The 144,179-nt window shown below is 46.0% G+C and overlaps 1 protein-coding gene across 2 annotated transcripts; it reads right to left on the bottom strand.

Annotated features, from left to right (window-relative positions):
• Positions 1 to 46,689: 46,689 nt before the first annotated feature.
• On the bottom strand, positions 46,690 to 112,167 carry LOC146865474 (uncharacterized). 2 transcript variants are annotated; one of them, XR_014970317.1, is made up of 3 exons: positions 112,031 to 112,073; positions 111,576 to 111,733; positions 46,690 to 47,022 (listed from the first exon to the last, which is right to left on the bottom strand). XR_014970317.1 is itself a non-coding variant. In XM_085632278.1 (3 exons), exons 2-3 carry the CDS (start codon positions 111,714 to 111,716, stop codon positions 92,421 to 92,423), a joined length of 603 nt encoding a protein of 200 aa, XP_085488404.1. In that variant the 5' UTR covers positions 111,717 to 111,733; positions 112,031 to 112,167; the 3' UTR covers positions 89,749 to 92,420. The 2 variants fall into 2 exon arrangements, 1 of the variants encoding a protein (XP_085488404.1); XM_085632278.1 differs by lacking the exon at positions 46,690 to 47,022 and adding an exon at positions 89,749 to 92,882 and having other exon boundaries at positions 112,031 to 112,167.
• Between the last annotated feature and the right edge of the window lie 32,012 nt (positions 112,168 to 144,179).

A 144,179-nucleotide genomic window follows, 5' to 3' on the forward strand; every position in this document is an offset into this window, starting at 1 on the left:
TGATGGCGCATGATCAGGAATAAACACACAACAACTACTTCCGATAATTTTACATGCTCCACCTCTGTCAGCTAACATAACATCTAATACCATGCGATTCTGTAATGCAACAATTCTAGTAATTTGCAATTCTTCCGTAAGATTCCCAAGAGCAGCGGCGGTCTGATTCGTCACAGCCTCTACAACTCTCCTTAATCTTCGAACTTTCCTACTATTTAGGGCAGCTCCAACAAAGAAAAACAATCCTAAATTAAAATCAATATACTGTTGCAAACTCGTATCAGTTTGGTCAACATCATCAATAGATAGAGTACATTTATACCTATTTACAGTCACATTATTCAACAACTTCAAATCTTTATGATAAGATGCAGGTGCCAAGAAAACAGGAGGTAATAAGAATGCTACATAACATACTCCGGACCAACCGGCCGGTAAGCGATAATAACCCTTATTCCCACATACGAAGTATGTATTATGGGATGCTAAGAAGGTACTATTATTCAACCCGTCAATGTTCAGGATAGTGATACAGTCACTAACACCAACAGGAATATAACCCACACTCTGGACACACAGGTCCGCTTGAGCTTGTGCCACTTGAATCACGAATCGGTCCTTCCCCACAGTGTCTCTAGTGTTCGTGAAAATGTAGGGGATCGATTCATTGTCTGGTCGATACTCTTCCCATTCCCATAGTGTCCCATTCGCTTGTGGATAACCATCTTTATCTTGATGACATTCCCTATTAAGTCTGAAAAGTAACCGTCCCACTGTTGGTTTCCGTGTGGCAAAAAGCAAAGTGTACCATGCTCTACAAGAGCCATTATGAGAAAAAGGAAGAGGTATGAATGGCGTTCCTCCTTTCTTCTGATGAGCGGGCATCATACCACATATCCAACAGTTCGTAGCATTGGTAGCAACATGGGTATGATGCAACATCTGAATGAAGGTGTTATTCAAATAAGACTGACGATGCTTCAGTTCTTGATACGGAAGGGTATAAAAGTAGTGCTCCTCAGGCACTGGAGAAGTCAAAATGAGCAGCTCCCGGGCAGGAGTCACATCCTCAACAAACCATGTGGTTATCCCAACAATAGCTACTGTAATAATAAAACCTGTTGCGCAAAAAATCTTCTTCTTCTCCATCTTAGAGTGAAAAGTCAGTATCTTCCTGAAACTAAGAGGTTGTCAGAACTCTTCCCCTTAGGCAGCGGTTGATTTCTTCACCAGCGGGCCAAGACGGGTGTCGCTACACTAATGCAGGGCTGATCCCCGCCCCTTGCCACATTGGCTCTCCGTTTCACTAACCTAAGGGCCGTTCTGACAACTTTGAATACAGCAGTCACTTCCTCGGTCTGAGGTGATATCTTCTTCCTCCAGGAATCGCTTGGTCCGGAAAGAGCTCCTCAGTGTCGTTCGGCTCCACAGCACGGCCTTTCTCTGCAGTCAGAATTTCTCGATGGTCGGTCAATACAGCAGGCTCCACCAATCCGGGCGGCACTTTGCGACAGTGCAGGGAATGGATCCAATTCTTTCGATTGGAAACTCGCACAGCCGTCCTCGTTGCAAGTAAGACTTGCTCAGGACCAACCCATCTCGGCTCCAAGCTGTTCGTCCTTTCAAAAATCTTCAGCATAACATAGTCTCCAGGTCGGAGATTATGACCTTCACCTGTGGACCGATCAGGGAGCGCCTCTCGGACCTGTTGATGAATAGAAACCAAATTATCCGTTAACTGTGCCAGATAGTCATTCATCATTACACAAGGTACATCATACACAGACTTAGGTTTTGGTGGACCCCAAATATTCATTGGGCGTCCAAAGACGATCTCATAAGGTGTGAGACCGGTTCGAGAATGCGGTATCGATCTAATTGATAATAATGCCAGCGGCAAAGCGTCTGGCCAAGTCAAAGAAGTTGAAGCTTGGATCTTAGCGATCTTGAGCTTCAAAGTACCGTTATACTTCTCAACCAATCCCGCAGACTGAGGGTGAAACACTGCATGGAACTTCTGGGTAATGCCTAGACCCTTCAGGACATACTTTATAACGTCCGCTATAAAGTGAGGTCCGTTATCACTCCACAACAATCTGCAAACACCGTATCGAGGGAAGAACTCCTTCAATAGCATCTTGGCTGTAGTCATTGCAGTATTGTCTTTCGTAGGGTATGCCTCAACCCATTTACTGAAGGCACAAACCACTACTAGAACATACTTCAGGTTGTTACAGCGTTCAAGCTGGATGTAATCCATCTGCAAAACCTAAAAGGGTGCAGTAGGTGTCGCAAATCCTCCTGCTGGAGTTCGGGTACCCTTTCCTGGGTTATACCTCAGACAAATCATGCAGGTCTGCACTACCCTCTTTGCCGTACTAGCGATCTCCGGATGCTCCCAAACTCGTGTGAGTAATTTGACAATTGCGGGAGCTCCGACATGCGCTAGTCCATGTGCCATCTGAACCATAGGTTGTACAAAGGCTGTGGGTAACTTCCATTTATCCATCTGCTTATTTCTCCAACATCCTTTCGTCATCTAATTCTCCATCATTGGACCATTGTTCCCGTTCCTTATCGGAAGCGGTCCTCTGTATCTCCAACACTTCTCTCCTAGCATCGTGCCATCTTTCTGCCTGTGACTTCACAACATACATTGCAGTAGTACCAGGCTGCATCGCAGTCTCTCGTGCCACCCGGTCTGCCAAAGCATTCCCTTCTCCAACTTTATCAACCACTTTCTTATGGGCACTACATTTAATTATAGCGATCCTCTTTGGATATGTTAATGCAGTCAAGAGGTTGTGGACTAACTCCCCGTACATTATCTGCGCTCCATGGGACGTTAGAAACCCTCTCTCCTTCCAGAGTAGGCCGAAATCGTGCGCTACTCCGAAGGCATAGCGGCTATCTGTATAAACATTCACACACAATCCTGCACTGAGCTCACATGCCCGTGTTAATGCTATCAGTTCCGCTGCTTGAGCTGATTTCTGTGGTATGCGTGCTGTCTCCACTATTGTTTGCAGTGTGGTGATTGCATACGCTGCTGAAGTCGTACCATCTGGTAGCTTCAGGCATGATCCGTCCACCCACAGTTCTCCATCTACATCTGTAAAGGGCGAATCCTGGAGATCAACACGACCCTTTGTCTGTTCCTCAGTCACAAGAATACAGTCATGTGCCTTCCGTGCTTCAGACTGAGTTTCCGGGAACGGCAACAATGTGGCCGGGTTTAACGTTACACACCTCTTTAACGTAATATGAGGAGCCAAAAGTGTCAACTCATATCCCGTTAAACGGGCACTGGTCAAATGCTGCGTCTTCGTCTGATTAAGCAGGGCATCAACAGCATGGGGGACTAATACCAACAGTTTGTGAGATAACACAATTCCCTCACTTTGACGTATTGACACAGCTGTCGCCGCAACCGAGCGAAAACACCCTGGTAATGCTCGGGCAACAGGATCAAGTACAGCCGAAAAATATGCACAAGGGCGCTGCTTGTCGCCGTGCATCTGCACTAAAACTGATAATGCACATCCATCTTTCTCATGCACATACAGTGAAAAGGGCTTCGTATAATCAGGGGTCCCTAACACTGGTGCTGAACAAAGGGCCTGTCGCAGTTGCTGAAATGCAATTTCACACTCATTTGACCAAGGAAGAGGAATTGGTGTGTCCTTTGTCAAAAGGGCTAACAATGGTTTAGCTGTGTGTGAAAATCCCAATATCCATTGCCTACAAAAAGAAACAAGACCCAAAAATGCATGCACGTCCTTCTGTGTGGAAGGCACTGGCGTGTCCAGAATTGCTTGAATACGATCTGGTGTGAGTGCACGCCCCTCCTTAGACAAAAGGTGACCCAAATAAGTCACCTTTGGTCTACAGAATTGCAATTTCTTCTTCGACACTTTGTGATTATGAGATGCCAAAAAGGAAAGCAAGGATAACGTACTCTGCTCACACAACTCGGGAGTGTCAGCCGCCAACAAGATGTCATCGACATATTGTATAAGGGCGACACCTTCGGGCAGAACAAAGGAATCCAATTGCCTTTTCAATGCTTGACTGTAAATGCTAGGGCTTTCTGTATAGCCCTGAGGGACTCTACAAAATCGATAAGACCTATTATTCAAAGTAAAACCAAAAAGGTATCGGCTATCAGGATGAATAGGGATCGAAAAGAAGGCATTTTTCAAATCAATAACTGAAAACATGGTCGCCGTTGGCGGGACCAAAGTGAGCAACGTTGTGATATCAGAAACCACCGGATACTGAGGTATCACGATCTTGTTCACTTCCCTTAAATCAATGATAAACCGATAAACTTTAGCATCCGTGTCTTTCTTTAAGATGGGTAAAATAGGACTGTTGCAAACATTGTAGGGAACTTCTTCCACTACCCCCACCTTAATCAAATCCTGCACAATCTGAATGAGCGCCTCCTCCCCCTCCTGGGAAATGCGATACTGAGGGAGGCGCGGTAACACCGCACCCTCCTGGACACTAATATGGACTGGTGGAATCACCATCTGTCCCACATCGGTATCTGAAGTAGCCCACAAAGAATGAGGGAGGGAAGCTAACACAGAATCCTCCACGACCACACACATCCGGTCTGTCATCGGGTGATTATCATTTAATATCACACGTACTCCAGCGGGGGAACAGCGGATCGTAGCCCTGAAGTGTTTGAGCATGTCAAGACCCATAATGTTGTCAGGCGTGTTCGGGGCAAGCAGAAACGGACAGGGTGCAGAAAAGTGATCAACATAGAAGGGAAGGGGTCGAGAAAGAGGGCTTCGAGAGAGTGTACCATCAAACCCTACCGATGTAACCATTAAGCCAGATGGGGGAGCCCTCGGAACCAATTGTTTGGACAATGCACTGCGAGTCGCTCCTGTATCAACTAGGAACCGATCAGTAGAACCCAAAACCTTTGCTGAAACATAAGGACCCTTCTGATCAACCGGCACTTCAACTGATTCCAACCCCCATCCAACGCATTCCTATGCATGCCGCAAATCATGGTACCCAGCGCTGTCAGTCCCTGCCATTTGATACTGATGCTGTCGATCAAACACATTGGATCTATCTCGCTGCTGCGCGTTAGGTTCAAAGCGAGCACGATCATTAGAATTCCCTCTGAAATTCGAGAAACCCCCTCTACCTCTCGATGGACCTTGACCACGCCCCTGACGAGATGCATACAACGCCGGACAATCTCTGGCCCAATGACCCGACTGTTTACAATATGCACATTGATTCCTATTTACATCTGACCGACCCGAAGGGGGACCATAAAATCCTCCCCTACCTCTGTCGACACCCCGACGAGGCGGACCATATACCTGTGCTAGCATCACCTTTGTCTTCAAATCTTTCGATTTCTTCTCCTCCTGACCCTTCGCTTCTTGTTCCTGACGCTCATAATACTGAGCCATAGTCAGGAGGGATGCCGGAGACGAAGTGGACCAGGAACTTTCACTCGCTTTTAAACGAGCTGCTATTCCCGGTAATAAATTCGCCACATATTTATCCACAAAAAGATGTCTACCCGTGTCGTCCGTAAGTGACTGACCAATAAAATCGTGAAATGTCTCCTCAAAGCGCGTAAAGAAATCAGAGACTGATTCATCAACCTTCTGTTTACATGATGCTAACATATTCCAGTCAATCTTTTTAGGGGGGATAATCGTCTTCAACTTAGTCAAGATAGCAGCGGGAAGATCTAAAATCATCTGCGGTGGTTTTTGCGCAGGTTTTCTCTCCCTGTCCTCGTCCTCAATGTCAGACCACTTAGCCTTAAAAACGGCTTGATCATCCACCTTCCGCACAGATCGCCACATATCCGGTGGTAAGATAAGCCCAAAGAACAAATCTATATCTGCTAAAGTCATAGTACAAGAATTCAAGGCCCCTTCGACTTCTTCGTAAAAGGCCGCTGGATTCTTGCGGGGGTCAGGCAATGCATTCTTTAATGCCATAACATCTGCCCTATGCCAGGGAGTATAAACCCAATTATACACAAAATATCCCTTAGCATCGGCGGAAGTAATATCCGAACTAGTTCCCGCTCCTTTAGGAGGAACGTACAAAGGTGCCGCCTCTCGCATTGGTTTAACATGCACTAGTTCGCTCTTATCTGAGTGGGAGGTAGATGATTGGTCATCGCCGACACGTGAATCCGACTGCTTTTCCTCCTCTGCTTTTAGGCGCGCTCTCTCTTTAAGGTCACTCGCCGCGTCCCGTAATGCAAACAGCCGTCGAGCCGCATCAGGCGCCTTAGAGGGAGAAAAAACACCGTTACGTAATGCTTTAGCATCTATTACCACATCATCAGGCTCAAAAACGTTGGAATATTTCCGAAAGGCAGAAATCACTTCATCAGAAAAGTGTCCCAAAAAATACAACTTCTCTCTATCCTGCCACTTTTCCCAAGAGTCCAACAATTCAGTGAGGGATAACTTGCCCTTAAGTGCACGAAAAGAAAGTTTCCGAAGCTCACCCATTCGGTCAGCCGGTAACATGGACCGAGTGTCTACCTTAACCGAAGCCGATCCAGAATCCTGTGACCTCGGGGCAGACGCACCAACATAAGGGGGCGGAGAGCGATCTAATAAATAAAAATCATCGTCAAGATTAGTAAGGACAGGATAAAGTGGCTGACGGACAGCATATTGACCCGAGACTTGCAACCTACGCTCTTTCTCTTGTCTCTCCGTCAGTTCTCTTTCCTCCCGACGCTTCGCTTCCTGTGCTCGCACATGATCATTCTTCCGTTGCTCTTTATCAAACAGTGCTTTCTCACGTTTCTCTCGCTCACGCACTTCCTTCACCCATAATCGCACACACTCAAACATATCTTGACGAGCACGCCGTTTACACATACACTGTTCCACATACTCAATCTTACGCATATCAAATGAGCCATACAAAGGCCAGCGCAACTCAGGATCCTTTTTAGTGTATTTCCTCCATACTGTGCTGTACATTATAGAAGAAAGACCATGCTTCACATACATATCCCTATTAGGAGTCCCCTCTGGGGGAGCTGGAGCAGATTCCTCGAGGTTTAACCGGTTTCCAAAGCAGCAGCACCACTTACGGAGTGCGCTAAAAGCAGGCATGCTCAAAAATAATGCAAAATATGCAGTATTATAAAAAAAATGGCACTTAAACGTTGCGCCGTTCAAATTTACACAGCTCCGGAGAAATATCTCCACATTACCTGCCTATATGTGTTGCAACGCATATATTCTCACAGTAATCAATACAAAGCATGACCGGTCATCACAAATCAAATTCAAATAGCCAACCCAGGCTTCAAAACTCGGAGCAAGTACCGTACAACGGTTCTTACCAATCAAGAGTCCAGGTTCCAACTGCCAAGCTCCAAAATTCGCCCAAACGGCTGTCACGGCAAAACCGACAGAAGAGGTCTCAGTCGAGGACCGGCGCCACCCAGAAGGTCAGTTCGGAAGGGGAGGAAGAAAACCTTGGGATGCCAGGGCTAAAAGACGCCGCTGGCAGTGATCACATCCCCGGCCAAATTCCTCACCTTCACCACGACCAATCCTTCGAGCATCCGAGTCGCCGATGAGCCCCACGTGACGGGCGCCAATTGATGAATACAGGCCTCAGCTAGGCCCGCAGCATACAAGGGTTCGCTCTCCTGTAATGGAAGCTACAAGGAAGTTGGCACGGAAACTGCAAAGTACAAAGACAAAGTTTATTAACCCTTAAGGGTGGTCCTACAACCTATACAACACTCTTCAGTATTGCACAGAGTAGTACAAAGAACTTGCGTACACGGTCCCCTTTTATACACAACAGAGGGGCTCATAAGTGGGTGGATACATCATGAGGCAAGCGTTTTTACCTTTTATGGGCATTTTCGATACAGAACCAATATGTGGGCGGAGTAACCAATTTCCTGAGCCCGCGAAAACATGGTCAAGCAAGGATTAATTGATAACAGATGTGGTCAAGTCTGGGCATGCGCCAGACGGACAGAGGAGCTATTTATAGACTGTTACTAGGTAGATTACAAGAGCAACTAGCGAGAAGGAAGGACTCTTCTCGTGCACAACACGTGGAGACATGTCAATACAAAATGGAGTCCAGACATTAGTCAACATAAGACAATAGACATGTTCTAAGGCAGGAAAGTTAATGTCTTTAGTGAATGCTTAACCATCGCTGTTTTAGTTTTCAACACCAACAGTTGAACGGTGTCTTGATCCCACAATAGACGATGTTAGAACTGTATCTGAGAGTGGAGATGAAGGTAGTCCCTTCGACCAGGTGCAACCAACTCTAGGTCCCAACAGTGGAACGGTGTCTTGATCCCAATATGGACGATGTCCGATATTACTTGCTGCTTGGTTTTGACAGAACTCTCTCCGTTGAGATTCATCAGACTCTGTACTTCCGTAGCTAACGGCTGCACATGATTATTGGGCTTGGTTGACTGTAGTCGGTGGTGTACACCGTGGTACAGCAGGTCAGAACACTGAAACGGGGTCTTGATTCTGTGATTCAGGATGTCAGAAGTTAAAGTTTGTGATGATTTCTGTGTACCCACTCCGATCAGGTGCAACCAACTGCGTGCTTCTGAATGCAATGGCACGTTAATGACAACTGCCTCTGGCCTACAGTGCGGTCAGCAGGGCTCACAATTCAGATCAAGTGGTGATTGTTTAATTACAGAATCCAGTAGGCAACTAACTACAACGTCTATTGAAATATACACAATAGCCTTTTAGTATACTTGCTTGAAGAAGTTTTTTAAGATGACTTATAGGTCTAGTAAAATGATCAAATTCTTCTTGGTAGTGGTAAAGAACACTGAATAACAGTGTACACAGTGGACAACAGAGATCACAATTCGAATTGTTTTGATTTACTTATTGTAGAGTTTTGTGTAATTTATGTTGTTGTATTTTGTGAAGAGGACGTGAGAAAAAGTATTCATGGAAGATTGCTCACTACTGCCTTCAATTTACACTGCAGACAGCAGTGTTCACAATTCAGATCGAGTCGCTATTGTAGATGACGCAGTCCTGTAGGCAAAAGACATTGCTCCAGTGCGCTCTGTCCGCACCACGCATACGCATCATCACAGAGTCCGCACACGGTTTTTGTTGCTTTGCGTACGGCAAACTGGGCAGCTCAAGTCAACGCCACGTGGCTGTGGGCCCTTGCTGGCCGCTCTCTGGCCCACACTGCAGACAGCAGTGTTTAAAATTCAGATCGAGTCGCTATTGCAGTTGATGTAGTATTGTAGGCAACAGACATTGCTCCTAGTACAGCCCACCCGAAGCACGCATCATCGCTGGCTGTGCACATGCTGAATGCTTTTGATGTGGCTATCTAAGTGCACTAGACCTTATCGACCCTTTATGATACAATCTTTTTGTGTATTATTTTAGATCTACTGCCTGTATCTTAGTATACCCCAAGTTATGGTTGTTTTGCTATAGAATCTTTACTGTATTATTTCACATCTAGTGTCCCCACCTTACTGCAGCACAAACTATTGACCCTTTTATTATTGAATCTCTGTGTGTGATCCAATTATTACTGTTGTAGTTGATGGTAGCAGCAACCATTCCCTGAGGGCTGCTTTACACTCACCCCACACGCATCCAGCACAGACGTCACTGGATATGTGACCCTGGTAATAAAAAGGAGTCGAGCGCACGTGCCAGTACCCACTTCCACTATCTATCTGTGACCGTGTGTTCATTATGTATGCATGATACTGCCCCTGGGCCATACCACATTACATTGTGCTGTGGACAGCGTATGCAAGCATGTTACCTCTGGCAGTGGGGACCAGTTCGGTTATGTAGCTTTTAGATGCATGGCTATCACAGGTGGAAGGTTGCTTTACAGAGCATGAATATTGATGAAGATGATGGTTGCATGTTGTGTGTACTGTCAGATATGTGCACATAGCAAAATAATTTCAAAAAAGCTTTGTAAGCAGAAGAGGAGTCTCTCATCAAACGCTGTAGAGAGAATGGCGAAAATGGGTGGGGTTCTCCAACTGTTACAATGGGAAATGTTATGAACCAATCAAATGTTTTTCTTTAAGGTCACATGGCAATCGCGCAGCATGCGCACAGGGAGGCCGCACCCGACGCGATTCTGAGAAAATATTACCATAATATAAGTTTATTACAGTTAGAAATATATAAATGTTTAAAATATTTTAGATTATCGCTTGTTCTCATATACACTTTAAACTTATTTAGAAATAGTTTTGAGATGAAAACAATGAGGGAATTGCGTTCCCAGCGCGACACCATACGTCTATGATGTAACACAGGGCCTGGCAGCGTGTACTCGTTGCATACGCAACGCGCAGTGGGTGTGACCCCATACATACATGACGTAAGGCACGGCTTGGTACTACGTACCCATCGCATACCAAAGTAGCAGCTGGCGCGACCACATACGTATATGATGTTACATGGGACATGGTGCCACGAACCCGTCGGATAAGAAATGCGCATCCTTTACGAGTTTAGCAATATGGCGGATAGGATTGGTGTGCTGATGGAGCTTGGTACAAGACCGGTACGGGACTTCAGTTTTCTCCCCAAAAAAACCAAAACGATATACATACTTTTTTTTGAAGATATAAAACATTACATATTTTTTAAATTAAAAACAAAAAAGGATAATAGAGTTCCAAAATATTACAAAAAAAATAGAAAAATTATAGGTTTTATAAATATTAAAATATGAAATTATATGAAAAAACCTTCGAAATTCACTGAAAAAACCATAGGTTTTACAGACGTTATATTTAGGAATTAGCATTTAAAAAATCTTTGAAATTCACTGAAAAAACCATAGGTTTTACAGACGTTATAGTTAGCAATTAGCATTCAAAAAACCTTCGAAATTCACTGAAAAAACCATAGATCAAACCATATATATACATATATATATATATATATAATGGCTCCAACTGCACCTGGGACCAGCGCACTCACGGACGGGTGCTTTGTAGCGCCGAGGTGCAACCGCGCTAAAAATATTCGCTCACTCCTTTTTCACCATCCGGTTTAAGGAAAGCACTCGCAGGGGTTATCTTTCGTATTCTTTATTCAGACCGCTTTAAAACATGACGCGTTTCGGCTTGCGCCTTACTCTGATGTTTTTAGATTTCGCGCCGAGAAACGAACGACATTTTAACAAAGCGTCAATGGTCACGTGATACATCAACTTATGGAGAGCAAAGAAGGACCACCATAAGTCCATAAACAAGCGCCATATTGGAGTGAATAAACCCCCATTGGAACATCATGGAGCAACAATCCCGCTGAATAATTAACAGCCTACAGTATATATGTTTACCACAAATGTGTGAACCATATCATGCATAAAAAAACATCAACTGTAGTTTGTTGCTAATTAACACAATCATGCCGTGTATCGGCTGTAAATCGTAGGTGGTATTCTTATTACGCCGTGTATCGGCTTTTATCAAAGTCTCTCCATATATAAATCTAGACCAAACAACGTATATAAAAAAGGTTACCTTAAGGAGTACATAAAACTTAATTCAACATAATTTTACAGAAACACATGAGTACACAAAAGACTTTAAGAATGAGATAGACTAATCTCCTAGATGCACTGCTAATTCTTCCCCTACATTCATCCCTTGGGGTATCTTCGTGCCTAGGTCTATAATATATCTCGATTCCAGTCTACGTAACTGTTTAATCCTGTCCCCTCCCCTGATGTTCAAGGGGATCTGATCTAGCCCATAGAAACGCAGCAGCTCCCTGTTGCTATCATGTTTGTCAGCAAAGTGTCTTGCCACAGAATAGGTGATGCCAACTAGAAGCCAATATAACTGACTCCCCTCTGAGTAATAACGGGCAAGTGCCCTTGTATTCACAAATATTGATAGGGCTGTTCCACTTACTAACTAAAGGTGCTTGTGCTTTTGTGCCTAAGGGTGATTGTGTGATTAAAAATTGGCTTGGAGTGGCACCAATTCATGATTCAATTTAAACCCAAAGACTACTGAATGTTACAGGATAAAACATTTTTAAGATAAATAACTAGAGCTCAGAAGCAATCTTAAAACCAATCTTTGTAAAATCATGTCATAATTTTAACACCTTCACTGCGAGGCCTCCCCCCTTCTCCCCTTCCCCCGTGCTAAGCCTTTTTTTGGCTATTTGGGGTAGTTCGCGCTTAGGCCCCTGTAACCTTTTGACCACATAAGGTATCCACGCCAAATTTGCGTCCTTTTCTTCCAACATCATGGGGAATCTAAAGGTACCCAGGGTTTGTGGATTCCCTGAGAGGGGTCTTAGAAATTAGCCAAAATACAGCTAAATTTTGTTTTTCTGGGGGGAAAATGGGAAAAAGTGCTGCAAATGAAAGCGTCTGAGTTTTCCCCTGCAAATGGTGTCAAAAAAGGGTTTGTGGGAATGAAATCACCATTTTCCCAGCTTTTAGGGAATGACAGACTTTTGTCAGAACGTGAGTAGTAGAGAGTAGTAGAGAGTGAGTAGTAGAGAGTGGGTAGCAGAGAGAGAGTAGTAGAGAGTAGTAGAGAGTGAGTAGTAGAGTGAGTAGTAGAGAAAGAGTAGTAGAGAGTGAGTAGTAGAGAGTAATAGAGAGTAAGTAGTAGCGAGTGAGTAGTACAGGGAGTAGTAGAGTGAGTAATAGAGAGTGAGTAGTAGAGAGTAGTAGAGAGTAGCAGAGATAGAGTAGTAGAGAGTGAGTAGTAGAGAGTGAGTAGTAGAGAGTGAGTAGAAGAGAGAGTAGTAGAGAGTGAGTAGTAGAGAGTAGTAGAGAGTGAGTAGTAGAGAGTGAGTAGTAGAGAGAGAGTAGTAGAGAGTGAGTAGTAGAGAGTGAGTAGTAGAGAGTGAGTAATAGAGAGTAGTTTTGTAGTAGAGAGTGAGTAGTAGAGTGTAGTAGAGAGTGAGTAGTAGAGAGTAGTAGAGAGCGAGTAGTAGAGAGCAAGTAGAAGAGAGTGTGTAGTAGAGAGTGAGTAGTAGAGAGTAGTAGAGAGTGAGTAGTAGAGAGAGTAGTAGAGAGTAGTAGAGAGTGTGTAGTAGAGAGTGAGTAGTGGAGAGTGAGTAGTAGAGAGTAGTAGAGAGCAAGTAGTAGAGAGTGAGTAGTAGAGCGTGAGTAGTAGAGAGTGAGTAGTAGAGAGCGAGTAGTAGAGAGTGAGTAGTGGAGAGTGAGTAGTAGAGAATAGTAGAGAGCGAGTAGTAGAGAGTGAGTAGTAGAGAGTGAATAGTAGAGAGTGAGTAGTAGAGAGTAGTAGAGAATGAGCAGTAGAGAGTAGTACAGTGAGTAGTAGAGAGTGAGTAGTAGAGAGAGAGTAGTAGAGTGAGTAGTAGAGTAGTGGAGAGTGAGTGGTAGAGAGTAGTAGAGAGTAGTAGAGTGAGTAGTAGAGAGTGAGTAGTAGAGAGTGAGTAGTAGAGAGTAGTAGTAGAGAGTAGTAGATAGTAGTAGAGAGTAGTAGAGAGTGAGTAGTAGAGAGAGAGTAGTAGAGAGTGAGTAGTAGAGAGTGAATAGTAGAGAGTAGTAGAGTAGTAGAGTAGTAGAGAGTGAGTAGTAGTGAGTAGTAGAGAGTAGCAGAGATAGAGTAGTAGAGAGTGAGTAGTAGAGAGTGAGTAGTAGAGAGTGAGTAGAAGAGAGAGTAGTAGAGAGTGAGTAGTAGAGAGTAGTAGAGAGTGAGTAGTAGAGAGTGAGTAGTAGAGAGAGAGTAGTAGAGAGTGAGTAGTAGAGAGTGAGTAGTAGAGAGTGAGTAATAGAGAGTAGTTTTGTAGTAGAGAGTGAGTAGTAGAGTGTAGTAGAGAGTGAGTAGTAGAGAGTAGTAGAGAGCGAGTAGTAGAGAGCAAGTAGAAGAGAGTGTGTAGTAGAGAGTGAGTAGTAGAGAGTAGTAGAGAGTGAGTAGTAGAGAGAGTAGTAGAGAGTAGTAGAGAGTGTGTAGTAGAGAGTGAGTAGTGGAGAGTGAGTAGTAGAGAGTAGTAGAGAGCAAGTAGTAGAGAGTGAGTAGTAGAGCGTGAGTAGTAGAGAGTGAGTAGTAGAGAGCGAGTAGTAGAGAGTGAGTAGTGGAGAGTGAGTAGTAGAGAATAGTAGAGAGCGAGTAGTAGAGAGTGAGTAGTAGAGAGTGAATAGTAGAGAGTGAGTAGTAGAGAGTAGTAGAGAATGAGCAGTAGAGAGTAGTACAGTGAGTAGTAGAGAGTGAGTAGTAGAGAGAGAGTAGTAGAGAGTGAGTAGTAGAGTAGTGGAGAGTGAGTGGTAGAGAGTAGTAGAGAGTAGTAGAGTGAGTAGTAGAGAGTGAGTAGTAGAGAGTGAGTAGTAGAGAGTAGTAGTAGAGAGTAGTAGATAGTAGTAGAGAGTAGTAGAGAGTGAGAAGTAGAGAGAGAGTAGTAGAGAGTGAGTAGTAGAGAGTGAATAGTAGAGAGTAGTAGAGTAGTAGAGTAGTAGAGAGTGAGTAGTAGTGAGTAGTAGAGAGTGAGTAGTATAGAGTGAGTAGTAGAGAGAGAGTAGTAGAGAGTAGTAGAGTGAGTAGTAGAGAGTAGTCAGTCAGTGTCAGTCAGTGTCAGTCAGTGTCCGTCAGTTAGTGTCAGTCAGTCAGTGTCAGTCAGTGTCAGTCAGTCATTGTCAGTCAGTCAGTGTCAGTCAGTCTGTCAGAGCCAGTCAATCAGTGTCAGTCAGTGTCAGTCAGTCAGTGTCAGTCAATCAGTGTCAGTCAGTCAGTCAGTGTCAGTCAGTCAGTGTCAGTCAATCAGTGTCAGTCAGTCAGTCAGTGTCAGTCAATCAGTGTCAGTGTCAGTCAGTGTCAGTGAATCAGTGTCAGCCAGTGTCAATCAGTCAGTGTCAGTCAGTCAGTGTCAGTCAGTCAGTGTCAACTAGAGCAGCCCTGCTGACTTGGTTCTCTGGCTCTAAAGCAGCTCTGATGACCTGGTTCTCTGGCTCTAAAGCAGCTCTGCTGGCCTGGTTCTCAGGCTCTAAAGCAGTTCTGCTGACCTGGTTTGCTCCCTCTAAAGCAGCTCTGCTGACCTGGTTTCTCTGGCTCTAGAGCAGCTCTGCTGACCTAGTTCTTAGGCTCTAGGGCAGCTCTGCTGACCTGGTTCTCTGGCTCTACAACAGCTCTGCTGACCTGGTTCTCGGTCTCTAGAGCAGCTCTGCTTATCTTGGTCTCTGGCTCTAGAGCAGCTCTGCTGACCTGGTTTCTTTGGCTCTAGAGCAGCTCTGCTGACCTGGTTCTCTCCCTCTAAAGCAGCTCTGCTGACCTGGTTCTCTTGCTCTAAAGCAGCTCTACTGACCTGGTTTCTCTGGCTCTACAGCAGCTCTGCTGACCTGCTTCTTAGGCTGTAGAGCAGCTCTGTTGACCTGGTTTCTCTGGCTCTACAGCAGCTCTGCTGACCTGGTTCTCTGGCTCTAGAGCAGCTCTGCTGACCTAGTTCTTAGGCTCTAGAGCAGCTCTGCTGACCTGGTTCTCTGGCTCTACAACAGCTCTGCGGACCTGGTTCTCTGGCTCTAAAGCAGCTCTGCTGACCCGGTTCTATGGCTCTAAAGCAGTTCTGCTGACCTGGTTGTCTAGCTCTAAAGCAGCTCTGCTGACCTGGTTCTCTTCCTCTAAAGCAGCTCTGCTGACCTGGTTCTCTTGCTCTAAAACAGCTCTACTGACCTGGTTTCTCTGGCTCTACAGCAGCTCTGCTGACCTGGTTCTCTGGCTCTAGAGCAGCTCTGCTGACCCTGTTTTTTTAGGCTCTAGAGCAGCTCTGCTGACCTGGCTATCTGGCTCTAAAGCAGCTCTGCTGACCTGGTTCTATGGCTCTAAAGCAGCTCTGCTGACCTGGTTCTCTGTCTCTAGAGCAGCTCTGCTGACCTGGTTATCTGGCTCTAAAGCAGCTCTGCTGACCTGTTTTTTCCCTCTAAATCGGCTCTACTGACCTTGTTCTCTGCCTCTAGAGCAGCTCTGCTGACCTGGTTCTATGGCTCTAAAGCAGCTCTGCTGACCTAGTTCTCTGGCTCTAGAGCAGCTCTGCTGACCTGATTCTCTCTCTCTAAAGCAGCTCTGCTGACCTGGTTTCTCTGGCTCTAGAGCAGCTCTGCTGACTTGGTTCTCTGGCTCTAAAGCAGCTCTGCTGACCTGGTTCTCTCCCTCTAAAGCAGCTCTTCTGGCCTGGTTCTCTGCCTCTAGAGCAGCTCTGCTGACCTGGTTCTCTGGCTCTAAAGCAGCTTTGCTGACCTGGGTCTATGGCTCTAAAGCAGCTCTGCTGACCTGGTTCTCTGGCTATAGAGCATCTCTGCTGACCTGGTTCTCTGGCTCTAAAGCAGCTCTGCTGACCTGGTTCTCTCCCTCTAAAGAGCTCTGCTGACATGGTTCTCTGGCTCTAAAGCAGTTCTGCTGACCTGGTTCTCTATCTCTAGAGCAGCTCTGCTGACCTGGTTCTATGGCTCTAAAGCAGCTCTGCAGACCTGGTTCTCTGGCTCTAGAGCAGCTCTGCTGACCTGGTTCTCTAGCTCTAAAGCAGTTCTGCTGACGTGGTTCTCTCCCTCTAAAGCAGCTCTGCTGACCTGGTTTCTCTAGCTCTACAGCATCTCTGCTGACCTGGTTCTTGGCCTCCAGAGCAGCTCAGCTGACCTGGGTCTCTGGCTCTAGAGCAGCTCTGCTGACCTGGGTCTCTGGTTCTAGAGCAGCTCTGCTGACCTGCTTCTTAGGCTCTATAGCAGCTCTGCTGACCTGGTTTCTCTTGCTCTACAGCAGCTCTGCTGACCTGGTTCTCTGCACTCACGATACACGCTCCCGACTTTGCAAAAATATATTAAAAAATAATATAAGTTTATTATAAGTACAAATATGTTATTTTTATGAATATCTTAAATAATCTCTTGACCTAATATGTACATTAAAGACACATACATATCACTTTGGAACATAACATTTTTTTGCAGGAGTCGCGCACCCAGTGCACCCCAGCACGTATACGATATCACGCGGGACCCGCAACCACACAAGCATCTCGTACCGTAATGCGCATGTGTCGCGAATGCTCTGGAGCAGGTGTCGCAGACTGGTCGCATACCAATCGCGCACTTCACGTAATATTAAATGTATATGATTTAACTGAAAAACACGCAGCCGTCGCACACCGTACGCGGATCCTTCACGACTTTTCTAAAATGGCGGCTAGAATGCGAGCACCCACTGTGATGTGTACGCTTTGAGTGCGTGACTCCGAAAAAAAATTGAACATTTAAAAAAAAAAAAGAAAATAATATAAGTATATTAAAATAAAAAATTAAAACAAAAAAATTAATTAATATTTCAGTTTGAATTTCCAAAAAAAATGTGTGCACTTTTCAGAAAAATATATGTTATTTAATGAATAAAATATTTATAAATAAACAGTTAAAAAACTGTAGAAAATCAGTACAAAATAATAGGTATAACAACTATCACACATAAAAATTAGCATTTAAAAAACCTTTGAAATTCATTGAAAAAAAATCATAGGTTTCAGAGACGTTATAGTTAGAAATTAGCATTTAAAAAAGCTTTGAAATTCACTGAAAAAAACATAGGTTTCAGAGACGTTATAGTTAGAAATTAGCATTTAAAAAAACCTTAGAAATTCACAGAAAAAAACATAGGTTTCAGGGGTATTATAGTTAGCTGGCCATTTCACTCGTACAAAACAATAGAAATTCCTCCGTTATCGTAAGTTCTGCTAACTATAACTCGCGCGCCGCAATGCACTGCTGATGATGTCACATATTGCATCATTCATGACATGGTCAGTGACATCACTGATGGCATCACTGATGACATCTCAAATGACATCACTGATAACATCATCCACGTGACAATCTGATACACCTCATCATACACTAGTATAACCTTTCATCACTCACTGTAAAATACAGAGTACCATATTTGAAACCATTGACACACCAATACCAGTTACTACATACCCACTCACTGATTCCTAAGTCTACACACACAACTACCAATTCAACAACAGAATCATTTATACATGCAGTCACTAATTAATAGAACACTATCAAATGCACTTCTACACATATATAGACATTGACACATCAGCAGTCATCTTAGTCGGTTATGCAGTCATCCTACTCACTCATGAAAAAAATTAATCAGACTTACATTTACTCACTTACACAATTACCCTACAACACCTCATTTATTCAGACACATAGTAACTCATAGTTAATATGTTAAAAAAATCACCATTACAATTATACACTCATTCATATAGTTCCTCTCACAATCACTGACTCTTACACATACTTATTTATATACAGCAACTCTCATATACAATGCCTTATATTTTTTTACTTTGTTGAACATGTACAACTAAAACATATATTCCCTCACCAACACACAAATAAATACACTGAGTCACCCAAACAACTGTTTCCACATGCACTCTTAAACCTATACACCTAGTCAATCAACCATTCACCCATCTATGCATAGAGTTCCACACACCCTATCCAACAGCGACAAGCAATTCTTCCACCGCACACGCGGCATTTTAAATTGCTAACTCCGCCCCGATGGGCGTGTCATCCGACGGCATTCTGGTCTTTGAAGTTTTAAGTCCATGTGGCGTGCCGCTGTGACTCTGTCTCAACTTAATTCCTATAGTAGGTAACTGTGCACGATAATGTTGAGTCCCTGCTAGTCTTGATCTTGCCACATTGGTCACGACATTCCTATTGCGCTCTGGATCATCAGCGTTTAGGAGCTGCATGTCCACAGGGGGGCGCCTCGCGGTCTGGCATTGACCGCTACATAATCCACATGAAAGCACACCACACTTGAGGCGCCACAATAAAATCACCTTCTTTATTGGCAAGACAGCAGGGAGATGAACAGCACCCTGCCAGTTAATATCTTCCCCAAACGCGTTTCCGGCTCTCATAGCCCTTGCTCACTGGTATCATCGTTCAGGCAAAAGCGACAAGCAGTTCTTCCGGAGCACACGTGGCGTTTTAAATTGCTAAATCCGCCCAACGGGCATGACATCTGACGGCATTCTGGTCTTTGAAGTTTTAAGTCCATGTGGCATGCCGCTTTGACCCTGTCTCAACTTAATTCCTATAGTAGGGAATTGTGCAAGATAATGTTGAGTCCCTGCTAGTCTTGATCTTGCCACACTGGTCACGATGTTCCTATTGCGCTCTGGGTCATCAGCGTTTAGGAGCTGCATATTCACAGCGGAGCGCCTCGCGATCTGGCATCGACCGCTATATAATCCACATGAAAGCACACCACACTTACGGCGCCACACACAGTCGTTAAAATCACCATCTTTATTGGCAAGGCAGCAGGGAGACGAACAGCACCCTGCCAGTTAATATCTTCCCCAAACACATTTCACGCTCTCATAGCCCTTGCTCACTGGGATCTTCTTTCAGGCAACAGCGACAAGCAGTTCTTCCACCGCACTAGCAGCGTTTTAAATTGCTAACTCCGCCCCGATGGGCGTGTCATCCGACAACATTCTGGTCTTTGAAGTTTTAAGTCCATGTGGCATGCCGCTGTGACCCTGTCTCAACTTAATACCTATTGTAGGTAACTATGCAGGATAATGTTGAGTCCCCACTAATCCTGATCTTGCCACACTGGTCACGACGTTCCTATTACGCTCTGGGTCATCAGCATTTAGGAGCAGCACGTCCGCAGCGGGGCACCTTGCAGTCTGGCATCGACTGCTATATAATCCACATGAAAGCACACCACATTTGAGGCGCCACACACAGTTGTTAAAATCAACTTCTTTATTGGCAAGATAGCAGGGAGACGAACAGCACCCTGCCAGTTAATATCTTCCCCAAACGCGTTTCCGGCTCTCATAGCCCTTGCTCACTGGGATCTTCGTTCAGCCAACAGCCACAAGCAGTTCTTCCGCCGCACTCGCTGCATTTTAAATTGCTAACTCCGCCCCGATGGGCGTGTCTTCCGACGTCATTCTGGTCTTTGAAGTTTTAAGTCCATGTGGCATGCCTCTTGCTCATACAGATGCAATACTGACATCAGGAACACGATTAACCATATAGCACACCTTCTTTGCAGATTTAAATACCTTATCTGAACTTTCAAAAAAATGACATCAGATACAGAATCTTTTGAGCCCTGAAGAAGTCCCATGAGGGACGAAACACGTTGGCAAGCAATTCTGTCATGTATTTTAATGAATGAAGGTTTTGGAATAAAAAGGACGTTTTCTACAATCAAGAATACGATCCTCTGGTCTTTTCATTTGGGAAGCTATTTACTTATATTCTGTTCTGTTTTCGAAATATGATGCACTATTACCTTTACAAATAGATTGTATGTGTCTCTCGCATGCAGGGTCAATTGAGTGCTTTTGTTAGTGGTGGTATGTATACTACCTTTTTGGGATGTATGTGGGTATCATCCCAGACCTGATGCACCGAGTTGATCTTTATTCTCTGACCCTCTTTACTGTTTGTATATCTTCACTGCTTGCATCATCTTTTTTGTTTGAATATCTTTTATTAGTACATTTTCCTGCATAATGTCCTGTTACAGCATGGTTATTATCTAGCATCATCAAGCAACACTTTCCATAGAACATTACTTGGTCTCTGACTCTGTGAAAATAAGGCGTCAGCATACATGTCTTTCACATAAACTTAGTGTCACCTTTAACCGTTATCCGTGGACTGCTTGCATCATCTTGATGAGATTTTCGATTAGAGGCATCCTCCTGAAGCCTTTTTTCAGTCACCTGCAATGGCACATAAGAGTCTTTATCACCCTGCAAACCTGGAAAGAGGTGGGAGGGGGGACCCCAATTCTTTTTCATTACAGCAGGCAAGAAGGAAATGCAATCAGTTGCTAGGAAGTTGAGATGGAAAAAAAACCAAAATTGGCACGCAGGGGACAGGGAATATGTTGTTTTGCTGAAGACAGTGTTGAAGGAAATGCAGTTAGTTACTTTATACATTTGGCCACACCCCAGCACAGCTATTTATCATTGAAGAGTCGGACCCTGGGCCAATGATAGCAGGGCAAAGACATCTTCACTACTTGCGTCATCTTCCCATGAATTCATATTAGAGGCATCCTCCTAAAGCCTTTTTTCAGTCACCTACTATGACAGATAAGAGGCTTTGTCACCTTGCAAACCTGGAAGGAGGTGGGAGGAGGGACTCCAACTCTTCTTCATTACAGCAGGTAGAAAGAAAATGCAATTAGTTACTAGGAAGCAAAGGTGGAAAAACCCAAAATTAGCACGTAGGAGGCAGGGAATACGTTGTTTTGGCTGAAGACAGTGCTGAGCTACAGTTGAGGGTAAGAAAGAAAGCAAGTGACGATGTGGTACAGCGCATGCCTATGATGAGACCTGCTTCATATTACAGAAGTCCACTGAGGTTGCAATGGGTGTAAGCGCCTGCTTTGCGTACCCTTGGGGCACTCTGATAAAACAGAAGAGGCCGCAGAAGCTTGTGCGGCCCCTTCTGTAATAATGAAAGCACTGGTGCACATACAGTGACGGCGGTTTCCTCAAGAGGATGTTCACTTGTTTGAATGGGGGTGAGGTTTATGGTCATAAGTACCCCCCTAGATGTCCCCTTGCAGGCGGGTACAGTCATTCACTAAACCTACCTCCTAGAGGATTTCTCACCCTTCTTTAAAGTGCAGGTGAGTTGCCACTCACACAGTGAAGCATGGAGCGGCTGCTTCAAATGCGTTCCTTATTTCACTTGAATGCACTGCCCCTAGGGCAGCACGACTTCGCAGCTGCACTGGGAGCAGCATAATCAATATAATGCAGTGCCTTTTTCTTGTTAATGCTGGGCGCACCTTTTGAAAGGTGCACCCTGTGCTAATAATTAAAATGCGCCACATTCCATAATACAGTCCCTGGGGCCCTACTACACATAGTGAGCACTTTCCCTGTTTGTGCCAAGTGCACCTTTAAACAGGTGCACTAGGCACAAACAGGGAAAGTGCGCTCAAATACATTGAATACGCTACCTCTAAGAGAGCCGGGAGCTTTGCTGCCCTGGGGGTAGCACATTTAAGTAAAAAAAACAGAGCAACTTTAAAGCAGCCGCTCCTTGTTTCACTGTGCAGGCAGCAACCCACCTACACTTTGAAAAGGGATTGCCTCATTTGCATGGAGCCATGCCCCCATGCAAATGAGGGAACACCCTCTGGTGATAGTGCTGGCACTATATATGGACCAAGGCTATCTGTATTGCAGAACAGTCCGCACAAGCATCTATGGCAGTTTCTTTAATACCAAAGTGCCCCGAAGGCATACAAACAACATTCAGAAAGGCTTTGAATCAATCAAACAAGCATATAGCAAGAGGTAGTGATCCATGTTTACAGATTATTTCACGAATATTAAAATTTTGTGATCGTAGTGTGTGTTTGCTAAGTCTGGAGGGAGCTCTATTCACATATACCGGGATCTTCTAAGGGCCATTCAAAGAAGATTACTGATTACTTCTGCCTGATTGCTGTCCTTCTGCTGATTGTGCTGTGGTTGGGGTACTATTTTTTTTCCTCTTTGTTGCTACTTGCCCCCCCACTTTCATGTTAGAATTGCATCTTTCCCCTCCCACCCCACCCCCTCTTGTGCCTGTTGCTTCTTCCCCTCCCATCCCCACTCACTTTGTCTGTGTTGCTACTTCCCCCGTCCAAGCCCCCATTGTTCATGTTGCTTCTTTCCCTTCACACCCCCTTCCCTGTGTTGCTCCGTCCCCTTCCAGCCTCCTGTTGTTCATGTTACCCACCCTCCATAAGAAAAAAATGTATATGATGAGGCTAGCTCTGCCTTTTTGTTCCTTTTGGCCTTTCTCTCACACTTTTCCTCTCATTGTCAGTCTAGCCGATTCCTTACCACCCTCCCTCCTGTTGTTCGTGTGGCACACGTTTGCCCGCAATAAGGAAAAAAGAGAGTTATGACGTGGCCAGTAATGACCACATCATGGCCCATTAAAAAAAATTACTTTTAGCCGTGCTGAACATCAGACGTCCTGCTCTACAACATGGCTGAAAGACAATGGCAAAGCCAAAGCTGTTGTATAGGTGAGACCTACTGGCTTTGCCAATGCTTGTTTATGCTTTAGTCATAAAATATATGGGGGCATATTTACAAGCAGGCGATAAAAAATTATCGCCGCTTTTGCGTCCGTTTTCGGCCGAAAAGCGGCGATAATTTTATCGCCAAATTAGCAAGGCCATGCTAACCCGTGAAACCTTGCTTTAGCGTGGGTATTCTTTACACCCAGCTCTGCATCTCTAATGAGATGCAAAGTGGGCATTCCTGACCTAACATGACAGGAGAAATGTCGCTAAGCAACATTTCTCCTATCATCAAGCCCCATGCTATGAAACATAGCGTTAGGAAAAGTAGCGATAACCCCTGTTATCGCTACTTTCCTTACGCCTGCTTCAGGACTGACTTAGCCATGATATCCTATGGAGGGTGGATATCATGGCTAAGTTTGTGAGTCCCTATCAGCAAGCTAAAGCCACATTGCGTGAGATTATCGCTGGGTTTCCAGGGATAATCTCACGTTAGGCAGTTAGCGTGAGGATTTTTATCTCTGAGAAGATAAGCGTTGCTAATAGCACGCTATCTCAGCGATGAAAATCCACGTTACCCGGCGATAATTATCCTCACGCTAAGAGCGCTGAGCAATAATTATCGCTGGGTGTTGCTGATATGCCCCATAGTTTTGTCATTTGCTATAATGTTATTAAGGATAAAGGTCACATTATGGCACTTCCTGTGATGTCACTGGGATCAAAGGTCACACCTATGGAGTTCCAGAGTTTTGCCCACTCAGCTTGGAGCGCAGAGGTCTGGCAAACCTCACCAACTACCGCCTGGCAGTTTTTTCACGGGCACGGCTTGTCAAGGTTAAGTTGGCAATGAAAATTGCATCCCTTTGCACAATTTTCAGGCACTAGTACGCCTCCCGGCAAGATTTCTCAGTGCGGGCGGCTGCGGCAGATCGCGACCATTCGCATTGAGAAAGCTGCAGCTTGAGTAGATAATCTACTTGAGCGGCAGAAAAAGCAGAGCCCTCTGACACACTGTGTGGTGCTGTTCACTCCTATTTTACAGCTTAGAAAAAGCTCCCAGCACTAAAAAACTGTGCGCCGTGCCTGAATTCCAACCACTTGTGGAACTCTGTGGAATCTTGTAGAGTTTATATGTTACACAGTAGAATTACGCACAGTATAACTCCATGAGTTCCTCCCATGCCTAATCCTCAAACATAAAGAGTGAGAGGAGCATATGTTGAATGCATTACGGAGACAAGGGAATTAATGTGTTGGTTGGTTATCCTCTGGTGTTGACTGTCATTTAATATTCAGAAGTTAGAAAGCCAGCCTTTTTTTCATAAGGTATATTATTTTGTTATTGCCATTTGATTTGATTAGATTTTTGGGTTTTATAGAGCGCTGTTCTGCCCTAAGGCATCTTGGCGTTAGCCTGTGATCCATGTGGAGCACACCTATTTGCAGTAGTGCTATGTTTTGAGATTTTTTCTGAAGCTCAAGAGAGTAGGGGCAGCTTTTAAATCTAGAGGCAAATCATTCCATCGTAGTGCAGTGCTTTTAAAAAAGCTTATGTCTCCCCAACAGACCAGGTTGTGAGGTGGATCCAGACATTTTTTTACAGAACTGCATCAAAAGAATCTGATAGGAGTGTACCATCTGAAGTTCTTTTTCAAGTAGTCAGGGCCTGTTCCAGCTAAGGCTTTAAAAGCTAAGCAAAGTGCTTTGAAAATGGCTATCTTCTTTATAGGAAGCCAATGAAGCTTATTCAGGGCTTGGGTTGTAGAATGAAATTTGGGTAAGTTTAAGAGCATTCTAGCTGCCGGGTTTGGCACAGTTTGTAGTTTACATATTACAAGTTAATAGAAACAGTTTGTAGTTTGGACATCAACTTGATTTGCAGATTTAGATAAAGTCCATTCGCATAGTCAATTCTAGAGAGAACCAGTGCAATGACTACTGTTTTTAATAAATCAAATAGTATCAGATGATGGATTTTCTTTATAGTTTTTAAATCGCAGAAAGAGGGAAGAAATTACTGCATTGACCTGGTTTTTGTAGGTTAGTCTATCATCCAGAATGATGCCTAGGTTTTTTACTTTAATTTTTGGGACTGGGTGAGTTCCCAGACCGTGTGGTGACCAGGAAGAAGTCCAGAAGGATGCATTATGCCCAAACAGCATCACCTCTGTTTTGGCTCAATTTAATTAGAGGGGACGCGCTTGGAAGAGAACTATCCTGCCGTGAGGGGAACGGCTGAGCCCTTGATGCTAGTGCCCTGACATTCTGCCTGAAAACCGCGAGTGGAGCGGCGGTGAATTGGCCAGAAACTACGACTCCCAGAGTCCACAGCAACAACCACGCCTACACAGCTAATTGAGGCGGGACACTCGTTAAAAGGCCGGTGCGCCTCCCGCAGCGTGGGACGCGCTTGGAAGAGAACTATCCTGCCGTGAGGGGAACGGCTGAGCCCTTGATGCTAGTGCCCTGACATTCTGCCTGAAAACCGCGAGTGGAGCGGCGGTGAGTTGGCCAGAAACTACGACTCCCAGAGTCCACAGCAACAACCACGCCCACACAGCTAATTGAGGTGGGACACTCGTTAAAAGGCCGGTGCGCCTCCCGCAGCGCGGGACGCACGCGGGCAGCGCCCGGGCGAAGCCCGGGCCAAGGGCGGGCCCGTCCTTGCCCGTCAAAGGCCGGAGAAGGCTGGGCTGGGCATATCCTCTAACGTGTATTGCTGGACAGTGATTTGTAAGTACGTATGTGCTAAAATATCGGGGCAAACGTGTGTTTGAGCCTGAATGCCCGGGGTCCCAAATCTGAAGCAGTCATTTAGAGTTTATCAAGTAGGGTCAAAAGTACGGGGGAGCCACCCCTTAAGGGGGGACACCACCGTAAAGTTTTAGTATTTTAAGTATTATCGGACCCTTGCTTTAGATTGGAGGCCCTTGGTTTATATATTATACACGATGAACACTAGGCTTAGCTCGAATAGGAAATCATCGGTGGGAGGATCTGTTAGGGGTACCCTAGACCAATTTATTACTAGGGCAGCCTCACTGTTAGAGCGCGAAATAGTGCACACTGAAAGACGCATCTCAACTGAATTACAGAGGAAACGCTCCTCGTTGGGGGCCATTCAATTTGTAACTACACCATCACACAACACTTGTTCCATTACACACCCTGAACAAACAGGGGATACAAATGTTATCTCACAGCCTCATATACAGATAGATACTCAAATAAGCTTGAATGATACCGTCACTATAGATAATGGCACAGGGACAGAATTTGAACACCACACTGAGGGCCAGACTCAGGCAAATAAGACTTCCACAAAGACAAATAGGACAAGTAAAAAAAAAGACTTACTGCCCAGTAGCGTAAAGCAAAAAAGGACTCGCGGCACTAATAACAAAAAAGGTGGGGTTAAAACATCAAATAATTCCACTAGCGTCATAAGCCCAATTGACCATGGTCAGCCTAAAATTAACACAGATAGTCTGGCAGCACACCCCTATCAAGAACTATTTAGTGACATAGAAAAATTAATTACATCTTTGTTGTTACCCCTTGCAGAAAGGGTAAAGAGGATGACAGAACAGCTAGTGTTAATAGAAGAAAATAGTTCGGCTAATGCCAAAGCACTGGGAGAAATAGCTGTGAGAATGTGCACGCTGAATCCTCTAGGTCCAGTATCTGAGCCAGCGGCCAATTCAGTTAATCACACAAGCAGTGTAAAGTCAACCCCTATACCTAGGGAGACTAGCCTGGCCACACAGAAGATGAACCCGGACTTAAGAAAGGATATAGACAGTGGGCTCGTAAACAAGAAGAATACTGAGTGTGATAAGATGAGTGGGCGAGAACGCATAGATAGAAATCATGAGGGATCACCCCAGCATATAGATCTTCCACCAGAAGCTGAACCCTACGTCATTGTACTCACAAAGGTACCCGAGCTAGCACATGGAAATTATGAAGGCCACCAGACCCTTAAAAATAAGGTAATGCACTGGCTTAGAGTGAACAGGCCACTACCCACAAATTTAGACGGGGAAATTCTTCACGTCAGAAGGTTAGGATGGGTGGGACGACGCCCCAAAAATGAAAAGGGAGATGCAGTTATTGTTAACTTTAGGGATTATAGAGTGGTAAACCATATTAGAGACTGGTACCCCGGGGGCCGGGGGGAAGGTATAGCCACACATGATCTGAGTTATTTTTATCCTAAGACCCTGGTAGACAGAGATGAGTGTTTAACACGCCCAAACTCTCAGCCAACGACAAGTTTAACGTTTAATGTCCCAATCTCAAATCAGTTCGCGACACTCTCTGGTCTGGAGGAGGTTGATTGACTAACCATTCCCATGATCACCAATATAACTACTAATGAGAAATTGCTAACTGATGATTTGGGATTAGTCTCCTGGAACATAGCGGGCCTTGCCTCAAAATTTGATAACCCTCAGTGGAGGGAATATATAGCAAGGTTTCAAGTGATATGTCTCCAGGAAACTTGGGCGGTGGATTACAATTCTTTCCAGTTAGAAGGGTATGGGTGCTTTTTTGTGCCGGCACAAAAATTAGTTATGGGTAGAGCTAGTGGTGGATTGGTCACCTATGTGGACTTGAGATTGGAAGGTGTGTGGACCAATCTGAATTGGAATTCCCATCATATCCAGGGCCTAAGCCTTAAAATAAATAAAATGTGCATTATTTTAGTTAACTTTTATAATGCCATTACCCATAGTAAAGAAGGCTCAATATTATGTGACCTAAATAGCCATTTAATCAGTGCAATGGAGCAGGGTAATTCCACAGCGGCCCCTTGCATTATTCTAGTGGGCGACTTAAATTGTCACCTGTGCCCAAATGTAAAATTCCGTAGGGGCACGTGGTCTGGGTGTACCATAGCAAATGGTCTGCACCTTGAACATACCAAGGAAGGGAGGGAGTTAGAAAAAATCGTGAAAACCCACTCACTAAAATACACGCTTGACTTGGTATCAGTGGAAGAAGGAAATGGTGCCCCAATAACTTTTAAAGGAAGAGGATGTAGCTCAACGATAGACTTTATATTAGTTTCAAAAATATTCTGGCAGTGGATAAAAGAGAGGACCACTGACTGGAGTATATTTAGTGACCACAACCCATTAACGCTTGTGATTAAAAATCAGTCAGCCCCTAAAGATAGAAGAGGCCCACAGAAAGGCACTCTTGAGAAAGTAACAGATCAGGGGAGACGATTAAGATGGTCCTGTATTGATGGAGCTGCCTTTTATGAAACCCTTATCTCGAATGGGAGAAAAGAGTTCGAAACATGTAATGACCCCCTATCTGGAGGTTTGGATGTGATAAATGCATTTGAGTCACTGGCCAATCACATAAACAGACTATTAAAATCCACTCGTTCAGTGAAACACAATAATGTGCCTAGATGGTTCAATAAAGACTGTTCACGAGCACAGAAGGATTTAAAAAAAAGTCTGAAACAGAGACCAAGAGATAAAATGCAAATTGCCAAATGTAGGGCTGCTTATAAAAAGGCTGTAAAATGTAGAAGACTTGCCTTACAGTCACACACATGGGAAACTTTAAGGGAAGCCGCGGAAAAACGAGATCAAGGTACTTTCTGGAAAATTATAAATGATCCCTGTTTCCAGGACGTCGCAGCGCCAGTAATTGGCACAACCATCCTCCCCGAGCAGTGGTCAACTCATTTTAAAAGTCTGTATAATTTCTCATCCGCAAACTCTCTTGTGGAAGAGGACTTGTGCCCATGGAGGGCAGAGATCGAATTTACTATTGGTGAAGTTAAAATTGGAATCCTGGGGCTTACACAAAATAAGGCACCTGGCCCAGACGGTATACCACCTGATTTGTTTTTATATAAGGTAGAATTTTGGGCACCAATTCTGACTAGTGTAATTAATGAGGCCATCAAAGTGGGTATGCCACGCTCTTGGTCCACAGCAATAATAGTACCCATTTTTAAAAAAGGTAAAAAAGACGACCCACAGTGCTATCGCCCTATATCGTTGATTGACGTGACAGCAAAAGTTTTAGGTAGAATGATTCTAAACCGCCTATTGGACTGGGCCGAGGAACACCATATAATCTCTGACTTCCAATATGGTTTCAGGACAGGCAGATCAACTACGGATCAATGCCTGAACCTCTACTTACTGGTGGCAAAATATACCATAGCCAGTGAACAATCGATATACCTGGGGTTCATGGATCTTTCGGCGGCATTCGATCACGTAAATAGAGAAAAGTTATGGGCACTTATGACAAGATTGGGAATTGACCCAGAACTCATAAATATCCTGAGAGCATTACACTGGAAAACCTCTGCAAAGGTACGGTATAACATGGCCGGGGATACAACAGGACCTTTTTGTTGTACAAGTGGAGTAAGACAGGGCTGTATATTGGCCCCATTCTTATTTTCCTTGTATATTAACGAACTAGAAAAATCATTGTGCTCTTTGAATGCAGACACTCCAATGGTAGGTCACCGCCCGGTTCCAGTGTTATTGTACGCAGATGATGCGGTTCTTTTGGCACGTACGCCGAAAAGTCTGCAGAGTCTAATGGACGGTTTTGTTGATTTTATGAATACCCTAGATTTGTCAGCTAATCTATCAAAGTCCTATGTATTGTTAGCGGGAGCTAAACCATGCAGAAAATTCACTTACCACATAGGGTCACATAACTTAGAAGAAGTGAAAACTTTCTCTTATCTGGGTCTTTTATTTGACGGGCTTTTAAATTTTAGATTTTTAACTGAAGAACGGAGCATAAAATTGATTTCTTCAACAGGAGCAATTATGAGCCATGGAAGGCGGCTGGGTCGCTGGTCACCTGAGCAGGTCATGCACCTCTATGGCTCCGTCTGTTGTGCTAAAATAATGTATGGAGCAGAAGTATGGGGATTTGCTGGGACTAAACAAATACAGGTTGAGGAAAATAAATTCTTTCGCAAGATCCTTAAAATTCCTCAGAGCTCGTCGGCTTTTATCACCCATGCCGAATTAGGGAGACCATATATTGAGGATTTAATCCAGACTAGACCTGCCATGGCTTGGATTAGGACATGGTCCAATACGGATGCAGAATTAGGACGGCAAATTATAGCAGACTGTCTGACCAGGGATAAAGGGATGTGCATACCATGGTTGAGATATGTAAAAACATCATTCGAAGGTATAGGTTGCACAGACCTTTTTACTAATCCATCCACTATAATACCCCAAGACAAGAATATGATTAAAGATTTGCTCCTGGAAAAAGCTGGAGAGCAAAGAATTAACACTGAGGGCAGAAAGCCTCTAGCTAGTACCTACTGTAGGACTAAGACAGTAGTTGCCATGGAACCATATCTTGGTGTAATATATAATGGACAGAACAGGTTCTTGTTCACTCGTTTTAGGCTCAACCTTATTCATCATATTTTAGCGGACCCATCGGGATATACCACTACAGTTGAGCAGAAAGGTGCCTGCGGCTGCGATAATAAATCTCCGCAGGACACCCTTCATTTTGTATTGTTATGCCCTTTTTATTCTTTTCCCAGACGTCGTTATTTAATAAGACTTTTAAAAAATGGCAAATTTAGACAAGCCAAGGTTGCCCTGCTGTATTTACAAAGGGCAGAAGACCCATTGACCTTGGCTAGTATTACAAGTTTCTTACAAGCTGCACTCAAATTAAGAATGACCAGGGGACATCCAGGGTCAAATTAGGGCCAAGTTAAGAAATGCTGTTTTACAATAGAAACCATTTTAACTGTATTTAGAAATTATTGCCTTTCATGTCGTCAATGGTTTTTACTAATTCATATTCTAGCCCTAGCACTTGCACTTTAGGAATTGTAGTCTATTCTTCTTCTATGTATTAACAATGGAAAATGTGTGATGGAAAGTAGCAGTCCATGTGTATATGAATAGTGCCTTGTGGCCTCTTTATTACGAACCGAGTTTTTTATCTTGGTGAAGATATTTTAAATGTACCTTTTAAAATGTTAAGTTGAATAAGTGATGAATGTACTGTATCATATTTTTTACCAATCAATGTTGCTTTTATGGTGACTTGTATTGCACCGAATAAAGCTGATTTTGAATTTGAATTTGAATTAGAGGCAATTTTTGCCCAGTCAATCTCTGACTGTAGACATGTAGTTTTGAATAATTTGTCCATGATCAACGTTGGAAAGGGAAACCACAATTTGGGTATCATTAGCATAGGACACTAATGAAAACCCAAATGATCTGATTAATGCTGCCAGAGGGGTGGGGTATACATTAAATAGGGATGGGCTTAGTGATGAACCCTTGGGAACACAACATGGTAAAGTGTAAGGTTCTGAAGTAAAGCTGCCCAAGGTTAGCAGCTGAACCCTATTTGTTAGAAAGGACTGAAGCAATGCTAGTGCTGAAGTTTTATCCCCAGCTTACTCAACCGTTCGACCAAACATATATGAACGACTGAGTCTTCAGCCACAGATAGGTTCAACAGCTCTTCCACCCCTGTCCAAAGATAATTGGATTTTTCAGTGGCCACAATAAGGGCTGGCTCTGTGCTGTGACCACTCCGGAACCCAAACTGGGTCACATCCAAATGGTTGTTCTGCTCTATGTAAGATGCCAGCTGTGAGTCCACAGCCTTTTCCACCAGCTTGGCAGGAAAAGGAAGCCTTGCTATAGGACGATAATTATTAGTGTCCAGGGGGTCAAGATTAGTTTTCATTATGAGTGGCAGAACTGTGGCCTTTCTGTAATCCTCAGGAAATTTGCCTGTACCAATTACTGCATTGAAGATGTTTGCTAAATGTCTAGCAATAATATCTGGTGTCATCTGGATGGTAGTGGGAGGGCAAGGATCAAGTGGACATCCTGACTTGATAACCATAATCCGCTGTCTGACTTGTTCCTTTGAGAGACTGGTAAATTCTCTGAAGGAGCTGGGATTGTCGTTTGCTAAGGGATCAGTAATTAGGGGCTTCTTGCTTGTAGCGCTATTAGCAGCAAAGATATCAAAGATGTCCTGAACCTTCTTTTGGAAAAAAATTGCTAAGGCATTGAAGAAGTCTTCATTAGCTGTGGAAGAATTAGCAGCAGGGGTGGTAGTCAATTTACTGACCGTTCGAAAAAGCTCCTTAGTGAAGTTTTTAGCTAACTCAATCTTTTTCCTATAATATTCTGATTTAACAGTTAAAATAAGTGTTTTATATTCCCTATTTTGTGTTAGTTCTCCATAGGAACTCAAGAAAAAGGAAGTAGGAAATCATGACAATTACAGGTTCACCTCAGGGTCACCTCAGGTGTCATGACCAACATCCCCGGCTTTATGAGATACTATTTTGATATGAATATGAGAATATTCTTCACACAAAATTAAACACTCACAATACCTTGGTCATTAAGGGGCATATCAACAAGGACTTTATCTCTGCTTTTTTGGCTATAAAAGCCAAAAAAGGAGAGATAAAACTAGCAACAAAAGGTGCTAACATGCAAATTTGCATGTTAGCACCCTTTTACTCTACGCTTCCCCTTGCATCTATAATGAGATGCAAAGGGGGCGTTCCAGAGTAAAATAATTATCAAGAATATCGCTAACCCTGTTAGAGACAAAAAAAGCAGCGCTAACCGCGGTTAACGCTGCTTTTTTACATCTGGTATTTTTCTGACTTAGCCATGATATCCTATGGAAGGAGGATATCATGGCTAAGTTTGCCTGTCCCTATCCACAAGGTAACGTGAGATTATCGCTGGGTTTCCAGCGATAATCTCACGTTAGCCTGTTAGCGTGAGGATTTTTATCACTATTGAGATAAGCGTTGCTAATAGCACGCTATCTCAGCGATAAAAATTCACGCTAGCCGGCGATAATTATCCTAGCGCTAAGTGCGCTTAGAGATAATTATCGCCGGTTGTTGTTGATATGCCCCTAAGTGAGGTAAAAGTGTCAAGTTAGAAGATCTTGCCGACACAATCTTTTCTGCCTCGGACTTTCGGGCAATGACAATATCTCGGTTTTGCTGCCCCCCACCTCAAAGCAAGGTCAATGTGCCGCCTACTGATGTTGCACCCTGACTGTCTCCAGCGAGGAACACCCCTGGCCAAAGACGAAGAATGCAGCTGACACTCTCAATGCTGTTTAGAGCTTTAGGGCACGAAACACAGACATCCATACCCCAACTATTGAGAGAGCCCTTCATGAATATTCACTCTTCCGTCTGTCAGGCTGTTCACAGTCAGGCTCTCCTAATGACATCGCCTTCTGATCACTTGCGAAGGAGGAGAGACAGTGACTCCTCGGTCTGCTATTTACGGCCATCAAAACCTAGGGTTTACTACTCCATTTACGCAGGAAAATAGTGCAACTTTGTCCTGGATGCTTTCCAAATCCTTGCTGCTTCATTTCAATTAATTCCTTTTAAATACTTACATAGACATATCACTAAAGCAATTTCAATAACAAAATGCATGTCAAGGAATTGATGAAAAATATAAACGCTACAGGTGGGCAGCTGTCCCAGAAAGCCAAGAAGCATCTTCGAGAACTCTGATTCGTATTTCAAGGGCACTGCACCGTATGAACGGGCCTCTTAGCCGGCCTGTGCACACTTGCTGCTCATTCGTAGGGGAGGAGGCCATAGAGAAGCGACCAGTTTAAAGGGGTTTCACTCTGATGTGGGGAGGGAGCTAGAATAGAAAGGGCCAGGACAGAAGCGGGCTTTATACGCCCAAACAGCTTGCCTGCTGTGTCTCCTTCCACCATCTTGAAACACCGCAAAAGAGAAGCAGGGCATTGAGAGATGTTTGTGGTAAATGTAAGGGGCACCACCCTTGACTGCTGGCATACTACTGTAAAGAAGGCTATCCGTCGCCCTGAAATCAGAATGCTTGCTGGAAAAGAGAATAAAAGATGACTGTGTTGTGAGCTGATTTTTAAAGTAGCAAAGAACGAGATGGGAAACCCCTGTGGAGGAAGTCACCTGGGGCCATATGTAGAAAGCAAAATTGCGATCGCAAACGCCGAAATTCGCCGAATTTCGGCGTTTGCGATCGCAATTTTGCTAAGTGGGATGTAGGAAGGCAAATCTGCATGCAAAATAAGGAATCGCAAAATTTGCGATTCCTTATTTTGCAAATGCATTTAAGGAATCCCAAATAGCGATTCCTTAAATGCAATGTAGAAAGCACCCAAGTTGTGCTATTTTGGCTTAAGGAATCGCAAATTACCACCAACTTCAGGTTGATGGTAATTTGCGATTTCTTTCAATAATGCAGTTTTTTGCATTATTCAAAGTGCCATGTGGCACACATACATGCCCTTAGGGCATGTATGTGCGCCACATGTGCACCCATGCTCATTACAGGGGTGCAAAAGTGTGTCATGTTGACACCCTTGCACCCTTGAAATTGCATTCTCAATTTGCGATTCTCTAATTGAGAATCGCAAATTGAGAATGTCTTCCTATTCATTCCTATGGGCCTTTTAGCCCATAGGAATGAATGGCAAGGTATTCCTTATTTGCGATTCTCAATTAGAGAATCGCAAATAAGGAATAGGTGGGATTCGCAAACAAAATTGCTAATCCTACCTACATAGCGTTTTGCTATTCTCTAATTGCGATTCCCTAAAAATTACAATTAGAGAATCGCAAAACACAGCCTACCTACATATGGCCCCTGGTCATTCACCAGGCCGTGGAAACACCCTGATTAAAGGAAACCTTAAAGTGTTCATTTAATCAATAAACTGACAGCAGAGTGGTATTTAAAGCCTGGGATGCTTCACTCATTTCTCCTGTCCTATCCTTTAGGCTTTAGGTAAGCTGTGGGCATTAATTAGGGCCCTTAGGGGTAGTAGCCCCTACTACCTTTTCCTTTGGTCCTACAGGCACTGGCTTGCTTTGCCTATTCTCAGGCTTAGCAGATGCAACATTTCAGGAATAGAATGTCATCCAGTCCCTGTGTAAGGCATCTTTCTTTCTTCACTTACCAGGCGTGTCCTGATACTGGATGTTCAGTGGCTCAGGGTGGAAAGGTGTAGGCGCTCCACCTCCTTCTGAATCAGCAAATGCAATGGCAGCTTGCTATTTTGTGCTGACTACGAGAGGGGCAACGGGTGGCAAGGTTTCCTGCAAAACGTCAACGAACAAAAGACACATTCTGTAAGCAGCAGTGGCTATCACCATTGGGATTATATTATCAGCACTCTTTGTGGGTGCCACACCTGCACAGCCTCTACACATGTAGGGAAGGGCCAATCATTAGTCAGATATGACAGATCGCACCAACAGCTGCTTCTGCCATCCTACCTGTTGACTGTTCAAAGGACATAGGAGGAACGTGGATGCTGGTGGGAATTGCCATGGTGAGAATGGCTTGCCTATGCAGAACAGATCTTGTTATCTATGTCAGGCCTACTGGCACACTCATGTAATCTTCCTTTTCTATACACTAACTCAGTTCCTTGTGCAATGATCCCAAGTGTATGCTGTGTATTTTAATCTGTGCTTGTGTATGTGGCCTAAGTGATGCATAGGGTTTGTCTATAAGTGACCCAGAGTAGTGGAAGCCTATGGGTTTCGTTTTGCCCTGTTCCTGTGCGTAAGATGTGAGTGAGATTGTTTTCCCAGACAGTGGCAGAGAGAGAAGCCCTGGACACTGATGTGAGGGAAGAGGAGACGGAGCTCCTTTAGAAATTCGTCCTTTTGCTGAGGGGAGCTGCTGCATAGTCTTCTGTTACTAGAAATAGTGGTTCCTGTGGAAAAATAGAACTGTATATTGATAATAAGATGCGCAATCTCAATGAAAGGGTTGGGATGATGTCAGAGGACAAAAAAACCACATATACCTTTCGTTCAGTATGGTACAATAGTAATTTATATTTCACAAACAAGATTCTAGATGAAGAGAAAAAAAGGATAATTGTGCGTGGTGTCCCCAGTGAAAAACAGGAACCTAAAATATTAGTGACATATTTGTGACAGTGTTTTACAAGGTTTCCAAAGTATTTACAAAAGTCGACCATTAGCAAATCTATACATAATTTACAGCAGCTATGTACAGTGATACGCGCTGTTAATGGTTCACTTTCTTTTGTCGACGACATTTCGACCCCTTGTGCAGTCTAGGGTCTCATCAGGACTACGGTATGTAGGGACATCTGGTTTGTAGACTGCACAGCCGCGTGAGGTGTAGGTGCCGACAGTGGGTGATAGTCAAAAGAAAAGAGATACTCACAGAGGACCCAGCCGGGTATCTAAGTGAGTATGAAGGATGGCAGTCTGAGAGTATCACAGCTCTGTTAATGACATGATGACACATAGAAACGTGTATAGTAGAGATAAAGAGGAACTATAATGTGGTGTTGATTACACATGTGTTGTTGTGTGCCTGCAGCAAACAGCGTTAGTCTGTCTGCATGTTTCTTTTCCTGAAATTAATCCTTTTTTAAAAAAAATTGGGGAGTTCGAACAGCGCTTGCCGATCCACAGCACAGTCAGCACAACAGCGTGTGTCTGTCAGTTTCAAGGCCGAATGATCTTCTTGTAGCACTGCCATTTGGTGAAAAGTGGGACAACAGTCTCTCTTGTGCAGAGTGAGAAGCATAGTTAAGGTGAGGCCGGTCTTTTGTCTCTTCCCTGCTCACTGTTCAATGTGGCTGTTGATACCCAGGTGCAGAAAGCTCACACCTCTCCTTGGTTGTCTTCTGGGACTACCCTACAGTGACCAATCTATACAAAGGTTCTGTCTGGAGAACAGACCGGAGAGGATAGTTGAAAGGAGAACACCCCAAATAGGTTCCTAAAGTGCAGGCAGAGAACTCACATCCCATATCTGATTATTTCAAAGTGGGACCCAATTGTTGTCCCAGTTTCAAGTTTGTTTCAACCAAGGAAGGATGTTCTCCCCAGAATTCTCAACAAACTGGGGTGCAACCAGAGTTGGTGTCTGCCTGGAAGCCAGCTTCCCAGAAGTGAGGGGACATCACCTCGAGTTTTGCCTTACTGGAAAAAGCTGATCCTCTGACCTGAAGAGCCAAGAAGCCAATGTGCTGCTGAAAGAGAGAAAGATCCTGCCCCCTATACAGAGAAGATTGTCTGAAAGCTTCCAGAGCAGCTTGACCCCCTACAGAGGTCTGTGTGCCCCCCAGCTGAAGGAAGTCTGAGGAGAACAATCTGTGTTCACTGAGAAACGCGGGCAGCAGTCTCTCCATGAAAGTGGTTCATGCTGGAACTGCAGACATCTGTCATAGCCACTGCCTTCAAGAAGTTGTGTTTGAGGCAGCTATCATCACCACAGCCTTCAAGAAGTTGTGTCTGATGCGGAGTGAGTCACCACTCAGAGGTTGTGCCTGAAGTGGAGTGTGCCACCTGCATGAACCTGTGCTGGGGCAGACCATGCCACTGCTATCAAAGACTGCGCCATAGGTAAACCCTATCACTGCATTTAATATCCCTGCTGACTCTGCCACCAAGCCTCTGTTTCCTCTGACACTTGGCAGCCCACCTACTGCACCTCACCGATTACCCAGAAGAGGGTCTAACACTGGCCTACTGACATGCCCATCTGTGAGGATGTCAGACGGCATCTTCTTTTGTCATTCTGCTTCTACCTCCGAATAGCAGGCTGAGCCTCCAGACAGAGTGTGTTCTCCTAGATGCAGGAGCAAAGAGAAAAACATGCTATAGGCCCCAGCTGGCTGCCAGAAACATACTCTGAAGCCTTTACTGTGGTGAGACTGCATAAAAAGAGACTTGTTAGGTAACTTAGTGCTACAGACAAAATGTACTGATAATCTGTCCCTCACCCTTGAAATATGTCCAAGAGAGACCCTAACCCCAGGGTGACACCTGCCTAGATGTACAAATAGGGGAGCACCTGGGAAAGGAGGCTAGATGGGACCAGATACAAGATGCAATATCAAAAGTGCCAGCACATGATTTGTAACTTTTATCTGTTATGTGCAGTATTACATTTTAAGTGTGTAGACTAAATTATGTTTCTTTACCAAAACAAAGCAGTAGGTTAAACAATGAATTACTTGTGATGCTGGGTGATTGTTCAGTTCTATGCACACACTCGAATTACCTCCCTGAGAAGCCTGTGACTTCTCACTATCACTAACTCTGAGAGTCAAGTGCTCCAGAGGTTTTCCTTGGCCTGGGTTGCAGAGCCATATTAAAATGGACCCAGCACATCAGGGCAAGAGACCTCAACCCCTGCGGCTGAGGCCCAGTTGCTGTTATTTGCTCCATGGCCCTCCGAACAGGGTCTGATAATGGTTTTACTTTGGCATAGAAGACTGCTCATAAGCACTGAAGGTGGTGCTTTGCCATTAAAAATTATGAAATGCTATTGACTGATGAGATTTGTTTATTTGAAACTGTGCTTAACAAATGATGGTTGTGCCCAAGAATTTGAAATTTGTAAATGGCATATGAGAATTGTGCTTGGACATTTTAGACTGTGGCTGCCCACCTGGAACTGAAACTGGCCTTTAGAGCATTAGTCTGAAAGTATATAGGTGGTGCATGGATGGATGTCCTTGGACATATGGTGGTTACGTATGGGCATATCAGGCTATTGCTGAACATATGTTTGCCCCAGGAATTATGACCTATTTAAGACCATTCAAGGCTTCAAATATTCATTTGTTGATTGTGCTTAGCCATTAAGAGTGTGCCTTTGCATCTGAGACTACGTCTGGGCATTTCAGGATGTCATTGGCCATTTGATGTAATGCCATAGCATTTGATATTGATAGTGAATGTTTTATTTTGTGCCTATGGATTTCAGGTTGTGTATGGCCATCAGAGAATATGCCTGGTCGTTTTAAGGCCATGGCATATTGAGGGTAAGGCTGTGATTCAGAAGGCCATGTCTGGTAACATAAGGCTGTTCCTGTGTATTTGAGGCCACATCTGTGCATATAGTGTTTGTGCTTGGACATTCGAGATTATACTGAAAGATGATGCTAGAAAACTGACCAATACCGTGAGAGTATGGTTCATTTTCTTTTTCTTTATTGACTATTGAGCAGAATGACTTAAGAACTTGATCCTGAGAAAATGCCACAAACTTTTGTAGTCGAACAAAGGCAGAAATGTGTTGACCATTAAACAAAGGGAACTTCCATAACCCTTTTTCACTTAGCTTAGTTTTTAGCTCTATCCATTGGGGGCACCAGAATAAAAATTGTTTCGCCCACCAAGAGATAGTTTTAAATCACTTTTTTGATTTGTTGCACTCTACCCCTCCCTCCACACAAATAATTAAAATCTGCAAAATTACGGACAACCCCCGCTTGCCAGAGAGTTGTAGCCCACACTGCCACCGTGAGGTCCCAGTGTGAAGAGGGGACCCAATGATGAAGTATGTTACTTTTGGGTGTGTGAGGGATCTCGTCTTAACACATAAGTGATTTGCGGCCCCCCTTGTTTAATTTTTGATGTTCTTTGTTTATTTACTACCCACAAACATAGGGTAAGTTTCTAGATAGTGGAGCAGTACGGTTCTACTGGGTGGATTATACTCCAAGTAGGCCCTTTTTCTGTGTGAGTTTATGCCTATGATATAACATGACTGCGCTCCAGCCATTTCATGGAACCAGGTAGTAATTGGTAACTAAAAGAGACATTTTTTCATTTAGTACCTGATTTCATTAATATTTAGTTTTTTGTAGTTTTTAGGTCTTGCCTGCAACAGTGCATGCCCTGCATGTGCTCTTGCTTGCAAGAGATATTGCATACAAGGGGCTTGCAACACGCCTTCACTTATCATTCATTGATTTCAATGTCACTCTTATTTGCTGCCTTCTAATTGGCCATCAAGTGTCAGCATTACTACCTCTTATGTCGGTTGAAGCTTGGGCCAATTACTGACTGCTTTTGCTTGATTGCTCTCCTTCCGCAGATCGTGCTGTGATTGGGTAACTATTTTTATTATTCCTCTCTGTTGTTTCTTGCCCTCCAACCTTCATGTCAGTATTGCTTCTCCCCCTCCCACTCCACCCACTTTGTCCGAATTGTTTCTTCCCTGTTCCAAAACCACATTTTTCATGTTGTTTCTTCCCTTTCATGCCCTCCTTCTCTGTGTTGCTTCATACCCTTCTTCCCCCACACTCCTGTTGTTCATGTTATCCACCATCCATAGGAAAAACAATTGATTTGATAAGGCCAGTACTGGCCGCAATATAATGATTTTTTTGTCCACTTGCCCTTTCCCAAGCACCCTTCCTCTCATTGTCAGTCTGGCTGATTCCTTCCATTGTCTGTGTTGCCCACATCTACCTACCATAAGAGAGAAAAATGAGAGCTATGACATGGCGAGCACTGGCCGTGTCATAGCGCTTTTAAAATAACTTTTAGCTATGATGAACAGCAAGCGTCCTGCTGTACAACAATGATGGATTTATCCCAGATATCTTGACTGGGGGTGAATGTTTGATTTGTTCCACATTCCATCCATCATTTGTGTGTCTTTTGCTTTCTTGCCCTAAGTGTGCGGGGTATGCCCAGAAATGGGTCCTGGGCTCACTGTGCCACTGGATTCAAGCTAGCCTGGCTGATAAGGGGTAGTAACCCAAAACAGGTCCTTGGATGCTTGTTTCTGGCCCAGGAAAGACCTGGCTTGTCAGTTCGGGCTGGACTGTTCCCAGGATGAGCAGGGTCAAGACTGTTTTGCGTATGGCTGGGTCTAAACTGGGGTTGCATGGTGAGCAAAAGCACTGTGGATTTAACCCAATCCTCTTGAAAGAAGGTGGATGTTTGATTTGTTCCACATTCCATCCATCATTTGTGTGTCTTTTACTTTCTTATTCTAAGTGCGCCGGGTATGCCCAGACATGGATCCTGGGCTCACTGTGCTAATGGATTCAAGCTAGCTTGGCTGATATGGGGTGATAACTCAAAACTGGTCCCAGGATGCTTGTTTCTGGTCCAGGGAGTATTTGGCTTGACAGTTCAGGCAGGACTGTTCCAAGGTGGAGCAGGGTCAAGGCTGATTTGTTATGGCTGGTTCTGAACTGGGGGAGCATGGTGAGCAAAAGAATGATGGATTGTAACCCAGATCTCTTGACTGGGGGTGAATGTGTAATTTGCTCCACATTCTGTCCATCATTTGTGTGTCTTTGCTTTCTTACCCTAAGTGCGGCGGGTTTGCCCAGAAATGGGTCCCGGGCTCACTGTGCCACTGGATTCAAGCTAGCCTGCCTGATGAGGGGCAATACCCTGAAATTGGTCCCAGCATGCTTGTTTCTGGTCCAGGGAGGACCTGGCATGTCAATTCCTTGCTGGACTGTTCCCAGGACGAGCAGGGTAAAGACAGATTTGCATATGGCTGGGTCTAAACTGTGCGGCATAGTGACCATAAGAACGATGGACTTAACCCAGATCACCTAACTGGGGGTGAATGTTTTATTTGTTTCACATTCTGTCCATCATTTGTGTGTCTTCTGCTCTACAACATGACTGAAAGACATTGACAAAGTCAATAGCTCTGGTATAGGTGAAACCTACTGGCTTTGCCAATGCTTGTTCATAGATTAGTCATAAGTATATAGTGTTGTCATTGCTATAATGTTATTGTGGGTAAAGGTCACATGAAAGCACTTCCTGTGATGCCACCGAGATCAAAGGTCAAGTGATTTCACTGTAATGTCATTGAGGATCAAGATGTATGATGTAATTTCCACTTCCGCCGACATCTGGGTGAATCCATATCCATGAAATATTTTTCTACTACGTTCCTGCCCACCAGGCATATTATTCCCCTTTCTTACTGTATTGAACTTCTTCAATTTGGCCAGACTCCACCACCTCGTGAAGCAATCTACTCACACCTACTTTGATATTTTTTTTGCACACATTAAATATTTAATATTCCATGCTAGAGACTAGAGTCAAGCATGGTGAGAAAAACTACATTTTTCAACAGTTTATTTTGCGGTAAAGATTATATATATATGTATATATATATATATATATATATATATATATTCACTGAAAAAAACATAGGTTTCAGGGGTGTTATAGTTAGCTGGACTTTTCACTTGTACAAAACCATTGAAATTCCCCCGTTATAGTTAGTTCAGCTAACTATAACTTGCGCGCCCGCAATGCACTGCTGATGATGTCACATATTACATCACTCATGACATGGTCAGTGACATCACTCATGACATCACTGATGACATCATCCAGTGAATGTCTGTTTTTCTGAAAATTAAATATGTTTCATATATGTATATCTCAAGGTCGATAGAAGAATAAATGGGTATATAAGTGTCTAAATGGATGATTTGTTTTTGAAAAATTGATTGTGTAACTGACTGATTAAGTGTATCATAGTGAATACATGGGTTAGTGAGTAATGTTTAAATATGTAAATATCTGTATCAGTCTCTCACTTTGTGTATAAGTGGCTGCATGGGTTGGTGAGTAGCTACATGGGTGTCTATATAGGTTATTAGTTGGTTTTTTGAGTATCAGTCTGAGTGTCTGCATGGTTCGGTGGGGGGTATTATGTAGTGCATAGGTGCATGAATAAGTGACTCACTGTTTGTATGTGTTGAAGTCAGCATGTGTGCAGGACTGTATGGGTGGATGAGTGTGTGTATGGGTGTGTTAGTGAGTGAATGACTGTCTCAATAGTGTCTTTATGAGAACCTACATATGTTTTAAACTAGTATATGTGACTATTGGTGTATATAAGTGAGTATATGTGAGAATGAGAGATTAAAAGAGTTCCTGTATGAATAAGTATGTGTTTCTATAAGTGATTGTTTAAAAGACTAAGTATGTGTAAGTTTCCGTAGAAGTAAGTGTGGTGGTGTGTGTATAACTGTATATGCAAGTAAATGTATGTTTGATTCTTTATTAGCATGAGTGACTATGTGTGTGAGTAACTCTATGGATGAGTGGCATTGTGTAACAGGATGTATAGGTGTATGAGTACATATGATGAGTGAGTACATGTATGAGTGACTGCATAGGACTGTTGGTGAATGAGTGGATGTGTATGTGGATCTTAGAATTACTGAATAGGTTGTTGTAACTGGTATTGGTATGTCCATTGTTTTGAAAATTTTAGTCTCTATTTTTGAATGTGTGTATCAAAGGTTATATTAGGGTGAGAGGAGGTCTGCCACTCTATCACAAGGATGATGTCATCAGTGATGTCATCAGTGATGTCATTTGAGATGTCATCAGTGATGTCATGAGTGATGTCACTGACCATGTCATGAGTGATGTAATATGTGACGTCATCAGCAGTGCATTGCGGGCGCGCGAGTTATAGTTAGCTGAACTAACTATAACGGGGGAATTTCAATGGTTTTGTACAAGTGAAAAGTCCAGCTAACTATAACACCCCTGAAACCTATGGTTTTTTCAGTGAATTTCTGAGGTTTTTTAAATGCTAATTCCTAACTATAACGTGCCTGAAACCTATGGTTTTTTCTGTGAATTTCAAAGGTTTTTTAAATGCTAATTTCTAACTATGCCTACAGAGATAGGACATGTGAAGAAAGAAGAAAAAATGCACAGAAAGAAAAAAAAGAAGTGCAGAAAGAAGCAACAGAAGTCCTCAAAGACGAAGAAAAGTGCAGGAAGAAGGATAACGTGCAGAAAGAACGAAAAGAAGAGCAGAAAGAATCCTTGTTGCAAAATCATCCTGTACCCTCAACTTTTTCAGACGGATACTGGTGGTAACTGAGTCTGACTAACCAGTCCTAGAGCCAGTGCTATGTTAAAAGACACTTAGAATACAGTGAAAACACCTACATACACTAGGGAACATTATGCGTTGGGGTCCCCCTGTGATTAGCATGACCTCCTCTGTAAGCCCCTAGTATATAATAGGGCAGGGGGATTAAAACTACCTCTTAAAACAGGCCACAGGGCGTTTTTGCACACGTTAACTCAGGCCCCGTGCCCTCCCTTCACCACTGTGTAAACACGCCCTGTGTCCGTTTTTAGTTGGGAGATTAAGTTCATTTGAATCCTGAGGGTCCCTAGGGTCGAACTAGCCCACTAGGTACCTCCAGTAAGTGCCACAGAGCTGCGTTGCAGAGAGGTGTAAAAAGTGGCACGGCCTGGAGCACCTCTCTGCAATGCAGCTCAGTGGCGCTTACTGGAAGCACTTGGTGGGCTAGTATTGAAGGGAAATTATATCCCCAATTTAAAACGTGCCATAGTGCGTATTTGCACACGTCACCTCAGGCCCCGTCCCCTCCCTTCACCACTGTGTAAACACGCACTGTGGCTGTTCTAAATTGAGAGATTAAGTCCACTTGAATCCTAAGGGTCCCTAGGGTCAAACTAGACCACTAGGTGCCTCCAGTAAGCGCCACAGAGCTGCGTTGCAGAGAGGTGTAAAAAGGGGCTTGGCCTCAGAACACCTGTCTGCAGCGCAGCTCCCTGGCGCATACTGGAGATGCCTGTTGGGCTAGCTGGCCCTCAGGGACCCTCAGTATTGAAGAGGAATTAATTCCCCAACTTACAACTCGCCAGGGGGCGTGTTTGCAGAGTGCTGCAAGGAGGGGGCGTGGCCTCCGGCACGATGCCAGTCTTTTATTTATTTTAATTTTTTAAGAAGGGGGGCTGTGTGGTTCCCCTTCTTATTCTAATTTATTGGCCCTCATGACCCCATCCCCCAGGGCCTGTCTCCTAATTATATTTTTTTGACCCCAATCCCCAGGGCCGGCCACTGTTTTTTATTATTTTTAAAAAATATATATTTATAGACACACCTAGGACATGCTTGACAAACCGTACGTACCTATCACCATGACGATTTGCGTGATATTCATTAAAAGGCAACTATGCATACAATGAATCCACGTGGAATATATTTACACCACTAGTGAAGCTCTGACATGTCTGATGCCCTACCGTGCCTAATCCCGGTAGACACCCTTGTCGTTTATTTATACAAACATGGGTAGCTATTGACGGGCACATTTAATACACATGCACACCAAGCCATTCAAAGGGGATTCGATAAAAATTCGACCAAAACTATGCAAGAAACCCCCCTCACGGTTAATAAAACACACATCCACTGCCGGATGTGTAATACTTTTTATTTTACTCTCTGGAAAGGGGACGAACATCACTTGAGAGTCACAGCGCGCTCCTGGCAGAGCCCAATGCTGTGTCACACCCACTATTGCCTGCCGAGTGCCACACACCTCTGTGTTGTATTCCACCAGCTAGTGCATCTGCTATGACACTCTCTAGCCCATGTGCACTGTAACACCACCCCGTGAATATGTCATGCCACACTTGTCTTCGCACGGGTTATATTGCCCCATCTAACGTGCCTTCCTCGATGCCTATGTTATAACGCACAGTGCTATGCCATGCATATTACAATCTGGGATCCATATCTTTGTCACAGTGCATATGCAACGTTACACTCCCCAGCACATATTTTATATTGCAACTTTAGAGACTAGTTAGGTTACACAACACTGCCCTGTGCATATTACACTCCAAGGCACATATCGCATAGCACGCGCTAGTGCCTGTGCTATCTCGCGCTCTCCAATGAATCTGTCGTTGCGCACAATGTATTGCATATTATATTTCACGCCCGGTTCATCTTATATCACACTTTTTGGTGCATAGTTTATACCATACACTATATCTAGTTTTAATTTTCAATCGTGCTCTCGGGACTATGTTCTATATACCACTGTGTTCACCTACCCTTTTCACGGGCATTACATTTTGCGATAGGGGTTGGAGGATCAGGGGGTGTTTCTGCCAAGTGAGCCCGGAGTCACAGTCACAAACGTCCTCTTCTTCCTGAATAGAAGTGAGATTATGCTGCATACTTGTTCATATTTTAAGTAGTTCGCACAGACACACGTTTTAAAAACAATAAAATTCCTAATACCCGCCTTCTCTGAACAGTTAGCTTGCTGCCCCATCCCCCTCCTCCCTATCCTCTGTTGTGTGAATCCATGGACAAGCCTCCTCCCTCCTGCCATGCATGGTCTGATGTGCTGCCACTGCCCTCAATTTAGTATGATGTACCAGTCCACTCCTTCTGCCCTCCATTGCCCAATTATATGCCCCATCATTGACCTCCTGCTTAAACTCTGTGCTTAGCTTGCTGCCCCTATTCTCCTTCCCCCTGCCCTCCGATGTCTTTGTGCATGCCCCTGTTCCATCCTTTTTGCCCACCATGTTCCATGGACCTGCCACTCCTATCTACTCTGAGTGTTCTGTTGAGCTGCCACTCCCCTCCCACCTGCCTAGCATTGTCAGATGACTGTAACCTGTCCCTGCCACCTCCACCCTGCCTGTCCACATGCCATGCCCCTATCCTCTTCCTCCTGTCCTACATGGTCCATTGTACTGCCACACCCTTCTGCCCTCCCTGGTCTGTTGTGCTGCAACTGCTCCTCCTGCCTGCCCCGTGCCTGACCGTCAGCCAGGATAGCTTCACTCCAGTGGCGTAGTGAGCACGGGTCCCACGTCTGGGAATACCCATCCCACTTGGGGCGATATATATATCCACCACCAAGCTTACACGATAAAGTAAGCACGAGCCACTCCGATCCAAGGCTTTAAAGATGAAATTTATTCCGAGCACAAACGACGCGTTTCGAGCTAAACAGTACTTGGTCACATGACCTTTGATACACACGTTGATTTATAATTCTGATAACGTTTTGACAAAATCACTTAAATTACATTTCATGATTTTCACTGTTAGATGAGATTACGGACCAATCATCCCTCTGCTTTCCCTTTTTCTTTAGTTGCTCAATTTATAGGTGGTCACAAGTATAGCAGCAAGCAATTTGACAAAACTGTCAAAATCCACGTCCTTGTTCGTATCGGAATCGAGATCGTTCATAATTGTGTCAACCAGATGTGGATCCTTTTGATTCTAGAGAAGATAAGAAGAAAACAACATCACGCACAAGAGACACATTGATTGTTGAAGCAGGACTGCAGCAATTCAACCTGGCACCAGACATGACTTGTGCTAGAGGCTACTCATGCACCCCCCGTACCCCTTGCTATAGGCTACATGTGGCTACCTCTACTTCCTGTATTGTGGTATAGTATTCTCCATTACCAATATTTATATTAGATCCCCCACCCCACCAAGGGTGGTAAAATGTGGGTGCTTTGTGCACAATTGTGGCAAGCCCCTTCTGAAAAACTGAAACTGAAGGTAGCCTTCAAAGAGCTTCAAACTGAGTATCAACAGTTATGAATGTCATCTATCTATCTATCTATCTATCTATCTATCTATCTATCTATCTATCTATCTATCTATCTATCTATCTATCTATCTATCTATCTATCTATCTATCTATCTATTATTCACTGAAATAAAACAAAGGGACGTTATAGTTAGGCTCATATTTCACTCATACTAAAACAGTGAAATTCAACAGTTGTAGTAAGGTGAGATAACTATGACTCATGCCCCCCGCAATGCATTGCTTATGACGTCATATATTACATCACTTATGACATGGTCAGTGACATCACTGATGACATCGCTGATGACATCTTAAATGACGTCACTGATGACATTATCCAGTGACTGTGAGTGTGTTTTAAACGTTTATGAGTGTTAAATATATAACAAGGTGTATTGATGAAACAGTGGGTGTATGAGTGCCTGTATGAATGATTCAGTGGGTGTGTGACTGACTGTATAAGTGAGTGATTAGGTGTCTCAGTGAATGTATGGGTGAGTGACTGTCTTTCTCAGTCTATCAGTTTGTATCTAAGTGGCTGCATGAGTGTGTGAGTGGGCATGTGAGTGGCTGTATTAGTGAGTGATTCATTGAGTACCTGTGTGGGTGGGTGGGTGAGAGGGTGTCTGACTGCCTGTATGGATGAGTGAGTGGGTGAGTCAGTGGCTCTATGGGTTAGTGAGTGCATGTTTGAGGGGATATATGGGTGAGTGTGTGCTTGTGTCAGTGAATGCATAGGTACGTGAATACGTGTTAGTATCTGTATGAGTAAGTGAGTGGGTATGTGTGGGTGTCTCTATGGGTGAGTAAGCAGCTAAGTGATTGACTGTATGGGTGAGTGAGTGGATGTGTGCGTATATCTATAAATCAGTGTGTGGGTGTGTGTGTAAGTACTGATATGTGTCTGTGAATGATTGTCTAGGAGTAGTAGTAGGTGTTTTAAAGGTTTTATGGGGGTTGACTGGGTGTGTCAGTGATTCTGTGGATGATGTCATCAGTGATGTCATTTAAGATGTCACCAGTGATGTTATCAGTGATGTCACTCACAATGTCATGAATGCTGCAATATATGAGGTCATAAGCAGTGCTTTGAGGGGATGTGAGTATAGTTAGCTCAGCTAACTGTAACTGCTGAATTTCACTAGTTTTGTACAATTGAAATCTGAGCCTAACTATAACATGCCCTGTACCCTTTGGTTTTTTCAATGAATTTGTAAGATTGTTTAAATGCAAATTCCTAATTTTAACATCCCTGTAACCTTTGATTTTTTTCTGTGAATTTCTAGGGTTTTTTAAATGCTAATTCCTAACTATAACATCCCTGTAACCTTTGTTTTTTTTAGGGAATTTGTATGTTTTTTTAAGTAGTAGTCATGTTTGTGTTGTGGTGGGGAATGGGGACTGGCCACCGCCCAGCTCTCAGGAATCCCACTATATAGGACTTACAGGAGGTACCAGGAGGGCTTCTTGGCTCCCAAGGTCCCTCAGGAGCAAAGCAGCCTTCATCTCCCATCCAGTAGTGTGCCAGAAGGCGTGTTTTAAGAGTGGTGGAGAAAGGAAGCGTTGCCTCGGAAGACCTCTTATCAATCCCACTGTGTGAGACTTACTGGAGGTAACAGAAGGTCTTGTTGGCTGCTCAGGACCCTCAGCGGCCAAGGGGACTTCATCCCTCAACCAGCAGCATGCCAGGAGGTGCGTTAGCAGAGAGGTTTGCAAAGCGGGTGGGGCCTCGGGTGCATTGCTGGGCCTTTCTTAGTTTTTTTTTAAGGGAAGGGGAGCATAGCCTCCCTTCCTGGGGCTGATATTGGCCCAGGGACCCCATGCCCTGGGACTAGGCATTTTAAGAATGTGGGGGGCATTTGGCCCCCCTCCCTGGGCTAATTGCAACAAGGGGATCCCATCTCCTTGGCCTGGCCTTTTTCTTTTAAAACATTTTTTCTCAATAAAGCAAGGGTCACCTGCCCTCTCTTTCCCTTGACTAATGTTGGTCCCGGGGTCCCCATCCCCCGCGGCCTGCCCTTTATTTAATTTTGTTAAATAATATCCGATTTTGACCACACTTAGGGCACCCAATCTCTTACATTTGGGACTGTGGGGTGAATCCTGAATGTCCCCATGGTCCCTGCTGGCTCCCTGCCTCCTGGGGGACCCACAGTATTCAAGGGGAATTAATTCCCCAACTTACAACTCACCAGGGGGTGTGTTTGCACAGTAGTGAAGGTAGGGGGCGGGGCCTGAGGTGACATGTGTGCAAGCACGCCCTGTGGCGCGTTTTAAGTTGGGGAATTAATTCCTCTTCAATCCTGAGGGTCCTTGGGGGTCAACTAGCCCACCAGGTACCTCCAGTATGCGCCAGGGAGCTGCGTTGCAGAGAGGTGTTCAGAGGCCACGCCCCTTTTAACACCTCTCTGCAACACAGCTCTGTGGCACTTACTGGAGGTACCTGTTTGCAGAGTGTTTCTGGGATGGGGCGGGCCCTCTGACACGATCGCAGTCTTTTTTTATTATTTTTTTGCTTTTTTGTTAGAAGGAGGGCTGTGTGGCCCCCCTTCTTGCCCCTTTTCTTGGGCCCTGGGGACCCCATCCCCCAGGGCCTGATCCCTTAAAAAAAAAAATCTGGCCCCGGGGACCCCAACCGTTGGGGCCTACCCATCCTTTTTTTTATTTGGAGGGGGCTGCGTGGCCCCCCTCCTCAGGCCATTTATGGCCCCGTGGACCCCATCCCCCGGGGCTGGCCTTTGCATTTTTTACATTTTTATAATGGGGAGGGGGACCGCGTGGCCCCCCTCCCAGGCCATCCCATCCCCCGGGGCCTGGCCTCTCGTTGGGTACTGTGGGGGAGCCCCAATGCCCCCACAGTCCCTGCCAGCTCCACACGTCCTACGGGAGCCGGCATTGCTTTTCCACTTGGGGAGCTGCTGACATGCAGCTGTCCGTGTGGAAAAGCAATCTGGTTTGAATTTTGGAAGAGAGAGCAGGTTTCCTGCTCTCTCTTCCAAAATCCAAACCATTGTTTGCTATGAAATAGAAAACAGCAGTGTCCCGGGGTGGGCACCCCGGGACACTGCAGGAGCCAGCCCTGGGGGGTGGCGGTCCCCAGGGCCATCACAGGCTCCAGGAGGGGGGCCGGGTGGCCCCCCTCCCAATGTCTACACAGCCCCGGGGATGTAGTGGTCCCCGGGGCTAGGGGGTCCTTAATGGACCCCCAAATTTACATATTGGAGCCCTGGGGAGGTGGTGGTCCTCGGGGCGTGTGGGGGGGCTCAAGCCCCTAAACAGGTATGTTTTTTTAAAAAAGAAGCCCCGGGGGTGGCGGTCACCGGGGCAGCAGGGGGCCGTGTGCCCCCCCACACAATAATTAATGAAAGCCCCGGGGGTGGTGGTCCCTGGGGCTTTGGGGGCCTTTGAGGCCCCCATACATTAAAAAAAAGAAGCGCCGGGGGTGGCGGTCCCCAGGGCTGTGGGGGAGCTGTGTGCCCCCGCAAATATTTATAGAAAGCCCCAGGGGTGGTGGTCCCCGGGGCTGCGGGGGTCCCCCTGGCCAACCGCAAATATTTTTTTACATGTCCCCGGGACTTGGCCCACCCGGGGCCTAATTAATAACGAAGCGCGGGAGCCCGGGGATTCGTTTTTTTTATTTTCGCAGCCGGATCCGTGAATCCTCCGCGCATCTCGCGATTTAAAAAAAAATAAATGCATTTTTTGGCCCTGGGGGCCCTTGTGGCATCCCTAAGCAGGCCTAGGGGGTCAGGGTGTTTCTACCCTGCCCTTTTTTCTTGTTTTGCGTGTTTTTTTTACTGTTTTCTTGTGCCTCGGTTTATCCGAGGCAGAAGAGGACTGCCAACGCTTCCTGGTTTGAAGTGTTGACAGCCAATAAGAATGTAGCTTGTGATCGGGGGGGTGCGAGGATCCACCGTGGCCATAGATATCGAAACTTTTATTTTGTGATTTTCTCAGCAACTACTGAATGGATTTACACTATTTAAAAGAAAGGTCTCTTTCTGAAGCAAGCACTACCTTTTTGCCAAATTTGGTATAATTCCGTTCAGCAGTTTCGGCTGTAACCGTGTCTAAAGTTTCCTATGGGAAAATTGATTTTCCGACCTCTATTTTTTAAATTTCTCGGAAACTACTGAACGGATTTACACCATTTAAAAAAAAGGCCTCTTTCTGTACCAAGGGCTACCTTCTTGCCAAATTTGGTGTAATTGCATTCAGCAGTTTGGGCTGTGGTCGTATCTAAAATTTCCTAAGTTTTGGGACCCCCTTTTTGCTCGGCCCCTGCTTGCTGAATCACCCCAAAACTTTCAAGATAGGAGCTGACCAAAGCGGGCCATAAATTTTGAAAATTTTGCGAAGATTCATCAACCGGCGCCAAAGTTATTGGGAAAACAACAAACGCTTTTCCTAAGGAAAATAGGTCCTAACTATAACTACCTACTGGCGACCGCCAGTAGGTAATATATATATATATATATATATATATTACCTACTGGCGGTCGCCAGTAGGTAGTTATAGATAGGACCTATTTTCCATAGGAAATCCGCAACATTCTATTTGGAATAACTTTAGCACCCGTTGCCGAATCTTCGCGAAATTTTCAAAACTCTTTGCCTGCTCCGGTCCGCTCGTATCCTGAAAGTCTCGGGATGATTCGTGTAGCGGGGGCTGAGAAAATAGGGTGGTCCCAAAATGTGTTTTCCCTATGCAAATTCCCATAGGACCTTTAGCCGCAGCTACAGCCCGAACTGCTGAACGGAATTACACCAAAATTGGCAGACAGGTAGACCTTGGTTCAGAGTCGTGCCTTTTGCTTAAATGGTGTAAATCCAATCAGTAGTTCCTGAGAAAATCAAAATCACATATATATCTGGGCGGAGCCTAATCACACATCTCATCGTGAGATCTGATTGGCTGTCAGCACTTCATCCAAGAAGTGTTGACAGCCATCTTGGGACCAATATACATGATAGCACTTCATTAAAAAGCATTGCAGTTAATAGAAGGTTTTAAGACTTTAGTTACATTATAAATAGGCCTGGGCTAAAAATCCATTCCGCTCGCGGAAATTGCGATAATTTGACATTTTCGCGTTCCGGGGAGAGCGCGAAAATGTCAAAATTTCTGCAATCCGCATTTTACCGGATATTGTTTGCTTGCTCGCGCTGTAAAATAATACATTCTCGTGTGCGCGCGATCGCCTTACCTGAATCCCCGCGTTCGCCGACAAGTTTTCCCGATCAGGTCGCATTCTCCACGAGATGTTCGATTGTTGGTAGCCATTTGCGCTGTCTCGCGACAGTTCGCGCCCGCAGTAACATCATGCGTCGCGCGATCACGTCTTTCTTCTCGCGATCATGCACCGCGAGACAAGTGAAAACAAGATGGCCGCGCCCGCGAGCAACCGCATGGGTAAGTTGGCGAGCCATGACCACGCAGAAAATACCGCGAACGGGCGGGAAAAAAACTTCCGCATCTTCGCGATATTTCAGCGTGTTTGCGGAGATTTTTAACATTTTCGCGATAATTTGCGAATGTGAATTTCGCGAATTCCCCCCACCCCTAATTATAAATCATTTGTTGATGGTACCATAATCATTTTAGGAATTGTGGTGTGTTCTAAGGTGATTTTACCATGTGAAAAAGCCTTCTGCTGTGATATCATGAATCATGTTTGAGAGAAAACCATTTTCTCATGCTTTTCCCACTGAGGTTTGGAAGGTGATCTATAAGCTAAACTGAGAGCATATTTTCTGTAAATTCACATTATCTTCCTCAGTCATGTGAGAATGAAGTCTCACATTCTCAGTAAAACATGTACATCCAACAAGGGCAGAGACTGTCAGTTGATTCCTTTGTGTTCTACTGCAGCTTCCCAGAGTGTTCTAAAGAACAACTAGAGCGCTAACAGTCCTGCTCATGACAAACGTGTTGCACACCTGGAGCCATCTTGATTGGAATAAAGTGGTAACTCTTAAAACATTTAATTTATAAAGGAACAAATTGAGGGGGTTCATTTTGCCATAGCAAGTATGATTAGTGCTGCAGAAAGAAAAATTAGGGCACATTTTGAGTGACTACTCAAATCCTCTTCTATTTCATTAATCAATTCTGACATGCAGACTGAAACATGCACTTTTAATACCAGCAGCAGACTTCCCTGGTGAGCAGTAGCTTTACTACAGTGATCTAATGAGCAACTAGAGTGCTAACATTCTGAATTATTGGCAAATGTGTGACACATCTGAATGCCTTCTTGATGGAATCGAAGTAAAAAACTGAAAGTATTTCCTACTGAGGAGACTGTAGTAAATGAGGAAATTAGGAAACTTCATAACAAATAAGTCTCCCAAGATGGCCACCAGAGACAAAAGAGCCCAAATGTAGCACAAATATCACCCAGATGTAGCCCAAGTATAGCCCAAGACAGAATGTCCCAGAGTGTTCTTAAGAACAACTGGAGCGCTTACTGTCTTACTTATGACAAAAGTATGGCACACCTGAAGCCATCTTGATTGGAATAAATTGGTAACACTTAAAACATTTAATATAAAAAGGACCACAATGAGGGGGTTCATTTTGCCATAGAAATTATGATTAGTGCTAAAGAAAGAAAAATTAGGGCACATTTTGAGTGACTTCTCAAATCCTCTTCTATTTCATTAAATTCTGACATGCAGACTGAAACATGCACTTTTAATACCAGCAGCAGACTCCCGTGGTGAGCAGTAGCTTTACTGCAGTGATCTAATGAGCAACTAGAGTGCTAACATTCAGAATTTATGGCAAATGTGTGACATATCTGAATACCTTCTTGATGGAATCAAAGTAAAAAACTGAAAGCATTTCCTACTGAGGAGACTGCAGTAAATGAGGAAATTAGAAAACTTCATAACAAATAAATCTCCCAAGATGGCCACCAGAGACAAAAGAGCCCAAATGCAGCACAAATATCACCCAGATGTAGCCCACATGTAGCCCAATGTCAGAAGTGTGCAAAACACTTTTTTTGTGTGTTTTTGCAGTTTTAAATAGTGCAGACATGTCAGGTGTTGGAGTGCTTTACATGAGCATTGGTTACATCACACAAGATCAAATTCATTTTGGTTGTAGACATGGGGAGATTAAGTGATTTGACCAGAATCATAGAATGTTGAGCTGAAGCAGAAACTCCAACCTGGTTCCCCAGTTACAAAGCCTGCAGCTCTGGAAGTAACACCACATCCTCTCACCTAAGTGCAACATTTCATCAAGTGGCCAACTGGATAAAAAAACATAAAGATAACAAATAATTTAAAAGTGCTTTGTCGCTATTTGAAAACTCAGAGAATATGTCCTCATTTTAGTTTTTTAGAGCACTAACCATAATTTTGATGCAAATAAGACCCTCTCATATATGTAATTTCTAAAAGGAAATGCTCTAGGTATTACAGTTTTGATTACATCAAGATAACGTCAGGCGTTCCACACTTTTGTAATAAATATAGAATGTAAGAAATCTAGTTGTTCATTAGGATACTGTTGAGAGGCAGAGGCCAGGGGCACGGACTCTGAAAATTGAAGGCAGGTAGGAGGGTGCAGAGGCAACAATTTGACCACACTGGGCAGGCAGGAAGGGCAGTGGCAGCACAACAGACTATGGAGGGCAGTGGAAAGGGGGGCAGGGGCAACAAACCAACAATACAGGACTGGCAAGAGAGGCTGAGGCAATATAATAGACCATTGTGGGCAGAAGGAAGAGGCAGTGGTAGTACAACCATACATGCCAACAGACCCGATTCAGCCAGGAAACATCCAATGTTTTTAAGCTCAAATGGGCTTTATTTGATCTATCTCCTGTCTACAATCTCCTCTTTTTCAATGTAACTCAAAGGGGAAAATCAATACCCCAGTTTTTTTTCAAAATCTCCCTCTTACCAAGTTCAAAATGTTTGTAAATATGGTACATTGGATCATGGAAGGCAGAAGGAATTGGGGTAGGGACATGGACTCGGATAACAGAGGACAGGAGGGACATGGAGAGGTGCACCAAACTGACCCTACAGGGCAGGCATCAGGGTTTGCAGCAGCACAATACACCACACAGGGCATGCGGGACGGGAGTGCAGCACAACAATCCATAGAAAGCAATAGGGAGGGGACAGTACCATGCACATGGACAACAGAGAACAGAGGGGAAAGAGACAATGGTAGCTAGCTGACCATAATGGACAGACAGGAGAGAAAGCTACAGTATAACAGACCATAAAGGGCAGGAGGGACGGATCAGAGGCATTACAATGGAACAGACAAGCCAGGAGGGAGGGAATAGGGGTCTGCACATGGAAACAGAGGGCTGGGGTCAATGGGGCAGGGCAGGAGCAGCAAGATGACCATGGAGGTCAGGCAGGATGGGCACTAGAAATAAGACACACCATGGAGAGCAACAGTGAGACTATGATGGCATACACACAGACCAGGGAGGGAAGGTGGGAGGGGGTCAGGGACAGCTAGCTGACCACACAGGGAAGGTGGGAGGGGCCGTGGCAGCACAGACGACCATGCATGGCAAGCAGTAGGGTTAGTGGCAGCACAATGGCTATGATGGGCAAGAAGGAGGGTGCAGGGGCATGCACAAAGTACCATGGAAGATAGAAGGGAGGGTCAGGACCTGGGCACAGACAAGAGAGTTCAGGGGAAGGGGCCTCACAACAGACCATGCGGGGCAGGCAGGAGGAGCAGTTGCAGCACAACAGACCAGGGAGGGCAGAAGTGTGTGGCAGTAAAATGGACCATGGAGGACAGTAGGAAGGGGATAGGGGCATGGCATGTGGACAGGCAGGGTGGAGGTGGCAGGGACAGGTTGTAGTCATCTGACAATGCTAGGCAGGTGGGAGAGGAGTGGCAACTCAACAGAACACTCAAGAGTAGATAGGAGTGGCAGGTCTATGGAACATGGTGGGCAAAAAGGATGGAGCAGGGGCATACACAAAGACATCGGAGAGCAGGGGGAAGGAGAATAGGGGCAGAAAGCTAAGCACTGAGGCTAAGCAGGAGGTCAATGATGGGCCATAGAATTGGGCAATGGAGGGCAGGAGGAGTGGACTGGTACATCATGCTAAATGGAGGGCAGTGGCAGCACATCAGACCATGCATGGCAGGAGGGAGGAGGCTAGTCCATGGACTCAGACAACAGAGGATAGGGAGAAGGTGGATGGGGCAGCAAGCTAACTATTCAGAGAAGGTGGATGTTAGGAACGTTATTGTTTTTAAAATGTGTGTCTGTGCGAACTACTTAAAATATGAACAAGTATGCAGCATAATCTCACTTTTATTCAGGAAGAAGAGGACGTTTGTGACTGTGACTCCGGGCTCACTTGGCACCCCCTGACCCTCCACCCCCATCGCAAAATGTAATGCCCGTGAAAAGGGTAGGTGGATGCAGTGTTCTATAGAACATAGTCCTGAGAGCATGATTGAAAATGAAAACTAGATACAGTATATGGTATAAACTATGCACCAAAAAGTGTGATATAAGATGAACCGGGGCGTGAAATATAATATGCAATACATTGTGCGCAATGACAGATTCATTGGAGAGCGCGAGATAGCACAGGCACTATGCGATATGCGCCTTGGAGTGTAATATGCACAGGGCATTGTTGTGTAACCTAACTAGTCTCTAAAGTTGTAATATAAAATATGTGCTGGGGAGTGTAACGTTGCATATGCACTGTGACAAAGATATGGATCCCAGATTGTTATATGTATGGCATAGCGCTGTGCGTTATAACATAGGCATCGAGGAAGGCACATTAGATGGGGCAATATAACCCGTGCGAAGGCAAGTGTGGCATGACATATTCATGGGGTGGTGTTACAGTGCACATGGGCTAGAGAGTGTCATAGCATACGCACTAGCTGGTGGAATATAACACAGAGGTGTGTGGCACTCGGCAGGCACTGGTGGGTGTAACACAGCATTGGGCTCAGCCAGGAGCGTGCTGTGACCCTCAAGTGAGGTTTGTCTCCTTTCCAGAGAGTAAATTAAAAAGTATTACACATCCGGTGGTGGATGTGTGTTTTATTAACCGTGAGGGGGGTTTCTTGCATAGTTTTGGTCGAATTTTTGACGAATCCCCTTTGAATGGCTTGGTGTGCGTGTGTATTAAATGTGCCCGTCAATAGCTACCCATGTTTGTATAAATAAACAACAAGGGTGTCTACTTGGAGAGTACCCACCGGCGGGGGTGCCGGGATTAGGCACGGTAGGGCATCAGACACGTCAGAGCTTCACTAGCGGTGTAAATGCATTCCACGTGGATTCATTGTATGCATAGTCGCCTTTTAATAAATATCAAGCAAATTGTCATGGTGATAGGTACATACGGTTTGTCCAGAATGTCCTAGGTGTTTCTATAAATATATAGATTTATAAATAAATTAAAAAAAGGCCATGCCCCGGGGGTTGGGGTCCCCGGGGCCGATTAAGGCCTTGGGAGGGGGGGGGGGGGGGGGGGGCACGCGGCCCCCTTCCAAATTTTATTTTTTCAAAAAAAAATTAGGGGGCAGGCCCTGGGGGATGGGGTCCCCATGGCCAATAAATTAGAAAAAGAAGGAGGGCCACACACAAAAAATAAAATAAATAAAAGACCGGCATCGTGCCGGAGGCCACGCCCCCTCCTTGCAGCACTCTGCAAACGCACCCCCTGGTGAGTTTTAAGTTGGGGAATGAATTCCCCTTCAATACTGAGGGTCCCTGAGGGCCAACTAGCCCAACAGGTATCTCCAGTATGCGCCAGGGAGCTGCGTTGCAGACAGGTGTTCTGAGGCCACGCCCCTTTTTACATCTCTCTGCAACGCAGCTCTGTGGCGCTTACTGGAGGTACTTAGTGGGCTAGTTTGACCCTAGGGCCCCTTGGGATTCAAGGGGACGTAATCTCTCAAATTAGAATGGCCACAGGGCGCGTTTACACGGAGGGGACGGGGCCTGAGGTGACGTGTGCAAACTCGCCCTGTGGCGCGTTTTAAGTTGGGGAAATAATTCCCTTTCAATCCTGAGGGACCCTGGGGGCCAACTAGCCCACCAGGTGCTTCCAGTAAGCACCACTGCACTGCGTTGCAGAGAGGAGGTGCAGGCTGTGCCCGTTTTTACACCTCTCTGCAATGGCGCTTACTGGACGTACTTAGTGGGCTATTTTGCCCCTAGGGACCCTCAGGATTCAAGGGGACTTAATCTCCCAACTTAAAATGGCCACAGGGCGTGTTTACACAGTGGGGAAGGGAGGGGACAGGGCCTGAGGTGACGTGTGCAAACACGCCCTATGGCGCGTTTTAAGTTGGGGAAATAATTCCCCTTCAATCCTGAGGGCCCCTGGGGGCTAACTAGCCCACCAGGTGCTTCCAGTAAGCGCCACTGAGCTGCGTTGAAGAAAGGTGGTCCAGGCTGTGCCACTTTTTACACTTTTCTGCAATGCAGCTCTGTGGCCCTTACTGGAGGTACCTAGTGGACTAGTTGGACCCTAGGGACCCTCAGGATTCAAATGAACTTAATCTCTCAAATAAAAACGGCCACAGCGCATGTTTACACAGTGGTGAAGGGAGGGGACGGGGCCTGAGTTAACGTGTGCAAACACGCCCTGTGGCGCGTTTTAAGTTGGGGAAATAATTCACATTCAATCCTGAGGGACCCTGGGGGCCAACTAGCCCACCAGGTGCTTCCAGTAAGCGCCACTGTGCTGCATTGCAGAGAGGTGGTCTAGGCCGTGCCCCTTTTTACATCTCTCTGCAACACAGCTCTGTGGCACTTACTGGAGGTACCTAGTGGTCTAGTTGGACCCTAGGGACCCTCAGGATTCAAGGGGACTTAATCTCCCAACTTAAAACGGCCACAGGGCGTGTTTACACAGTGGGGAAGGGAGGGGCGGTGCCTGAGGTGACATGTGCAAACACGCCATGTGGCGTGTTTTAAGAGGTATTTTTAACCTACCTGCCCTATTATATACTAGGGGCTTACAGAGGAGGTCATGCTAATCACAGGGGGGCCCCTACGCATAGTATTCCCTAATGTATGTAGGTGTTTTCACTGTATTCTGAGTGTCTTTTAACATAGCACTGGCTCTAGAAATGGTTAGTCAGACCCAATTACCACCAGTATCCGTCTGAAAAAGTTGAGGGTACAGGATGATTTTGCAACAAGGCTTCTTTCTGCTCTTCTGTTTGTTCTTTCTGCACTTTATCCTTCTTCCTACACTTTTCTTCATCTTTGAGGACTTCTGTTGCTTCTTTCTACATTTCTTTTTTTTCTTCCTGTGTGTTTTTTCTTCTTTCTTCACATGTCCTATCGCTGCAGGCATAGTTAGAAATTAGCATTTAAAAAACCTTTGAAATTTACTGAAAAAACCATTGGTTTCAGGCATGTTATAGTTAGAAATTAGCATTTAAAAAACTTTAGAAATTTACTGAAAAAACCATAGGTTTCAGGGGCGTTATAGTTAGCTGAACTTTTCACTCGTACAAAACCATTGAAATTCCCCCATTATAGTTAGTTCAGCTAACTATAACTCGCGCGCCCGCAATGCACTGCTGATGACGTCACATATTACATCACTCATGACATGGTCAGTGACATCACTCATGACATCACTGATGATATCTCAAATGACATCACTGATGACATCACTTATGACATCATCCTTGTGATAGAGTGGCAGACCTTCTCACCCTAATATAAACTTTGATACACACATTCAAAAATAGAAACTAAAATTTTCAAAACATTGGACATACCAATACCAGTTACAACAACCTATTCAGTAATTCTAAGATCCACATACACATCCACTCATTCACCAACAGTCCTATGCAGTCACTCATACATGTACTCACTCATCATATGTACTCATACACCTATACATCCTGTTACACAATGCCACTCATCCATAGAGGTACTCACACACATGCTAATAATGAATCAAACATCCATTTACTTGCATATAAAGTTATACACACCACCACACTTACTTCTACAGAAACTTACACATACTTAGACTTTTAAACAATCACTTATAGAAACACATACTTATTCATACAAAAACTCTTCCAATCTCTCACTCTCACATATACTCACTTACATACACCAATAGTCACATATACTAGTTTAAAACATATGTAGTTACTCATAAAGACACTATTGAGACAGTCATTCACTCACTAACACACCCATGCACACACTCATACACCCATACAGTCCTGCACACATACTGTCTTCAACACATACAAACAGTGAGTCACTCATTCATGCACCTATGCACTACGTAATACCCCCCCACCGAACCATACAGACACTCAGGCACTCATACTGATACTCAAAAAACCAACTAATAACCTATATAGACACTAATGTAGCTACTCACCAAACCATGCAGCCACTTATACACAAAGTGAGAGACTGATACAGATATTTACATATTTAAACATTACTCACTAAGCCATGTATTCACTAAGATACACTTAATCAGTCAGTTATACAATCAATTTTTCAAAAATAAATCATCCATTTAGACACTCATATACCCATTTATTCTCCCATCGACCTTGAGATATACATATATAAAACATATTTAATTTTCAGAAAAACACACATTCACTGGATGATGTCATCAGTGATGTCATTTGAGATTTCATCAGTGATGTCATCAGTGATGTCACTGACCATGTCATGAGTGATGTAATGAGTGACGTCAACAGCAGTGCACTGCGGGCGCGCGAGTTATAGTTAGCTGAACTAACTATAACAGGGGGATTTCAATGGTTTTGTACGAGTGAAAAGTCCAGCTAACTATAACGCCCCTGAAACCTATGGTTTTTTCAGTGAATTTCTAAGGTTTTTTAAATGCTAATTCCTAACTATAACATGCCTGAAACCTATGTTTTTTTCAGTGAATATATATATAGATATATATATATATGTATATATATATATATATATATATATATATATATATATATATATATATATATATATATATATATATATATATATATATATATATATATATATATATCTACTGGCGGTCGCCAGTAGATAGTTATAGTTAGGACCGTTTTCCATAGGAAATCCGCAACATTCTATTTGGAATAACTTTGGCGCCGGTTGACGAATCCTCGCGAAATTTTCAAAATAGGTGGGGAGCTCCGCTCCGCTCCTACCCTGAAAGTCTCGGGGGGATTCGTCAAGCGGGGGCTGAGAAAAAAGGGGGGTCCCAAAACGCGTTTTCCCCATGCAATTTTCCATAGGGACCTTTAGTCCAAGGTACAGCCCGAACGGCTGAACAGAATTACTTGAAATTTGGCAGAGAGGTAGTCCTCAGCTCAGGGATGTGCCTTTTGCATATATGGAGTCAATCTGTTCAGTAGTTCCTGAGAAAATCAAAAGTAAAATCATATATATATGTGGGCGGAGCCTAACCACACATCTCATCCTGAGATCTGATTGGCTGTCAGCACTTCATCCAAGAAGTGTTGCCAGCCATCTTGGGACCAATATACATGATAGCACCTCATTAAAAAGCATTGCAGTTAATAGAAGGTTTTAAGACTTTAGTTACATTATAAATCATTTGTTTATGGTACCATACTCATTTTAGGAATTGTGCTATGTTCTAAGGTGATTTCACCATGTGAAAAAGCCTTCTGCTGGGATATCATGATTGAGAGAAAAATATTTTCTCATGCTTTTCCCACAGAGGTTTGGAAGGTGATCTATAAGCTAAACTGAGAGCTTATTTTCTGTAAATTCACATTATCTTTCTCAGTCATGTGAGAATGAAGTCTGACATTCTCAGTAAAACATGTACATCCAACAAGGGCAGAGACTGTCAGTTGATTCCATTGTGTTCTACTGCAGCTTCCCAGAGTGTTCCAAAGAACAACTAGAGCGCTAACAGTCCTACTTATGATAAACGTATGGCACACCTGAAGCCATCTTGCTTGGATTAAAGTGGTAACTCTTAAAACATTTAATTTAAAAAGGAACAAAATGAAGGGGTTCATTTTTCCATAAAAAGTATGATTAGTGCTGCAGAAAGAAAAATTAGGGCACATTTTGAGTGACTTCTCAAATACTCTTCTATTTCATTAAAAAATTCTGATATGCAGACTGAAACATGCACTTTCAATACCAGCAGCAGACTTCCCTGGTGACCAGGAGCTTTACTACAGTGATCTAATAAGCAACTAGAGTGCTAACATTCTGAATTTATGGAAAATGTGTGACACATCTGAATGCCTTCTTGATGGAATCAAAGTAAAAAACTGAAAGTATTTCCTACTGAGGAGACTGCAGTAAATGAGGAAATTAGGAAACTTCATAACAAATAAATCTCCCAAGATGGCCACCGGGGACAAAACAGCCCAAATGTAGCCCAAAATCACCCAGATGTAGCCCAAATATAGCCCAATGACAGAAGTGTGCAAAACACTTATTATTTTGTGTTTTTGCAGTGTTATATAGTGCAGACTTGTCAGGTATTGGAGTGCTTTACATGAGCATTGGTTACATCACACAAGAACAAATTCATTTTGGTTGTAGACATGGGGAGACTAAGTGATTTGACCAGAATCACAGAATGTCGAGCTGAAGCAGAAACTCCAACCTGGTTCCCCAGTGGCAAAGTCTGCAGTTCTGGAAGTAACACCACATCCTCTCCCCTAAGTACAACATTTAATCAAGTGGTCAACTGGATAAAAAAACATAAAGATAACAAATAATTTAAAAGTGCTTTGTCGCTATTTGAAAACTCAGAAAATATGTCCTTATTTTAGTCTTTTAGAGCACTAACAATAATTTTGATGCCAATAAGACCCTCTCATATATGTAATTTCTAAAGGAAATGCTCTAGGTATTACAGTTTTGATCACATCAAGATGATGTCAGACGTTCCACACTTTTGTAATAAATATAGCATGTTAGCAATCTAGTTGTTCATTAGGATACTGTTGAGAGGCAGAGGCCAGGGGCACGGACTCTGAAAATTGAAGGCAGGTAGGAGGGTGCAAAGGCAACAATGTAACCACACTGAGCAGGCAGGAAGGGCCGTGGCAGCACAACAGACTATGGAGGGCAGTGGAAAGAGGGGCAGAGGCAACAAACCAACAATACAGGACTTGCAAGAGAGGCTGTGGCAATGTAATAGACCATTGTGGGCAGAAGGAAGAGGCAATGGTAGTACAACCATACATGCCAACAGACCCGATTCAGCCAGGAAACGTCCAATGTTTTTAAGCTCAAATGGGCTTTATTTGATCTGTCTCCTGTCTACAATCTCCTCTTTTTCAATGTAACTCAAAGGGGAAAATCAATACCCCATTTTTTTTTCAAAATCTCCCTCTTACCAAGTTCAAAATGTTCGCAAGTATGGTACATTGGATCATGGAAGGAAATGGTAGGGACATGGACTTGGATAACAGAGGACAGGAGGGACATGGAGAGGTGCACCAAACTGACCCTGCAGGGCAGGCATCAGGGTTTGCAGGAGCACAATACACCACACAGGGCATGCGGGACGGGAGTGCAGCACAACAATCCATAGAAAGCAAGAGGGAGGGGACAGGACCATGCACATGGACAACAGAGAACAGAGGGGCAAGAGGCAATGGTAGCTAGCTGACCATAATGGACAGACAGGAGAGAAACCTGCAGCATAACAGACCATAAAGGGCAGGAGGGACGGATCAGGGGCATTATAATGGAACAGACAAGCCAGGAGGGAGGGAGTAGGGGTCTGCACATGTAAACAGAGGGCTGGGGGCAAGGGGGCAGGGCAGGAGCAGCAAGATAGCCATGGAGGTCAGACAGGATGGGCACTAGAAGCAAGACACCCCATGAAGAGCAACAGTGAGACTGTGATGGCATACCCACAGACCATGGAGGGATGGTGGGAGGAGTCAGGGGCAGCTAACTGACCACACAGGGAAGGTGGGAGGGGCCATGGCAGCACAGAAGACCATGCATGGCAAGTGGGAGGGTTAGTGGCAGCACAATGGCTATGATGGGCAAGAAGGAGGGTGCAGGGGCATGCACAAAGGACGATGGAGGATAGAAGGGAGGGTCAGGACCTGTGCTCAGACAAGAAAGTTCAGGGGAAGGGGCCTCACAACAGACCGCATGGGGCAGGCAGGAGGAGCTGTTGAAGCACAACAGACCAGGAAGGGCAGAAGGGTGTGGCAGTACAATGGACCATGTAGGACAGGAGGAAGAGGATAGGGGCATGGCATGTGGACAGGCAGGGTGGAGGTGGCAGGGACAGGTTACAGTCATCTGACAATGCTAGGCAGGTGGGAGGGGAGTGACAGCTCAACAGAACACTCAGAGTAGATAGGAGTGGCAGGTCCATGGAACATGGTGGGCAAAAAGGATGGAGCAGGGGCAAGCACAAAGACATCGGAGGGCAGGGGGAAGGAGAATAGGGGCAGCAAGCTAAGCACAGAGTTTAAGCAGGAGGTCAATGATGGGGCATAGAATTGGGCAATGGAGGACAGGAGGAGTGGACTGGTACATCATACTAAATTGAGGGCAGTGGCAGCACATCAGACTATGCATGGCAGGAGGGAGGAGGGAGGAGACTAGTCCATGGATTCACACAACAGAGGATAGGGAGGAGGGGGATGGGGCAGCAAGCTAACTGTTCAGAGAAGGCGGGTATTAGGAACTTTATTTTTTTTTAAACGTGTGTCTGTGCGAACTACTTAAAATATGAACAAGTATGCAGCATAATCTCACTTTTATTCAGGAAGAAGAGGACATTTGTGACTGTGACTACGGGCTCACTTGGCAGAAACACCCCCTGACCCTCCACCCCCTATCGCAAAATGTAATGCCCGTGAAAAGGGTAGGTGAACACAGTGTTATATATAACATAGTCCTGAGAGCACGATTGAAAATGAAAACTAGATATAGTGTATGGTATGAACTATGCACCAAAAAGTGTGATATAAGCTGAACTGGGCGTGAAATATAATATGCAATACATTGTGCGCAATGACAGATTCATTGGAGAGTGCGAGATAGCACAGGCACTAGCACGTGCTATGCGATATGCGCCTTGGAGTGTAATATTCACAGGGCAGTGTTGTGTAACCTAACTAGTCTCTAAAGTTGTAATATAAAATATGTGCTGGGGAGTGTAACGTTGCATATGCACTGTGACAAAGATATGGATCCCAGATTGTAATATGTATGGCATAGCACTGTGCGTTATAACATAGGCATCGAGGAAGGCACGTTAGATGGGGCAATATAACCCGTGCGAAGACAAGTGTGGCATGACATATTCACGGGGTGGTGTTACAGTGCACATGGGCTAGAGAGTGTCATAGCATATGCACTAGCTAGTAGAATACAACACAGAGGTGTGTGGCACTCAGCAGGCAATGGTGGGTGTAACACAGCATTGGGCTCTGCCAGGAGCGCGCTGTGAATCTCAAGTGATGTTCGTCCCCTTTCCAGAGAGTAAAATGAAAAGTATTACACATCCGGCAGTGGATGTGTGTTTTATTAACCGTGAGGGGGGTTTCTTGCATAGTTTTGGTCGAATTTTTGTCGAATCCCCTTTGAATGGTTTGGTGTGCATGTGTATTAAATGTGCCCGTCAATAGCTACCCATGTTTGTATAAATAAACGACAAGGGTGTCTAACGGGATTAGGCACGGTAGGGCATCAGACATGTCAGAGCTTCACTAGTGGTGTAAATACATTCCACGTGGATTCATTGTATGCATAGTCGCCTTTTAATGAATATCACGCAAATAGTCATGGTGATAGGTACGTACGGTTTGTCCAGCATGTCCTAGGTGTGTCTATAAATATATGTTTTTTAAAAATAATAAAAATCAGTGGCCGGTCCTGGGGATTGGGGTCAACAAAATATAATTAGGAGACAGGGCCTGGGGGATGGGGTCATCAGGGCCAATAAATTAGAATAAGAAGGGGAACCACACAGCCCCCCTTCTTAAAAAATTAAAATAAATAAAATACTGGCATCGCGCCGGAGGCCACGCCCCCTCCTTGCAGCACTCTGCAAACGCGCCCCCTGGCGAGTTGTAAGTTGGGGAATTAATTCCTCTTCAATACTTAGGGTCCCTGAGGGCCAACTAGCCCAACAGGCATCTCCAGTATGAGCCAGGGAGCTGCGCTGCAGACAGGTGTTCTGCGGCCAAGCCCCTTTTTACACCTCTCTGCAACGCAGCTCTGTGGCACTTACTGGAGGTACCTAGTGGTCTAGTTTGACCCTAGGGACCCTTAGGATTCAAGGGGACTTAATCTCTCAACTTAGAACAGCCACAGGGCGCGTTTACACAGTGGTGAAGGGAGGGGACGGGGCCTGAGGTGACGTGTGCAAACACGCACTATGGCACGTTTTAAATTGGGGATATAATTTCCCTTCAATACTGAGGGCCCCTGGGGGCTAACTAGCCCACCAAGTGCTTCCAGTAAGCGCCACTGAGCTGCATTGCAGAGAGGTGGTCCAGGCCGTGCCACTTTTTACACCTCTCTGCAAGGCAGCTCTGTGGCACTTACTGGAGGTACCTAGTGGGCTAGTTGGACCCTAGGGACCCTCAGGATTCTAATGAACTTAATCTCCCAACTAAAAACGGACACAGGGCGTGTTTACACAGTGGTGAAGGGAGGGGACGGGGCCTGAGTTAACGTGTGCAAAAACGCCCTGTGGCCTGTTTTAAGAGGTAGTTTTAATCCCCCTGCCCTATTATATACTAGGGGCTTACAGAGGAGGTCATGCTAATTACAGGGGGACCCCAACGCATAATGTTCCCTAGTGTATGTAGGTGTTTTCACTGTATTCTAAGTGTCTTTTAACTTAGCACTGGCTCTAGGACTGGTTAGTCAGACTCAGTTACCACCAGTATCCGTCTGAAAAAGTTGAGGGTACAGTATGATTTTGCAACAAGGCTTCTTTCTGCTCTTCTTTTTGTTCTTTCTGCACGTTATCCTTCTTCCTGCACTTTCCTTCGTCTTTGAGGACTTCTGTTGCTTCTTTCTGCACTTCTTTTTTTTCTTTCTGTGCATTTTTTCTTCTTTCTTCACATGTCCTATCTCTGTAGGCATAGTTAGAAATTAGCATTTAAAAAACCTTTGAAACTCACAAAAAAAACATAGGTTTCAGGCACGTTATAGTTAGGAATTAGCATTTTAATTATATTTTTTTGACCCCAATCCCCAGGGCCGGCCACTGTTTTTTATTATTTTTAAAAAATATATATTTATAGACACAGCTAGGACATGCTGGACAAACCGTACGTACCTATCACCATGACGATTTGCGTGATATTCATTAAAAGGCGACTATGCATACAATGAATCTACGTGGAATGTATTTACACCACCAGTGAAGCTCTGACATGTCTGATGCCCTATCGTGCTTAATCCCGGTAGACACCCTTGTCGTTTATTTATACAAACATGGGTAGCTATTGACGGGCACATTTAATACACATGCACACCAAGCCATTCAAAGGGGATTCGACAAAAATTCGACCAAAACTATGCAAGAAACCCCCCTCACGGTTAATAAAACACACATCCACTGCCGGATGTGTAATACTTTTCATTTTACTCTCTGGAAAGGGGTCGAACATCACTTGAGAGTCATAGCGCGCTCCTGGCAGAGCCCAATGCTGTGTTACACCCACCATTGCCTGCTGAGTGCCACACACCTCTGTGTTGTATTCCACTAGCTAGTGCATAGGCTATGACACTCTCTAGCCCATGTGCACTGTAACACCACCCCGTGAAGATGTCATGCCACACTTGTCCTCGCACGGGTTATATTGCCCCATCTAACGTGCCTTCCTTGATGCCTATGTTATAACGCACAGTGCTATGCCATACATATTACAATCTGGGATCCATATCTTTGTCACAGTGCATATGCAACGTTACACTCCCCAGCACATATTTTATATTACAACTTTAGAGACTAGTTAGGTTACACAACACTGCCCTGTGCATATTACACTCCAAGGCGCATATCGCATAGCACGCGCTAGTGACTGTGCTATCTCACGCTCTCCAATGAATCTGTCATTGCGCACAATGTATTGCATATTATATTTCACGCTCGGTTCATCTTATATCACACTTTTTGGTGCATAGTTTATACCATACACTATACCTAGTTTTCATTTTCAATCGTGCTCTCAGGACTATGTTCTATATAACACTGTGTTCACCTACCTTTTTCACGGACATTACATTTTGCAATAGGGGGTGGAGGGTCAGGGGGTGTTTCTGCCAAGTGAGCCCGGAGTCACAGTCACAAACATCCTCTTCTTCCTGAATAAAAGTGAGATTATGCTGCATACTTTTTCATATTTTAAGTAGTTCGCACAGACACACATTTTAAAAACAATAAATTTCCTAATACCCGCCTTCTCTGAACAGTTAGCTTGCTGCCCCATCCCCCTCCTCCCTATCCTCTGTTGTGTGAATCCATGGACTAGCCTACTCCCTCCTGCCATGCATGGTCTGATGTGCTGCCACTACCCTTAATTTAGTATGATGTACCAGTCCACTCCTCCTGCCCTCCATTGCCCAATTCTATGCCCCATCATTGACCTCCTGCTTAAACTCTGTGCTTTGCGTGCTGCCCCTATTCTCCTTCCCCCTGCCCTGCGATGTCTTTGTGCATGCCCCTGCTCCATCCTTTTTGCCCACCATGTTCCATGGACCTGCCACTCCTATCTACTCTGAGTGTTCTGTTGAGCTGCCACTCCCCTCCCACCTGCCTAGCATTGTCAGATGACTGTAACCTGTCCCTGCCACCTCCACCCTGCCTGTCCTCATGCCATGCCCCTATCCTCTTCCTCCTGTCCTACATGGTCCATTGTACTGCCACACCCTTCTGCCCTCCCTGGTCTGTTGTGCTGCAACTGCTCCTCCTGCCTGCCCCGTGCGGTCTGTTGTGAGGCCCCTTCCCCTGAACGTTCTTGTCTGTGCACAGGTCCTGACCCTCCCTTCTATCCTCCATCGTCCTTTGTGCATGCCCCTGCACCCTCCTTCTTGCCCATCATAGCCATTGTGCTGCCACTAACCCTCCCACTTGCCATGCATGGTCTTCTGTGCTGCCATGGCCCCTCCCACCTTCCCTGTGTGGTCAGTTAGCTGACCCTGACCCCCTCCCACCTTCCCTCCATGGTCTGTGTGTATGCCATCACAGTCTCACTGTTGCTCTTCATGGTGTGTCTTGCTTCTAGTGCCCATCCTGCCTGACCTCCATGGCTATCTTGCTGCTCCTGCCCTGCCCCCTGGCCCCCAGCCCTCTGTTTACATGTGCAGACCCCTACTCCCTCCCTCCTGGCTTGTCTGTTCCATTGTAATGCCCCTGATCCGTCCCTCCTGCCCTTTATGGTCTGTTATGCTGAAGCTTTCTCTCCTGTCTGTCCATTATGGTCAGCTAGCTACCATTGCCTCTTGCCCCTCTGTTCTCTGTTGTCCATGTGCATGGTCCTGTCCCCTCCCTCTTGCTTTCTATGGATTGTTGTGCTGCACTCCCGTCCCGCATGCCCTGTGTGGTATATTGTGCTGCTGCAAACCCTGATGCCTGCCCTGCGGGGTCAGTTTGGTGCACCTCTCCATGTCCCTCCTGTCCTCTGTTATCCAAGTCCATGTCCCTACCCCATTTCCTTCCATGATCCAATGTACCATACTTACGAACATTTTGAACTTGGTAAGAGGGAGATTTTGAAAAGAAACTGGGGTATTGATTTTCCCCTTTGAGTTACATTGAAAAAGAGGAGATTGTAGACAGGAGACAGATCAAATAAAGCCCACTTGAGCTTAAAAACATTGGACGTTTCCTGGCTGAATCGGGTCTGTTGGCATGTATGGTTGTACTACCATTGCCTCTTCCTTCTGCCCACAATGGTCTATTACATTGCCACAGCCTCTCTTGCAAGTCCTGTATTGTTGGTTTGTTGCCCCTGCCCCCCTTTCCACTGCCCTCCATAGTCTGTTGTGCTGCCATGGCCCTTCCTGCCTGCCCAGTGTGGTTAAATTGTTGCCTTTGCACCCTCCTACTGCCTTCAATTTTCAGAGTCCGTGCCCCTGGCCTCTGCCTCTCAACAGTATCCTAATGAACAACTAGATTGCTAACATTCTATATTTATTACAATAGTGTGGAACGCCTGATGTCATCTTGATATAATCAAAACTGTAATACCTAGAGCATTTCCTTTAGAAATTACATATATGAGAGGGTCTTATTGGCATCAAAAGTATGATTATTGCTCTAAAAGACTAAAATAAGGACATATTTTCTGAGTTTTCAAATAGCGACAAAGCACTTTTAAATTATTTGTTATCTTTATGTTTTTGTATCCAGTTGACCACTTGATTAAATGTTGCACTTAGGGGAGAGGATGTGGTGTTACTTCCAGAACTGCAGACTTTGCAACTGGGGAACCAGGTTAGAGTTTGTGCTTCAGCTCAACATTCTGTGATTCTGGTCAAATCACTTAGTCTCCCCATGTCTACAACCAAAATGAATTTGTTCTTGTGTGATGTAACCAATGCCCATGTAAAGCACTCCAATACCTGACAAGTCTGCACTATATAACACTGCAAAAACACAAAATAATAGGTGTTTTGCACACTTCTGTCATTGGGCTATATTTGGGCTACATCTGGGTGATTTTGGGCTACATTTGGGCTCTTTTGTCTCCGGTGGCCATCTTGGGAGATTTATTTGTTATGAAGTTTCCTAATTTCCTTATGTACTGCAGTCTCCTCAGTAGGAAATGCTTTCAGTTTTTTACTTTGATTCCATCATGAAGGTATTCAGATATGTCACACATTTGCCATAAATTCTGAATGTTAGCACTCTAGTTGCTCATTAGATCACTGTAGTAAAACTACTGTTCACCATGGAAGTCTGCTCCTGGTATTAAAAGTGCATGTTTCAGTCTGCATGTCAGAATTTTTTAATGAAATAGAAGAGGATTTGAGAAGTCACTCATAATGTGCCCTCATTTTCTTTCTTCAGCATTAATCATAATTTCTATGGCAAAATGAACCCCCTCATTGTGTTCCTTTTTAAATTAAATGTTTTAAGTGTTACCAGTTTATTCCAATCAAGATGGCTTCAGGTGTGCCATACTTTTCTCATAATGAAGACAGTAAGCGCTCTAGTTGTTTTTAAGAACACTCTGGGACATTCTGTCATTGGGCTATACGTGGGCTACATCTGGGTGATATTTGGGCTACATTTGGGCTCCTTTGTCTCTGGTGGCCATCTTGGGAGACTTATTTGTTATGAAGATTACTAATTTCCTCATTTACTGCAGTCTCCTCAGTAGGAAAGACTTTCAGTTTTTTACTTTGATTCCATCAAGAAGGCATTCAGATGTGTCACACATTTTCCATAAATTCTGAATGTTAGCACTCTAGTTGCTCATTAGATCACTGTAGTAAAGCTACTGCTCACCAGGCAAATCTGCTGCTGGTATTGAAAGTGCATGTTTCAGTCTGCATGTCAGAATTTTTTTATGAAATAAAATAGGATTTCAGAAGTCAAAATGTGTTTTTCTTTCTGCAGCACTAATCATAATTTATATGGCAAAATGAACCCCTTCATTTTGTTCCTTTGTAAATTAAATGTTTTAAGTGTTACCACTTTATTCCAATCAAGATGGCTTCAGGTGTGCCATACTTTTGTCATAAGTAAGACTGTTAGCGCTCTAGTTGTTCTTTAGAACACTCTGGGAAGCTGCAGTAGAACACAAAGGAATCAACTGACAGTCTCTGCCCTTGTTGGATGTACATGTTTTACTGAGAATGTCAGACTTCATTCTCACATGACTGAGAAAGATAATGTGAATTTACAGAAAATATGCTCTCAGTTTAGCTTATAGATCACCTTCCAAACCTCTGTGGGAAAAGCATGAGAAAATAGTTTTCTCTAAAACATGGTTCATGATATCCCAGCAGAAGGCTTTTTCACATGGTGAAATCACCTTAGAACATACCACAATTCCTAAAATGAGTATGGTACCATCAACAAATGATTTATAATGTAACTAAAGTCTTAAAACCTTCTATTAACTGCAATGCTTTTTAATGAGGTGCTATCATGTATATTGGTCCCAAGATGGCTGCCAACACTTCTTGGATGAAGTGCTGACAGCCAATCAGATCTCAGGATGAGATGTGTGGTTAGGCTCCGCCCAGATATATTTATGATTTTACTTTCGATTTTCTCAGGAACTACTGAACAGATTGACTCCATATATGCAAAAGGCACATCCCTGAGCTGAGGACTACCTCTTTGCCAAATTTCAAGTAATTCTGTTCAGCCGTTCGGGCTGTACCTTGGACTAAAGGTCCCTATGGAAAATTGCATGGGGAAAACGCGTTTTCGGACCCCCCTTTTTTCTCAGCCCCCGCTTGACGAATCCCCCTGAGACTTTCAGGGTAGGAGCGGAGCGGAGCGCCCCACCTATTTTGAAAATTTCACGAGGATTCGTCAACCGGCGCCAAAGTTATTCCAAAACTATAACTATCTACTGGCGACCGCCAGTAGATAATATATTACCTACTGGCGGTCGCCAGTAGGTAGTTATAGTTAGGACCACGTTTCCATAGGAAATCCGCAACATTCTATTTTGAATAACTTTGGCGCCGGTTGACGAATCCTCGCGAATTTTTCAAAATAGGTGGGGCGCTACGCTCCGCTCCTACCCTGAAAGTCTCGGGGGGATTCGTCAAGCGGGGGCTGAGATAAAAGGGGGGTCCCAAAACGCGTTTTTCCCATGCATTTTTCCATAGGACCTTTAGACACAGCTACAGCCCGAACGGCTGAACAGAATTACTTGAAATTTGGCAGAGAGGTAGTCCTCAGGTCAAGGAAGTGCCTTTTGTAGGTTTGGTGTAAATCTGTTCAGTAGATTCAGAGAAAATAGCCTTTAAATCAATATATATATCTGAGCCAGCATACGGTGCGCTTACGGTGCGCTTACCGTTCGCGTACGGTGGCATGCGCGAGCGCGATTTTGATTGGCTGTTAGATCTTAGTAAACATTCGAATCGGTCGAAACCAGGAAGCGGCGGCCGCCATTTTCTCTCTCGCTCTCTGAGTTGGGCAGCAAAAACGATGCCAAAAAATGTCTAAAGAGGCAGTTTCTTGAGATCCTAACCACCCAGCATTGATATAGGGGTCCCCAAACAACCCCCAAGCCCAAATAAAAAATCGCCGACTACGCTTACCGTACGCGCACGGTAAAAAATTATCCACACCCTTCCCAACCCCATGTGCAGATGGTGCCCGAAGGGCACCGTTTGCGCATGGCTTATTACAGTTAAGAAATAAACAAAGAATAAATTTCACAAAGAGGCGCATAATATGTCCCCCATGTGCGCACGGTGCGCGAAGCGCATCGTGCGTACATGGCCCATCCTGCATAACGTGGGCACGCTGTGCGCGCAGCGAACCGCGTGACCACCGTGCGTGCACGGCACTAACTGCGTAAAGTGGGTGCGCGGTGGGTGCGCGTGCTCACTGTGCGCGCACGGTGCGCGAAGCGCACCGTGCGCGCACGGAACGAACTGCGTTAACTGGGCGCGCACGCCACGAATGGCGTAAAGTAACTTAGCATTTAAAAAACCGTAAAAATTCACTGAAAAAACCATAGGTTTCACACACGTTATAGTTAGGAATTAGCATTTAAAAAACCTTGCAAATTCACTGAAAAAAACATAGGTTTCACACATGTTATAGTTAGCTGTACATTTCACTCGTAAAAAACCAATGAAATTCCCCCGTTATAGTTAGTGCAGGCAACTATAACTCACGCGACCGCAATCTTCTGCTGATGACATATGTGTCTTTATGAAAAAAAAATATTTGTAATATATGTATAGCTAAAATTTAATGGAAGAAGACATGGGCAAATAAGTGTCTAAATACAGTATTAGCATCAGCAGAGTATTGCGGTCGCGTGAGTTATAGTTGCCTGCACTAACTATAACGGGGGAATTTCATTGGTTTTTTACGAGTGAAATGTACAGCTAACTATAACATGTGTGAAACCTATGGTTTTTTCAGTGAATATATATATATATATATATATATATATATATATATATTTATTTATTTATTTTTCACTGAAAAAAACATAGGTTTCAGGCCTGATATAGTTAGGAATTAGAATTTTAAAAAACCTTAGAAATTCACTGAAAAAACTATAGGTTTTAGGGGTGATATAGTTAGCTGGACATTTCACTCGAACAAAACTTTCAAAATTCCTCAGATATAGTTAGTTGTACTAACTACAGCTTGCGTGCCCGCAATCCACTGCTGATGATGTCACATATTACTTCATTCATGACATGGTCAGTGACATCAATGATGACATCTCAAATGACATCACTGATGACATCACTGTTGACATTATCCAGTGAATGTATTTTGGTTCGTTATTTAAATATGTATTATATATATAGCAATTTGCATTGAAGAATGAGTAGATATATAAATATAAATATCTGGATGGAGGATTTAGTAGCAGTGTGATTGACTGTTTACTTGACTAATTTATAGTGTCTCACTAAATATATTGGATAGTGACAAAACTGTGTGAATATCTGTATCACTTTGTCAGTTGTTGTGTACTAGTTGGTTACTAGCTATCGTGAAAGTCTATATTATTTATTGATTAGTCAACTGAGTATTTGTATGGGAGAGTGAATGTGTGTGTGGTTCGGTGGGGGGGTGTGACTGCCCAAAGATGTGTGAATAGTTGATTCAGTAGGTATATGAAGTTAAAACTACAAGTTATAACAGTTGTTTGGGTGAGTGTGAGTCTTTATGGGTGTGGCGATGAGCAAATATATGTCTCAATGGTACATGTCCAACAAACTAGAAAAATAAAAGCCAGTGTATGTGTCAGTTGTTGTATATAAATAAGTATACATAAGACTCAGTGATTGTATGAGTGACTGTATGGATAACTGTATAATTGTAATAGTGATTTTATAACTCACTACGTTTGAGCTATTTTCTATATGAATAGATGAAGTGCTGTTTTTCTAAGTGTATAGCTAAGTAAAAGTAAGTATGATCCATTGTTTGCATAAGTGAGTAGGATGACTTCATAAGTGATTAGGATGTGTGCTGGTGTGTAATGTCGATATAGGTGTATAAGTATATTTGATAGTGTTCTATTGATCATTGACAGCATGTATGAGTGAATATATAGGTAAGTGATTAGATGTGTGTATAGATCTAGTAATCACTGAGTGGGTGTTTAGAAACTTGTATCGGTGTGTCAATGGTTTTAAATCTGGCACTCTGTATTTTACAGTGAGTGATGAAAGGTTATACTAGTGTATGATGAGGTGTATCTGATTGTCACGTGGATGATGTCATCAGTTATGTCATTTGAGATGTCATCAGTATTGTCACTGACCATGTCATGAATAATGTAATATGTGACATCATCAGCAGTGGATTGCGAGTGCGTGAGATGTAGTTAGCGCAACTAACTATATCGGAGGAATTTCAATGGTTTTGTTCGAGTGAAATGTCCAGCTAACTATAACACCCCTAAAACCTATTGTTTTTTCAGTGAATTTCTAAGATTTTTTAAATGCTAATTCCTAACTATATCAGGCCTGAAACGTATGGTTTTTTCAGTGAATTTCAAAGGTTTTTTAAATGCTAATTCCTAACTATATCAGGTCTGAAACCTATGATTTTTTTCAGTGAATTTCAAAGGTTTTGTAAATGACAATTTTTAATGTATTAATTGTTATACTGATTTTTTGATACTGATTTACTACATTTTTTAAACTGTTTATTTTTAGATATTTTATTTTTCTAATTACATTATACATTACAGTAAAAAATATACTTTCTCAGAATGAATTACTTTAGTTTAAATACTTTGCAAATAGGCAATAGACTTTTAAGTACAGTAGTTACAGTTCTTGCAATGGGCAACACAATTTCAAACACAAAGCAACATTGAGCTCAATGTGAATTTCTAGTCAAATGCAATTAGTTACTTTATGGATTATTTTTCTAACCACAGGACTGGATCCTAGATTCAGTCCTTGGACATCTCCTGTAAACAGTTGAGTAAAAGCGTTTTGGTTACAGTAGTGATTTTTAAGGATTAATATTGTATTTTAAAAGTTGAAACAGAAAATGTTTCACATAGAATCACCAATGTTATCCTATGGCAGAAAAGTCACTTAGCAGGTAAGTAGTGTTATCGTTACTTTTTCTTACTCAGTGGTGGATCCTAGATCCAGCACAGGTGAATCTCATGTAAACAGTTGACAGAATGTGTTTAAGTCATACAGACGATTTTTTAGGAATATTTTTATTTTGTGAAAATAGAAACTTTTCTGCTGAAAACCACACAATGGATTCCTATGGAAGGAAATACAAGTTACTGGATAGTACGCTTAGAATTACTTTTCAGGGTCAGTGCTGGGCTAAAAGATGCATCTCTGGGTTCTCTCCTGATAACAGGTGAGTAAATCAGATTTCGTAGTTCGGCTGATTTTAGAGGAATATTTGTACATTTCAAAAATGGACACTTAGAAACCTTTCTGGTGAAAAGCACACAATGGATTCCTATAGAAGGAAATACAAGCTACTGGTAAGTACGCTTAGAATTAATTTTCAGGGTCGGTGCTGGTCTAAAAGATGCAGCACTGGGTTCTCTCCTGATAACAGAAGAGTAAATCGGAATTCTTAGTTCAACTGATTTTAGAGGAATATTTGTACGTTTCAAAAATGGACACTTAGAAACTTTTCTGATGAAAACCACACAATGGATTCCTATGGAAGGAAATACAAGTTACTGGTAAGTACGCTTAGAATTACTTTTCAGGGTCAGTGCTGGTCTAAAAGATGCAGCACTGGGTTCTCTCCTGATAACAGGTGAGTAAATCGGAATTCGTAGTTCGGCTGATTTTAGAGGAATATTTGTACAATGGTGAAGGAAGGGGGTGGGGCCTGAGGTGACATGTGCAAACACGCCCTGTGGCGCGTTTTAAGTTGGGGAATTAATTCCTCTTCAATCCAGAGGTCCCCTTGGGGCCAGCTGCATTGCATAGAGGTGTTCAGAGGCCACTCCCCTTTTTACAACACTCTACAACACAGCTCCGTGGCGCTTACTGGAGGTACCTGGTGGGCTAGTTTGCCCCTAGGGGACCTCTGGATTGAAGAGGAATTAATTCCACAACTTAAAACGCGACACAGGGCATGTTAGCACACATATCACCTCAGGCCCCGCCACCTACCTTCACCACCATGCAAATGGTCCCCGTGGCGTCTTTTAAGTTGGGGGATTAAGGCCCCTTGAATCCTGAGGTCCCCTGGCGGCCAACTAACCCACCAGGTACCTCCAGTATGCGCCAGGGAGCTGCGTTGCAGAGAGGTGTTCAGAGGCCACGCCGCTTTTTACAACACTCTGCAACGCAGCTCCGTGGTGCTTAGTGGAGGTACCTGGTGGGCTAGTTGACCCTAGGGGACCTCTGAATTGAAAATGGATGAATTCTACAACTTAAAACGCGCCACAGGGCGTGCTTTCACAGTATCACCTCAGGCCCGCCCCCTATCTTCACCACTGTGCAAACGCGCCCCGTGGTGCGTTTTAAGTTGGGGGATTAAGTCCCCTTGAATCCTGAGGTCCCCTGGCGGCCAACTAGGCCACCAGGTACCTCCAGTAAGCGCCACGGAGCTGCGTTGCAGAGAGGTGTAAATAGGTGTAAATAGGGGCGTGGCCTCATTACACCTCTTTGCAACGCAGCCCCCTGGCGCATACTGGAGGTTCCTGGTGGGCTAATTGGCCCCCAGGGACCCCCAGTATTCAAGGGGAATTAGTTCCCCCTCTGCAAACACACCAGGGGCGCATTTGCAGAGTGGTGTAAGGAGGGGGCATGGCCTCCGGCCCAATCCCGTCTTTTTTTTCTACTTTGTTTTAGAAGGGGGGCTGTATAGCCCCCCTTCTTTTTCTATTTGTTTGGCCCTGGGGTCCCCATCCCCCAGGGCCTGCCCCCAATTTTTAATTAATAAATAAAAACAATCTGGAAGTGTCTCGCGTGGCCCCCCTCCCGATGCCATACTTTGTCCTGGGGACCCCATCCCCCGGGGCATGGCCCTTTTTTAAAAATTTTTGAACTTTTTTATGGAGGGGGCTGCGTAGCCCCCCTCCTCTGGCCACTTTAAGGCCCTGGGGACCCCATCCCCCGGGGCCGGCCATTGTTTTTTTTTTTTTTTATGGTGGAGGGTGGCCCCCCTCCCAGGCCACTACTGGCTCGGGGACCCCATACCCCGGGGCCTGGCCTCCGTTGGGGCCCGTGGGGGGGTCCCCAACCCCCCCACGGTCCCAGCCGGCTCCCCGCGTCCTGCGGGAGCCGACATTACTTTTTCACATGGGGAGCAGCTAACATGCTGCTCCCCATGTGGAAAAGCAATCAGCTTTGCTTCATTGAAGCGAGAGCAGGTTTCCCTGCTCTCGCTTAAATGCAACAAAACAGTTTGCAATGACAGGGCGGGACCCACGAGTCTCCCGCCCTGTCATTGCAAACTACAGTGTCCCGGGGGTGGGCACCCCGGGACACTGCAGGAGCCAGCCCTGGGGGGTTGGCGGTCCCCAGGGTCTTTACAAGGCTCCAGAAGGGGGGCTGCGTGGCCCCCCCCTCCCACATTGACAAGTTGCCCCGGGGGTGGTGGTCCCCAGGGCTGGGGGGGCTGAGAGCCCCCCCACCCCAAAATATTTCAAGCCCTGGGGGGTGGCGGTCCCCAGGGCTGGGGGGGCTGCGAGCCTCCCACCCATTTTCAAGAAGCCCCGAGAAGTGGCAGTCCCCGGGGCTGCGGGGGGGCCATGAGCCCCTCGCATATATTATCTTTGAGCCCCAGGGGTGGTGGTCCCCGGGGCAGTGTGGGAGGATTGGGACCCCCCACACTTTTTTTATTAAGCCCCCGGGATTTGGCCCCCCTGGGGGAAAATTAGCATATTCAGCGCTGTACCCCGCGCTGAAATTCTTTTTTGTATCGGGAGGATCCGCGTATCCAGCGCACATCCTCCCGTTTAAAAAAAAATAATTGGGCCTTGGGGGTCCCTGTGGGACGCCCTGAGCAGGCCTAGGGGGTCAGGGTGTTTCTACCCTGCCCCCTTGTTGCATTATTTTTTTTTTTTTGGTTAGCTATCACAGCCAATTAGCATACAGCTCATGCTCGGGAGGGTGCGCGGATCCTCTGCGGCCATAGATATATATGTATTTTTAACTCTAATTTTCTCAGGAACTACTGAACGGATTTACACCATTTAACCAAAAGGCACAAGTCTGAACTGAGGACTACCTCTTTGCCAAATTTGGTGTAATTCCATTCAGCAGTTCGGGCTGTAGCTGCGGCTAAAGGTCCTATGGGAAAATGCATGGGGAAAACGCGTTTTGGGACCCCCCTTTTTTTCGGCCCCCGCTTGACGAATCACCGTGAAATTTTCACGTTATTCTAAATAGAATGTTGTGGATTTCCTATGGAAAATTGGTCCTAACTATATCTACCTACTGGCGACCACCAGTAGGTAATGTATATATATTATCTACTGACGGTCGCCAGTAGATAGTTATAGCTAGGACCGAGTTTCCATAGGAAATCTGAAAATTCTATTTTGAATAACTTTGGCACCGGTTGACGAATCCTCGCGAAATTTTCAAAACTAATGGGGTGCTCCGCTCAGCTCCTACCCTGAAAGTCTCGGGGTGATTCGGGGGCTGAGAAAAAAGGGGGGTCCCAAAACACGTTTTCCCCATGCATTTCCCATAGGACCTTTAGTCGAAGGTACAGCCCGAACGGCTGAACAGAATTACCTGAAATTTGGCAGAGAGGTAGTCCTCAGGTCAGGAATGTGCCTTTTGCATATATGGTGTCAATCTGTTCAGTAGTTCCTGAGAAAATTGCACATAAATATCTATAAGCGCGCACCGTGCGCGCACGGTGCACGCAACCTAACGTGCGCGAGCGTAATTCTGATTGGTGGTTACATGTCAGTCAACGTTCGAATCGGTCGAAATCAGGAAGTGTCGGCCACCATTTTCTGTGTTTAGGTTGTGTGACAGTGAAAAAGAAAGGTGGAGAACGTGAAAAGGGGCAGGGTAGAGAGTTCCTGACCCCCTAGCCTTTGTCAGGGGGTCCCTGAAGGACCCCGAAGGATGAAAAAATCATTTGTTTTTTTTCAAAAAATCGCGGGGTGTGCGCACAGTGCGCGCACCGTGCGCGCACGGTGAAAACCCTTCAATAAAAATATATATATTTTAAACAAGCCATTCCATATTACAGGATAAAGTCAATCTATAACTATATACATAGGTAGTTTATTGTAAAATAAATATATAAAAAATATAATAATACATACATAACTTAGCATTTAAAAAACCTTACAAATTCACTTAAAAAACCACAGGTTTCACACATGTTATAGTTAGCTGGACATTTCACTCGTAAAAAACCATTGAAATTCCCCCGTTATAGTTAGTTCAGATAACTATAACTCGCGCGACCGCCACTCTATCAAAAGGATGATGTCATCAGTGATGTCATGAGTGATGCCACTGACCATGTCATGAGTGATGTAATATGTGACGTCATGAGCAGTGGATTGCGGGCGCGCGAGTTATAGTTATCTGAACTAACTATAACGGGGGAATTTCAATGGTTTTTTACGAGTGAAATGTCCAGCTAACTATAACATGTGTGAAACCTATGGTTTTTTAAGTGAATATATATATAATATATATATATATATATATATATATATATATATATATATATATATATATATATATATATATATATATATATATATATATATATATATATATATATATATAAATAAATATTACCTACTGGCGGTCGCCAGTAGGTAGTTATAGTTAGGACCACGTTTCCATAGGAAATCCGCAACATTCTATTTTGAATAACTTTGGCGCCGGTCGACGAATCCTCGCGAATTTTTCAAAATAGGTGGGGCGCTACGCTCCGCTCCTACCCAGAAAGTCTCGGGAGGATTCGTCAAGCGGGGGCTGAGATAAAAGGGGGGTCCCAAAACGCGTTTTTCCCATGCATTTTTCCATAGGACCTTTAGACAGGGCTACAGCCCGAACGGCTGAACAGAATTACTAGAAATTTGGCAGAGAGGTAGTCCTCAGGTCAAGGAAGTGCCTTTTGTAGGTCTGGTGTAAATCTGTTCAGTAGTTCCTGAGAAAATAGCCTTTAAATCAATATATATATCTGAGCCAGCTTATGGTGCGCTTACGGTAAGCTTACCGTACGCGTACGGTGCCGTGCGCGAGCGCGATTCTGATTGGCTCTTAGATCTAAGTAAACATTCGAATCGGTCGAAACCAGGAAGCGGCGGCCGCCATTTTCTCTCTCGCACTCTGAGTCGGGCAGCAAAAACAAAGGCAAAAAACAGCTAAACGGGCAGTGTTTTCATTTCCTAACCACCTAGCATTGATGTAGATGTTCCCAAATAACCCTCAAAGCCAAAAATGCAAATTTTTTTTTTTTCGAAAAATCGCCGATTACGCTTACCGTACACGGTAAAAATTAATTTAAAAAAAAAAAAAAAACACACTATCCCCACCCCGTCTGCAAACGGTTCCCGAAGGGCACCATTTGTGGATGGCATATATCACACTAAAAATATTAAAGATTACCTTTCACAACGAAGCGCATAATATGTCCTCCATGTGCGCACGGTGCGCGAAGCGCATCGTGCGTACATGGCCCATCCCGCGTAACGTGGGCACGCGGTGCGCGCAGCGCACCGCGTGACCACCGTGCGTGCACGGCACTAACTGCGTAAAGTGGGCGCGCGGTGCGCTTCGCGAAGCGCACCGTGCGCGCACGGAACGAACTGCGTTAACTGGGCGCGCACGCCACGAATGGCGTAAAGTAACTTAGCATTTAAAAAACCGTACAAATTCACTGAAAAAACCATAGGTTTCACACACGTTATAGTTAGGAATTAGCATTTAAAAAACCTTGCAAATTCACTGAAAAAACCATAGGTTTCACACATGTTATAGTTAGCTGGACATTTTACTGATAAAAAAACCTATAAAATTCCCCCATTATAGTTAGTGCAGGCAACTATAACTCACGCGACCGCAATCCTCTGCTGATACTAATACTGTATTTAGACAATTATTTGCCCATGTCTTCTTCCATTAAATTTTAGCTATACATATATTACAAATATTTTTTTTTCATAAAGACACATATGTCATCAGCAGAGGATTGCGGTCGCGTGAGTTATAGTTGCCTGCACTAACTATAACGGGGGAATTTCATAGGTTTTTTATCAGTAAAATGTCCCGCTAACTATAACATGTGTGAAACCTATGGTTTTTTCAGTGAATAGATATATATATATATATGCGCCAAGGTGTATTGAAGAATGAGTAGGTGTATAAGTGTTTGAATGGATGATTTAGTAGGTGCGTGACTGTCTGTATAAGTGAGTGATTAAACGTGTCTTAGTGAATGCATGGGTTAGTGACTAAATTCGAAGTACCTGTATCAGTGTGTCAATTGTTGTCTAAGCGGTTGTATGGGTTGGTGAGTAGGTAAATGAGTGTCTATTTGGGTTATTGATTGGTTATCTGGGTATCTGTATGGGTGCCTCAGTGTCTGTGTGGGTGGATGGGGGTGTGACTCTGTACATAGATGTGTGAGTCGGTGAATCACTGGGTGTATGGGTTCAAGAGTGCATCTGTGATGGACTGTATGGGTGGCTGACTGTGTGAATGTGTGTGTTGGTGAGTGAACGGATGTCTCAGTGGTTCATGTGTCAGTAACTACATATGTAAAAGACAGTATATATGAGTGTTGGAGTATATAAATGTCCATATGTGAGAGTGACTGTATGGATGAGTGTGTGCTTGTATCAGTGATTGTATAAGAGAGTAAGTATGTGCTAGTATTTGTATGAGTAAGTGAGCTGGTGTGTGTATAACTGTATAGGTGAGTAAATGGCAGTGTGATTAATTATTTGCATGACTGACTAGGTGTGTGAGTACCTCTATGGATGAGTGGCAGTGTGTGAGTTTCTATATAGGTGTATGAGTGTATATGAAAGTCCTGTACTGAGTGACCATAAGTATGAGTTACTGTATGGGTGAGTGAGTGGACGTGTGTGTAAACCTAAGAATCAGTAAGTGGGTATGTAGTTATTGGTGTCTGAGCGTCTATGGTTTTGAGAATGGCAGTCTGTAATTTAGTGTGGGTGTATCAAAGGTTATATTAGGGTGTGAGAAGATGCATCAAATTATCACATGGATGATGTCATAAGTAATGTCATCAGTGATGTCATTTGAGATGTCATCAGTGATGTCATCAGTGATGTCACTGACCATGTCAAGAGTGATGTTATATGTGACGTCATCAGCAGTGCATTGCGGGGGCGTTTAGCTGAACTAACTATAACGGGGGAATTTCTATGGTTTTGTATGACTGAAATGTCCAACTAACTATAACTTTCCCTAAAACCTATGGTTTTCTCAGTGAATTTCAAAGGTTTTTTAAATGCTCATCTCTAACTATAACCTGCCTGAAATCTATGTTTTTTTCAGTGAATATATATATATTTATATCACTGAAAAAAACATAGGTTTCAGGGGTGTTATAGTTAGCTGGACTTTTCACTTGTACAAAACCATTGAAATTCCCCCATTATAGTTAGTTCAGCTAACTATAACTCGCGCGCCCGCAATGCACTGCTGATGACGTCACATATTACATCACTCATGACATGGTCAGTGACATCACTCATGACATCACTGATGACATCTCAAATGACATCACTGATGACATCACTGATGACATCATCCAGTGAATGTGTGTTTTTCTGAAAATTAAATATGTTTTATATATGTATATCTCAAGGTCGATGGAAGAATAAATGGGTATATAAGTGTCTAAATGGATGATTTGTTTTTGAAAAATTGATTGTGTAACTGATTAAGTGTATCATAGTGAATACATGGCTTAGTGAGCAATGTTTAAATATGTAAATATCTGTATCAGTCTCTCACTTTGTGTATAAGTGGCTGCATGGGTTGGTGAGTAGCTACATGGGTGTCTATATAGGTTATTAGTTGTTTTTTTGAGTATCAGTCTGAGTGTCTGCATGGTTCGGTGGGGGGTATTACGTAGTGCATAGGTGCATGAATGAGTGACTCACTGTTTGTATGTGTTGAACACAGCATGTGTGCAGGACTGTATGGGTGGATGAGTGTGTGTATGGGTGTGTTAGTGAGTGAATGACTGTCTCAATAGTGTCTTTATGAGTAACTACATATGTTTTAAACTAGTATATGTGACTATTGGTGTATATATGTGAGTATATGTGAGAGTGAGAGATTGAAAGAGTCCCTGTATGAATAAATATGTGTTTCTATAAGTGATTGTTTAAAAGACTAAGTATGTGTAAGTTTCCGTAGAAGTAAGTGTGGTGGTGTGTGTATAACTGTATATGCAAGTAAATGTATGTTTGATTCTTTATTAGCATGAGTGACTATGTGTGTGAGTAACTCTATGGATGAGTGGCATTGTGTAACAGGATGTATAGGTGTATGAGTACATATGATGAGTGAGTACATGTATGAGTGACTGTATAGGACTGTTGGTGAATGAGTGGATGTGTATGTGGATCTTAGAATTACTGAAGAGGTTGTTGTAACTGGTATTGGTATGTCAATTTTAGTCTCTATTTTTGAATGTGTTAGACCTGTCAGCCCTTTGGGTGGTCCCTCCTCTCCATTATTTATTTTGTCCCACTTTTGCCTCAAGCCCTGTTAGTATTTTTTCCTTTTTGGGAACCACCAGACTTTTTAGTATTGATGCAGATTCAGGGAGCCATTTTATCTACCCCTGGAACTTCTGTCTGAGGGCCTGGAGCACAAAATGGTGGCCACCTGTGACATCATCAGCACCCACTGGAACCTACTAGAACCTTCTGCAACATTCTGGAGCCCTGTGACAGTTGGAGGCGGTTTAGAATGTTGGGAAGCTAAGACAGAGAGTTGGCAGTTGGAGCTGGCAGTTGGCACCTGACTGGTGAAGGGAGAGCAGCAGAAACCTGAAGGAGGAAGGAGTGAGGCAGCAGGGGTGGAAACTTGTGCCTGGAGTGGGGTCCATAAACCCACCCTTGATACTAGTCCCTACTGACTGAGCCCAGCCTGGAGCCCTGTGTGGGAAGAAGCAAGAAAAACCATCTTAAGGACCTGGACAGCAGGAACAGGCCTTAGAAGCAAAGAACAGCAAAGTCCTGACCTGATTATTGGTTTTCCTGGAGTCCGACGTCGAGAAGCCTAGAGACCCGGAGCCCGAGGTGGAGAAGCGGCGCTGACTGGAAAAGCAGACGTCGTACCCGGAGCCGCCAGAGGTCGAGAGAGGGCGCCGACGGAGGTCGTAGAGAGTACCAGAGGTCGAGGAGGAAGTCACCCGAGGTCGAGTGAGCGGCGTCGACGGGGGAGTGAAGTCCGCCCTCCGGAGTCGCCGGAGACCGAGGTGAAGCGTGCCGGAGGTCGGGAGTGGAGATCGCACTCCGGAGTCGCCGGAACCTGAGGAGAGGAGCACCGGAGGTCGGGAGTGAGGTCGCACTCCGGAGTCGCCGGAACCTGAGGAGAGGAGCACCGGAGGTCGGGAGTGGGGATCGCACTCCGGAGCCGCCGGCCGACGTCATCGAACCTGAGGTCGCCATCGGACCGGAGCCGCCCGAAGTCGACATCGAGCCAAGACTGCCCGACGTCATCGAACCGGAGGTCGAGATCGAGCCGAGGCCGCCGACATCGAACCGGAGCCGCCTACCGGCGTCGTCAAGAACTGACATTGCGCCGAGGCCGCCGACATCGAACCGGAACCGCCTCACGGCGTCGACACGACTCCAGCGGCGTCGGAGCTTCAGAAAAAGGGCAGTAAGTGGAATAGAGGGCGCCTAAGGCCCTGTGGAATCCTGAGAGACTACCCTAGGGACTAGAGAGGTGCTGGAACCAGCTTGATTGTGCCAGGGGTGAGCTGAGACTAATTCAGAGGGGTTGTGTAGAGTGAGAGAGCCAGGTCTCTAGTATTCCCCCCTTGATCTACCTCAGTTTAGGCCTCAGCCTTGTCCAAGCCAGGGAGTAGACACCCTCAAGCCATCCATCTAACCACAAGCTGTGACTGGGCCAAATCAGCCCATAGAAATCTAAATGTGATCTGATTCTATAAGTGTCACTGTCAGCTTTTAATTATTTATTGAGAGCACTGTATTTATTGTATTTAACCTATTTATTGCTTTACTGTATTTATTGTTCCACAGTATTTATTGTCGCACAATATTTATTGGCTTGCAGTATTTATTGCCTCATAATATTTAACTGCCTGTATGTAATGCACTTATATTTATGCCTTAATTATTTATGATCTCCCCTATTTATTGAATCATTAAGACAGTATATATTTGATGTACCCTTCCACAGAAAAAGCCTTGTATATGGTGATTGTGTTATTATTTATTTAATCAGCAACTAAGAGAAAAAGAAGATAAACAGATATTTTCATAATTTTTACGGTGTAGAGTCGTTTTTGGAACGGATGCACGCATGGTTATTGTATGGGTATGACGTATGCTTAGCACGGTGCCTGATTCCTGACCACTCGAGCCAAGCTACCACTGTGTATGTCTGGAGAGACCCCGTTACCACCAACCCTTTCCGGTGTGGGAGTGGGGTATTTCCAACATAATTGGTGTTCAGTGGTGGGATAGAGCTGTGCCTACGTATACTCAACAATAACTGTGGGTAGTCCATAGGCCTACACCGGGAGTTCTCAAAGCGGCCTTCCTAATTGTGAGTTTTTGTTTTTCCCAATTTACTCTGGTGGTGGGAGGAGGTATTATATAAGGTACCCCCCTGCATAGTTACTGCAAAAAAAAAAAACTGTCCTCTGACCTGGGTGGGCAAGATGGAGTTTGTACTGGAAAATTTAGAAACGTACACTGTGGCCCAACTCAGGGAGTTTTGTCAGCGGGAGGGGGTGTATTGTCCCCCCAGGAGCAAAGAAGGGTGCACTCCAAACCAGCTTAAGGGCTTGGGGGGAGGCACGACGGGAAAGCAAGGCTGAGGAAGAGGACAGGGATAGAGAGCCCGACAGTGAGGGAGCTGGTTTGTACCAACCTGAGGTGGGGAACCTGTCAGCGGGGCCCAGGACACTTTCCAGGAAGGGCAGCAGTGCCTCTAGCGGTGGCTTGTCTGAAGTGGAGTTAACAGACCGGAGGGAGAAAAGACAGCTCACATGGGACTTAGCAAGGCTGGAGAAAGAGAAGGAGGAACAGAGGATGGCTCATGAGATAAGGCTGAAAGAGATAGATCTTCAGATCCTGAGAATCGGGGCACACCCTGTACCTAACGGTGGCAGCGAAGAACGAGAGTACACCAGGGAACCCAAACCCTACCTGCCAAAGGACATAGTAGCTAGCTATGGGGTGGGTGACGATATCGCCAAGTGGCTAGCGGCCTATGAGGTCTCGTTAAGGGCCCATGGGGTTCCAGAGAAGTACTAGGGAGGGGGATTGTACAAGTACATGCCTCCAGCTGGTAGGGATGCATTATTGGCCCTCGAGGAGGATGAGCAGACCCACTACCCCACCATGAAACTGGCGCTCATAAGAAAGTTTGGACTAACACCCGAAAAGTACAGACAGAAGTTCAGGGGTAGTCACAAACTGGGCACACAGAATTGGGTGGACTTCCTGGACTATGCAAAGAAGGCACTAGAGGGTTGGATTCAGGGCAGTGAAGTGAGGAACTACGAGGGGTTGTTTGATCTAGTACTGAAGGAACACCTGCTCGAGAAATGTTTCCCTGAACTGCGTCAACACCTGGTGGATAGCAAGCTGACCAGTCCCCGGAAGCTTGCTGAGGAGGCGGACATTTGGGCTAGTACCCGGGTGTCCACAATGGGGACTGGAGGGGATACTCAAAAGGCCGGACAGGGCGCCCCTCAGAAGAAAGAGGGAGGGGAAAAGAAAAAGGAGTTCTCCAAAGGCCCCCAAAATAATTTCCAAGGAAAGGGAACAGGATTCACCCCTAGGGCTAACCCACCCAGAAACCCTAATCCTGGCCAGAGTCAGCAGCCAAGGGTTGTCCATTGCTACGAGTGCGGTGGCGTTGGACACTATAAGGGAGATCCGAAGTGCCTGAAACGACCACCCCCTCCCATTGGAGGAAAGACCCCCGGAGTAGCTAGTGCAGTGCTCGGGGAGGAGATGCCCTTAACTAAGGGAAGGGAGTGGGCGGGTGTCACTTTAGTGTCCCTGGGAGAACGGGAGATGGTTCCTAAGATCCAGGTGCCCGCAAATACCGTAAAGTATGGGCAGTGGGTCACCATCAACGGCCAAAGAGGGGAGGCTCTGAGAGACACAGGAGCCAGTATGACTATGGTACGTAGTCAACTGGTGTCTCCAGAGCAGGTAATTCCCGATGTACTCCACCCAGCCGCGATGGCTGACGGCAGAACAGGCCACTATCCAGTGGCCGAGGTTCCCTTTGAATGGGGGGGGGTTGCAGGTTCACTTCGAGTTGCCGTAAGCCCTGCCGTGCCAGTCGATTGTCTACTGGGGAATGACATGGAGCACAATGCTTGGAAGGAGGTGGAATACCGGACTCATACTGAGATGCTGGGTACACCTGACTGGGCCTGTGTGAGCACAAGGTCCGCGACTACCCGGAGAGGGAGTTCGTTTCGGCTGGAGCCTGGAACAAAGGCCCAGCCAGCTGCCAGTCAAGGGAAGAACCGAGGACAGGAGGAGCCTGCCTCGGCGTCAACACCCCGTAGGACGGATAGGCCACCGGAGGTGGTGGACCAGGAGTCTGCGGTGGGGGACGTTACCAAACTGGAGGACCTACCCATCCCGGCCGAGTGGCACGTGGAGGGAGGCCCGTCCAGGGAGGAATTCTGCCAGGGCCAGATGGAGTGCCCTACCCTTGAGGGGCTAAGGCGTCAGGCCCAAGCCCAGGCAGCAGGGAACGTTGAAGGGAACTACAGTGTTTACTGGGAGGATGGCCTCCTCTACAGTGAACCCAAGGCACCCCTACATGGATCGTCACGAGCCTTGATAGTCCCTCAACGTTATCGAGCCTTCATTCTGGAGTTGGCTCACGAGATCCCCTTGGCAGGACACCTGGGGCAAGACAAGACCTTCGCCCGTCTTGTCCCACACTTTTATTGGCCTCAAATGAAAGTGTCGTCCGATACCTACTGCCGGACATGTGTGTCTTGCCAAGCCAGTGGGAAAACAGGGGTGAAGCTGAAAGCTCCCCTGGAACCACTTCCTGTCGTTAGCACCCCCTTTGAAAGGGTGGTGAAGTACTGGGTATTTTAGTCCCAGCGGTGCAGGGGCACACACCCTATGACTTCTGGGTTCACCCTGTTCCAGACCTACAGAAACACAGAGTCTTCTGGGTGAAGTCAAAGATCGTTTATTGGCTGCAGACCAATTACAGGTATCCTAGAAGTACAACAGCGTGTATGTTCTCAGGAGACTGCTGAAAATCATAGAAACGGACTTCATCTTAAATACACTTTTCCCTGCCTCAAGCATACATTCCTAGGTTTTATTATACGGCAATATACAAGTGTACATTACAAAGAAAAGGCAGAGTCATGATGACCATCCCACATTCCAGTTCGGCCAGCCCACAATGATTTACACAGTAAGGTTCGGATCCCACATTTGATATCAATAGGCCACAATAAAACACGGGCAGCTCCTGTTTTGGGAAACAGGTCATAAAGCAGGAACAGTCAGGTGTGAAAGAGATTAGCCGGAGGCTCATGTAGAATGAAAGGGTTTTATGATGGGTCAAACCCTGATGCTAATCACAGGTGGACGGAGGAAGGGGAGCTCGTGAGACCAGTTTGACCTGGGGCAGCAGAGCCAGCTGCCCAGGTCACAGAGAAGTCACGGGAAAGCACATGTACTGCAAGGCCCGTATTTGCTCCATTATAGCCTATGTGAGGGCAATGACAAGATGGCCACCGCTCTCAAAATGGAACCCGCGTAGTGAAGCAGAATAACGTGTACACAGTGCATTCATAGCTAGAACGATATATAAAGCACTCGTACATACCGCATTAATCATTTGCGGTTCGCCAATACCAGGATAGACAGGGGTAGGGCCCTGTCCCCTACGCGGAAACAGAGATTAAAGTACGACAGACCCTCCTTTTGCCCTTACATAGGCAATCACTATATTCATCTTAATCCGAGTCCAGGTCAATGTTCACAAAGTCATGGAGATGTTGCTGTAGCATCATCCTATTACTTAGCTCATCCCTCGATACAGGTTTCCTTACACATAAGGCAGCACAGAGGCCACATATCGCAGGAGCACACTGTATACACAGACAGAACAGGAAAAGAATGGCTAAGATCATTCCAATGACCATCAGAACTTTCCAACCCCAGGCAGATATCAATTCCCAGAACCACCCCACCAGTGACCAGTCTCCCTTATCCACGTGTATGGATTCAGATATTTTATGGAGTTTGGAGATGGCTTGATAGACTGTTAGAGCGTTATCTGGTATGAAAATGCAGCAACTAGATTGGATAACCTTACATACCCCACCGCGGTCTGCAAGAATAACGTCTAGAACCATGCGGTTCTGCAAAGTCATAAGACGATCTGCTTGGAGCTCAGCGGTCAGATTACCGAGGGCACCAGCCGTTACATTTACAGTGGATTCAACCACACGTGTCAGTTGTCTCAGGTTCCTACTATTCACCATAGGTCCCCAAAACGGCAGGAAGCCCAAAAAGAAGTCTCCCGCTTCTTGACCGGCAGTATCCTCCTTACTAATCACACCTCTCACAACTCTGGTCTTGTGATAATCAGAGGCAGCAGTAAATGTAGGCGGTAGCAAGTTCGCAATATAACATGTGCCCGAGAAATCAGGGGGCAACCATGTATATGCTCGGTCATTGCAGATGAAATATGTGCCCTTGGCAGCCAAAAACGCAGGGGAGAACTGTGACGGGAAAGTGTACGTTTCAGTACAGTCACTTCTTCCCAGTTGAGCTCTAGGATTCTGACCATTACCCTGTAAGCAGAACCGACCTATGTGGGGTACGACCCAGATTGGAGATGAGATTTTTCGCTGTTTTTCACCCAGACTAATACTATACCCCGTCGCGTTCCATCCTACATAAGGTCTCAATTCATCTTTGGGAATGGATGAGTATGCATCAATATCTCTACTCATATCGGCAACTCCTTTCATCAAAGCCTTATTATTGGTGATAGGTCTGATGGAACGCGGTTGGCGAGGGGAGTACGTATCTAGAGCATAGAGAAACATGGTCTGGAATGCCCATGACGATCCATTGTAACTGTACGGCAACACTAGATAGGGAATACCCTTGTTAATGGTATGTGGCATTAACCCACACACCCAGCAATTGGTCGTATTCATTACTAGTTGGTGCTGGTGCAGAAGCTGGATAAACGAGTTATTTACAAATTCGGATCGTCTGGTCTGTTCGTGCTCAGGCAGAGGGTGAAAAGAGTGAGAGGAGGCAGTAGAAAGAGGTATAGGCTGTACAGTGGGCGCAATGGTCTTTTGAGAGGAGAAAAACACAAATCCTACGATGAACATTATTATACTACACAGCGTAAATAGGCACAGAAATACAAAACATTTACTTTTTACAATTCTACATATCCTTGCTTTAGAGTTTATGTCCTCAACGGGTCTCTCCATCTTAAAAAACTCCATCCTCTAAACGGGCCGCTCGCGGCGGATGAGTTTCTTCTTCTAAGGAGTACGTCTGTCAGTCCAGGGAAACGCCCTAGACCAACCAGAACCGTTGACCTAACGTCTTCGGCCTGTACCCCAAAGTCTTGGCACCGCGACCCTGCGGCTGAACCCGGATGGTGGTTCGAAAAACAAAAATCAAGAAAGTCCTTCAGAGGGGAGAGCCAAAAATGTCAAAAAGGGAATAGTAAAGAAATCTTTATTTGTCCATGAGCCTTGGTCTCAAATGATAGCGGAGACGGCCAGGTGCTGTTTGGTCTTGGAACAAAAGTTCAGACTCAGTAGTGTCCAGTCGATTTGATGGTGGCACAGCTTCTCGCAGAATATTGTCACTCTCTTGGTCTAAAACTGTGTCTCTTATGCGTGCGTCACTGAATGGTACAAAACGAGGTACAATGTCTGTCTCAGAGTCGGTGATACCCTTCTGGACCCACTGGTCATATGGTAAAGGCAAGGGGACTACTTTGCAGTGGGTACCATGGATCCAGTGCTTCTTTCCTTTTACTCGCACCGCTGATCTCGTCGACAAAAGCACAAGGTGAGGGCCGATCCAGCGAGGCTCGTCGTTGCTCTTGCGCTGGAAATTTCTGACCAGGACCCACGAGCCAGGGTTGATAGGGTGCCCAGGAGGTTCAGAAGCTTGGGGAAGAGTATCATGTACCTGTTGGTGCAAAACACGCAGTTTAACAGTCAAATCATACAGGTAATCGAGTAGTACTGGATGCTCAATCTCACTAAATTTCGTAGGCCTCGGTACACCCCATACGTTGGCCGGGCGGCCAAAGACCACTTCGTAAGGACTAAGTCCCACTCGTGAGTGTATGGTCATTCTGGTGGACAGGAGTGCTAAAGGCAGAGCGTCAGGCCATTTAAGACCGGTGCTCGCCTGAATTTTGGCCAGCTTGAGCTTTAAGGCTCCATTGTAGCGCTCTACTAGTCCAGCTGATTGGGGGTGATTTGCAGCGTGGAACTTTTGTTTTATGCCTAAACCTTCACATACATTCTTCATCACTTTACCCACGAACTCACTTCCATTATCACACCATACCATTCTTGGCATTCCAAACCTGGGGAAAAATTCTTTCACAAGGGCTTTGGCTGTGGATAGGGCAGTGTTATCTTTCAGAGGATAAGCCTCTATCCATTTTGAGAAAGCACAAACAACCACCAGTACATATTTCAGGTTGTTGCATCTTTCCATGTGAATAAAGTCCAGCTGCAAGACTTCGAATGGACATGATGGGGGTGCAAAGTGACCAGCTGGAGTTGGGGTTCCCCTACCAGGGTTGTATTTCAGGCATACCATGCAATTCTTGACCACATTCTCTGCACACTTGGGAATTCCAGCATTCTGCCATACTGGAGCCAACAACTTACAAATTCCTTTCGTACTGATATGTGCCATTCCATGTGCCATAGTAACCACTGGGAGCACATATGCGTCAGGTAACAACCATCGCCTATGTTCTGTCAGATCAATCCAACAACCATTCTCATCCAACTTACCCATACTTTCTCTCCACTTGCTTAGCTCTTTCTCTGTGGCTTCAGCTTGAAGCGACTTCACACTCTCTATTGTGTTCTCACATATTCCAACATCATCAACCCATCTTGCGGGGCCTGCAACATACATTCTAGTCTTCACATTCTGTGCTGTTTCTTTCGCGGTCTCATCAGCAAACGCATTCCCACGTCCAACATCATCTGTGATTTTCCTGTGCGCACTGCATTTCATGATCGCAACTTGCAACGGTAGGGTCAGTGACTCAAGAAGATCATTCACCAACTTGCCATTCTGAATTTTAGCTCCATGCGACGTAAGAAACCCACGCTCTTTCCACAGTCGCCCAAAATTATGAGCCACGCCAAAGGCGTACTGGCTATCTGTGTAAATATTCACTCTCATTCCTTCAGACAACACGCATGCTCTCGTGAGGGCGATTAATTCTGCTGCTTGGGCCGAATTATGTGGCACTCGTGCAGTTTCCACGACCGTGTGTAAAGTCGTGATAGCATATGCAGCAGTCGTGTCACCATTAGGGAGCTTGAAACACGAACCATCCACCCATAAAGTGCCATCACACTCAGTCAGGGGAGTATCTTTTAGATCTACTCTCCCTTTTGTCTCTTCTTCTGTTCTGAACAGACAGTCATGTTGCTCAATCTCATCTGAGTCTGTTGGAATTGGCAATAACTTAGCTGGATTCAGCGTACTGCATCTCTTTATGTGTATGTGATTTGCTAACAGTGTAAGCTCATAGCCTGATAATCGCGCACTAGTCAAGTGTTGTGTCTTGGTCCTATTTAATAATGTGTCTACAGCATGCGGAACCATAACAATCAATGTGTTGTCCATTACCAAACCAGCAGATTGTCGGATAGACATCGCTGCAGCAGCTGTCGCTCTCAGACAGCTTGGAAATGCCCTCGCTACAGGGTCCAAGGTGGATGAAAAATATGCGCATGGGCGCGGTCTGTCGCCAAAGGGCTGTGTTAACACTGACAACGCACATCCATCTTTCTCGTGAACATACAACGTAAAAGGTTTGCTGTAGTCAGGAGTACCCAACACAGGAGCTGAGCACAATGCATTGCGCAATTCCACAAAACTTTTCTGGCACTCTTCAGACCATGGGATAGGATCCGGTGTGTCTTTGCATGTTAAGGCTAACAAAGGTTTTGCCAACAGGGAAAAATTAGGAATCCAATGCCTACAGTATGAGGTAATGCCCAAGAAAGCACGTATTTCTCTCTGTGTTCTTGGCACACTCAACTGTGCAATGGCTTGAATTCTTTCTGGGGTCAGTTTCCTTCCCTCCTTCGATAAGAGATGACCTAAGTAGGTCACTTCTTGTCGACAATATTGCAGCTTAGAGAGAGAAACTTTGTGATGGAAAGCAGATAAATGGCGCAACAATGACAATGTGGCTTCTTTACAGATGTTTTCAGTATCCGCGGCGATTAGTAAATCATCCACGTATTGAATCAGAATAGCGCAACTAGGTAAAACAAGTGCATCAAGCTGCGCTTTCAAAGCTTGACTGTATATGGATGGACTCTCACAATAGCCCTGGGGAGCGCGTTTGAAGCGGAAGCTTCGGCCTCCCAGACTAAAGCCAAAAATATCTCTGCTCTCCTTTGCAATTGGGATGCTAAAGAAAGCATTCTTTAAATCGATCACTGAAAACCATGCAGCAGAGGCTGGAATCATCGTTAACAAGGCAGTTATATCAGGGACAACCGGAAACTGTGGCACAACAATCTTATTAACCTCTCTAAGATCAATCACAAATCTGTAAACAGGTGGCTGTGAGGGGTCAGTTCGTTTTAAGACAGGTAAAATCGGACTATTGCAAACGTTGCCTCTTGTCTCTTCAATCACGCCCTTATTAATCAAGTCGCTGACAATGTCTAACAATGCTTTCTGGCCTTCATTAGAGATCTTGTACTGGGGAATACGTGGCAGTCTGACATTAGCCTTTAAAGTCACCACATATGGCGGTATCTCCAAGAGGCCCACATCATTGGGACCAGTAGCCCAAAGGGCATCCGGAAGGGATGACAATTCAGGTGGCATTGTATTTTTAGACAAGTACATTGGGGAAATCACTTTCTTGCCTAATGTAAGTTGTACTCCTGAAGGAGAACAATACAGTGTAGCGTGTAATCTTTTCAACAAATCTAATCCTAGCAAATTCTCACCACAACCTGTCGTCAGAATTAGGGGTGCTTTCAGCTCGCAAGGCCCAATAGAAAGTGACATGGGACTAGAAATCGGGTTCCTAACCGGGGCGCCAGAAAAACCTACTGAAACATTTATATCGCCAGACAAAGGTGCGCCAGGGAGGTTTGAATGCATGATTGAACTCTTTGCAGCACCAGTGTCTAGCAGAAAGGGCTCCCTTACATTTGCGGTAGTTACCTTAACATACGGTCCACTCTGATCCACTGGCACTGAAACAACTCCCTCTCTCTGTCTACGACTATCCTAGTAATCATTACTTTCTGCATCGCCGTCCTCTGCATAATAATCATTATTATAATACTGAGCCGTATTACTAGTCGCGTTAGCTTGCTGGTCAAAACTATTGATGGTATTTTGAGGCGGCAGAGGACGCGCATTCTGGGGAGCATTTCCACGCCCTCTGCCTCTAGGAGCTTGCTGACCACCCCTACCTCTTGCGCCATACGCATTACCGTTCCGCTGCATTAATTTAGGGCAACTATATTTAAAATGACCTTCCTCTTTGCAGTATGAACATTGGTTGGGACCTACAGGGACACGTGGTTGATAATACCCATTCATTTGCTGACTGTTCTGAAATTGTTGGGGTTGGTGATAGACACCTTGGGGTTGCCTATAATTATTCTGACCTCCACGTGGCGGATAGGCCTGCTGCAAAAGGACCTTCGTCTTTAGTTCCTTCGTTTTCTTTTCTGTTCTATCCTTTTCATCTTTATCTCTGTTTTCATAATACTGTGCAGTAGCCAGTATTTGCGCTGAAGAGGAAACAGCCCAAGAACTTTCTGAATCTTTTAACTTTTTACACAGGTCAGGAAGTAGATTCTGCACAAACTTATCCACAAATAACCGTTGGCCACCCTCAGTACTCATATCTTGCCCACTGTGGTCAACAAACGTTTCTTCAAACCTAGTAAAGAAGTCTGACACTGTCTCATCTTTCTTCTGCGCTTGCATGCAGATAACGTGTCCCAATTTACGCGCATCGCGGGCATTATTGTCTTCATATACGTGATGATTCTACCAGGCAGTTCTGCTACTAAAGGCTCAGGTTTCGCACCACCAGTTTGTCTAGCATCAGCAGCGATGATGTTAGCCCATGTGTCTCCTAGTTCTGCAGCATGATCCGTATTACGTATGGATCCCCACAAAGGCTGTGGAACCACATTCCCAAACAGCATATCTACATCAGCCAGATTCATTACACAAGATTCTGCAGTCTGTGACAACTCCTTATAATAACCAGTAGGGTTTTTACGGGGATCAGGCAATGACTGCTTGAGTGCTAACACCTCAGATCTTTTCCATGGAACATGTACCCAAATACGCTGGAAATGTGCTACGACAGGTGGATTAGCATTTGCATCAGCGGGTCTCCAAACTGGGGGAACCTCACGCATCGGATATTGGCGTGCTTTTACCCTCTTTCCCACAGAGACATCAGGTTCAAACAACGACTGTTGACAATCATCATTCCTGAAGGATAATACAACCGCAACTGCTTTCTCTACCTCGCGATCCACAATTATACCAGTTCCAAAGTCAAACCTCACTCTACACAACTCCTGCGGGCTCGGGTCTTTACCACTATCCTCCAATTCTTCACAGAGAATTTCGCACATTTTCTCAAACACATATCTCTGTTTTGGGGCATCCCACTGATGGAAAACGTTGACAACTGATTCCACATCATACAGTGAAGGGAAAACAATCCATCTACGCGCCATGCTATCTATTACCTTTTTCTCATCAGGGTTAGGCAATTGACTACGCAGTTGCTTACGCCGTAAACCAGGAGTCGCACCGGATGACTCAAAGAGAGGCGACATTAATGTAGTAACTACATTAGCTAAGCGCTGTCGCGCTGAAGGAGAAGCTGAAGCGAGAACAGGGGGAAAAACAGAGGGAAGAAAAGAGGATGCAGAAACAGGTACTGGAGTGGTGGAAGGAAGAGTGTCAGGGGAGGCAGCTGCTGAATTAGGCAAAGTCGCAGGAAGCGCGGGGACGTCGGGAACAAAACTGGCGGTCCTTGAGAGGGCTGCGCTATATGGACAAGAGCCAGCTGCGCAGCAGCTGGCGGTAGCGGCAAGGCTTGCAGTATATTAACTGGAGGTGGCATATTCACAAGCTGGGGAGGTGCCGTGACATTTTGAGCATACGGGGGTGGTGAACTCAACAAATGTGACATCAGGGGATCTTTCTCCTTTTCTTCTAACTCATTCTGCTTAGAGTGTGGTAAGGCTGGGTAACACTTGTCGATCCCTAACTTACGCTGCCTGTGCAATTGCTCATTCATCTGCTCCTCCTCATTATCTTTAAATTGTACAGCTGCTTGCATTACTGTCATACCTCTCTCCCTTTTATTCTTTTTCGCTAGCTTAATTTCCTTCTGTTTGGCTTCCTTTCGCCATAAGCGGAAAGAGTCAAACATCGCCGACCGGGCTTTCTTTTTGAACAATTTAATTTCTAAATTATCTAAAATATCGGTATCGAAACTACCATTTTGGGGCCATTTTAAAACACCGTCTTTCCTGGTGTAGTCGATCCTCGTTATATGCAATGGGGCCTACGCCATGCTTTACATAGAGCTCATAAGTTGGAGTTCCAACCGGAGGGACCGGGCATGATTCCTCCAGCTGGAAATCTTTTCCACAACCCAAACAAAATATTCTACCAAATATTCTAGAACCAGGCATCTTTGCTCACTAGTCTAGATCCAAACGTCAAAGGATTATCGATTACGATAGTCTCGTGAATACACGAGTCCTCTGGCTTTGGCGTTTGCAAACTCCAAATTACCAAATCAAACGATCCTGAGGGATACCAAAACAAATGGGAGACGCTCCACTTATACTTAACTGAATATTGCTGATCGATGGCGTCACCAGAAGACTCTCTCGATTGTTTTGCTCTCTCAAAACTCGTCAAGGGTCCAAAACAGGTCGATTAATCAGGGCAGCAGTCCTTCGTAGCCGTCGGGACGCGGAGAACCTCGCAGAAAAGACTTTCGGACCACGTCGACATGCAGGGGTCGATGAAGTGGCGGCCTTCCTCCGGAATTTCCACACGAAGCTCCTCACGAACCTCTGGCTTGGACTGGTACCGCTGAAATCGTCCCGAGTTGGGCGCCAAACTGAAGTACTGGGTATTTTAGTCCCAGCGGTGCAGGGGCACACACCCTATGACTTCTGGGTTCACCCTGTTCCAGACCTACAGAAACACAGAGTCTTCTGGGTGAAGTCAAAGATCGTTTATTGGCTGCAGACCAATTACAGGTATCCTAGAAGTACAACAGCGTGTATGTTCTCAGGAGACTGCTGAAAATCATAGAAACGGACTTCATCTTAAATACACTTTTCCCTGCCTCAAGCATACATTCCTAGGTTTTATGATACGGCAATATACAAGTGTACATTACAAAGAAAAGGCAGAGTCATGATGACCATCCCACATTCCAGTTCGGCCAGCCCACAATGATTTACACAGTAAGGTTCAGATCCCACATTTGATATCAATAGGCCACAATAAAACACGGGCAGCTCCTGTTTTGGGAAACAGGTCATAAAGCAGGAACAGTCAGGTGTGAAAGAGATTAGCCGGAGGCTCATGTAGAATGAAAGGGTTTTATGATGGGTCAAACCCTGATGCTAATCACAGGTGGACGGAGGAAGGGGAGCTCGTGAGACCAGTTTGACCTGGGGCAGCAGAGCCAGCTGCCCAGGTCACAGAGAAGTCACGGGAAAGCACATGTACTGCAAGGCCCGTATTTGCTCCATTATAGCCTATGTGAGGGCAATGACAAGATGGCCACCGCTCTCAAAATGGAACCCGCGTAGTGAAGCAGAATAACGTGTACACAGTGCATTCATAGCTAGAACGATATATAAAGCACTCGTACATACCGCATTAATCATTTGCGGTTCGCCAATACCAGGATAGACAGGGGTAGGGCCCTGTCCCCTACGCGGAAACAGAGATTAAAGTACGACAGTGGGCATCGACATTGTGGGTCCGTTAGATCCACCTACTACAGCTGGTCACAGGTTTATCCTGGTTCTGGTGGATCATGCCACACGGTACCCTGAGGCAATACCTCCGAGGACCATAACAGCACCTGTTGTGGCTAGGGCCCTGATGGGAATCTTTACCCGAGTGGGTTTTCCCAAGGAAGTTGTGTCCGACAGGGGGACCAACTTCATGTCAGCGTACATGCGGGCGATGTGGAAGGAGTGTGGAGTGACATACCGGTTCACCACTCCTTACCACCCCCAGACCAATGGTCTGGTGGAGAGGTTTAACAAAACCTTGAAAGGCATGATCAGAAGTCTGCCTGAAAGCCTGCGGAGGAAATGGGACATCCTCCTACCCCGTCTACTCTTTTCTTACAGGGAAGTGCCACAGAAGGGAGTGGGCTTCAGCCCCTTCGAGCTTCTGTATGGGCACCCTGTACGTGGACCTCTCAACCTGGTGAGAGATGGATGGGAAAGAACTCCCAGAAAGCTTCCCCAGGACGTGGTGAGCTACATGCTGGCCTTCCGGAGCCAAATGGCTAAGTTGTGGAAGCAAGCTTCTGACAACTTGGAGGCCAGCCAAGCAGTGATGAAGGCGTGGTATGACCACAACGCTCACCCGGTGGAGTTGGAGCCTGGCCAGAAGGTGTGGGTGATCGAACCAGGAGAGCTTAGTGCCCTCCAGGATCGCTGGTCAGGACCCTTTGAGGTGTTGGAGAAGAAGGGTAAGGCTACCTACTTGGTGGACCTGAAGACCCCTCGTCAGCCCCTACGGGTGCTGCACGCCAACCGCCTCAAACCCCACCACGAGAGGCCCGAAGTCATCTTGATGATGGTGACTGACGGAGCAGAGGACGCGGAAAGCGAGCCTCTCCCAGATTTGTTTGCGTCTCAAGAGAAGGATGGGTCGGTGGAGGGAGTGATTCTCTCCCCATCTCTAACTCCTGAACAGCAGGAGGACTGCCGTCAGGTCCTGGGGCAGTACTCTTCGTTGTTCTCCCTTGTCCCGGGTAGGACTCACCTGTGCGTCCATGACGTGGACACAGGAGACAGCCCACCTGTGAAGTCCAAGATCTACCGGATGTCAGACAAGGTGAAGGCCAGCATTCACAGTGAAGTCACTAAGATGCTGGAGCTAGGAGTGATCGAACCTTCTAGCAGCCCCTGGTCCAGTCCGGTGGTACTAGTACCAAAAGCTGCACCACCGGGTGCCCAACCGGAACTGAGGTTCTGTGTGGACTACCGGGGACTGAATTCAGTGACCAAAACTGATGCTCATCCGATCCCTAGGGCGGATGAATTGATTGACCGGCTGGGAGCTGCCCAATATCTAAGTACCTTTGACCTTACTTCTGGGTACTGGCAGATCTCTTTGACTGATGGAGCAAGGGAAAGGTCAGCCTTCTCCACGCCCAATGGCCACTACCAGTTCTGTGTGATGCCCTTTGGGCTCAAGAACGCACCTGCCACGTTTCAGCGCCTGGGAAACCAGATCCTCACCGGAATGGAGAGTTTCTCTGCTGCTTATCTGGATGACATAGCCGTCTTCAGTAACAGCTGGGAGGATCACTTGCATCACCTGCAAGCTGTTCTCCAGGCCCTGAGAAAAGCTGGATTGACGATCAAGGCCAGCAAGTGCCAGATCGGGCAGGGGTCGGTAGTGTACCTTGGACACTTGGTGGGTAGGGGAGCGGTGCAACCCCTCCAGGCGAAGATCGAGGCCATCATGGCCTGGGAACCCCCCAAGACACAGACTGAGGTCCGAGCTTTTCTGGGCCTCACGGTATACTACCGCCGCTTCGTGAAGGGATACTGTACCATCGTAGCCCCCCTCACGGAGCTCACGTCCAAGAAACAACCTCGACGGGTAGTCTGGACGGAGGCTTGTCAGCAGGCCTTTGTGAAGCTGAAGCAAGCCATGTGCGAGGCCCCGGTCTTAAGGGCCCCAGACTTTTCCAAAGAGTTCATTGTCCAGACAGATGCATCAGAACATGGCATTGGGGCAGTGTTATCGCAACTCAATGAAGAGGGTCTGGATCAACCCGTGGTCTTCCTATCCCGGAGACTACTTCCCAGGGAACAGAAGTGGAGTGCAATAGAGCGTGAAGCCTTTGCAGTGGTATGGGCTCTGAAGAAGTTGCGGCCATACCTGTTTGGCTCGCACTTCCTGGTTCAGACCGACCACAGACCCCTTCGTTGGCTGATGCAAATGAAGGGGGAGAATCCCAAGTTGTTGAGGTGGTCTATTTCCCTACAGGGAATGGACTTTCAGGTGGAACATCGGCCTGGAGTGGACCACGCCAATGCAGACGGTCTCTCAAGGTATTTCCGCCTTAGTGATGAGAACTCCCAAGGGGTTGGGTAGCTCTCCCCACTTTCAGCTGGGGGGGACGCGTGTTAGACCTGTCAGCCCTTTGGGTGGTCCCTCCTCTCCATTATTTATTTTCTCCCACTTTTGCCTCAAGCCCTGTTAGTATTTTTTCCTTTTTGGGAACCACCAGACTTTTTAGTATTGATGCAGATTCAGGGAGCCATTTTATCTACCCCTGGAACTTCTGTCTGAGGGCCTGGAGCACAAAAGGGTGGCCACCTGTGACATCATCAGCACCCACTGGAACCTACTAGAACCTTCTGCAACATTCTGGAGCCCTGTGACAGTTGGAGGCGGTTTAGAATGTTGGGAAGCTAAGACAGAGAGTTGGCAGTTGGAGCTGGCAGTTGGCACCTGACTGGTGAAGGGAGAGCAGCAGAAACCTGAAGGAGGAAGGAGTGAGGCAGCAGGGGTGGAAACTTGTGCCTGGAGTGGGGTCCATAAACCCACCCTTGATACTAGTCCCTACTGACTGAGCCCAGCCTGGAGCCCTGTGTGGGAAGAAGCAAGAAAAACCATCTTAAGGACCTGGACAGCAGGAACAGGCCTTAGAAGCAAAGAACAGCAAAGTCCTGACCTGATTATTGGTTTTCCTGGAGTCCGACGTCGAGAAGCCTAGAGACCCGGAGCCCGAGGTGGAGAAGCGGCGCTGACTGGAAAAGCAGATGTCGTACCCGGAGCCGCCAGAGGTCGAGAGAGGGCGCCGACGGAGGTCGTAGAGAGTACCAGAGGTCGAGGAGGAAGTCACCCGAGGTCGAGTGAGCGGCGTCGACGGGGGAGTGAAGTCCGCCCTCCGGAGTCGCCGGAGACCGAGGTGAAGCGTGCCGGAGGTCGGGAGTGGAGATCGCACTCCGGAGTCGCCGGAACCTGAGGAGAGGAGCACCGGAGGTCGGGAGTGAGGTCGCACTCCGGAGTCGCCGGAACCTGAGGAGAGGAGCACCGGAGGTCGGGAGTGGGGATCGCACTCCGGAGCTGCCGGAAGTCGACATCGAGCCAAGGCCGGCCGACGTCATCGAACCTGAGGTCGCCATCGGACCGGAGCCGCCCGAAGTCGACATCGAGCCAAGACTGCCCAACGTCATCGAACCGGAGGTCGAGATCGAGCCGAGGCCGCCGACATCGAACCGGAACCGCCTACCGGCGTCGTCAAGAACTGACATTGCGCCGAGGCCGCCGACATCGAACCGGAACCGCCTCACGGAGTCGACACGACTCCAGCGGCGTCGGAGCTTCAGAAAAAGGGCAGTAAGTGGAATAGAGGGCGCCTAAGGCCCTGTGGAATCCTGAGAGACTACCCTAGGGGCTAGAGAGGTGCTGGAACCAGCTTGATTGTGCCAGGGGTGAGCTGAGACTAATTCAGAGGGGTTGTGTAGAGTGAGAGAGCCAGGTCTCTAGTATTCCCCCCTTGATCTACCTCAGTTTAGGCCTCAGCCTTGTCCAAGCCAGGGAGTAGACACCCTCAAGCCATCCATCTAACCACAAGCTGTGACTGGGCCAAATCAGCCCATAGAAATCTAAATGTGATCTGATTCTATAAGTGTCACTGTCAGCTTTTAATTATTTATTGAGAGCACTGTATTTATTGTATTTAACCTATTTATTCCTTCACTGTATTTATTGTTCCACAGTATTTATTGTCGCACAATATTTATTGGCTTGCAGTATTTATTGCCTCATAATATTTAATTGCCTGTATGTAATGCACTTATATTTATGCCTTAATTATTTATGATCTCCCCTATTTATTGAATCATTAAGACAGTATATATTTGACGTACCCTTCCACAGAAAAAGCCTTGTATATGGTGATTGTGTTATTATTTATTTAATCAGCAACTAAGAGAAAAAGAAGATAAACAGAGATATTTTCATAATTTTTACGGTGTAGAGTCGTTTTTGGAACGGATGCACGCATGGTTATTGTATGGGTATGACGTATGCTTAGCACGGTGCCTGATTCCTGACCACTCGAGCCAAGCTACCACTGTGTATGTCTGGAGAGACCCTGTTACCACCAACCCTTTCCGGTGTGGGAGTGGGGTATTTCCAACAGAATGTGTGTATCAAAGGTTATATTAGGGTGAGAGGAGGTCTGCCACTCTATCACAAGGATGATGTCATCAGTGATGTCATCAGTGATGTCATTTGAGATGTCATGAGTGATGTCACTGACCATGTCATGAGTGATGTAATATGTGACGTCATCAGCAGTGCATTGCGGGCGCGCGAGTTATAGTTAGCTGAACTAACTATAACGGGGGAATTTCAATGGTTTTGTACAAGTGAAAAGTCCAGCTAACTATAACACCCCTGAAACCTATGGTTTTTTCAGTGAATTTCTGAGGTTTTCGAAATGCTAATTCCTAACTATAACGTGCCTGAAACCTATGGTTTTTTCTGTGAATTTCAAAGGTTTTTTAAATGCTAATTTCTAACTATGCCTACAGAGATAGGACATGTGAAGAAAGAAGAAAAAATGCACAGAAAGAAACAAAAGAAGTGCAGAAAGAAGCAATAGAAGTCCTCCAAGACGAAGAAAAGTGCAGGAAGAAGGATAACGTGCAGAAAGAACAAAAAGAAGAGCAGAAAGAAGCCTTGTTGCAAAATCATCCTGTACCCTCAACTTTTTCAGACGGATACTGGTGGTAACTGAGTCTGACTAACCAGTCCTAGAGCCAGTGCTATGTTAAAAGACACTTAGAATACACTGAAAACACCTACATACACTAGGGAACATTATGCGTTGGGGTCCCCCTGTTATTAGCATGACCTCCTCTGTAAGCCCCTAGTATATAATAGGGCATGGGGATTAAAACTACCTCTTAAAACAGGCCACAGGGCGTTTTTGCACATGTTAACTCAGACCCCGTCCCCTCCCTTCACCACTGTGTAAACACGCCCTGTGTCCGTTTTTAGTTGGGAGATTAAGTTCATTTGAATCCTGAGGGTCCCTAGGGTCCAACTAGCCCACTAGGTACCTCCAGTAAGTGCCACAGAGCTGCGTTGCAGAGAGGTGTAAAAAGTGGCACGGCCTGGACCACCTCTCTGCAATGCAGCTCAGTGGTGCTTACTGGAAGCACTTGGTGGGCTAGTTAGCCCCCAGGGGCCCTCAGTATTGAAGGGAAATTATATCCCCAATTTAAAACGTGCCATAGTGCGTGTTTGCACACGTCACCTCAGGCCCCGTCCCCTCCCTTCACCACTGTGTAAACACGCCCTGTGGCTGTTCTAAGTTGAGAGATTAAGTCCCCTTGAATCCTAAGGGTCCCTAGGGTCAAACTAGACCACTAGGTACCTCCAGTAAACGCCACAGAGCTGCGTTGCAGAGAGGTGTAAAAAGGGGCTTGGCCTCAGAACACCTGTCTGCAGCGCAGCTCCCTGGCGCATACTGGAGATGACTGTTGGGGGCGCGTTTGCAGAGTGCTGCACGGAGGGGGCATGGCCTCCGGCAAGATGCCAGTCTTTTATTTATTTTTATTTTTTAAGAAGGGGGGCTGTGTGGTTCCCCTTCTTATTCTAATTTATTGGCCCCCAGGGCCTGTCTCCTAATTATATTTTTTTGACCCCAATCCCCAGGGCCGGCCACTGTTTTTTATTATTTTTAAAAAACATATATTTATAGACACACCTAGGACATGCTGGACAAACCGTACGTACCTCTCACCATGACGATTTGCGTGATATTCATTAAAAGGCGACTATGCATACAATGAATCCACGTGGAATGTATTTACACCACTAGTGAAGCTCTGACATGTCTGATGCCCTACCGTGCCTAATCCCTGTATACACCCTTGTCGTTTATTTATACAAACATGGGTAGCTATTGACGGGCACATTTAATACACATGCACACCAAGCCATTCAAAGGGGATTCGACAAAAATTCGACCAAAACTATGCAAGAAACCCCCCTCACAGTTAATAAAACACACATCCACTGCCGGATGTGTAATACTTTTTATTTTACTCTCTGGAAAGGGGACGAACATCACTTGAGAGTCACAGCGCGCTCCTGACAGAGCCCAATGCTGTGTTACACCCACCATTGCCTGCCGAGTGCCACACACCTCTGTGTTGTATTCCACTAGCTAGTGCATATGCTATGACACTCTCTAGCCCATGTGCACCGTAACACCACCCCGTGAATATGTCATGCCACACTTGTCTTCGCACGGGTTATATTGCCCCATCTAACGTGCCTTCCTCGATGCCTATGTTATAACGCACAGTGCTATGCCATACATATTACAATCTGGGATCCATATCTTTGTCACAGTGCATATGCAACGTTACACTCCCCAGCACATATTTTATATTACAACTTTAGAGACTAGTTAGGTTACACAACACTGCCCTGTGCATATTACACTCCAAGGCGCATATCGCATAGCACGCGCTAGTGCCTGTGCTATCTCGCGCTCTCCAATGAATCTGTCATTGCGCACAATGTATTGCATATTATATTTCACGCCCGGTTCATCTTATATCACACTTTTTGGTGCATAGTTTATACCATACACTATATCTAGTTTTCATTTTCAATCGTGCTCTCAGGACTATGTTCTATATAACACTGTGTTCACCTACCCTTTTCACGGGCATTACATTTTGCGATAGGGGGTGGAGGGTCAGGGGGTGTTTCTGCCAAGTGAGCCCAGAGTCACAGTCACAAACGTCTTCTCTTCTTCCTGAATAAAAGTGAGATTATGCTGCATACTTGTTCATATTTTAAGTAGTTCGCACAGACACAATGTTTTAAAAACAATAAAGTTCCTAATACCCGCCTTCTCTGAACAGTTAGCTTGCTGCCCCATCCCCCTCCTCCCTATCCTCTGTTGTGTGAATCCATGGACTAGCCTCCTCCCTCCTGCCATGCATGGTCTGATGTGCTGCCACTGCCCTCAATTTAGTATGATGTACCAGTCCACTCCTCCTGCCCTCCATTGGCCAATTCTATGCCCCATCATTGACCTCCTGCTTAAACTCTGTGCTTAGCTTGCTGCCCCTATTCTCCTTCCCCCTGCCCTCCGATGTCTTTGTGCATGCCCCTGCTCCATCCTTTTTGCCCACCATGTTCCATGGACCTGCCACTCCTATCTACTCTGAGTGTTCTGTTGAGCTGCCACTCCCCTCCCACCTGCCTAGCATTGTCAGATGACTGTAACCTGTCCCTGCCACCTCCACCCTGCCTGTCCACATGCCATGCCCCTATCATCTTCCTCCTGTCCTACATGGTCCATTGTACTGCCACACCCTTCTGCCCTTCCTGGTCTGTTGTGCTGCAACTGCTCCTCCTGCCTGCCCCGTGTGGTCTGTTGTGAGGCCCCTTCCCCTGAACTTTCTTGTCTGTGCACAGGTCCTGACCCTCCCTTCTATCCTCCATCGTCCTTTGTGCATGCCCCTGCACCCTCCTTCTTGCCCATCATAGCCATTGTGCTGCCACTAACCCTCCCACTTGCCATGCATGGTCTTCTGTGCTGCCATGGCCCCTCCCACCTTCCCTGTGTGGTCAGTTAGCTGCCCCTGACCCCCTCCCACCATCCCTCCATGGTCTGTGTGTATGCCATCACAGTCTCACTGTTGCTCTTCATGGTGTGTCTTGCTTCTAGTGCCCATCCTGCCTGACCTCCATGGCTATCTTGCTGCTCCTGCCCTGCCCCCTTGCCCCCAGCCCTCTGTTTACATGTGCAGACCCCTACTCCCTCTCTCCTGGCTTGTCTGTTCCATTGTAATGCCCCTGATCCGTCCCTCCTGCCCTTTATGGTCTGTTATGCTGCAGCTTTCTCTCCTGTCTGTCCATTATGGTCAGCTAGCTACCATTGCCTCTTGCCCCTCTGTTCTCTGTTGTCCATGTGCATGGTCTGGTGCACCTCTCCATGTCCCTCCTGTCCTCTGTTATCCAAGTCCATGTCCCTACCCCATTTCCTTCCATGATCCAATGTACTATACTTGCGAACATTTTGAACTTGGTAAGAGGGAGATTTTGAAAAAAAACTGGGGTATTGATTTTCCCCTTTGAGTTACATTGAAAAAGAGGAGATTGTAGACAGGAGACAGATCAAGTAAAGCCCATTTGAGCTTAAAAACATTGGACGTTTCCAGGCTGAAACGGGTCTGTTGGAATGTATGGTTGTATGACCACTGCCTCTTCCTTCTGCCCACAATGGTCTATTATATTGCCACAGCCTCTCTTGCCAGTCCTGTATTGTTGGTTTGTTGCCCCTGCCCCCCTTTCCACTGCCCTCCATAGTCTGTTGTGCTGCCACTGCCCTTCCTGCCTGCCTAGTGTGGTCAAATGGTTGCCTCTGCACTCTCCTACCTGCCTTCAATTTTCAGAGTCTGTGCCCCTGGCCTCTGCCTCTCAACAGTATCCTAATGAACAACTAGATTGCCAACATTCTATATTTATTACAAAAGTGTGGAACGCCTGACATCATCTTGATGTAATCAAAACTGTAATACCTAGAGCATTTCCTTTAGAAATTACATATATGAGAGGGTCTTATTGGCATCAAAATTATGGTTAGTGCTCTAAAAGACTGAAATAAGGACATATTTTCTGAGTTTTCAAATAGCGACAAAGCACTTTTAAATTATTTGTTATCTTTATGTTTTTTTATCCAGTTGACCACTTGATTAAATGTTGCACTTAGGGGAGAGGATGTGGTGTTACTTCCAGAACTGCAGACTTTGCAACTGGGGAACCAGGTTGAAGTTTCTGCTTCAGCTCGACATTCTGTGATTCTGGTCAAATCACTTAGTCTCCCCATGTCTACAACCAAAATGAATTTGTTCTTGTGTGATGTAACCAATGCTCATGTAAAGCACTCCAATACCTGACAAGTCTGCACTATATAACACTGCAAAAACACAAAATAATAAGTGTTTTGCACACTTCTGTCATTGGGCTATATTTGGGCTACATCTGGGTGATTTTGGGCTACATTTGGGCTCTTCTGTCTCCGGTGGCCATCTTGGGAGATTTATTTGGTATGAAGTTTCCTAATTTCCTCATGTACTGCAGTCTCCTCAGTAGGAAATGCTTTCAGTTTTTTACTTTGATTCCATCAAGAAGGCATTCAGATGTGTCACACATTTGCCATAAATTCAGAATGTTAGCACTCTTTTTGCTCATTAGGTCACTGTAGTAAAGCTACTGCTCACCAGGGAAAACTGCTGCTGGTATTGAAAGTGCATGTTTCAGTCTGCATGTCAGAATTTTTTAATGAAATAGAAGAGGATTTGAGAAGTCACTCAAAATGTGCCCTAATTTTTCTTTCTGCAGCACTAATCATACTTTTTATGGAAAAATGAACCCCCTCATTTTGTTCCTTTTTAAATTAAATGTTTTAAGAGTTACCACTTTAATCCAAGCAAGATGGCTTCAGGTGTGCCATACGTTTATCATAAGTAGGACTGTTAGCGCTCTAGTAGTTCTTTGGAACACTCTGGGAAGCTGCAGTAGAACACAAAGGAATCAACTGACAGTCTCTGCCCTTGTTGGATGTACATGTTTTACTGAGAATGTCAGACTTCATTCTCACATGACTGAGAAAGATAATGTGAATTTACAGAAAATAAGCTCTCAGTTTAGCTTATAGATCACCTTCCAAACCTCTGTGGTAAAAGCATGAGAAAATATTTTTCTCTCAATCATGATATCCCAGCAGAAGGCTTTTTCACATGGTGAAATCACCTTAGAACATACCACAATTCCTAAAATGAGTATGGTACCATCAACAAATGATTTATAATGTAACTAAAGTCTTAAAACCTTCTATTAACTGCAATGCTTTTTAATGAGGTGCTATCATGTATATTGGCCCCAAGATGGCTGCCAACACTTCTTGGATGAAGTGCTGACAGCCAATCAGATCTCAGGATGAGATGTGTGGTTAGGCTCCGCCCACATATATATATGCTTTTAAATGCTATTGTCTCAGGAAATACTGAACAGATTTACACCAGATCTGCAAAAGGCACTTCCTTGACCTTATGGCTACCTCTCTGCCAAATTTCACGTAATTCTGTTTAGCCGTTCGGGCTGTAGCTGCGACTAAAGGTGCTATGGAAAAATGCATGGGGAAAACGTGTTTTGGGACCCCCCCTTTTTCTCGGCCCCCGCTTGACGAATCACCCCGAAACTTTCAGGGTAGGAGCTGAACGGAGCGCCCCATTAGTTTTGAAAATTTCGCGAGGATTCGTCAACCGGCTATTCAAAATAGAATTTTGAGATTTCCTATGGAAACTAGGTTGTAACTATAACTATCTACTGGCGACCGCCAGTAGATAATATACACACACATATATATATATATATATATACATATAAATATATATATATATACACATGTGTGTGTGTGTGTGTGCAAATATAATAGATATTTTTTCATACCTTGTCCTTTCAACAATACAGTGCACCAATTTCACAGAGGCTACACTGCATTATTTTTGACAGTCAAATATTGCCCAAAAACTCTTTGCGGTGCCACATCACTTTCCTAGACTCTTGGTTGGACTTCTCTGATGCTTGCACAGCACATTTTATTTGTATACTCTTGAAAATTATATAAGCGACTAGCAAAGTTTCATGTAGAGAAGAGGGTGATATTTGCATCACCTTGACACCTGTGGGTTGGATCAGGTATGAATAAGGTCTCGGGGTCTCTGCGCCTCAATGATTACACAAGAAATTCAGGAGCAGAGCTCATTCATTGCTGACAAAGCCTGCATGCAATCGCTGTAAGGCAACACCTTCATCACGCCCCAGAGCATGTGACCAACTGTGCACAGTGTACGAAGCCACCAGTTCAACCTGTTCACCACCTGCAGTTTCTATTGGTAGTATATATTTGCACAACAGACTAAACTAAGGCAAAATAATTAGGTCTATGACCTGCATAAATTTCACAGTCTGCTGTCCAGTGCTGACCGCATCAGTGCAACACCATTTACAGAGCATCAAAAAAGATCGCAAAAACTCCCACCAACGAATGGCACTTTAGCACATCATCCTGCAGATGATTACGTACTGGTGCTGACACTCTGTGCATAGGTGTCTCACACTATGTGTAAATAATTGTCACCATCACGAAAGAAGGCTACAATACATACTAAGTATATAAACCCCATTTTAGAGTCTTCCAAAACCAATCAGTTCCTATTCAGTGTTTCGCTCTCTCCATGATCCCAGATTTGTTCTTCCATGCCCTGTGATTACTAGACTTACCGCCAGGAGATCAGGTAGCTCACTGCGCAGGAGCGGCTTCAATTCTCCTTTTCTGATCACGGACTTGTTGCCTTGTTGTACGGAGTGCTCCTGAAACATTTGGAGCATGGTATATAATGCAGCCTCCATTTTTGTAGGCATGACGGAACAGATGACCACTGGAAATTAAAGAAAAGGGTCTTGTTACTAGAGCGGAGAACCTAGGAATGAGATCTGAAAGAGGTTGATACTTCCACACAGATCAGATGCAGATCAGGTCAGACCAGATCAGATGCAGAAACTAATTCAAAAATTGCTGGAATTCCATGTTTAATTCACTGGTCAACTATGCAGCGTCAACCGTTACAAGAATATGTGCGTGCTCAAACGGGCCAGCTTCCGCCAGTGTGAAGGAGCTCGTCGTGTACCTTGAGTCCAAGCCACAAAATATAAAAAGTAATGGGTCATCTACATACCTGACAGTGCTTGGTCCTCAAAAACGGAGTAACTTTAACAGGTGATGCTCGCCAGGGTGCAGGAGCCTTTATACCTTTGGCCACACCCAGCACAGCTATTTCTCATTGAAGAGTCGGACCTCGGGCCAATGACAGCAGGGCAAAGGTATCTTCACTACTTGCGTCATCTTGCCGTGAGTTTCAATTGGATGCTTCCTCCTGAAGCCTTTTTTTCAATCACCTGCAATAACAGGTAAGAGCCTCTGTCACCTTGTAAACCTTCCAGGGGGTGTTCTCTTCAAGGACGTTTGAGGAGGGACCCTGACTCTTCGTCATTAGAGCAGGTAGGGAGGAAAATGTAATTAGTTGATAGGAAGCAGAGAGGGAAAAACCCCAAAATAGGCACTTAGGAGATCGGGAATATGTTGTTTTACTTCAGCGGAGGCAGAGGTCCCCCCAGGGAGCTTGGGCTGAATACAGTGCTGAGCTACAGGTGACGGTAAGAAAGGAAGTGACAAAGTTTCACAGCTCACGCCTATGATGAAACCTGATTGATTTCTGGTACATTCATCCAGAAACATAAAAAACAGAATTAATGTGTACAAAAATGCACACAACCATCCAAATTCCCACCTATGAACTCTAGAAATCAGTCCCACAAGAGAAGTACATGTATGTTATGTGGAAGTAAAAGAAAATGTGGGGTGCACAGTGATGTAGTTTAAAAAGTCATCTAACTCTCAAAGTTGCAAAGGAATTATCAATAGATACCTGTAGCAGGCAACTTTTAATAGAAACAATATTAAAATAGGCTTTGAATTAATCAAACAAGAGTATAGCAGGAAGTAGCGATCCGTGTTTACAGAATATTTCATGAATATTATGATTTTGAGAGCCTAGTGTGTATTTGCTAAGCCTGGAGGGAGCTCTATTCGGAGCTCCTAAGAGCCATGCAGATAGTAGCACTGGTTGTTTCTGCTTGCTTGCTGTCCTTCCCCTGATCGTGCAGTGATTGGGGCACTATTTTTTATTTTACCTCTCCGTTGCTTTTTGTCCGCCCACCCCCATGTCAGTATTGCTCTATCCCCTCCCCTCCCACCCCCTCCTGTCCATATTGCTTCTTCCCTCCCACCCCCATCCACTTTGTCAATATTGCTTCTTCCCCCTTCCACGTCCCCATTGTTCATGTTGCTTCTTTCCCCTCACACCCCTTCTCTGTATTGCTTCGTCCCCTTCCAGCTTCCTGTTGTTCATGTTACCCATCCTCCATAAGAAAAACTATTGATATGATGAGGACAGCTCTGGCCTCAACATAATAAATTTTTTATGCCCTGTTGCCCTTTCCCTCACACCCTTCCTCTCATTGTCAGTCTAGACGATTCTTTACCACTCTCCCTCCTGTTGTCTGTGTTGCCCGCGTCTACAAGGCAGATAAAGAACGGTGGCCCAGCCAGTGCTGGCCATGTCATAGCACTTTTTTTTAAATAACGTTTAGTCATGCTGAACAGCAGGCGTCCTGCTCTGTAACATGGTTGAAAGACAGTGGCAAAGCCAAAGCTCTTGTATAGGTAAAACCTACTAGCTTTGCCAATGCTTGTTTATGCTTTAGTCATACGTACATAGTTGTGTCATTTGCTATAATGTTATTGAGAGTAAAGGTCTTGTTATGGCACTTCCTGTGATGTCAGTGGGATCAAAGGTCACGCCGGCAGAGTTTGCTGAGTTTTTCCCACTCCGCTTGGAGTGCAGAGTTCTTGCAACACTCCTCCGATGCAGCGTGCGCAACAAAATTCGTTTTATTTATTTATTTTTATATTTACCTCCATTTGGCCATAATCCCGAGTTTACTACCCCCACCCTGCCCCTCCCCCGCCCTGCATCACCGCCCGGCTGCACTCCCTCCAGGCGCCATTACTGGCACCAGCTTTCACAGAGGAGAGAGGAGGAGAACCAGGCCCTGCTGGACAGCCTCCTTCCACAGTACAGCAAGCTGTATGGAAAACCAGGGGAGCAGAAGAGTGTTGATCATACTGCCCTTATGATTGGCCATGTTTCAAAACAGGCACTACTAGCATTGTAGTCCCCAAGGGAAAGCATGCACACATAGTTAATGTAAGTCTTACAGTGTGTAGAATCACGTTCTGGACAGGTAGAAGTGTGTTTGGTGGGACTAATTTTTATGCACTGGTCTCATGTTATTAAGGAAGACGTGCACACAGGACAACTGCCCAGGATTATACTTGGCTAACCTTTAGACATTATCTGCCATTCTGACCATCACCTATATGTCCAAGTGTGTGATGAATAAAATGTAGAATGTGGAGTAATGGTGTGTCACCATGTCATCCTTACAGGTCGGTGCCCATCAGAAGAAGGAAATTTGGCAGACCATCGTCCGGGCTGTAAGAGGTCTGTGGGGGTCTTCTAACACCTCGTCCGCCACTGCCAGAAGAGGTGGCAGGACCTCCGTGGCTGGACACAGAGGACTGCAAGAGTCCAGCTGAAGCTGTCACCTCCTCGCAAAAGGGGTGGACGACGGACCCTGACCCCCCACATGCTCCGGATACTGACAGTGGTCTTCCCTGACCTGGCTGGCCAGTTGAAGGCCAGACAGCAGCAAGGAGGGCGCGAGTATGTGCCATGTTGCTGAACTATGTTTGACATGCATGTTGCACTCCCTCAGCCTGGTAACCCACTCAAAGGTCGTCCGTCTGCTGAGACACCACTTCTGTGGCAAAATGTAACTATGTCCTATCATCATCTGATGCCCAGGTGTGTCCCTTTCCGTCTGTGACATGTGTCACTTAAGTCCTGTGTATTTGCTGTAGTCCAAGGTTAATGTGATCAGCACCATATACAACAAGTGCATTGAGTTGACCATCATGAGTGATGTAATTGTCTGACATGTGTCAGCACATTGACTGAAATATGACCTGTACTCTGTGTGGGACATACATACATGTTGAAAATGGTAATCTTGGTGCACACAGGTTTGAGAAAAAAAATGCTACATACCGGTGCAGCAGGTGAGACCAATGTTGATGCCTCAGACAAATGAAATGGGTAAGTGTTCAAAATGTATAGTCCTCTGTGAGAAGTTGGCCTGATATATGCTGTCCACACGTTATAGTGGGCACCCTGTACCAGTCCAAACAACCCCTTATTGGTTATAGGTTAAAGACAACCTTTATTGAAAGCTATCCTAATGGTAGCTATGGAGAGCAGCCTTCAGGCTAAGTCTTGAAGCAATGAAAAGCAGTTTGTTTTACCAGTCTATAATCTCTTGAGTTCCTAAATGAAAGATATCCACACCAGGTATATATATAAAATATATATATTTATAACACACCCCCCTAGTCTCTTTATGAGACTAGAGGTCAAAACACATAAGTTACACTTCAACAATCACAGTAAAATAGCACAAATACACGTCAGGCCCTAGGGGCGAGCCAAACCATATACTAAAATAGTGGTATGCGAACCAAGACTTAACTAGACACAAGGCCTAGAGCCTGTAGAATCGCTGTGACCCCAAGGTAGTGACACAGGGGACCCACGGGGGCCGTGTGCAGTGTGTGAACACAGCCGGGAGCTCCCGTTAGCTTCTGCGGGGAAGGTCGCAGTTAGATTTTTAAAAATTAGGGACACTTAGAATTGAGTCAGGACCAAACCCTTTTGGACTTAGGAAGTTCTAGGGCTAACACCCACGGGAGCACTGGAGTACTCGTGTTACCTCACCCAGGGAAGCCGGCTGCATAGGTGTCTTTTGGTGTCGGGTCGCGTCGTCTATTTCAATGGGAGCTGGCGAAGAAGTGCTGCTGCCGTGAAGATGCGAAGTGTCCGAAGAGATCCAATCCTGGATCGAAGATGAGAAGAACCTGTAAGCAGAGGAGACAGACAGTGACCAGGAAGGCGATAAGCAGATGCCCACCGATGTCAGATGATTTCAGGTGAAAGAGGGGAAGCTTGACTCTTCAGCCACGAGGACCAGGAGGCATCGAGGACAACCAGGAGCTGGATTCAAGCTGTGTCACAAAGGATGTCGAGTGCTGCAGCATTGGTGCCCGGATTGGACACATCAAGCCTTGGCAACAGCAACCTACGCAGAAACGAGAAAGATGCTTCAGTGCATACCAGCAAGGTCTGAGGCACTCACCACTTGGTAGGGAGTTGGGGCACGTCTGGAGCAAACAGGGAAGCCCAAGGAAATTCAAAGTTACCCCCTCAGGGACCCACCAGTCAACGGACCAGGGATTACGAAGGGACCTCAAGACGAAACACAAAATGGCAGCCCATGGGTCACTCAGAGTGACCAGGCTGACAATCTTCGGTGGATTTAGTGCTCGAGGTGGGGGCTACAAACCAGCCCAAGCACAACTTCAGGAGACATCAAGAAGTCAATGCACTTGCAAAAGTGCAAAAGTGCACCGTGACCAGGAGTTCTGGTTCCATGCTACTCACGAGGGCTGCGGGTCTCAGCTTTGCTGGGGACTCGGGTTGGCCTGTCAGATGTCTGGAAATCCTATTCCTGGGCTGCAAATACTTCAGAGTCTGGCAGGAGTTTCAGAAATGCAGACCGGCAAATTGTTTTGTTGGTGCCTGCCAAGCAGGGGAGTCACTCCTTGACCACAAGGGAGATTTCTTCAGTCCTCTGGTCTTTAGCAGAGCGTCAAAGGTCCAGGATTTGGCTTCAAAGTTTCGTCCAGGGTAATCTAACGTTCTGGTTACAGGGGTTCCTTACGTATACCTAAGGAAGGGGTTGGACTAGCTCTGGGGACCCACCTATGGGAGGGTTTGGAAAGAGGGGTGGCTACACCCATTTCCTTTGTACAGTTTTGCACCAGAGCAGGGGCTGGAAGCCCCTGGACCGGTTTGAGCTGGTCTATGCACAGGGACACCGAATGTGCCCCCAGTGCAGCACTTCAGAGCGTACTCCCACCCGGCCCCAATACACATAAGCCGGTCTGGGAGGTGGTTACACCTCCCTGTGACAGGAAACCTATTGTCCAGGCCTCCCCTTCTGGAGTTTCGGTCAGCAGCAGGAGGCCAGACCCATGTCTGTGGCTGCAGCATCCATTTTATGATGCCAGGGCTCTGTTAAGTTTCTACCGGGTAACCCAGTACTGCAATGTCTCTCCCTCTAGAAGGGTGGGATCATACTCCCACACCCGTTATTGGTGTGGGGGTATGATTCCAAGGTTTTTGACAGCAAACACAACATGTTTCCGTGCAGCCAGTCCAAAGTTAGTATTTACCGTTTGGTTATAATGCACTTAAGAGTGTATGGTCAGGCTGCACTGCAAACAGCATCAGAGAAGGGTCTCCGAACGCTGCAGAGGGGCTCTGCTCATGCAGGGGCACCCTCTCACATAAGAACCAAGCACTCTGCCTTCAGGATTGATAAGGCCTGCCATAGGAGTGACTTATAGGTTTATATGTTTGTATATGTATAGTGATATAGGTTACCTATATCACAGTAAGGGGAGCATGCACCATCTTACCCAGGCTGCAGTAGCAGACCTGTGGTGTCATTTTGGGTGGCTTCCCAGGGGTGGCATAATACATGCTTCAGCCCCTGGTAGGCCTCTGGGGTACTTATGCCCTGGGTACATAGTATACCCAGGCACGGATCGTCCATTGGGGCGTTGGGACATAGCCCCCCCCGCGCACTCGCCCACGCCCGCAGCTCCCTCGGTGTCTCTGAACTTAGTTTACTTAAGTTCAGAGACGCCGAGGGTGGGGAGAACTAACTGACAATGCATGTCAGTCAGCATGACGTCGGACCGTGGGCGGTCCGGCGTCATGTTGACTGACATGCATTGTCACAAGCCAGGGAAAGGCAGCACAAGTGCGCATGAGTGGGCATGGAGATTAATTTTTAGCCCGTGCCCAGTCATGCGTACTTGTGTTTTTACTGCCTTGCGCATGCCCATTAGGAGCCCCTCGGTCTCCTAATGGGCAGGCGGCGGGCGTAGCGTAAGCTGTGCCCTCAGCCAATCCTGGCGCTGCTGGCAGCGCCAGGATTGGCTGAGAGGGGTTGGCAGGCCCCTCCAGTACCGTTAGTGAAGGCGCCCAGGGGATCAGAGGTCTGAGAGGTGGTGTGGACCCGTGGACCGGCGGTGAGGTAAGTTGTTTTAAAAATATTTCATCCCCCCCGTGCGCGAACCCCCCCCCCCCTCCGCGAGCCGCGACTGCTTCAGCCCCTTCACAGCCTCTTCTTTGACCACTGGGGAAAGGCAAGGAATGAAAACTACAGTGACTAAAGAGTGTTTTTAGAGCTCTTTCTTCTGTTTGTCTGTTCCTACCCTGCCTTCATCATTACCCTTGTCGTGAGGGGTATTCAGGTCTGTTTCAGGAGTGCATAAGGGCAGCCCATGGTTTATTGTCTTAAACGTTTAATTCCACGTGAGCGCCTCTCAGATACAGCCTTCGATCAAACCATTGCAACAGGCTGTCTTCTGTAATCAACCACTTTGTGTCTCTCTCTTGTAGGGTAGATCACTTATTTGAGTACATAAAAGAAAAAATAGGTTATTCTAGTTTTAAAGCTACTCTTACTTTTTCAGCATAGAAAGCCTGTAAAGACAGGCTGGAGCGTGTGTGTTCTTTACACATTTTGAGAGAAAATAAACTGGAGAAATATGTTCCCTGGTTAATAAGTGTCTGAGTTTCCTTATTAAGACTGCAGCTCAGCACTATTTGTTGTGCTTGTGCAGGCATGTAACACAGGCTCTGTGAATGCACCAGGCAGGTGCGCTGTCAGGAGCAGGGTTCACGCTGAACTTGGAATACGTGGGAGATTGTTGAATGTATGTGCATGTCGTTCACAGTCACGTTGAGTCTGCACGTCCCGTGTGCGCGTTTCATATTCAGAGGGAGCAGGTCGGCTTCTTTTCCAGGCCCTGTGTCAACAATATAGCTGTTTATCCTTTTTACTCGGCTCATTTGCAATTTATCCCCATTTTAAATTTGAAAATGATTCAAAGAAAAGGTTAGTTGTAGAAGTGTGGCAGAATACCTGCCCCAGGCCATGGAGTATGCGCATATTATAGGCTCCCAGTGTATAGATGCTACATCTTTTAGTATTGCCAGATTTAGGGAGTTACAGAGGTCGTCCTTCAGATTATCCAATTAATAGCAGGGCATTAATTTGGGATATCGCCCCATTGTCCCAACTGTAGCTACACCATAAACCTATAAGCACATCACAATAAAATTCCCAAGTGAAAGAAAAAGTGGGAGGCGTAGCGGGAGGAAATGACTGCTTACCGAACTCATCGCTTTCGTATCATTATCTATTTTCGGCGCAGGCTTCGAGGCACGTCCCACAGAGGCAGCCAGACTTGGCTAATGGTGTTTTCATGTTGTGCTGAGGCTGCATGTCGCCTTGTGCTTGACGTTTGACCTGCCCTTGGTTGTCTGTGGACATGTAGTTTTGATTGCATAGTCTTCGCCGCAGTGACATTTTTAGTTTTCGTATGTTTTACATGAGTGATAGTACTGTATATATGGTGTAAAGCGGAAGGAGGGAGTGTTCATGTCAACTGTAGAATTTGGCCCGCGCAGCCTTCCTTGGTGTAGGATTCCCTAACTTGTGCTCGCTAGTTCCAATTTGTAATTTCACTGCATGCCCGCAGCCGTGGGTGCACCGAGGCCGCAACTATTTTCCTCCCTCGTTCTTGTTGGTGAGACAGGTGCTGAAAACAATTTATGAGAAAAAGCAGAGGGAGCCTGGCATTCACAGACAGTGTGTAATTAATTTACTGAACTGGAGACGCAAAGTCAGGCTCTTAGTTTGACATATTTCTTTTCTTTTCACGTTATAGTTTTTGTTCGGTGCATTAGAGGCGTCCAAGCTTCAGGCAACACATTGTGAAATGCAAACATAAGTTTTGCTGGGTGAGGGGACTGCGCACACTTTCGCATATTCCTATATATTACGACAATACTTAACACTGCTGACATTTGGTTACAGTTTTCCTATGCTACAGTCTACTACTGTTTGCCGTTTTTAGTGCTGTAAATTACAGAGCTTCTATTACGTAATAATCAGTATGCGCCCTCCCCCCCTCACTACGCTCGCTCGTTGCGCAGCATTAGGACAATAATTTTACGCCTCATCACTTTCAAATGTCACCAGCCGCCACTGAGTATACCATATACTAGGGACTTAAAAGGGCACCTCAGATCCAATCTGTCGTGTACCTAAAGTACATGGAATTATTTTAGAGAGGAAGCAGCTAGGCTGGGGCTCTGAATAGCAGGGTCCCAGCCAGACTAAAGTCGAAAAACAGTGAAACACCATTGGGCATTTTCTTAGAGGTTAAGTCATTCAGGGGTGTCACTATTGATCCATACCCCTTGACAAATCTTCTATAGTACCCAGTCAGGCCTAAGAAGGTTCTCACCTGAGTCTGGGTAGTTGGAGCAACCCAGTCCATTATGGTCAGGATTTTGCTCTGCAATGGTTGAACCTGGCCTCCACCTACAAGGTGGCCCTGGTATACAACCTGACTCTGCCCTATCTGGCACTTAGTAGCCTTGATAGTCAGGCCTGCTTTTTGCAGGGCCTCCAAAACATTCCTCAGGTGGACCAGGTGATCCTCCCAGGTGGAGCTAAAGACAGCAATACCATCTAGATATGCTGCACTGTAGTCTTCCAGGCCTACAAGAACTTGATTCACCAACGTTTGGAAAGTGGCAGGTGCATTCTTCAAACCAAAGGGCATTACCACAAATTGATAGTACCCACTAGAGCTAGAAAATGCTGTCTTTGGCTTTGTATCATCAGCTAGTCTGATCTGCCAGTAGCCAGCTGTCAGGCCAAATGTGCTTAGAAACTTGGCTAAGGCCAAAGTATCTATTAGCTCATCTGCCCTGGGGATGGGATGGGCATCAGTCCTAGTGACTGCATTGAGACCCCTGTAATCCACACAAAACCTCATCTCTCTCTTGCCATCTTTGGTGTGAGGTTTAGGTACCAGGACTACTGGACTAGCCCAAGGGCTATCTGAGGGTTCAATAACTCCCAAATCCAACATCTTTTGGACTTCTGTCCTTATACAGTCCCTGACATGGTCAGGTTGCCTGTAGATCTTATTCTTCACAGGCAGATTGTCCCCAGTGTCCACTTCATGAGAACACCACGTGGTCTGACTTGGAGTCAGAGAAAACATATGTCTGAACTGGCTGAGAAGTTTTCTGCAGTCAGTTTGCTGCTGGTCAGTGAGGCTGCCTGCCAAGGCTACACCATCTACTGACCCATCATCAGGGTTCTGAGAAAGCAGGTCAGGGAGTGGGTCACTCTTCTTCCTGTCCTTCATCAGTAGCCATGAGCAAGCCCATGTCTGCCCTGTCAACATATGGTTTTAGTCTGTTGACATGAAGTACCCTGTGGGGACTCCTAGGGGTTCCAAGGTCTACCAAGCAGGTGGCCTCCCCTTTCTGTTCAACAATTGTATGGGGGCCACTCCATTTATCCTGGAGGGCTGGTGGGGCCACAGGCTCCAACACCCACACTTTCTGTCCTGGCTGGTAAACAGTCAGTACAGCCTTTTGGTCATGCCTGGCTTTTTGTAATTCCTGGCTAGCCTCAAGGTTTTTGGTTGCCTTTTTCATATACTCAGCCATCCTGGAGCAGAGACCAAGTACATAGTCCACTATGTCCTATTTAGGGGGTTTGAGAGGTAACTCCAATCCCTCCTTCACCAGACACAAAGGACCCCTAACAGGATGGCCAAACAAAAGTTCAAAAGGGCTGTAACCAACCCCCTTTTGTGGCACCTCCCTGTAGGCAAACAAAAGGCAGGGCAAAAGAATGTCCCATCTCCGCCTAAGCTTCTCTGGGAGACCTTTAATCATGCCCTTTAAGGTTTTGTTGAATCTTTCAAATAAACCATTGCATTGTGGGTGATAGGGTGTGGTGAACTTGTAGTTCACTCCACACTCCTTCAACATAGCAGTCAAGTAAATAGACATGAAGTTGTCTCCCCTGTCAGATACTACCTCCTTAGGAAAGCCTACTCTTGAGAATACACCAAAGAGAACTCTTGCCACCACAGGTGCTGTAGTGGTCCTTAGGGGAATTGCTTCTGGGTACCTGGTGGCATGGTCCACCACCACCAGTATAAATCTGGCCCAGATGCTGTCTGAGGATCCATGGGACCAACAATGTCAATCCCAACCCTCTCAAAGGGAACCCCCACCACAAGTAGTGGTAGCAGGGGAACCTTTGTGGTTCCACGTGCCTTGCCTCTGGCTTGGCAGGTCACACAGGTGCGACAAAACTCCTTAGTGTCTTCAGACATGTGGGGCCAGTGAAAGTGAGGGGCAATTCTGTCCCAAGTCTTGTTTTGGCCCGGGTGTCCTGCTAGGGGAATATCATTAGCTAGTGTCAATAGGAAGCCCCTAAACTTCAGAGGTATAACCAACCTCATGGATGCACCAGGCATGGGGTCTCTACTCTATGAGTAAAGGAGTCCATCATCCCAATATATCTTATGGGTGCCACTAGCATTCCCAGCAGCCTCATCAGCAGCTTGCTTTCTGAGGGGTTCAAGAGAGGGGCAGGGTTTCTGCTCCTGGCTTAGATCAGACCTGGAAGGGCCCCCTGTCCCAAAGAACTGAACCTGATCAGGCTCCTCTGGGACAGTTCCTTCTTCAGGCTCAAGATCATCTCCCTGACGAGACTGATCTGCATTCTGAGTCAGGTGGGATGGCACTGCCTTAACCCTACTGCTCTTCCTCTTTGGAGGCACCTGGTCCATTATTCCAGAATCCAGGGCCTGTCCAGTGTTAGACATTTTGGCCTGTGACCTACTCACAGCAAAGACATGAGCAGGGATCCCTAACATTTCTGCATGTGTCCTGAGCTCCACTTCAGCCCAAGCTTAAGATTCTATATCATTGCCAAGCAAGCACTGTACTGGTAGGTCTGCACTTACCACAACCTTCTTAAGGCCAGTTACCCCTACCCAGGAGACATTAAAAACTGCCAGAGAATGGTCTGTTCTGACATTGCTAGCATTGGTCACTTGGTACATTTCACCAAGTATAATCTGCCCAGGATCCACAAGATCTTGTGTCACCATTGTGACACTTGATCCTGTGTCTCTGAATGCCAAAGCCTCTTTTCCATTTATCAAAGGCTGTTGTATGTATTTGCCCAGATTACTGTTGCTCACAAAGGAGGATATATCCATGCCTCCATCACAGACCAGAAGAGCCTGAGTTGGAACTCTGACTAGGCCAGAGTCCATATCTGAACTTAGGGTCAACCCTACTACACCCTTATTCTGGACATTACCACCACCAATTGTAGCTGTACTAGGGGGAACAGTTGCCTTATGGGCAATGGAGTAGATCCTTTGGACTTGGTGCAGTCAGTGGTCCAGTGTGTTTTCTGCTTACAGATTTTGTGCCATGGTTTCTTTTGGCCTTTTTCCTTGTTATACTGTGAATCCCCACCTGAAGAAGATTTTTGGGGGCCTTGTGAAGACTTCTGATCTTTACCCTTCTCCCCACCCTTGCTTCTTGGGTTCACCACCTAGGTTCTGTACCTTCTGCCTCACCCTGGTTCTGACCCACTTTTCTGCCTTCTTTCCCAATTCTTGGGGAGAGGTCAGATCTGAGTCTACCAGGTACTGGTGCAACAGCTGATTCTGACAATTATTAAGGATCTGCTCCCTCATAATTAAATTGTACAATCCTTGATAGTCATGCACTTTGCTGCCAAGTAACCAACCTACCAGAGCCTTAGTAGCACAATCTACAAAGTCTACCCAGTCTTGATTCTGTGCCTTTTGGGTATCCCTGAACTTTAACCTGTATTGCTCAGTGGTTAGGCCAAACCCATGAATTAAGGCACTCTTCCGACTGTTGTAATCATCTGCCTCCTCCTCTCTAACTGTGAGGAGCTTATCTCTACCTTTGTCTGCAAAGGAGAGCCATAAGATTGCTGCCCACTGCTCCCGGGGGACCCTTTGAGCTTTACAGGCCCTTTCCAGTGCAGTTATCCATTTGTGGATGTCATCCCCACTCTGGTAGGGAGGGACAATCTTATTCAGGTTTCTATGGTCATAAGACCTCTCCCTATCTCTAGGGATGTTGCTGCCACCATGTGACTCAAGACCCATCTTTTTTCTAGCTCTGTAGGGCACTAGGGCCAGCCTATCTAGGGCTACCCGCTTTCTTCTGATGTCAAGCTGAGCTTCCTCATACTTAAGTCGTCTCTCCCTTCCCTCCTATGAGAGGAGATTGAGGTCCCTATGGATGAGTTAGAATGGTTAGACTCCCTGGAGTAAGATCTTGACCTTCTAGGCCCACCACCAACTCTCCCAGGAGGGACAAAGAAGGGTCCATTTTGGTCCTCTCCATCACTTTCTAGGGGAATTGGATTTTCCACGTCCAGATCATTGTCATCTGCCTGGCCAGCTTCAGAGATCAGATCTTGGGGAACTGCACACCTAGGCCTTTCTGCATGAGCTGTCCCACCCACTCTGCCTAATTGTTCAGATCCTAAAGATCTGCTAAGGTCATCCAGCCTGAGTACCTCTATGAGATGCTGGGTGGTTGGACTTTTGCCCGTCTTCAGTTGCCTAGTTATACATAATGCTCTCAGTTCCATGAATGGGACGTTATCATACTGGGAATCTTGAAGCCCATTGGCTTCTGGCAAGGACCTACTGGTTCCTGGACTTGAAGACATTACTAGTGTGGTGTGGTGTATTGCACTACCTACTCTAGTGTGGCCTATTAAACTCTCTTGAGTTGTAGAAAGGGTGTGCTAAGCCCATAACACACAACTCTAAGTTCAGTAGAACTTACTGTATTCTAAAGCTTTTATTATATGTACCTAGGGTACCTTTAGTGGTTTTCAGTTAATCACTCAATTGAGATTATCTGGTAAAACAATAGCAAGCTGGAATCCCACACACTGCACACCAATGTGAGAAGTTGACCTGGTATATGCTGTCCACTAGTTATAGCGGGCACCCTGTACCAGTCCAAACAACCCCTTATTGGTTATAGGTTAAAGACAACCTTTATTGAAAGCTATCCAAGTGGTAGCTATGGAGAGCAGCCTTGAGGCTAAGTCTTGAAGGAATGTAAAGCAGCTTGTTTTACCAGTCTATAATCTCTTGAGTTCCTAAATAAAAGATATCCACACCAGGTATATATATAAAATATATGTATATATTTCTAAACACACCCTCCTAGTCTCTTTATGAGACTAGAGGTCAACACATAAGTTACACTTCAATAATCACAGGAAAATAGCACAAATACACGGCAGGCCCTAGGGGTGAGCCAAACCATATACTAAAACAGTGGTATAAGCACCACGACTTAACTAGACACAATGCCTAGAGTCTGTAGAATCACTGAGACCCCTAGGAACCACCCAAGGTAGTGACACACAGGGGACCCACGGGGGCCGTGTCCAGTGTGTGAACACAGCTGCGAGCTCCCGTTAGCTTCTGCAGGGAAAGTCGCGGTTAGATTTTTAAAGATTAGGGACACTTGGAATTGAGTCAGGACCAAACCCTTTTGGACTTAGGAAGTTCTAGGGCTAACACCCATGGGAGCACCGGATTATTAGTGTTATCTCACCCAGGGAAGCCGGGTGCATAGGTGTCTTTTAGTGTCGGGTCGCGTCATCGATTTCAATGGGAGCTGGCAAAGAAGTGCTGCTGCCGTGAAGATGCGAAGTGTCCAAAGAGATCCAAACCTGGATCGAAGATGAGAAGAACCTGAACGCAGAGGAGACAGAGTCTGGGTCACTAGCCAGTGACCAGGAAGGCGATAAGCAGATGCCCACCGATGTCGGGTGATTTCAGGTGAAGGAGGTGAAGCTTGAAATATTAGCCACAAGGACCAGGAGGTGTTGAGGATGACCAAGAGCTGGATTCGAGCTGTCCCACAAAGGATGTCGAGTGCTGCAGTGTCGGTGCCTGGATTGGACACAACAAGCCTTGGCAACAGGAACCCACGCAGAAACAAGAAATATGCTTCGGTGCAGACCAGCAAGGTCTGAGGGACTCACCACTTGGTAGGGAGTTGGGGCACGTCTGGAGCAACCAGTATAGTCCAAGAAAATTCAAAATTACCCCCTCAGGGACCCACCAGTCAACGGACCAGGGATCGCGAAAGGACCTCAAGACGAAAAAGAAAAAAAAAATGGTGGCCCACGGGTCACTCGGAGTGACCAGGCCAACAATCTTCAGTGAATTCAGTGCTTGAGGTAGGGGCTACAAATCAGCCCAAGCACGACTTCAGGAGACGTCGGGAAGTTAATGCACTTGCAAAAGTGCACGGTGACCAGGAGTTTTGGTTCCACACTACTCACGTGGGCTGCGGGTCTCAACTTTGCTGGGGACTCAGGTCAGCCTGTGACATGTCTGGAAATCCTCTTTCTGGGCTGCAAATACTTCAGAGTCCAGCGGAAGCTTCAGAAATGCAGACCGGCAAATTGCTTCATTGGTGCCTGCCAAGCAGGGGAGTCACTCCTTGACCCCAAGGGAGATTTCTTCAGTCCTCTGGTCTTTAGCACAGCATAGAAGGTCCAGGATTTGGCTTCAGAGTTTCTTCCAGGGTAATCTAAAGTTTTGGTTAAAGGGGTTCCTTACTTATACCTAAGGAAGGGGTTGAACTAGCTCTGGGGACCCACCTATGGGAGGGTTTGGAAAGAGGGGTGGCAACACCCATTTACTTTGTCCAGTTTTGCACCAGAGCAGGGGCGGGAAGCCCCTGGACCGGTTTGAGCTGGACTATGCACAGGGACATCAAATGTGCCCCCAGTGCAGGACTTCAAAGCACTCAGAGAGTGCTCCCACCTAGCCCCAATACACAAAAGCCCGTCGGGTAGGTGGTTACACCTCCCTGTGACAGGAAACCTATTGTCCAGGCCTCCCCTGCCAGAGTTTCGGTCAGCAGCAGGAGGCAAGACGCGTGTCTGTGGCTGCAGCATCCATTTTGTGATGCCAGGGCTCTGTTAAGTTTCTTCCGGTTAACCCAGTACTGCCATGTCTCTCCCTCTAGAAGGGTGGGATCATAATTCCACACCAGTTACTGGTGTGGGTGTATGATTCCAAGGTGCTTGACACCAAACATGACATATTTCTGTGCCGCCAGTCCAAAGTTAGCATTTACCATTTGGTTATAATGCACTTAAGAGTATATGGTCAGGTTGCACTACAAACAGCATCAGAGAAGGGTTTCCGAACGCTGCAGAGGGGCTCTGCTCATGCAGGGGCACCCTCTCACATAAGAACCAAGCACTCTGCCTTCAGGATTGATAAGGCCTGCCATAGGAGTGACTTATAGATTTATATGTGTATATATGTATAGTGATATAGGTAACCTATATCACAGTAAGGGGTACATGCACCACCTTACCCAGGCTGCAGTAGCAGACCTGTGGTGTCATTTTGGGTTGCTTCACAGGGGTGGCATAATACGTGCTTCATCCCCTGGTAGGCCTCTGGGGTACCTATGCCCTGGGTACATAGTATAGCATATACTAGGGACTTATAAGGACACCTCAGATCCATTCTGTCATCTACCTAAAGAACATGGAATCATTTTAGAGTGGAAGCAGCTAGGCTTGGGTCCTGAATAGCAGGGTCCCAGCCAGAATAAAGTAGAAAAACAGTGAAACACCAGCAAAAAGTGGGGGTATAGATGTGAAGCAGATCCTACTCTCCTACATCCTCTGCATAGTGCTCTGTGTGATCTCATGTATCACATGGACCAAGGACAGGTATGCCAACTCAGGCCTTCCTAAACACTGCCACATCAGATTTTTGTGTGTCAGGCAACACTTTCACCATTGTAAATTGAAAATTCATGGGTCAGACTCGGTAACAGTGTGTACATGCGGAAAGTTTTGAAATACACAGGTGGCAAATATAGGAAACATGGACAGACATCTAATGTATGGAATGTGGCTCAGTTACACAGGACAAAACATGTGTGTGTCATCACTTGACTCTGCATAATGGTGACTACAACATATATGTGTATGCTGCATTTCTTTCTTCTTGAGAGCTCTACAAAAGTTAATGTAGACAGAATTTGTAATTCGTATACTCCAATGTCTAAGTAGAACAACGTGAGCTTGTCAAAGTGTTTAAATTGTGTGTAGCGCGTAGGGGACATGTATACTTGATCCCTACAGATGTTGCTTTAACAGTGAATACATAATTGTGACACGGTGCGGACTTTAAAGTTGTGATTTCTGGCCCTGTAACAAGAGTCAACACAGACTGTTTAGCCAGAAAGGCTAGCGGCATAGTATGCCACATGAAATTTTTTGAGGATGCAGTATTTGTACTTGTCTGTTGCCCTGCATGCAGACCATTAAAAAATTGACGTTCAATACACAGGTGCCCATCATGATGACTGGGGGTGGAAGTATGTTCATCATGTAAACGTATACATTTGTCCATCCCATTTGCTGTGTCACTTCCAGACTCCCTTGCAGGAGATGAGACATGTTTGTAATGAAACATGACCCTCTGAGGCATTACAGACCAGACAACAGCCAAAATAGTGCATTAGTGGACATGTATTTAGTGGTCTTTGAAAGACATCTAACAGATGGTTCCATTGCCATCATGTGTTTGGGAACTATGGTTTAATGGCAGACTGACAACTGCCATGTTCACATATGTGTAATGAATCTAAAAAGTGCCATGAACATTATGCATGGGCTTGCTCTGTGATGTGTTGTGATGAAACTCATGTGTCAAGTCTATGCATATGACTGATGTGAATCTCTTTCTCATCCCTGTTCACAGCATCATCTACGGCTACTGGAGAAGACAGTTCCACGTACCAAGAGGAAGCGGCTGGCCAGACTGGGTCCACATGGGAGGACGAAGAGGGACCCAGTGGCACAGAGGGTGAGGGGAGCCACACTGAGGGCCGGTCGGAAATATCTACATCTGCAGAGGATCAATTAAGCTCCAGTGATGACTCCCTTGTGGTGGAGGGTGTTACGATAGCAGAGGCCACAACATCAGAGACTGCCACCACCACTATCTCCATCCTCACAGCTGCTCCCAAACAAAGTGTCTGTGGACCCCCCGTGTTAGAAAGCTTGTCTCCTTCGGGCCAAGTACCACACCCCCTGCATCTGTCACCCCTGCTTCACTGAATCTGGAGTCTGGGGATTTGCTAAAACAGATCCACGTGGGGCAGACTTCCATGCTGAGTGTCCTCCATACCCACACCAGTCTTTTGACACATATGGTGTCATTCATGGAGGGCATGTCATCAGACATGTCTGCCCATAATGCGAACAAATCAGCCCATGGCCTCCTCACCGATGGCAGCAGTGTCCCTCCTACAGCAGTCCCTCACCCCTCCTTCCTCTGCCCCATCCACAGTCCCCACTACCCTACCTGACCCAAGCACACTCACACAGGCACATGCACACACATCAACAGACACAAGCAACACACAGCCACCCAAAACAAAGAAAAAAAAAATCATGCACGCACACTCAGGGGACTGACATCACACACACAGGGGAGAGGGCCAAAAAACACACACACCCATCCACAACCACTCCCCATTCCTCAGCCACCTCTCCCTCCAAAACCCCTACCCTTGACTCTCCTGCAAGCCCCCCTTCCCAGAGGGCCTTCCTCTGTGACCATGGTCTCTTCCCCACTGATACATCAGACCAGACTCGCAAGGGGAAGAGTAAATCCCCCTGCACATAGAGGAGATCCAACCCTGCATGCACACCCTCCCCTAAGAGTAGGAACACTGAGCCCCCTACCCGTACATCCCCCAGAACGAAGAAAAACAAAACCCCACCAACATCTCACAGTTCCACCACAAAATCTTCTTCCTCCCGAGCCCAGGCCACCCCTCTCAAAGTTCACACATCACACCCCATTCCAGTTTCACCCACATACCATTACACCATCCCCAAGATGATACAGCCCTCCTCCCCTACCACCAGCACTTCCCCTCCCACAACACCACGCCTTCTGTCTATTCCGGACACTGCAGTGGAGCCCCCACCCCCTCAATCAGACCTGTCAACTGCAGTGGAGCCCCCACCCATTCAATCAGACCTGTCCACTGCAGTGGAGCCCCCACCCCCTCAATTAGCCCAGTCCACTGCAGTGGATCCAGACACTCCAGTAGACCACATCCCTCCCACAACTCAAACTGGTGCCACACTTGTCCTGACCCTGAGGTGCCTATCATGCCCCTAAAGATGCCCCTCCAAGAGAAGATGTACCCTAGTTGTAGCAGTGCAGGCAAGAGAGGGAGGAATGATCATATGGATTACCCCATAAAACACTCTAAATAGACTGGCCATTAGCCTTATTGTTCTTCATGTTCTTGAATTTGGAAAGCAAATGCTGCATAAAGGACTTTTTGTTTCTTATGTAGATTTGCTTTTCGTGTACCAAATTTTGTTAATCAATCTAATGAAATTGCTGTTGAGATCTTGTTGTAGGAAAATAATGATATTGTGATGTGATGGACTGCAGGTGGTCCATGATATATGTGTCCTATTACATTATGTATCAGAGTCGTCATTGTCTGCAATTGCAGGTTGTCATGATCCCCAACATTTTGGACAATGAGTGTGACATGCTTTTAACAACCTTCCATCTTTAACTTACGCTTTTACACGTCGGTCGTGCTGACATTTGTACACATTGTACAATTTTTCCAAGGTGCAACCGTCTACGATGGACAAGTAGAATAGCATATTGATGATGAACAAGTCATCTGTCTCATCAGAACAACTTGGTAAGCATGAAGTTTGATTACGTGCAGATGACTTTGGACACACATATGTACACAGGCCGATGGTAACAAAGTATTCTGTATGTTGTAATTGTTGGATCCATGTCGAGTCTCATTCAGACATGGTAGACCCCTGCCAAGGCCAAGCCTGACACAGCTGACCTTCCACAGTAGTGAAATCACCTCATGGCAGTGTGTTAATCTGTGACATATCCTGAGCCCATGATGTGTGTCATGTGAGCATGAATCTCTGTCTTCAAACACCCTTTCCTACTAAGACTATGGTCCCTGCAGATGTTCCTGTTTGAGACGCTTTCTGTGTGCTGACTAGTCCAGTGCTTTCTCTGACTATTTGACTTTGACTGTCCAAGATGTGGGTGCACCAGTAGAATGGAGTCATTATGGTGACATCCCTGGTTGGGTTGAGACAATGGCCTGCACTGTGAGCAAACTCACATGTGACACATTTTGAATTCCCTGAGTCACATTTGTGCTAGCAACATCAGCATGTTTTAACCCTTTCAATGCGCATGACGGAGCGGTTCCGTCAGGCGCATCGGTTGCGCTGTGCGGATGACGGAACCGCTCCGTCATGGCCCCGCCCGCACACGAACCCTTCAGCACAGCGCGGTAATCCGCGCCGCGCTGAAGGGGTTAATCTTTAATCTGTTTTTGCAAGTTTGGCACTTGTATTTGTCCATGACTGACCACAATCAGCAGATTCTGCCCTTCCCTGTAGCCTGATGGCAAAAGTCTTCTTTGTAGGTCTCATTGAGTCATTATTCTGAGACAGTGTCAAAGTTCCTAAACGGTTGTGCAAATTTCCCATGTGTTATGTCTAGCTATGTGTACTGTATTTGTGAAACACAGATCCCACCACCACCCCTGGTGTTGTCAACAGTGCAGGAAGATTAGCTTACACATTTGCCTGTGCATTTGAGCCTACTGACACAGTTGTTGTATCCCCTATCTGGTGAGCCATGTGTCTTCCAAGTCTTCTGCAGTACACACTCAGCATTGGCAATTTTACAATAGTAATGATCTGCACATGATGCAGCTTATGTAGTTAGATGCAGAGTTGATGTGATAGACATGCAAACAAAGTTAACATTGTAAATGGTCTGATCTTGAGTTGTGTGCAACGCACATAGTCAACACATGTTGACTGTCTCAAACGTTGTTGTTGGTCCATGCTTTTCTATACACCAAGTAGGAATGTTGTCTACACATGTAGCGCTGACAGCTGTGACACAACTGCTTCATGTTTGTTGCACTGGGAGGCTCATTATTCTATTTTGATTGTATGTGGACTTGTATGGTGTCGTGGGCAGTCTCTTGTGTGCTTCATTGTACACTAACTCATCAAAATGTCATTCTACTGTGAGTGTGTTTACTCATGTTGCCCTGCATGTTTTGAGTATGTGTTGTTGTGAACAGATTCTGTGAATTTGTCCCATACATATGTGTGTCTGGCAACTCTTGTTCAGCCATCAAATGTGTGTGTCCTAGTATTTGGCGTGCTGGGTGTACCTTCCTGATCCAGAAATTACCACATTGGTCATGCACAACTGTGCATGGACCCTTGTTTGTATTGAGATCAGAATAATGTGTGGTTAATAATGTATTCCTCCTCATACAGCCATTGATCCACACTGTCATGGTGGCCTGTGCAATGTCACCTGTCAATGTAGGTTTAGATGATGCACCTTGCTGGTGATCAATGTGTGTGGTGTTTAGACTGGCCAAGTGTGACTTGTCTCCTGGTTGGGTATGTAAGATGATAGTTATTCTTGCAAGGCATGTGACACAGTGCGCAAGAGTGAGTGTTCTCAAACGTATGGCCCACATCCTTATTTGGCATCACAGAGTGTCAGCAGACAGGGTACTGTCACCACAGTGCCATAGCCTTGAGGGTACTGTGGAAGAGAGTCAGTCTCTTGATGTGTTGTTTGTTGTTCCACCAAGCTTGTTCTCCATGTGACTCTTGTGTACCTGCTGATCATACAATGCCTGATTGGCCACATTCACTATCCCAAATTATGGGATACTTCCAGATTGTACTCAACATGCATATGTCTCAGTAGAGTTCTTACCCACATCGTGTGTATTGTGCCAGGCAAGAAACACTTCAACACTCACACAGATGTTGTGTTTGTTCTGAGGTGTGTGGCTGGTTGGTTGTCTTTGCGCATCTTCACCCATGTATTTCAACTGTGTTTTAATGGCATTGAGTGGCTGTTCAGTTTTTTTCCCTCTACTGGCCCATCGACTCCTTCACCTTCACTCTGCACATCCCTTTTGTTTTGCATTTCACCTTGCTGCCATAGTGTGGTACTGGTTCTCATCAATGCAGATTGACTCCTTTATATTTTTGTCTGTTTGTGACACAAATGTGTGTTTATTCATTTGAGATGGTCACATGTTCCTTTGTCCAATTGAACATGGTGGCAGTGTTACCCCCCAATAGCACTGATTACCTGCACATGGCTGGGGTATGTAACACACACAACACTGTTTGCCTCAACAGTTCTGTTGTTGTTTGACACACAAACACTACTTCATCACTATATTGCTTGTGTGTTTGCCACCAAAAACTACATGATTGCTTGAACATGCTGGGGGTATGAGACCTACATTCACCTTTTTGTCATTACAGTGTTGGCAGGTTTATATCCCAAATCCACTGTATGGTTGACAATGCTGGGGGCTTGAAACCCACATTTACCCTTTTGTCAATACAGAGATGGGTTTGTTCAACATGTCACTCTATGTATTTTTTAACATGCAGTTTGCACACATAACACAACATTTGCATTGCAACCTTGGGGGAGTGTTAGTCATCCACCCCCTATGGGGTAGCCAATTCTGGTAGTGATAGGCATCCACCCCCTATGGGGTGGGCAATGCTGGTAGTTATAGACATCCACCCCCATTGGGGTGGCCAATGCTGGTAGTGATAGACATCCAACCCCCTATGGGGAGGAAAATGCTGGTAGTGTTAGACATCCACCCCCTAGAGGTAGACAATGCTGGTAGTGATAGACATCCACCCCCTATGGGGTGGGCAATGCTGGTAGTGATAGACATCCACCCCCTATGGGGTGGCCAATGCTGGTGGTGATAGACATCCACCCCCTATGGGGTGAGCAATGCTTGTAGTGATAGACATTCACCCCCCTATAGGTAGAGTATGCTGGTAGTGATGGACGTTGACCCCCTAAGGGGATGTTGCCTTTCGCGGGGTCATGACGTTTTTGTGTGTGGTAGGTGTCTGAATTACCATCTGTGACAAATTGACCGTAGGCATACAGTATGGGGATTACACGTGCAATCGTATACATGGCTGCTTCGTTTTGTACGCAGTGATCGTGTTGTGGTGTGAATCGGAGCTGAAATACAGCTCTTCTGGATGCATTGACGTGTTGGAGGTAGCGACCTGTTCGGCACGCAGGAAGTACGCATCGTACTTGGCCAGCCGGAAACTGCTTTGGGATATGCCTCCGGACGACTCCATTCAGCGTTTACTGAGCCTGTTCGTGTGGAAAATGGTCTAGGAATTGGAGCGTACGTGTCGCTCGGGAATTGGAGACATTTGCACATCGTACCTTGTCATTTGGATGGACTGGCTCCTGGAACGTGTCGTTTGGAAGGTGACCACTACAGACAGCTCTTGGAGGGCCTTCCGAGTGGGATCGGAATCGACCCCTAAGGGTTTAAAAGCTATGCAAAGTGATTTGAAAATGGCTATCTTCTTAATAGAGAGCCAATGAAGCCTAGTCAGGGCATGGGTTATAGAATGAAATTTGGGTACATTTGAGAGCATTCTAGCTCCGGAGTTTTGCACAGTGTGTAGTTTGGACATCAACATGATTTGCAGATTTAGATAAAGTCCATTGGCGTAGTCAATTTGAGAGAGAACCAGTGAATAGATCAAATTGGATCAAGTGACGGACTTTATTTATAGTTTTTAAAATGCAGAAAGAAGAAAAATGACTGCACTGACCTGTTTTTTTTGTAGGTTAGTCTATCATCCAGAATGTTGTCTAGGTTTTTTACTTTATTTTTTGGGACTGGGAGAGTTCCCAGATCTTGCGGCCACTAGGAAGAAGTCTGGGAGGGTGCATAAGGCCCAAACAGTATTGCCTCCATTTTAGCTGAATTTAATTAAAGACATTTTTTGCCCATCCAATTGTTGACTGCAGACATGCAGTTTCAAAAGGATTTGTCCATGCCATGATCAGCGTTGGAAAGAGACACAGCAATATGGGTATCATCAGCATAGGAAACGAATGAAAACCCAAATGATCTGATTAACGTCACCAGATGGGTGACGTATATATTAAACAGGGATCGGCTTAGTGATGAACCCTTGGAAACAGCACGAGGTAAAGTTTAAGGTTCTGAAGTAAAGTTGCCAAGGTTACCAATTGAACCCTATTTGTTAGAAAGGACTGAAGCAATGCTAGTGCAGTATATGTAACACCCAGCTTACTCAACCGGTTGACCAAACATATATATGATCAACTGTGTCAAAAGACACAGATGGGTTCACCAGAACAAGGGCTGCTCTGCCGCCCCTGTCCAAAGATGATTAGATTTCCTCAGTGGTCACAATAAGGGCTGTCTCCGTGTCATGACTACTCCAGAACACAAATTGGGTCGCATTCAAATGGTTCTTCTGCTCAATGGAAGATGCCAGCTGTGAGTTCATAGCCTTTTCCACCAGCTTGGCTGGAAAAGGAAGCTTTGCTCTAGGATGGTAATTATTAGTGTCCAGGGTGTCAAGATTAGTTTAATTTATGAGTGGCAGAACGTAGGCCTCTTTCCAATCCTAAGGAAATTTGCCTGCATGCAACATTGCATTGAAGATTTTTGCTTAACCCGTTCGACGCTTGTGACGGAGCGGTTCCGTCACGTGCGTCGGTTGCGCTGTGCGCATGACGGAACCGCTCCGTCATGGCCCCGCCCGCACACAGAATCTTCAGCGCGGCGCGGAAATCCGCGCCGCGCTGAAGGGGTTAATGCCCAGTAATAAGATCTGGTGCCATCTGGATGGTAGTGGGAGGTAACGAATCAAGCTGAGATCCTGTCTTAGTAACCATAATCAACCGTCTGACTTGTGCTGCTGACAGACTGATAAATTCTCTGAATTAGCTCAGATTGCCATTCGCTAAGGGATCAGTAATCAGGGGCTGCTTGCTGGTATGGCTATCAGCAGAAAAGCTATCAAAGATGTCCTGAACCTTCTTTTGGAAAACAAAATGCCAAGGCATTACAGAAGTCTTCATTGACTGTGCTAGAATTAGCAGCAGTGGTGGTAGTTAATTTAGTAATCGTTCGAAAAAGCTCCTTAGTGGAGTTTTTAGCTTACTCAATCTTTTTCATATAATATTCTGATTTGGCAGTTGAAATAAGTGTTTTATATTCCCTATTTCATGTTAGTTCTCCTTATGTATCCAAGTAAAGGGAAGCAGGAAATCATGACAATCACAGGTTTTCAGGGTCACCTCAGGCGTCAGGACCAACACCCCTAGTTTTATAAGATACTATTTTGATATGAATATGAGAATATTCTAGCTAGAAGAACTTGCTGTTAGACCTGGCATGCTTGGTGTGGTTTTCCTCTGTGTTTTGGCCTCTGGCTCCTGTATTTTTGCTGTGTACTGGATTTTGTCTTTGCTGGTCTAGATGCTTTGGACACTTTGCCCCTGCCGATCAGTGGCAAAGTGCAAGTGCTCCCTATGTAAATTGTGTTTGTGACTTAGTGTTTCCATGATTGGCTGAGTTGACTTACTACAAAGTTACTAGTACCATGCACTGTGTGAGCCCAGGGCCTGTAAGTCAACGCTGCTAGTGGGCATGCAGTACTGATTGTGTCATGCACACAAGCAGCCTTTCAAAAGGGGTCTCAGACCTGCCACTGCAAGGTCTGCACGCAGTTCTACACTCCCATGTCGACCTGGCAAATGCACCCACTTGCCTGACCTTAACCTTCCCTTTTCTTACATGTAAGACACCCCTCAAGTAGGCCCAAGGTACCCCTATGGGCAAGGTGCTATGTATGTGAAAGGTTTGACATGTATTGGTGTGTGCGACATGTCCTGATAATGAAATACAGTGTATTTCATTTTTCATTATTGAAAGGCTATCTGTCCTATAGAATAGAATGGAAGTTTATGTATAACATATTATAAATATAACTTCCTATATTGAGATAAGATAGAAAGGTGGAGTTTGGTATCTCTGAACTCAGAATTTAATAACACATCTTTTTTAGTAAAGATGATTTTTAAATTGTGTTTTTGAAAATACCACTTTGAGAAAGTGGGTATTTTCTTGCTTAGCCATCCTGTGTGCCTCTGACGGTTTGTGGATTGACTGCCTGGCTTTGGAGTGGCTGGGGATGTGCATTCACTGTAGAAAGCCACTGGGGGTTTGTGGTGTGTCCTGCCTTTCCTGGATGATTCAGGGCTAGGCTTAATAGACCTGGGCTGCATTTAAAGTAGTGGGAAGAAATTCCCCTGAATAGGCCTGGTCTGCCTTGGACAATGCTGTCTCCATCTTCTGCCAGGAAGCTCAGACAGAGAGGACAGAACAGGTTTTGACTGAGCACAGAACCTCTCTGCCACATGAGAACAAAGGAAAGTGTAGTTTAAATATTGGGGCTCACACCCCTGAACTTTAAATTACTTCTGACTCAAGAGGAACCTCTGCCAAGGAGAACCTGTAAGGAGGAGTAGTGCCTCATTGCTGAGTGGATGCTTTGCTGGGTAGGCCTGCAGTGGCTGCTTCTGCAAGGAGAGGATAAAAACTGAACTGTGCTGTTTATCGTGCTTGAAGAAGATCTCCAAGGGCTTGGTGTAGAGCTTGCCTCTTGTTTTGAAGTCTCAGGGACTCAAAGACTTTGTTTTCTCTGTCTTTCTGCACCTGGAACTGTGGTTTCAACTGCCACAGAGGGAAATTGCAACACAGATGCCGGCTAGCAACGCAGCGACCTGCAACAAAGCAATGGGTCCTCCTCATGAAGTGCTCGACGCACCGCTCCGACTTACACCACATCCCTAATGCCTGCCTCTGCCACACTGTAACGACTCTGATGCCGTCACCGAGGCTGTTGCCTGCAATTGAGATGAGGGCACTGCTCGTGACGCTCATGACACACCACCCCTAGACTTCACCCACACCAGTGCTTCATCATCACGGAGCCGATACCGGAGGTGGGTGACCTCCCAATTCCATCGACCACGCATCGTCATAAGAAACCGACGCCGCAACGCCACTGCCAAGTCACCTCCCCAGCAACAGTAAGAAACCAACGCCTCAACTCCCTTGCATTGCAGTAAGGAACCAACGCCTCACCTACCCTGTGACTGTAAGGAACCGACTCCCGGTGCCAATGAAGCATCACCTCCTCGACGCTGTACACCGTCTTTGTATTCATCATTTGCCAAGGTACTGTTCTTTGGGGTCCATGTGACTCCAGGCCCGATGCCGCCCACTCATGTAATCTTGCAATTCTATACACTAACTCAGATCCTTGTGCAACCATCCTAAGTGTATGTTGTGTATCTTTGTGTATGTGGCCTGAGTGATGCGTGGAGTTTGTCTATAAGTGAGCCAGAGTAGTGGAGGCCTATGGGTTTCATTTTGCCCTGTTCCTGTACATAAGATGGGAGTGAGATATTTTTCCAGACAGTGGCAGAGAGAGAAGCCCTGGACACTGAAGTGTGGGAAGAGGAGACAGAGCTCCTATGGAAATTCGATTTGATCCTTTTGCTGAGGGGAGCTGCTGCATAGTCTCCTTGTAGCACTGTCATTTGGTAGATGGTGGGGTGAAGAGTGGGAGAACAGTCTCTCTTGTGCAGAGTGAGAAGGATAGTTAAGGTGAGACCAATCTTTTGTCTTTTCCCTGCTCGCTGTTCAATTTGACTGTTGATAATCAATCAATCAATCAAGGAATTTGTAGAGCGCGCTACTCACCCGTAAGGGTCTCAAGGCGCTGGGGGAGAAGGGGGATCGCTACTGCTCGAACAGCCAGGTCTTGAGTTGTTTCCTGAAGGCGAAATGGTCCTGGGTCAGCCGGAGGTGGGTGGGGAGGGAGTTCCATGTCTTGGCTGCCAGATAGGAGAAGGATCTTCCTCCGGCGGTGGCTTTGCGAATTCGCGGGATGGTGGCGGTGGCGAGGCTGGTGGAGCAGAGCTGGCGGGTTGGTGTGTAGAATGCGAGTCGGTTGTTGAGGTACCTGGGGCCCGCGTTGTGGAGAGCCTTGTGTGCATGGGTGAGGAGTCGGAATGTGATTCTTTTGCTGACGGGGAGCCAGTGCAGATCTTTCAGATGGGCAGAGATGTGGCTGTGGCGGGGGATGTCCAGGATGAGTCTTGCCGAGGCGTTCTGTATGCGCTGTAGTCTTTTCTGGAGCTTGGCTGTGGTTCCGGCGTAGAGGGTGTTTCCGTAGTCCAGGCGGCTGGTGACAAGGGCCTGGGTGACCGTCTTCCTGGTTGCGGTGGGGATCCATCGGAAGATTTTTCGGAGCATGCGCAGGGTGTTGAAGCAGAATGCTGAGACGGCGTTGACTTGCTTGGTCATCATGAGGGAGGAGTCCAGGATGAAGCCCAGGTTGCGTACGTGGTCTGTGGGTTTGGGGGCGGTGCCCAGGGCGGGTGGCCACCAGGAGTTGTCCCAGGCAGAGGGGGATGGTCCCAGGATGAGGACTTCCGTTTTGTCTGAGTTCAGTTTCAGACGGCTGAGCTTCATCCATTCCGTGACGTCTCTCATCCCTTTCTGGAGGCTGGTACTGGTGGTGTTTGGGTCGTTGGTGAGGGAGAGGATGAGCTGTGTGTCGTCGGTGTAGGAGATGATGTTGAGGTTGTGTTTGAGTGCGATGGTTGTGAGGGGGCTCATGTAGACGTTGAAGAGGGTGGGGCTGAGCGAGGATCCTTGTGGGACGCCGCAGATGACTTCGGTAGCCGCGGACAGGAACGAGGGGAAGGCGGACTCTCTGGGTTCTTCCGGTGAGGAACGAGATGATCCACTCCAGGGCCGCGCCTTGGATTCCGGTGACGCTGAGGCGTTGTATCAGGGTGTGGTGGCATACCGTGTCGAAGGCTGCTGAGAGATCCAGGAGGATGAGGGCGGTGGTTTCCCCGTTGTCGACCATTGACCTGATGTCGTCGGTAGCTCTGATGAGGGCGGTCTCGGTGCTGTGGTCTGCTCGGAAACTGGACTGTGACGGGTCGAGGGATCCGTTTGTCTCGAGGAAGGCGGAGAGTTGTTTGTTGACTGTCTTCTCGATGACTTTGGCAGGAAAAGGGAGGAGCGAGATGGGTCGGAAGTTCTTGAGGTCCGTGGGGTCCGCGGTGGTTTTTTTCAGGAGGGCGCTGATCTCGGCGTGTTTCCAGCTCTCCGGGAAGGTGGCGGATGTGAAGGAGCTGTTGATGACATCCAGGAGTTGGGGTGCGATGATGGAGTCTGCTTTGTTGAAGATGTGGTGTGGGCATGGGTCTGTAGGGGAGCCGGAGTGGATGGTGCTCATTGTGCGGGCGGCGTCTTCGGTGCCGACCGGGGTCCAGGCGCAGAGGGTGGCGGTTGGGTGCGCGGGTTCGGTGGTTGTGTGTGTGGTCTGAGTCCCGAAGCTGTCGTGTATGTCGGCGATCTTGCGGTGGAAGAACGAGGCGAGTGAGTCGCAGAGGTCTTGCGAGGGTGTAATGTCGTTGCTGCAGGCGCTGGGGTTGGAGAGCTCTTTGATGATGCTGAAGAGTTCCTTGCTGTTGTGGGTGTTGTTGTCCAGACGTTGTTTGTATGTATTTCTCTTGGTGGTGCGTATCAGTTGGTGGTGCTTGCGGGTGGCGTTCTTGAGGGCTGTCATGTTCTCTGTTGTCTGATCCTGGCGCCAGGTTTTCTCCAGGGAGCGGCAGGTTTTCTTCGAGTTTATGAGGTCGTCGGTGAACCACGGGGCTTTCTTGCTGTGGGGTCTGCTGGGTGGTTTCTTCAGTGGTGCGAGTTCGTCGGCGCAGTTGGCGAGCCATTGTGCGAGGTTGCGGGCTGCTTCGTTGGGGTCCGTCGTGATGGTGGGAGGGTTCAGGCTGAGGGAGGTGGTGAGCTGGTTGGCGGTGATCTTGCTCCAGCTTCTGCGGGGGGCCTGTTGCGGGTGGTGGTGGGTCGTGGTTTTCCTGAAGGAGAAGTGGACGCAGCTGTGGTCTGTCCAGTGGAGTCCGGTGGAGTGGCTGAAGGAGATGTACTTGCTGGAGGAGAAGACGGGGTCAAGCGTGTGGCCGGCGTAGTGGGTGGGGGTGTTCACCAGTTGCTTGAGTCCGAGGTTGGCGAGGTTGTCCAGCAGGGTGGTGGTGTTGCTGTCATTGTTGTTCTCCAGGTGGAAGTTGAGGTCTCCTAGGAGGATGTAGTCTGGGGAGGTGAGGGCGTGCGGGCTAATGAAGTCTGTGATGGCTTCGCTGAATTGAGTGCGTGGTCCTGGGGGGTCTGTAGATTAGGGTGCCTCTGAGGGTGGTTCTGGGGTCGGTGTGTATCTGGAAGTGCAGGTGTTCGGCGGCTGTGATGGTGTCTTCCGAGTTGGTCGTGATGCGGATTGTGTTTCTGTGGACGATGGCGATGCCTACTCCGGTTTGGTTGGTGCGGTCCCTCCGGGTGATCTTGCAGCCGTCCAGGATGGCTATGGCGATGTCGGGGGCTGAGGAGGCGTTCATCCAGGTCTCTGTGAGGAAGGCGACGTTGGGTGCTGAAGTGTCTAGGAGGTTCCAGAGTTCGACTGCGTGTCGGTGGACGGAGCGGGTGTTGAGCAGGATGCACTTGAGGTGATTCTTGCTGGTGGTAGGCTTGGTGGGTGCCGGCCCGGGACGGCTGCAGGTGAATTTGCACTCTTGGCAGGTGAAGGGTCCGTGGGTGCGTTTCGGGGTGGCCAGGTGGCAGACGGGGTTCCGGCCGGTGTTGAGTGCGCGGAGGGTGGCGGCGTCGTAGGTTCGTCGGGTGCGTTGGCTTCGTCGAGGTCCAGGGTTCCTGGTGCTGGGCGTGGTCCAGGCGTGGACGGGCGCAGACGGGCTTGCCTTTGGCGCGCCTTTGGCGCGCCAGCGGCACAGCCGCGCAGCGGTCGCCATAAGAGGGGAGGAGGGGTCAGCTGGGAGGCGGGAGGGTATGAGCCAATGGGAGCAGGGGGGCGGGGCCGGACGGGAGCGAGATAAAAAGCAGTCACTCAGTCAAACACCAAAAGTCACTCGTTCATACAGGGTACAAAATGAAAGGGGGGCGGGCAGGCACACTCACGCAGTCAAAATGGGGTAACAGAACGAGAAGGGGGGGCGGGCAGGCACACACGGGGCACAGAGCCCGGTCGGCGAGCACGCAATCGGGAGACGCGCTGAACTGGCGGGACACAGCAATCAGGCAGGCGGAGCTGTAGCGGTGGAGAAGTGACCTACCCGAGGGTCAAGGGTCACTGTCTCTCCCGCGCAGCGGTCGCCATAAGAGGGGAGGAGGGGAGGAGGGATCAGCTGGGAGGCGGGAGGGTATGAGCCAATGGGAGCAGGGGGGCGGGCTGCACGGGAGGCAGCGGCGGGAAAGACGGGAGCGAGAAAAAAAGCAGTCACTCAGTCAAACACCAAAAGTCACTCGTTCATACAGGGTACAAAATGAAAGGGGGGCGGGCAGGCACACTCACGCAGTCAAATTGGGGTAACACAACGAGAACGGGGGGCAGGCAGGCACACACGGGGCACAGAGCCCGGTCGGCGAGCGCGCAATCGGGAGACGCGCTGAACTGGCGGGACACAGCAATCAGGCAGGCGGAGCTGCAGCGGTGGAGAAGTGACCTACCCGAGGGTCAAGGGTCAGCCTGGTGCAGTAAGCTCACACCTCTTCTTGGTTGTCTTCTGGGACTACCCTACTGTGATGAACATCACTCTACACAAAGTCTGTGTCTGGAGAACAGCCTGGAGACGATAGTTGAAAAGAGTACCACCCCAAAGATGTTCCGAAAGTTCAGACATAGGACACACCTCCCATATCTGCTTTGAGTATTCAAAAGGGGGAGTCACTGACCCAATTGTTGTCCCAGTTCCATGTTCTCTTCAACTAAGGAAGGAAGTTCCCCCAGAATACTCAACAAACAGTAGTACAACCAGAGTTGGTGTCTGCCTGACAGCCAGCTTCCCAGAAGTGAGGGGACATCCCCCCGAGTTTGCCTTACTGTAAAAAGCAGATCCTCTGACCTGAAGAGCCTAGAAGCCAATTTGCTGCTGAGAGAGGGAAAGATCCTGACAACCATGCAGAGATGTGAATGTCTCAAAGCTGCCAGAGAAGCCTGACCCCCCAGTGATCTGAGCCCCCTAGCAGGGCCGGACTGGGAACTGAAATCAGCCCTGTCAAAATTTGGCAGACCAGCCCCCGTAAAATTTGGCAGACCAGCCTCCGTCCAGCGCTTCGCGAGCGAGCGCAGCGAGCGAGCCCAACCGCTACTTGGGGGGTTTTTGGAAAACAACCGACCAAAATGGTGAATTTTACAGCACATTTTTCATTACATATTCAATTGTATCAACTTTCAAACCACAGTAAATAGTAGATGATGACCTTCAAGAGCACCAGGTTACCCACCCAGTCATATGTACCCATAGACATTCTTTCAGAGAGCACCAAAAATAGGCACGAGTAGTAAATCAGAGAGAAATAAAAGTGAGACCAGCCCCCACATGGTGTGTAGCGAGCAAGCGCAGTGAGCAACCACTATTAGGGGGAGTTTGGGGGGTTGAACTTGTCCCCCCCACACAAGAAATTTGGGAGACAGAAAGGCCAAAAAAAAAAAGTATTTTTCAACACATTTTTCATTACATATTGGATTGTATTAACTATTAAAGCATAGTAAATGATTACCTTAAGGAGCACCAAGATACACAGTCATAAAACACAGACATTCCTACAGAGAACACTAAAAAATGAAATGTCGAGCACAAAACATGAATTTAAATATACCCGATTTATTCTTCATATAAAATAGCATAAAGACATTTAAAAACGCACTTAACTTCAAACAATTGGGCCAGAAACTATGGAAATAGCACACATAAGTACCCAGGCCAGAAAGCATGTAAACGTCACACATAACCACCCAGGCTGCCAGAAGGCATGGAAATGTCTCAAATGGCACCCTGGCCAGAAAGCATGAAAAATTAACCCAAAAGCCCTGTCCTTGACATGACACATGTGGCAGTTGAGACCCGGAGGTATCATAGCGCTTTACATGAGGAATATCACTCGAGTGGGTGGCACAATAAGTGTTGCAAGCCCACTAGCAGCATTTCATGTACAGTCCCTCCCTGGGTATATGCAGAACCACATTTCTAGGGACTTACAAGTAAATTAAATTTGCCAATTCAGTGTCAGCCAATTT

This window comes from Triturus cristatus, chromosome 2_1, assembly GCF_964204655.1.
Source record: "Triturus cristatus chromosome 2_1, aTriCri1.1, whole genome shotgun sequence".
Taxonomy (NCBI): domain Eukaryota; kingdom Metazoa; phylum Chordata; class Amphibia; order Caudata; family Salamandridae; genus Triturus; species Triturus cristatus.

Bases quoted from the DNA above. Each gene is read 5' to 3' on its own strand.
- LOC146865474 (XM_085632278.1), bottom strand. From the start codon at position 111,716: ATGCCTACAAAAATGGAGGCTGCATTATATACCATGCTCCAAATGTTT. The intron at 92,883-111,575 runs GTAAGTCTAGTA...TTGCACCAACAG, and splicing joins AGCTACCTGATCTCCTGGCG to GTACATGATACTCTTCCCCA.